Source organism: Salvelinus namaycush, chromosome 29 (assembly GCF_016432855.1).
Source record: "Salvelinus namaycush isolate Seneca chromosome 29, SaNama_1.0, whole genome shotgun sequence".
NCBI classification, from domain to species: domain Eukaryota; kingdom Metazoa; phylum Chordata; class Actinopteri; order Salmoniformes; family Salmonidae; genus Salvelinus; species Salvelinus namaycush.
This window is the reverse complement of record NC_052335.1, coordinates 13,337,177-13,459,651: the sequence shown is the minus strand read 5'-3', so window position 1 is coordinate 13,459,651 and position 122,475 is coordinate 13,337,177. Positions and strand designations below refer to the sequence as shown.

The following is a 122,475-nucleotide window of genomic DNA, read 5'->3' as shown; positions in this document are numbered from 1 at the left end:
CTTGTATTGCTCAAGTAAACAACAAAACTGGTTTTAAAAAACAGATAAAGAAACACCTCACAGCACAAAGCCTCTCCCCTACTTGACCTAGATAGTTTGTGTGTATGTATTGATATGTAGGCTACATGTGCCTTTTAAAAATAAAATGTATGTAGTTCTGTCCTTGAGCTATTCTTGTCTATTGTTGTTCTGTATTATGTCATGTTTCATGTGGATCCCAGGAAGAGTAGCTGCTGCTTTTACAACAGCTAATGGGGATCCTAATAAAATACCAAATACACCACATGCTGACTGGTTTTCTGATCTCCAGTCATGTGAAATACATTGATTAGGGCCTAATTTATTTATTTCAATTGACTGATTTCCTTATAGGAACTGTGACTCAGTAAAATCTTTGAAACCGTTGCATTCTGTGTTTATATTTATGTTCAGTGTAGAAGAGCACCGGCTTTAACAGGTTGAAATTGCAAATGAGGATGCATTTGACAATTGCGCTGGTTTAAGGTAATCTGAAAATAGAGCCCTAATACTTAACTACAACTTCCAATCTCCTTTCTTCCCCCCTTTTATCATTTTCAAGAAATAACTTTTCAAGCATGTTTTGAATGAAGAGAATCAATAAGAGAACCCGATCAGTAACATCTGTGCTGATTACATTGATATATTTATTCATTTGTGCGATAATGCCTAACTTGTATGTTGGACAAAGTTGCTTGAAGTTCTGATCTATCTGTTGAGGTGATTACATTTTACAATAACAATGTTGACAGGAATTTGCTTGGTTTTACAAAGCTGGAAAAATAATATATACAACCATATTAGTAAGATCCTATGAATAAAATACAGTATAGCATCATCAATAAGCAATTACATGCAGTGAGCATTGAACTTCAGTCTGCTTACTTAGTGCAGTCCAATATCAGAGAAGTGGGATTAGTGAAGGGGTGCACACCCAATTTAGTTTCTCCCCCAAGTTGTGCACTTGTTCACTCCCCTAAAGACTTAGTGCCATTGGATTGGTGTATGCACTGGCTTGAGGGAGTTCAACACATTCCTTATGCTGAGTTTGTAACCAAGTGGCAGGTGGGAATTTACCACATACCACTAGGGAAAATCATAGATATATAGAGGACTCATCTTTGTATTTGTGCTATTGTAGCAACTGGGTGGCGCAGTGGTCTAAGGCACTGCATGTCAGTGCTAGAGGCGTCAATACAGACACCCTGGTTCGAATCCAGGCTGTATCACAACTGGCCGTGATTGGGAGTCCCATAGGGTGGTGCACAATTGGCCCAGCGTTGTCCGGGTTTTGCCAATGTAGGCCCTAAATAAGAATTTGTTCTAAACTGACAGCATGGGCAGCGCAAAACGTGACTTTCCTGTGTTTTATATATATTTCTACACTATGAGGTTGGAATAATACTGTGAAATTGTGATTATGCCATTTTAGTGTAAGAGCTGTTTGAAAAGACAGCCTAAAATATTTGCCTGTTTTGGTGGGATGGAGTTTTGGCCTGCCTGGTGACATCAACAGGCGGTAAATTAGTTAATAGACCAATAAGAAAGAGAGTTCCAAACCTCTCTACCAATAACAGCTAGTTTTTCCCTCCTAGCAACATTCATTGCTTGAGAAATTGCTCTCTGCTAAGAAGTTATTTTTGTTTTTAGACAGTAAGGTACTTAATTGCTAACCAGAAATGTAATATTTAGATAAAAACATCTGCATTGGACCTTTAAATGCAACAACACATAATTTATAAAAAGACATCTACTAATATGGTTTTTGAACACTAATTTGTTAACAAGCATGGTAGCTGTACTGTTAGTTTATGGTTTACCTAGCTTGTTGGACATTAGCCAAGCAACGTTTCTTAACGAGTTCAAAACATGCGAATGCATCCAACTGGTATTTACGACTGTAAAAGTGGGAAATTCCCACCTCCCACTTGGTTACGAACGAACGCAGCATAACACTAGGGGTGCATTCAGTTCCCTTCAACGTTTGCTAAGTTGCGTGATGGTTTCTATTGAACGACACGTTGCCCAAAACAGTGCGCACCTTTCTTCAACAACCTTTGAGGTACGTTTACTCCTGTTTGGTGGGTGTGGTTAGGTGTTGCCTGATCAATATTGGTGTGACCATCGGAAAATCATGCAGCAAACCATATGGGATCTGCTCTCTGGGCCACCATAGTCACAACGTGTTCATTGCAACAAACAAGCAACAAACTTCGCACTCACCACTGTGTTAACCCTGGTTTCCTTAAAACAATACTTCTGGGAGATTACACGGAGCTCTGAGCTAGAATAACAGTGATTGCAATGAAAAGAACACCCAAATAAACTAACAGACCGACTGATATGTTGTTAGTGTCAAGCCCGCATGATACCAGACAACGAAAATGGTCATTGTCTGCGTTCACTACTTCCGTCCCAATGAAGTAATATATCCTATCAGGAAGAACGAAATGAAAATAGGAAATAGATCAATAGAAGAATGACATATTAATACTGAAATAAAGATTTGACTGGAAATGTAGCCTGTCAAAACACATTTAAGCCAAATTATGCCTCCATTGAGGCGACTCTAAGAAATAAAGTTATTGAAGACCAACTTAATTAATTACCATATTGTAAATAAAAGTGATATGGACTGTGGCAACACATGATAAACAATTTAAATATCAATATAAAATGAAGCACTTTAATTAAATTAAGATAACGACTTCCAAATACAATACAAGATAATTTTATAAAAAAATAGCCTACAATACAGTTTCAAATGTGTATCCTACAGTTCAGGAAAATGTTCTTCACCTCTCTTGATGGAAAAAAATGCCATATTTTATTTAGACAAGTTAAATCATTAATGGATTACATAAAATGGAAATAAATTTACCCTACACCATGATTTTTCCAATCATAAAATGTGTAGGGTAGGCTACACTGCAATAGAAGATTTGCTGTGGAAAACAAGGAAATTAAATACTTTATTTGAGATGTATGGAATGATTATCAAATTGATTAAAATCACCTTGAATCTGCTAAAAAAACTGGATTAAATTGTTCTGATAATACCCAAGAGGGCAACATAGTCTTAAAAGCAGAACTAAGAGTAAAGCCCAACATCCACTTTAGGGAGAGGTAATTGGTGTCCAATAATGGTTGCAATTGAGATCAGCTGTGTAGGTGATTTTAGTGCCAATTACTGGTTTAACTAAAGATCAGCTGGCGATAATCTGGTGGCCATCGATGGTTGCAATTGGCCCAAAGTTTTTAAGTGCCGTTTCCATTGAATTCAAGGTTGCTCACCGTTCTGTGGTACTGAATGCAAACCAGTCCATTCCTTTTAAATCTGTAAGGAGTGTGCAAGTGAACATTTCAGGGAGAAAATGAAATTGGGACTAAGAGTTTTGTTTGAACATGAACGTGACAAAGCATTTAAGGCACAATCTATAGTTTCAAATGTAGGCTATCAATCCCAATCAGAGACAACCAGTTCAATAATTTACTTTCTGAAATGTGCTGTCATTACGAGTGACGTTGACTCTTTGTGAGTCCTCTGATGTGCTTTTAACGAGGGGGCTGAGGAGTAACTTTTCCCACACTGGGAGCAGGGGTAAGGCTTTTCTAGTTCATGTGTGCCCTGGTGTTGAGTTAACTGTCCCTTTTGGGTGAAACTCTTCCCGCACTGAGAGCATTGGTACGGTTTCTCTCCCGTGTGCATGAGCTGGTGTCTCTTCAGTGCCACCGAAAGAGAGAAATTCTTCCCGCAGAGCAAGCACTGGTACGGTTTCTCTCCGGTGTGTGTGCGCTGGTGTTTCTTTAAAGTCCCCTGGAGGGAGAAACTCCTCCCACAGTCAGAGCAAGTGTAAGGTTTCTCCCCCGTGTGTACGGTCTGATGACGTGTCAAGTGGTGTATATGAGTGAAACTTTTCTCACAGTTGGTGCACTGGAAAGGCTTTTCATTGCTGTGCGTGCTCTGGTGTCTTTTTAGGTTGGTAGATGAAGAGAAACTCTTCCCGCAGTCAGAGCACAGGAAAGGCCTCTCACCGGAGTGTGTGAGCTGGTGTTTCTTCAAATTGATTCTCTGAGAGAAACTCTTCCCGCACTCACCGCAACTGAACGGTTTCTCCTGCGTGTGCGTGCGCTGGTGGCTGTTGAAGTGTCCCAATTGTATGAAGCGTTTCCCGCATTTGGAGCAGTGGTAAGGTCTCTCTCCGCTGTGCGTCCGCATGTGCTGCTTCAGGTTTCCGGACTCTGAGAATGTTTTGCCACACTGGGAACAGCAGTGAGGTTTCTCCACAGGAGCTCGCCAGTCCAGTTCCTGTATCAAACTTTTTCCACTCTTTGAGCCCCATTTAGTCTCGGTGCTGGGGCTAGGCCTCTCTCCTGTGAGGATGAGAATCATTTTGTAAATAAGTAAAAAATGTAGAATCAGCATAAAATAATAAATAAAATAACATATTTGCTAGAAGGCGTTATAACAACAGTTGTCAGCTCCTTACCACTTCTCCCTTTTCCAGTTAGCATTTAGCATTTTTAGCAGCTGAAGCAAGTACAGAATTTCTCTAGCAATAGTTACTTTTTTCAAATCTAATGCAGACACGTTCTAATGCAGACACGTGTTTGGCGTTGACAAATGTTCTGAATTAAATTGAATGGAGCTCTATGGCAATACTGACTCAACAAAATCATGTCAATATAAGAGAACTAAATACAAAAAAAAGTATTGTCTTGGGGAATCAACAGCCAAGTTGTGTTTAGAATTATGCTAAATTGTATTTTGAGTGGAACATCCCCTTAAGAACTTAAATGAAGAACGTCATAATGCCTTTTTAAACAACACTTCCAGTCCTACTGAAGAGTTGAAATGTCGTTTTCAAGCCATCGCTTAGGACTACTTGTGCAATTCTTACCTCCACCCTCCTCAATTTTCACTGTGATAACCTCGTCCTCTTCTTCTTTCACTGTTGAAACCTCTTCCTCTTCTTTTTTAAATGTGAAAGTCAACACCTCTTCCTTCACTGTGAAAGCTTCCTCCTCCTCTTCCTCCTTCACTGTGAATGCCTCCTTGTCCTTCATTGCGAAATCCTCCACCTGCACCTCTTCCTCCTCCTCTTTGACGTAAACATTCAGCCCCAGTGTCCCACTGCAATCATCCATCTTCTCTGAAGCCATACTAAAACCCTGCAGGGCTAATGCCTGTACAGCTGGGCTCAATACCTGGAGGGCTGCCGCAGTGTCTGCTGGATCATGTTCAGTAGGCACGCAATGGAAGACAGTGACGCAAAACGGAGTGAAATGTTGTTCAATAAGCTTGTTTGTGTTTCCTATTTTAAAATGTTTTTCTACAGTACGCGCTAATGAACACAATTCAGGTATTCCTTTTTCCCTTTTAGTCAGTGTCTAATTTAGAACAGGGCCCCGTTCAGCTGCAACATTACCGTATGCTCAGATACAAATGTTTTATGCAGTATACATTTTGTCTGTCATCTAGAAATGGGAATCGTCTAGAGTCTTTTCATTCCATTTCTATCTGTAAAGTTCAGGATGTTGCACATTAACTAATATAGTACATCACTGGTGTACATTGGCCTCAAATCAATAACATTGGCTGATCAGTTAAGTGCAATGGAGAAAGGAAAACCCACAGACACTGCAGCTGCCCTCAAGGACTGGTGTGACACCCGTGCAGGGCAGCCTACTCTGTCCATTGTTTGGTTCCAGTCTGGACGTTTCGGCAATGCATCAGACCACTATATAGGTTGCACCAGCAATTAAAACTCCCCCTGATGCACTGGACGGACAGTGGACACCACCTAGGCAGAAGACATAACAGTTGGCATTGTTTATCAGAGTGTAAGCAAGCAAAGACATTTCAAGATATTGGACACTGTTCTGGCCATCACTATTTACCACAGCCACAAATGGCTAAACCCCACCTATTTCTACAATTGATATTCAATTGATTTGAAACCTAACCCTAACCTTAGGTGCCAAGCTTATGGTCTCTGATTCAGTGGGGTTGGGTTAAATGCGGAAGACACATTTCGGTTGAATGCATTCAGTTGTGCAACTGACTAGGTATCGCCCTTTTCTTTAACCACACTGCTAACCTTATGACTAACCCTACCCTTAAATGAAGACCAAATGGTGAAAAACTGTTCATGAACTTTTACAATATAGTGGCTGTGGTAACTAGTGACAACCCTTTGTTCCCCCTAGTTTAACTTCCAGGTGTGACAAAGCTCACAAGCTAGGCTACATTATCAAGCACTGTTGCAATAATATGAGTGTTTTTTTCCCTTCACCCTTTCTCCTGTGTTTTTCTGCGTTAAAGTTCCCCAGTTTTCACCCCATACAGTAGGTGGTGGCATGTACCTAAAACCTGCGTTTGGGGACCGCCATAATAGAGCCCCACAGTGGAGTTGTCATAATACCCACAAAACCTAGCGGTCAAAACAAGGAAATGGTTCCAATCGTTTTTCCACCATTCATTTTTTCCATAGGGGATTTTAGAAACACTTAAAATAAGGACTGTTTAGTGTAGGCTTACCCTGGCTTGACGTTTTGATAACCATGTAAATCTCTCTCAGACAAGGTACATTTTATCAATATATTCAGCTCTATTTACTCCAAATTTGAAAATGCTACTTAGCATCAAAGTAGACATCATGCAAGACTACAAATCCCTGCAAGCTCCTGTAAGTCATCTGACAACTTTGTTAACAGGTATTGTGTCAATTTAAAACTTGCGTAAGACAGTTCACAGAATTGTCAATTCAAAGAAATGTAGCTAATCTATTCATTACTACATTTAGCTAACATTAGATAGTTAATCCATAGATTCTTACCTTTGCCCTGATTCGGCAGTCTTATCTAGATCATCATGCCATTTGAAGTTGTTTATGATAGCTACATTAGCAGCTAAATATCATTTCCTTTTTGGGTGTTAAATACAGCCGAATATGTTAATGAAAGTCAATTGTGTAAATCTCTCTAGTACAAGGTATCTAAACGTCACGCCAGGGTAAGCCTACACGGAGCACAGCCCTTATTTTAAGTGTTTTTAAAAACCACTATGGGAAAAATGAATGGCGGAAAAACTATTGGAACCATTTCCATGTTTTACCGCTAGGTTTATGGGTATTATGACTCATACTGTGGTACGCTATACTATAGAAGAGAGTGATTCTAAGGACTAGAACACAGAAGAAGTTGAAACAATGTCGGACGGAATGGAGACCTAGTTATCCGTTTTATTTTTAACAGAAAAGTAGTTTGATTTAGTTTTGTTTATTTCTTTTGGTAGTTTGTATGAATATATGAACTCACATTGGTTCAGTTTTTTGGGAATCCTGTTTCCATCCCAGACAGTAGGTGCAGGCATGCACATTAAAGTGTGAACGCTAATATACCATAAAAGAAGGAGCAGCTAGCTAGCTACAACGAGAGGATGAGAAGGATAAAAGGTTTCCGGAGTGGAGGAATATGGTCATATTCAAAATACAAGAACCATTTGCTATTACAGCAGATGAAGGAGCGGAAAGAGCGTGGAGAAGAAGGAAAGGAGCTGAGTGTAGAGGGAAGCGGTGTGGTGAGAAAGATTGGCGTCAAAGTACAAAAATAATAAGATCAAAAAACATGTTTTCGGTAGCTCAGAAAACAAACCTGGTGAGAGTGAGGAGGAATTACCTGCGGTGGGATATGTGGGGAAGACCACCGAGTTCAAGCCTCATCAGGATAATGACTAGGATGATTCTGATTCTGGCTCAGTGGGAGTGAGATTTTTTGAGAGAATGGATCCTTGCCTTCTGGCTGATCCATGTGGTGTCAGGGTGGGTGGAGAAGAGGTTGGGGAATGTTGAGTCGGTGAAAGTAACTCGAAGTGGACTTGTGATTATTATTATTTTAGTTATATTTTTTTCTACCCCTTTTTCCCATCAATTTTGTGGTACCAATTGGTAGTTACAGTCTTGTCTCATCGCTGCAACTCCCGTACGGACTCAGGAGAGGCGAATGTTGAGAGCCATGCGTCCTCCGAAACACAACCCAACCAAGCCACACTGCTTGTTGAAACAATGCATACTTAAACCGGAAGCCAGCCGCACCAATGTGTTGGAGGAGACACAGTACACCTGGCGACCGTGTCAGCGTGCAATGCGCCCGGCCAGCCACAGGCGTCGCTAGTGCGCGATGGGACAAGGGCATCCCTGCTGGCCAAACCCCCAACCGAACCCAGATGACACTGGGCCAATTGTGCACCGCCCCATGGGTCTCCCGGCTGCGACAGAGCCTGGACTCAAACCAGAATCTCTAGTGTCACAGCTAGCACTGCGATGCAGTGCCTTAGACCACTGCGCCATTCGGGAAGCCGACTTGTGATTATTTTTTGTGTGTCTTCCATCCAGGGAGCGGGCGCTCCACACCACATGCCTCGGGACAAGACCTGTGACATGCTTTGCTCTCCGGAACAGGGCGCCGTTGAAAGAAATGATAACTGGAGTGGCGTTAAGTGTTGAGGAGGACCAGCTGACGATTGTACTGATATAAGTAGGACACGTGACATCCCGACAACTTTGAGAGAAAAGTACTATATCGGCGTTGCCTTGAGATGGCTATGCATATTCATGACCAAGCTAGTAGCATAGCATCTTTCCATTGAATATAGGTGGTTGATGTCAACACCCCTCATCGAATATTCAAAAAAGTATTAAAATAACTAAATGTATCCACCAATCCAAATAGGAAGAGGCGGGAGCTTGACAGCCCACCATTCCGCTCTGTGGACAACGAATCCCATTGTTAGAGTGGAGACATACAGTACCAGTCAAAAGTTTGGACACACCTACTCATTCTTTATTTTTACTATTTTCTACATCGTAGAATAGTGAAGACATCAAAACAATGAAATAACACATATGTAATCATGTAGTAACCAAAAAAAGTGTTAAACAAATCCAAATATATTTTATATTTACATTCTTCAAAGTAGCCACCCTTTGCCTTGACGACAGCTTTGCACACTCTTGGCATTCTCTCAACCAGATTCACCAGGAATACTTTTCCAACAGTCTTGAAGGAGTTCCCACATATGCTGAGCACTTGTTGGCTGCTTTTCCTTCACTCTGTGGTCCAACTCATTCTAGACCATCTCAATTGGGTTGAGGTCAGGTGATTGTGGAGGCCAGGTCATCTGATGCAGCACTCCATCACTCTCCTTCTTGGTCAAATAGCCCTTACACAGCCTGGAGGTGTGTTGTGTCATTGTCCTGTTGAAAAACAAATGATAGTCCCACTAAGCACAAACCAGATGGGATGGTGTATCGCTGCAGAATGCCGTGGAAGCCATGCTGGTTACGTGTGCCTTGAATTCTAAATAAAATCACTGACAGTGTCACCAGCAAAGCACCCCCACACCTCCTCCTCCATGCTTCACGGTGGGAACCACACATACACAGATCATCCGTTCACCTACTCTGCATCTCACAAAGACACAGTGGTTGGAACCAAAATCTCAAATTTGGACTCATCAGACCAAAGGACAGATTTCCACTAGTCTAAAGTCCATTGCTCATGTTTCTTGGCCCAAGCAAGTCTCTTCTTATTATTGGTGCCCTTTTAGTGGTTTCTTTGCAGCAATACGACCAGGAAGGCCTGATTCACGCAGTCTCCTCTGAGACGTGTCTGTTACTTGAACTCTGAAGCATTTATTTGGGCTACAATTTCTGAGGCTGGTAACTCTAATGAACTTATCCTCTGCAGGAGAGGTAACTCTGGGTCTTCCTTTCCTGTGGCGGTCCTCATGAGAACCAGTTTCATCATAGCACTTGATGGTTTTTGCGACTGCACTTGAAGAAACTTTCAAAGTTCTTGAAATTTTCCGGATTGACTGACCTTCATGTCTTAAACTAATGATGGACTGTTGTTTCTTTGCTTATTTGGAGCTGTTCTTGTCAAAATATGGACTTGGTCTTTTATCAAATAAGGTTATCTTCTGTATACAACCCCAAACCTTGTCACAACAACTGATTGGCTCAAACGCATTTAGAAGGGAAGAAATTCCACAAATTAACAAGGCACACATGTTAATCGAAATGCATTCCAGGTGAATACCTATTGAAGCTGGTTGAGAGAATGCCAAGAGTGTGCAAAGCTGTCAAGGCAATAAGGTGGCTTTGAGTAACACTTTTTTGGTTACTACATGATTCCGGTGTGTTTTTTCCTAGTGTTGAAGTCTTCACTATTCCTCTACAATGTAGAAAATAGTAAAAATAAAGAAAAACCCTTGAATGAGTAGGTGTGTCCAAACTTTTGACTGGTACTGTAGGTATCATCATTATATCCAAATCTCTGATGAGCTTGAATTTGGCAGGTTGTTTAATGGTGGAAGGGGATGCAATGTTTGATTCTGTTGGCGCTAGTTAAGTTGGTAAGAATAACTGAACGATGGTAATAAGAATGGAGCTATAAAAAAGCTGAAATTGGAATTGAATCGCAGTTTCTGGTTGGAGTACTCTTCATGAATAAGGATTTTTATTTGGGAGACCCGTTTGCAGTTACGAAGACAGTGAAGGAAGAATTGTGAAAGGTGGAGTCGGTCAGATTGACCAGGAGCAGTATGTTGGTGTTTCATGTGTATCGAATAAGCAAAAGGAGAAAGCTCTGTGGCGCTATAAACTTTCAATGTACGAGGTGGAGAGTTATGATTTTCAGAGTAAGGCACCGAAGAAAGGTGTCATATCTGGTGTCTCACTGGATCGAGACTTCATGGTTTAGGGATAACATGCCGGGAATAGTTGGGGCTAGTTGATTAACACGTACTGTGAATGGAAAGGAGGAAAGGCTTTCTGTACTGTATATGAAGTTGTATACGTACAAAAACCAATACAATATAATTTTTAAAAAGTTTGACCATGTGTCAAGTATTTGCAGACGGAATATCAGTTTGAGTCTGAGGATGCACAATGCTGCAATTGTGATGGGAATCATGTTCCAGAGAAGGGTGAAGGAGGTCAAAGTAGTGAGGATCAGGGCTGTCGAGCAGGTCTCCTATGCGGAGGCAGTGAAAATTGTTGAAGGAGAGAGTAGACGTAGACAGAATTGTAAAGTGGGCTAAGGAACAGAAGTTGTGTTTAGGAGAAACGCCATCAGTGCGTTCTTTGCAAGCAATGTAGAGGATGAAGGCGCGGCAAGGGCGAGGTATAGACATGGTTATGAACAGTGAGAAGAGCCGAGTGTAGTGGGAAGATGTGTGTTGAGGAAGAATGGTGTCAGACATGATAAAGAAGAATCTGGACCAGTAGGAGTGGAATTTTGGGAGGAAGTGGATCCCTTGCCTTTTGGCGGAACCATTTGTGGTTTCATGGTGGGTGAGAAAGGATTTGAGAAAAGTTGAATCTGTGAAGGTAACCTGTAGTGGACTTGTGATATTTGTTTGTGTTTCTTCTGACTAGAGGGCGAAAGCACTCCGTGTCACATAACTTGGGTCAAGATCTGTTTCTTGCTTTGCTCTTAGGAACAGGGCACCATTGAAAGAAGTGATTTATGGGGTAGCATTAAGTGTGGAGGTGGTACAATTGAAGTTGAAAATTCTTGTTGTTTGTGATGCCCGCTGTTTGGTACGACGCAGACCCGGTGGGTAGCGTGGTGAAACAGTCATTGTCAGTCCTTTTGAGTTGAGTCTCTACCAGACAAAGAAATGTTAGGATATATCAGTTATACTGTTAGAGCTTTTGTGCCGAATCCACTGAGGTGTTTCAGGTGCAACGTTTATGGCCATCTTGCAGCAGTGTGTAGGAGGGAGATGTGGGAAGTGTGCTGGAGGGCATGGGATAGAGGATTGTGTAGTTTAGGTGGATAAAGTTGCGTCAATTGTAGGGGTGCTCATGTTGCTGGAGATCGGAAGTGTCCGGTGCAAGACAGGAAGATTTAAGTGGACAGAGTCAAAGTAGTGCAGAGGGTGTCGCATGCTGAGGCTGGATCAAGGGTGAGGGCTTCCGAGAGGATCCCTGTGAGTAGTAGATCTGTGCCAGTACAGAGGGATAGGGTAAGGAGTGAGTTATGCTTCAGTAAGGTTGGCTTCTTAGATGTCATAGCAATGGTTATCAACTGTACTGCAGAAACGGAGCGTAAATCACAGAAAATAGATGTGGTGGCAGCTGCAGAGAAGTATTTGGGTATATGAGATTTGACTTCAGAAGTGTTACGGGATGTGTTGAGGGGTGGTGTCCCATCCTCCCAGGCTGTTGGCATGGGCAGGAGCAGATAGGGTCAAAGTAGTGTAATGGGGTAGTGGGTTTTTAATGAGTGTAGGTGGCAACTGCAGAGAAGTACCTGGGTGTATGAGATTTTACTGCAGAAGAGTTAATGGGGTGGCGATTTATATTTTCATGAAATAGTGGTAAACACACTACCTGACCAAAAATAGGTTGACACCTGCTCGTCAAACATCTCATTCCAAAATCATGGGCATTAAAATGGAGTTGGTCCCCCCCTTTGCTACTATAACAGCCTCTACTCTTCTGGGAAGGCGTTCCACTAGATGTTGGAACATTACTGCGGGGACTTGCTTCCAGTCAGCCACAAGACCATTAGTGAGGTCGGGCACTAATGTTGGGCAATTAGGCCTGGCTGAGGTCAGGGCTCTGTGAAGGCCAGTCAAGTTCTTCCACACCGGTCTCGATAAACCATTTCTGTACGGACCTCGCTTTGTGTACGGGGGCATTGTCATGCTGAAACAGGAAAGGGCCTTCCCCAAACTGTTGCCACAAAGTTGGAAGCACAGAATCGTCTAGAATTTCATTGTATGCTGTACCATTAAGATTTCCCTTCACTAGAACTAAAGGGTCTAGCCCAAACCATGAAAAACAGCCCCAGACCATTATTCCTCCTCCACCCAACTTTACAGTTGGCACTATGCATTCAGGCAGGTAGTGTTCTCCTGGCATCTGCCAAACCCAGATTTGTCCGTTGGACTGCCAGATGGTAGAGCGTGATTAATTTACTCCAGAGAAAGCATTTCCACTGCTCCAGAGTCAAATGGCGGCGAGCTTTACACCATTCCAGCTGATGCTTGGCATGGCGAATAGCGATTTTAGGCTGTTCGGCCATGGAAACCCATTTCATGAAGCTCCCGATGAACAGTTATTGTGCTGACGTTGCTTCCAGAGGCAGTTTGGAACTCAGTAGTGAGGACAGAGGACAGATTTTTATGCACTATGCGCTTCAACACTTGGCGGTCCCGTTCAGTGCGCTTGTGTGGCCTACCACTTCGCGGCTGAGCCGTTGTTGCACCTAGACCTTTCCAATCCACAATAACAGCAGTTACAGCTGAACGAGGCAGCTCTAGCAGGGCAGAAATTTGATGAACTGACTTGTTGGAAAGGTGGCATCCTATGACGATGCCACGTTGAATGTCACTGAGCTCTTCAGTAAGGCCATTCTACTGCCAATGTTTGTCCATGGAGATTGCATAGAGGGAGCACCCCCCTATCCACATCGACGAGACAGTAGTGGAGAAGGTGTAAAGTTTTAAGTTCCTCAGTGTACACATCACGGACAAACTGAATTGGTCCACCCACACAGACAGCGTTGTGAAGAAGGAGCAGCAGCGCCTCTTCAACCTCAGGAGGCTGAAGAAATTCGGCTTGTCACCAAAAGCACTCACAAACTTCTACAGATGCACAATCGAGAGCATCCTGTCGGGCTGTATCACCGCCTGGTACGGCAACTGCTCCGCCCACAACCGTAAGGCTCTCCAGAGGGTAGTGAGGTCTGCACAACGCATCACCGGGGGCAAATTACCTGCCCTCCAGGACACCTACACCACCCGATGTCACAGGAAGGCCATAAAGATCATCAAGGACAACAACCACCCGAGCCACTGCCTGTTCACCCCGCTATCATCCAGAAGGCGAGGTCAGTACAGGTGCATCAAAGCAGGGACCGAGAGACTGAAAAACAGCTTCTATCTCAAGGCCATCCGACTGTTAAACAGCCACCACTAACATTTAGTGGCCGCTGCCAACAAACTGACTCAACTCCAGCCACTTTAATAATGGGAATTGATGGAAATTATGTAAAAATGTATCACTAGCCACTTTAAACAATGTCACTTAATATAATGTTTACATACCCTACATTACTCATCTCATATGTATATGTATATACTGTACTCTATATCATCTCCTGCATCTTGCCATCTTTATGTAATACATGTATCACTAGCCACTTTAAACTATGCCACTTTATGTTTATATACCCTACATTACTCATCTCATATGTATATACTGTACTCTATACCATCTACTGCATCTTGCCTATGCCGTTCTGTACCGTCACTCATTCATATATCTTCATGTACATATTCTTTATCACTTTACACTTGTGTGTATAAGGTAGTAGTTGTGGAATTGTTAGGTTAGATTACTTGTTGGTTATTACTGCATTGTCGGAACTAGAAGCACAAGCATTTCGCTACACTCGCATTAACATCTGCTAACCATGTGTATGTGACAAATAACATTTGATTTGATGGCTGTGTGCTCGATTTTATACACCTGTCAGCAACGGGTGTGGCTGAAATATCCGAATCCACTAATTTGACAGGGTGACCACACACTTTTGTATATATAGTGTAGGTGTAAGATTAGTTGGTGGTGCATTTTTTCCCTTCTCCTTTTAGGAACAGGAATAATGAAGAGAATTTAATGTAGGTAGGCCGTAACTGGCCTCACACTTCAGTACAGTAGATGGCGGTGTATGCACCATGAAAATGGATACGATCCACCAACCCAGTCCCGAAGAAGAAAAACAGCAAATACAATACTTGGCCTATGCAGTGGTAGTGGAGGGTAAAAGCACTTTACTCACCTTTATATTTTGCGCTACAGTTTACACACCTTTTGCGGAAAAATGCATTAAAAGTACAGCAAGTGTTACTGTTTCACCGCGACCGACAAAATCAGAGTTTACCACCTATTAGTTATTTACCACTACACTACATCGGGCCTATATTGATTTAAAACGAATAAAACATCGATATCAAGCTAACAAACCTAACGTTAGCCAGTTAGTTAGCTAAATAACTCGTCTAGCAAGGACACAATCAGATGGTTAACTATCCAACTTAACCGCACTTACCATTGAGTTAGCTAGCAACTGTTCATGTTTCTAGCTAGCTAACGTTAGCAAGCTAGCCAAGTAACGTTAGCTAGCTTGCTTGCTTGCTAAATTGTTAACGTTACACAAGTAAAACTACTCACAAATGAAGGAAACATTACTTACTTGAGCAAACAAATTTTGCATTCCAATCTGGTACATGAACAAATGATAACTAAAAAATGCTGAAATATCTACTGAATGGGTGTCGCTAATATAAAGAATTGTGAGGAGGAGCTCCGCGGAACCTTAGTGTCCGGAAGTAATTTAGCCATTCATTGTAGTCATTGCGATTTGTGGAGTTGCTATTTTCTCGAGTTTTCTCGTGTCAATTAAGTCGTGACATTCTTGGATTACGCATTATATGAATAAAGCCCGATTTAATGAACAAATAAGATAGTCAGTTGAAAAAAGGTTAAGGATACATGACTGTGTACATATATGGCTGTGTTGGCAAAATCCCTACATATGCCATCGAGCCAAGCGGGGAGAGGCTGCCCGTTGTCACAGTTACAAGACGAGTCAGATAAATCCAGCCAGTGTTTAGGAGGTACCAGAACAAAAAGTGTGCACGCGCGAGGAAGCTCTAACGCTTCGAACACACCGACTGCGTCATTGCGTTTCGATACACCAGAAGCACATTCATTTCCAATGGAACGCTGCATTTGCCTTGCAGCATTGCGTTGCAGAGGCAGTTGCAGTGCGTTCTGTGTGGTGCATACGTTCGATAAATCGAACGTATGCATCAAATTGTATGAGTGGACTTGACAGAAAGTAGCAAAATATGAATGTAGATTTTTTTTTTGCACACATTCAGTAAAAATTTGGGATTACATAAAAACAGTTTGATTGCATAATTTCTTTAAATGTTTTATTTATTTATTTGCCAAGTTTATTATTTATTCGATGACATCCTCAAATTAATTGTGAGAGCCTATAATATAATTTCCCTCCAAAATGCAGTTTTGGAGCGAAATGCAATAATAAATAGTCAAGATAGGCAGAGTAGGCTCTTTCAACAATGAGACCAACGTTGAGGAAGGTGGTCTTGATCGCGCTGTTGGGCCGGGACCAGCCCCGCCGAAAGCTAGCTAACGCTAACTAGCCACATCTAGCACAAGCTCACTACTAAACTGACCTGGCAATCCTACTATCGTGGACACTTGTCTCCAAGCAGCATTTTTTGTGTTTATGTCCCTGTAGCTGTCAGCAGTTGTGTCAAAAAGACACGGTTTTGAGGATACTGCGAAAATGATTCTCTCCTCCATGTGTCCAACCGCATGCGACCATTTGCAAAAGGTACCTGCATCAGTATAGTTGCCTAGCTGCGCAAAATGTTATGCAGCAGTGATGCAATGACGCAGTCGGTGTGTTCGAAGCGTGAGGTAACATAGCGCACGAGAGAAAAAAATCTACTCAATAACAAAGCATCGCATTTGAGCCTGTGTAGACTTTGTGATTTTAACAGAAAACCGTGAATTTTGGTTAGTATTTTTTGTTTTGGTAGTTTAGTATTAATTTGTTCATCCAAAACATATTTTGTTTTGGGGAATATTTTACTATCCCCGTACAGTAGGTGGCGGCAATACGCTGAGTGTAGTCTGCCAATAAACCCCAAAAAAGTATAAGAAGAGCTCATTGTACGTGCATAGTGCAGTAGGGCATAACAGAAGTTGTACACATGGGGAAACATTTTTAGTAGCCTACGGTCAGGGGAAAATGTGGCCTTTTATACAATGATGCTTCATTTTACATGACTGGAGACTTTGGCAGAATCTTTAATATTGCACAAATGATTGAAATAACAGGCCACTCTGACACTGAGATCAATAAAAACGACCTCGTCTTTAATGTCTGCATGCTGTTCACTTAAAGATTTGCCCTCGTTCCCAACTGTAGGCTATGCAATCCACAGCTAGGCACTTTTTTTAAGCTAATGATCCTCTGTGGCTAAATTATAGGCCTTTTCATGGTGTAGTAGGCTATTCTGAATTATTACATTACTTTCCGAACAGTCAGCAGTAATTATATAACTTTGGCAAATGTATTCAATTTATCAGGGGTGCTGCAGCTCCTCCAGAACCCAAAATAATGCTAATTTAATCATTCTCCTATTTGTTTAAAATGCAGTGGTAAACATTGGATTCATGGTGATTTACATATATTACAGTCTTGTACCCTTAAACATTTTAAAACTGACTATAGTATTTGTTTATTAAATTTGACTTTATTAATATAATGAGCAATCCAGTAATGTCACGAGTTAATTGACACAAGAATACTCTAGAAAATAGCAAATCTACAGATCCAATTAATACAATGAATAGCTAAATTACTTCCACTCCTCAGCACTCTATTTCCAAATGTTCGGTGGTGATAAATAAAAACAATACTTATTAAACTGTTCTTTCGTTCCAAAAGCCTGTGGAATTTTCTTTCCCAAAAGCTAGCTATTGGCTACTAGCTATCCAGTATAAAAGACAGGTTTAAAAACTCAATAGGTGAAGGTACCACCAAAGACAGTACAGTATGAAGATAGGCTAAAACTGCTTCTCCAATCGAAATCCCCAATCACACTTGTAAGCGATGTTGGCTAGCTAAACTCATGCACATGAACACGTCTTCGCGTCTAACGGTCGTCTCGGGCCGAACTACGCATGTGCAGGCCGTCGAATCAAAGGCACTCCTTCAATATAAAGTAGTTTTTGACAAAAATGTAAACTTGTCAGTTTGTCACTTTCAAGAGGTTGGAGTGATAATATGTTCAACAGCTTAAGCCATTGGCTCGAATCTAGTTTGTCTCTTTAGATTTCGAGAAAATTAACATCTAAAGAAAAGTGGTTGATTTCTAAAACCCCAAACCCCGCACTGATTGCTGCAGTCCTAACACGTTGTTTACCCTTCAGCCCTCTTCCTAGGTACATTCATAGCTTTAGGTTGGTTGTTTTTAAGCTCAACTTTAAGATTTCCACCAAGGACGTTGCCTCTCCGATCATCACTCCCCTCGCTTGGGCAAGGGACATTTTTATTTTTTATTTTATTTATCCATTATTTTACCAGGTAAGTTGACTGAGAACACGTTCTCATTTGCAGCAACGACCTGGGGAATAGTTACAGGGGAGAGGAGGGGGATGAATGAGCCAATTGTAAACTGGGGATTATTAGGTGACCGTGATGGTTGAGGGCCAGATTGGGAATTTAGCCAGGACACCGGGGTTAACACCCCTACTCTTACGACAAGTGTTATGGGATCTTTAATGACCTCAGAGAGTCAGGACACCCGTTTAACGTCCCATCCGAAAGACGGCACCCTACACAGAGCAGTGTCCCCAATCACTGCCCTGGGGCATTGGGATCTTTGTTTTTTAGACCAGAGGAAAGAGTGCCTCCTACTGGCCCTCCAACACCACTTCCAGCAGCATCTGGTCTCCCATCCAGGGACTGACCAGGACCAACCCTGCTTAGCTTCAGAAGCAAGCCAGCAGTGGTATGCAGGGTACACTCGGGGTACACTTTAAGGTACACTCGGACGTAAAACGTCATTCTATGGCTAAGGGTTGTCTACTTTGACTTTGGACTGCAACCAATGGGCCAGATATTTCACCGGATGTATAAATGTGAAGCATCCGGTTGGCGTTTCCATTCATAGCAAATATGTTTAAGATAGGAAGCCCAGTGGCCGGAAGTGGGAGAAGATGGAGCGAGATGGACTTTGGCCGACATTCTGCACATTTTCTCATCGATAAAACATTTGATTTCCATACAGTTTTCTGTTTCCAAACTAAAATCTGTACCAAACAGAGTGGACTGCATTTTATAGACTTTACACTTTGCCAAAGTTGAAAAAAAATGCTAGTCCTGCGCACTAGGATTAATTTGCTCCCCATTGGAAACGACAGGGTCTGGTCTATCCTGGCGTTGTTATAAAATGATTTGATACCACTGTGAAGCAGGCAAGAATAACTATGTACTTCCGGGTCATGGATATTTGGAATCCTTCAGAATAAATGTCCCGTTCTGTTTACTTTGTAAATTAATAATTAGTGCGAAAATGATGGAAAATGTGCACAATTATTTATATATTTCCTACTAGTTATCATACAAAGAATAATTAAAAGTATTTCTATAAGATGTTTTTTTTAAGCCTAAATGGTCAACATTATTTGTTGTGCGTGTACTCCTATCATTTATTGCACTGCACAAAATTATCTGTAGCTTGTGTCACAGTAAAAGGGGGGTCCATTCTACTCAAGAGCACTTCTAGTTTCCAAATCCACAGAGTTTACACCAAGAGGAGTGTCGCTGCTCATTTGTCGGCCCATAAAGAGTGGCCAATCAGATTAAATCCAATCATTTTTTCATACTGCAAATACATATTGCACCATACACAATTATGTGTACGTTGTGTCTCTATAAAAGGAGTGTCCATTTTACTACGTCCAATATGAATGGGCTAATTAACAATGGGATTTAAAGTGTTTTCTAAAGTTGATTATTATAAATATGTTATTTCTAATATTGTTATTACTGTTATTATTAAGAGTAGCATTATAAATCATGTTTTATTTGTATTACTGTTGTTACCTTGATAACTATCTAGTAATCATCACTTTTAATGCTGTTAAAAATAATGTCAATAGTATAATATTATTTGTGTTATAAAGGCGATTCACTTTATTCCTGTTTTCATATTGTTAAACTGCTAACATTTCCTCATAAATTTGTACGAATTTCTACTCTTTGTATTATTCTTTGCATGACTTTTACTTTGAAGAAAAATCGCCAAGTTCATGGCCTTATTCTTGCTCGGTCTTGTTTATTCCTGCCTGCGGAACGGAGGTCTTCACAGACGTATTTTATGTTATCTGTGACGTTATCCTGATCAATTTCCAGGCTGGCTTTTTAGTGCAAAAGTAAGTATTCTATCGTCCTTTCTATTTTAAAATATGAGTTGCTATTGTGTCGCATCATCTTCGGTGAAGAAACCCCGTTCGTTACACCCATGCTATTGAAATTGCCTACGCATAATAATATTATTGCCATGTCTCTTGCCATAACTCAAATTGATGTAAATTTTAAAGCTAGATTAGGGTTCCATTTTATTTTATACAACGATATCACGGTGTTTTGATGCACTCTTGCGTAATAGCCGCCTATTTGTCTATTCTTGAATGGTTTAAATGGTTGTGGAATGTGCACATAAATAGCACCCCATCTTCCAAGATCAGGGCCATAATCTGTTAAATCCCCCCCAAAATCAATTCAAAAAGGTACTTTAATAAAGGTCAACGAGCCTGATACAACCTACCAGCCCATCCTATTTATGTCTCAGTAGCTAGGTTTCCATCAATGATTTGTATATACAATAGATGACTGATAGGGGGCGCTGTGTTGAAGCCACCACGCCTCCATCTTGTCACTCTTTGGAAGCTATATAAATGCATTTATTATTGTCTTCATTCGTTTTTGCCACATGTATTATATTACAAACACCTTAATGCATACTTTTAAATTATGTTATGTGTTGCTAAACATACAAAACAATATATAAAGATATTTTCCTTAAAGTCTATATATTTGAGATGACTAATGGTATATGTAATTTTGTTCTTAAAACATTTCATTGAAATAATGTAGAATTCCATTAATTCCTATGGAGGACTTTTCCTACTGGGGAGTGCCAATATGGCTGACTAACTGGTGGCTTTAAAGCCTCTCGATGGTAGTCCTTTGTAGCTCAGTTGGTAGAGCATGGCACTTGTAAAGCCTGGGTAAGGGGTTTTAATTCCCAGCACCACCCATACATAAAATGTATGCACGCATGGCGGCAAGTTGCTTTTGATAAAAGCGTCTGCTAAATGGCATATATTATTATTATTATTATTATTATTATTATATTCATGTCCAATACATAGCATCAGCAATCCAGGGTTTATATAAATAATTGGTTTCCATCTGATTGGAGATACATTTTCATACAAATATTCTAAAATCTGCATAGAGAAAATAGTGTTGACACAACTGTGGGAAGCATTAGAGTCAACATGGGCCAGCATCCCTGTGGAATGCTTTTGACACCTTGTAGAGTTCATGCTCCAACGAATTGAGGCTGTTCTGAGGGAAAAAGAGTGCAACTCAATATTAGAAAGTTGTTCCTAATATTTTGTATGGAGGTTGGATTATTACTGTCAAATTATGAAAATGATAATGCCCTTTAAGTGTAAGAGAAATTTATTTTGGCCTGCCTGGTGACATCAGCTGGTGGTAAATTTAGTTAATAGACAAATAAGAAAGAGTTCCAAATCTCTCTGCCAATAACAGCTAGTTTTCAGTTTTCCCTTCCCCACTCAGACCACTCTCAGACATTCCTAGCAAAATTCATAATTGAGAAAATCCTCTTTGCGAAGAAGCAGTTTTTAACATATTTTTTTACTATTTTAATTTAAAAGAATCTCAGTAAGGTACTTAATTGTTACCCAGAAGTGACTGGATATTCTTTAAAAAAAGTCTGCATTGAACCTTGTCGGGAAGAGTGAGGTGTGCCCGACTACAGAAGTGGGAGCATAGGCACACTCTGGTTGTCTTCCTAACTGTTCTACTTGAGCGAGGTCCAGCCTGCAGTCTTGTGCCAGTCAGTTGATTAGGGAATGCCTTGCAGGTGTGCTGATTTAGTAATCCTGCACAGGTGTGTTGGGTGAGCAGAGCTGTGGCGCAGTCTTCGGCTGGCCTGGTGCTGAAGGTAATGCAGCCTTCCACATTGCTAAACTGAGTGCCACTGTTGACTGTGCTGCAGCCAGTGCCGCTGTCCATAGTGATGCACTGGGAGTCCTTCAGCTACGCCTATGCCCATGTCTTTCACGGTGCCACAGACCTTTGAACAAAAATGAAGGATTTCAGCACCCAAAGAAAATAATGCAGTTACACAGGACAGACTTAGGTACAAGGTACGCATTAAAAAAGTATCAACTGATACCGACTCAATGTAGTCGGAGGTACACTCCGCTGACACTTCGCAAGTCAACTCCATTGAGATTTATGAAGTGGAGTTTACTCAGCTACTCTGGACACCGACAGTTTTTTAGATTAGTGACCCTATTTTGTGGAATCAGTTTTTGTTTACAGAACACTTGTAATGAATTTCGGATGACAGGCACCTGAATGACGCGCAACTAGGATCTCATACTATATACAAGATCATAGTTGTGGTCCCGAAGCTACTGTAGCACTGTCTGCATTGCCCATCAAATGTATTATTTGTAATATGTAGGTACTTTACTTTCCTAATAAAATATTGTAATTTTAATAGCCTGTTACATATCGTACATAATTATATAAATATTAAAAAGATAGTGTACCCCAAAACCAAAATTTGTCAAATATTTCTCAGCTCGATTTTAGACCATTTGTTTTGTATGAAAATGTCAGGCAACATTTGATTTTGGAGTGTACTATACCTTAAACGCTAGACAAATTAAATGTTCATGTGTTAGTGTTGAACTTAACTTTCTGAGGACACTTTGCTTAAAACATATATCTTTTGTTTCCATTGCGAGCTGAGAAAAGCGGAAGAAGAACCATGACGTCCAGACTCCTCCCCCTCCTGGCGTGCATCCCACTCCTCGCCATGCCCCTCCTGGCACAGGAGCCCAGCGCTGTGGAAATCCAGGACCTGAGCACCAGAAATGCTGACTTCGCCGCCCGGCTGTACCGTGCCATTGCTAGCACCACTGATGACAACGTCCTTCTCTCCCCATTCACCGTATCTCTGGGTTTAGCTGCATTGATGAGTGGCGCCGACGGCTCTACACGCGAGCAACTCCTTCAGGGCCTGAGTCTGAATGCTCTCGACCACCTAAGGATCCCAGGTATTTGGCCCTAGAGAATAGAGACGCAGACCAGTAAGTGGGAGGGTGATGGTGGGTTCAAATCCCAGGCTAGAGGAGAAAACGAACCAGTAACCGAAGAGTTCCTGGTATCAGATTATTTTGCCGTTGTGCCCTTGAGCAAGGGACTTCACCTCAAAAAAGTTACATTGCTCTGCGGCTGACCCTGTATTGTTCCCATCATTTTTCTGTTTGTTTGTCAGAATAAAAAATAAAAAAATACAAATGTACATTTTCAATTGTTTTCTATGCCAGAACTGTTCCAGAGTGTCCGGGATAGCATGGCCCAGAGCGGGTTTGTGAACCAGGGTATCGGCATCCTTCCCCGCCAGCAGTTCAAAGTGGACTCGACCTACCGAGACGTTGTGCAGACCAAGTATGGAGGAAATGTCCAGGGGCTGGACTACAGCGACGGGGCTGCCAAGGACACCATCAACCAGTTTTTCTCCACCTACACCAGGGAGCAGGTGAAGGAGGTGGTCAGCGCCATCGACCCCCAGACCCAGATGATGCTAATCACTGCCGTCTTCTTTCAAGGTGAGGAGTAGGCACAGGGGTTCAGTAGAACATGGTGCTTGCAACTCCAGGATAATGGGTTCGATTACCTGGAACACCCATACGCAAAAAAGTTGCTTTGCTAAATGGCAAATGTTATTATTATTATTATATTATACAGTATTTTACACCTTATTTTATGACCTTTTGTAAACATAACCATGCCCCCAGGCTGAAGCGCAAAGGGCAGAAGTGTCTGGGAATGAGATTATTGTAAGCACAGTCTGTTTATAAACATATCTTTCCAGGTGCCATTCACTGCCGTTGTTGCATTGAACAAGGCACCTAACATCTACAAATGCTCTATTAGCACTGCTTTGTGGGTGATGCTGTGCTGCTCCCAGCCTTGTTCGTGTGTAAGTGAGGTTGGGTATTGTGACATCAACATGTATTTCAGTTGTGACAGCAACATGTCTCTTTTCTATTTGATTCCCTTTTCTGTTTCTCTCACCAGGCCAGTTTGCCCTCACGTTCAATACCAGCTTCACCCAGGACGAGCGCTTCTACGTGAACAAGTACAAAATTGCCATGGTCCCCATGATGTTCCGCTCCGACAAGTACCACCTGGCGTACGACCGCTCTCTCAAACTGGGTGTCCTGAAGCTGCCCATGACGGGCGGTGCCGCCATGCTGGTGCTTCTGCCCGACGAGGACGTGGACTACACCTCCATCGACGAGGAGATCACAGGAGAACGCTTCCAAGGCTGGCTCAAACAACTCAAGAGGACGTAGGTTGGATTGGACTACAACAATGGAATGGGTTGCTTATATGTAGTTCATGGGTCGTTCAACCTAAAAATGCATCAGATTGTGCTGAAATCGTTTCTGTAGTTAAAAACAAATAAGATTAGCATTCCTGAAACATTATTTAGTTGAAATATAATTTGATCTGAGAAATTAAGCTAATTAATTGCACCCAATTTTGCCATTTTAATTTCTAGGATTCATATAATTTTCAATAAATATAGTACCTAACTTCCGATTTGGACCAAAATTCTTCCTAACTTTGGTAGAGCTCTATTTTCGTCTGGTGTTAAGTCAGCTGAATTTTCAAAGGCACACTAGTTTGTGATTTCGACCTGATAAAGCCAGTGCTCTTCAATTCTCAAACGCTAGTGCCAGGATTGGTAATTTACCTGTCTTATATGAGCGCGCTGATGTGGGAGGGGTGGCAATATCTGAGGTGTGTCCTTAAAAACGTGCGCCAAAGCACCAATTTCAGTATGCGCTGGTGGAGATGTTTAAGACCAACCGAAAGCTGGTCTTAGCGGCAACGTGGTTAGTTATGCCATGGATTCTGACTACAGAAGCTCAGCCTATCCAGCTGTGATACACAGTGCCCATATGCACATGGAACAAGAAAGATGTGCTCTTTGTGCCCGTAAACCTCGTATTTAGAAACAGAAAAAAATATGTTTTTTGTTGTTATGCCCAATGCATTCACCAAGTAGTCAAGACTATCAATATGTGAGACCGCTTTAAAATTCATCTTTAAAAAGATTTAATAAAATATGTAGATTGTCAGCAGAAGAACAGTGATTGGACATCCTCCTTTTTATCTATGCAGGCTATTTAGCCAGCTCCTGTTATTATTTTGGATGTGCGTAAAAACCCCTCCATGTAGGCTATACAGTGCATTCGGAAAGTATTTAAACTTTTTCCACATTTTGTTACTTTACAGCCTTATTCTAAAATGGATGAAATTGTTTTTTTGTCTTCAATCTACACACAATACCCCATAATGATGAAGCAAAAACAGATTTAAAAAAAACCCTGAAATATCACATTTACATAAGTATTCAGACCCTTTACTCAGTACTTTGTTGAAGCACCTTTGGCAGAGATTACAGCCTCGAGTCTTCTTCGGTATGAAGCTTGGCACACTGGTATTTGGGGAGTTTCTCCAATTCTTCACTGCAGATCCTAAAGCTCTGTCAGGTTGGATGGGGAGCGACACTGCACAGCTATTTTCAGGTCTCTCCAGAGATGTTCAATCGGGTTCAAGTCCGGGCACTGGCTGGGCCAGTCAAGGACATTCAGAGACTTGTCCCGAAGCCACTTCTACGTTGTCTTGGCTGTGTGCTTTGGGTCGTTGTCCTGTTGGAAGGTGAACCTTTGCCCCAGTCGGAGGTCCTGAGGTCCGGGCTCTAGAGCAGGTTTTCATCAAGGATCTCTCTGTACATTGCACTGTTCATCTTTCCCTTGATTCTGACTAGTCTCCCAGTCCCTGCCACTGAAAAACATCCCCACAGCATGATGAGGCCACCGCATAGCTTCACCATAGGCATGGTGCCAGGTTTCCTCCAGAAGTAATGCTTGGCATTCAGGCCATAGAGTTCAATATTGGTTTCATCAGACCAGAGAATCTTGTATCTCATGGTCTTAAAGTCCTTTAGGTGCCTTTTGACAAACTTTCATGTGTCTTTTACTGAGGAGTGGCTTCCGTCTGGCCACTCTACCATAAAGGCCTGATTGGTGGAGTGCAGCAGAGATGGTTGTCCTTCTGGAAAGTTCTATCATTTCCACTGCGGGAACTCTGGACGTCTGTCAGAGTGACCATCAGGTTCTTGGTCACCTCCATGACCAAGGCCCTTCTCCCCACCGATTACACAGTTTGGCCGGGTCGGCCAGCTCAAACTTCTTTTATTTAAGAATGATGGAGGTCACTGTGTTCTTGGGGATTTTCAATGCTGCAGACATTTTTTGGTACACTTCCCCAGATCTGTGCCTCAACACAATCCTGTCTCAGAGCTCTACTGACAATTCCTTCGATCTCGTGGCTTGGTTTTTGCTCTGACATGCACTGTCAACTGTGGGACCTTATATAGACAGGTATGTGCCTTTACAAATCAATGTCCAATCAATTGAATTTACCACAGGTGGACTCCAATCAAGTTGTAGAAACATCTCAAGGATGATCAATGGAAACAGGATGCACCTGAGCTCAATTTCGAGTTCATAGCAAAGGGTCTGAAATTATTATGTAAATAAGGTATTTCTGTTTATTGTTTTTTTTATACATTTGCAAACATTTCGAAAAACCTATTTTCGCTTTGTCATTATGGGATATTGTGTGTAGATTAGAGATTTTTATTTAAAACATTTTAGAATAATGCTGTAACGTAACAAAATGTGGAAAAAACCAAGCCGTAGTAGGCCACCCTTACCCTACTATAACGAAAGTTGGTTCAACACCAAAGCATCTGGTGTCTTTCTTATCCTGGCCATTCATTAGCTAAGTAGCCTATCCATAAAAGGTTTCTAAATGTTCTACTCATGCATACTCAATTTGGCTTGTATCTGTCACCATTTCCAGAGTGCCTCTTGTCCGGTTACCAGAGGAGTGCTCCTTCAAGCATAGGCTATTCAGATTATTTCAGTCCTATAACGCCATATCAACGGTAGGCCTAGGCTATATTTTGCTTATTGAGAACGTGCCTCACACATACAATACAATTTACGGGAGCTCATAGTATTTTTTATTTGAGAAGTGCAATGCATAAAGGCCTATACTCGTTGAAGCCAAATGGGTTGTTACTGTAGTTTATGCTATTTAGTAAACTGTAGTATGAATCAACAATGGACTAGGATGAGAATATTCTGTGCCGCCAGCCGAATTGGGGTTGATGAAAAAGGAAGGCATAAATATCATACCCCAACAAAAATGCTAACCTCCCGTTATTGGTAATGGTGCGAGTTAGCATGTTTTGGGGGCATGAAAATACCCTCAAATAAAAGGTGTCAGTCGCCTCATATAAAACATTTGATCTCAAATCCAAAATGCTGGAGTATATATTATAATAATTTACTCATTTGCTTTTTTAGAACTTCGAACACTCAACCATTGGCCATATGACCCATTCCTAATGATTATGATGTCACTTCCGGTGCTTTGCAGAAGGCTGGAGGTGCAGCTGCCTAGATTTATACTGGAGCAGTCATACTCCCTGCAGAAGGTACTGCCAGGCCTGGGGATCAGCGAGGTCTTCCAGGACAGCGCTGACTTCTCTGGCATCGGTGGGGAAACGGGCCTGAGGCTCTCTGAGGTCAGTGTGTGTGTGTGAGCTGGTGTTTCTCCATTAGTGTGTGTGTGTATCCGTCATTGAGTGTGCATATCTGTGTGTTGTTCATCAGTGTGTATGTGTTTCTCCCTCATGTACGTGTCTGTCACAGTGTGTCTCCATATGTCACTTGACGGCCTCTTGCTCAAGTGTTAGACTGAGATAATGGAGGAGTGATAGATACCCACTGTGGGGTGGGTGGGGGACTATAAATAATTTTAGATGCATCCCACTTCCGGGAGTGTTTTGAATGTCCACCTGTGGTTACTTTATACTGTTTGGGTTAATTGTCTCTGTGAAAGGGAAGACAGGAATAGGCATCTTGCTGAAGGCCTGCATTTTGTGGTGTCCTTAATGTCTAAGCAAGGGCTCTTTGGTAACTTGTGGCCACTGAGAAATACTTTTTACTAACAGAAAATGAAAAGCTTCATAATATTCCCAAAGCAATGTGTCTCATCAGAGCCCCAAGTGAATACAAGTGAGTTGCTACAAAATCATTATAAAGTGATTTAAAATAATAATATATTATGTGATAATATATATCAGTGCTTTCCCAAAGTTAAATTGGCAAACCGATTTCTTTGGTAACATTATTCTCAGAATGTCATGCATTCATTCACAGTAAAGACAAAGCCTTCCAGAGTAAGACAAGTCAAGGTTAGTACATTTAAAAAGGTTAGTATATTTAAAAAGGTTAGTATATTTAAAAAGGTTAGTATATTTAAAAAGGTTAGTATGTTTAAAAAGGTTAGTATGTTTAAAAAGGTTAGTATGTTTAAAAAGGTTAGTATGTTTAAAAAGGTTAGTATGTTTAAAAAGGTTAGTATATTTAAAAAGGTTAGTATGTTTAAAAAGGTTAGTATGTTTAAAAAGGTTAGTATGTTTAAAAAGGTTAGTATGTTTAAAAAGGTTAGTATATTTAAAAAGGTTAGTATGTTTAAAAAGGTTAGTATGTTTAAAAAGGTTAGTATGTTTAAAAAGGTTAGTATGTTTAAAAAGGTTAGTATGTTTAAAAAGGTTAGTACGTTTAAAAAGGTTAGTACGTTTAAAAAGGTTAGTACGTTTAAAAAGGTTAGTACGTTTAAAAAGGTTAGTACGTTTAAAAAGGTTAGTACGTTTAAAAAGGTTAGTATGTTTAAAAAGGTTAGTACGTTTAAAAAGGTTAGTACATTCAAAAAGGTTAGTACGTTTAAAAAGGTTAGTACATTCAAAAAGGTTAGTGCATTCACATCCGGTATGACACGAGGGAGAGCTCGGTTTGTTGTATTGAACGTTTTGAAAGTTCCCCAAAAAATGTGGTTACTAGCTACCTTTTGAATTTGAATCCTGTGATGCGGTTAGCCGTAGTTAAAGTATTTACTCCCCTAGACTTTTTCCACATTTTGTTGCGTTACAAAGTGGGGTTAAAATTGATTGACTTTTTTTGTCAACAATCTACACAAAATACTCTAAAGTCAAAGTGAAAGGAACATTTTTATTGATTTTACAAACTATAGAAACACCTTTGGCAGCAATTATTTATTTTTGGATGAGTCTCTTAAGAGATTTGCACACCTGGATTGTGCAATATTTGCCCATTATTATTTGTACAATCCTTCAAGCTCTATCAAGTTGGTTGTTGATCATCGCTACACAGCCATTTAAGTCTTGCCATAGATTTTCAAATAGATTTCAGTAAAAACTGTAATTAGGCCACTCAGGAACATTCAATGTCATCTTGGTAAGCAACTCTAGTGTAGATTTGGCTGTGTGTTTTAGGGTTATTGTCCTACTGAAAGGTGAATTTGTCTCTGTGTCTGTTGGAAATCTGACTAAACCAGGTTTTCCTCTAGGATTTTGCCTGTGCTTAGCTACATTCAGTTTCTGGTCATCCTGAAAAACTCCCCAGTTCTTGCCGATGGCAAGCATACCCATAACATGATGCAGCCACCACCATGCTTTAAATTATGGAGCGTGGTACACAGTGATGTGTTGTGCTGGATTTGCCCCAAATATAACAGTTTGTATTTAGGACAAAAAGTTAATTCCTTTGCCACATTTTTTACAGTATTACTTATTGCCCTGTTGCCAACAGGATGTTTCTTTTGGGGTATTTAAAAAAATTCTGTACAGGCTTCCTTTTCACTCTTGTCATTAAGGTTAGTGTTTTGTAGTAACTATAATATTGTTGTTCCATCCTCAGTTTTCTCCTATCACAGCCATTAACTATTTAAAAATCACCATTGGCCTCATGGTGAAATCCCCAAGTGGTTGTCTTTTTCTCCTGCAACTCAGTTCGGAAGGAGGTCTGTATCTTTGTAGTGACTGTTGAACATCCACTTATATTGATCATATCTTCACTAATGCTGCAGAGCTATGCTCCAAAGCAATATCAGTTTCCATTCCCGGATGTAGTGACCCTAACATTGTGGCAATAACAAGGAAATACAAAGTGCCAAATGTTGGGCCTAAAGTAATTTATAAGAGATAATACAAAATGTTTCCTCAGGATTTGTTTGTTGAAGACAATGTATGTTGGTCTGATGTGTTTGAGGAAGTGAATCCAAATGCAGCACTGCAAGTATTTGTAAAAGTATTAATGCCAATTGTTTATAAAGATGCACCTGTTAAGTAACTAACTGTGAGAACTGTTGTAGCCCCCTGGATTGATGATGAATTGCAAAATTGTATGGTTCAAGGAAATTATGCAAAAGAGGTGGCAAACACGCCTGGCTGCTCAGCTGATTGGTTGACATACTGTAAATTGAGAAATGTGACTAAACTTAACAAAAAGAAGAATACATTATATTACCAAACACAGATACAGTGGGGCAAAAAAGTATTTAGTCAGCCACCAATTGTGCAAGTTCTCCCACTTAAAAAGATGAGAGGCCTGTAATTTTCATCATAGGTACACTTCAACTATGACAGACAAAATGAGGGAAAAAAATCCAGAAAATCACATTGTAGGATTTTTAATTTATTTATTTGCAAATTATGGTGGAAAATAAGTATTTGGTCAATGACAAAAGTTTATCTCAATACTTTGTTATATACCCTTTGTTGGCAATGACAGAGGTCAAACGTTTTCTGTAAGTCTTCACAAGGTTTTCACACACTGTTGCTGGTATTTTGGCCCATTCCTCCATGCAGATCTCCTCTAGAGCAGTGATGTTTTGGGGCTGTTGCTGGGCAACACGGACTTTCAACTCCCTCCAAAGATTTTCTATGGGGTTGAGATCTGGAGACTGGCTAGGCCACTCCAGGACCTTGAAATGCTTCTTACGAAGCCACTCCTTCGTTGCCCGGGCGGTGTGTTTGGGATCATTGTCATGCTGAAAGACACAGCCACGTTTCATCTTCAATGCCCTTGCTGATGGAAGGAGGTTTTCACTCAAAATCTCACGATACATGGCCCCATTCATTCTTTCCTTTACACAGATCAGTCGTCATGGTCCCTTCGCAGAAAAACAGCCCCAAAGCATGATGTTTCCACCCCCATGCTTCACAGTAGGTATGGTGTTCTTTGGATGCAACTCAGCATTCTTTGTCCTCCAAACACGACGAGTTGAGTTTTTACCAAAAAGTTATATTTTGGTTTCATCTGACCATATGACATTCTCCCAATCTTCTTCTGGATCATCCAAATGCTCTCTAGCAAACTTCAGACGGGCCTGGACATGTACTGGCTTAAGCAGGGGGACACGTCTGGCACTGCAGGATTTGAGTCCCTGGTGGCGTAGTGTGTTACTGATGGCAGGCTTTGTTACTTTGGTCCCAGCTCTCTGCAGGTCATTCACTAGGTTCCCCCGTGTGGTTCTGGGATTTTTGCTCACCGCTCTCGTGATCATTTTGACCCCACGGGGTGAGATCTTGCGTGGAGCCCCAGATCGAGGGAGATTATCAGTGATCTTGTATGTCTTCCATTTCCTAATAATTGCTCCCACAGTTGATTTCTTCAAACCAAGCTGCTTACCTATTGCAGATTCAGTCTTCCCAGCCTGGTGCAGGTCTACAATTTTGTTTCTGGTGTCCTTTGACAGCTCTTTGGTCTTGGCCATAGTGGAGTTTGGAGTGTGACTGTTTGAGGTTGTGGACAGGTGTCTTTTATACTGATAACAAGTTCAAACAGGTGCCATTAATACAGGTAACGAGTGGAGGACAGAGGAGCATATTAAAGAAGAAGTTACAGGTCTGTGAGAGCCAGAAATCTTGCTTGTTTGTAGGTGACCAAATACTTATTTTCCACCATAATTTGCAAATAAATTCATAAAAAATCCTACAATGTGATTTTCTGGAATTTTTTTTCTCATTTTGTCTGTCATATTTGAAGTGTACCTATGATGAAAATTACAGGCCTCTCTCATCTTTTTAAGTGGGAGAACTTGCACAATTGGTGGCTGACTAAATACTTTTTTGCCCCACTGTAAATGACATAAAACACAATGGAGAAAACTTTGATGTACCTTAAATAATATCATGGGTGGAAAACCCAATTCATCTTCATTGTTCATTGAAGTTTATGGTTCATTTATAACAAAACCTTTCGATATTGCCAGTCATTTCAATGACTATTTCACTAGTAAAACTCCGTAGTGAAATGACAACATTGAACCATCACAGTATTTTTGAACAACCTATCTAATAAGGAAAGAGAAGGATTGCTGTTTTGAATTTGGTCAAGTTAGTGTGGGAGAGGTGGAAAAACTATTGTTGTCAATAATGATAAGCCACCAGGTATAGACAACCTTGATGGGAAACTATTGAGAATGGTAGCAGACTTTATTGCCACCGCTATTTTCTATATTTTTAACCAAAGCATAAAGGAGTGTGTGTGTGTTTAACTATACTTGTGGGGACCAGAAGACCCCATAAGTATAGTGAACCAGAAACAAATTGACCAACTGGGGACATTTTGTTAGTCCCCACAAGGTCAAATGCTATTTCTAGTAGGTTAAGGCTCGAATTAGTGTTAGGTTTAGAATTAGATTTAGCTAGGGTTAGTTTTAGGGTTAGGAGATACAGTTAGGTTTAGGATTAGATTTTGGGTTTAAGGTTAGGGTAAGGGAAAATAGGATTTTGAATGGGACTGAATTGTGTGTCCCCACAAGGTTAGTTATACAGGACTGTGTATGTGTCCACAGGTGTGGAAGGAAGCTAAAGTAATTCCACTGCCTAAAAAATAGTAAAGCACCCTTTGCTGGCTCTAACAGCCCCTCAATCAGTTTTCTGCCTGTTCTTAGTAAAATGATGGCAAGGATTGTGTTTTGCCAAATACAATGCTATTTTTACATCAACAAATACCCTTCAATTCATTACAGTTTCATCTCTTATCAAAATTAAAAGAAACCAATAAATACATTTACCCAATAAATGTATGTAAAATGCAGTTTCCCCGACCCTGACTTTGAATACCAGTGCTCGAAGACCTAAACCAACTGGAGTTGTACTTAAAGCATGTGACCATTGAGCAAGTTGAAGAAGCTAAACTCCTAGGTATAACATTGGATGGTCAATTATCATGGTCAAGTCATACTGACAAAGTTGTTGTGAAGACTGTCATAAAAAGATGTGAAGACTGTTATAAAAAGATGTTATGCATTTTTTTACACAAACCAACTGCAATAGTTGTTCAGGTTCTGGTCTTGTCCCATCTTGATTATTGTCCTGTAATATGGTCAAGTGCAGCGAAGAAAGACCTAGCAAAGCTGCAGCTGGCTTAAAACAGAGCAGCACACCTTGCCCTTAACTGCACATACAGAACTAACATCAACAGTATGCATGTCAGTCTTTCCTGGTTGAGGGTTAAACAAGAGATTTAACTGCTTCTCTTCTAGGTATGAGAAATATTACTGTGACAAATTTCAGATTGTCTGCATAATCAAATAAAATTCAGCTCAAACATCCATACAAACCCCACAAGACATGCCACCAGGGGTCTCTTCCCAAGCCCAAAACAAATTCACAGCAACGCAGTTTTATACAGAGCCATAATTGCATAGAAATTCTCCAATTACTCAAGCAAACAGTAAAATTACCTGTAAAAAACTGATTAAAAAACAACTCATGGAACGGCGGGGACTATAAGGGGACACACACATTTGTTTTTGCATTGTTTGTACATTCGGAATGTATTAAGACCCCTTGACTTTCCTTATTTTGTTACGTTACAACCTTATTCTAAAATTGATTTACATTGCTTGTAGATTGATCAGGAATAAAACAATACCCCATAATGACAAAGCAAAAGAAGGGTTTTCAAAATTCAAGTTGTATAAACATCAAGAAGGATCAATGGAAACAGGATGCACCTGAGCTCAATTTTGAGTCTCATAGCAAAGCGTCTGAATACTTATGTAAATAAGGTATTTGTAATACATTTGCCAAAATATCTAAAAACCTGTTTTCGCTTTGTCATTATGGGGTATTGTGTGTAGATTGACCTTTTTTTAGTTTTTTTGTCAATTTTAAAATAAGGCTGTAACGTAACAAAATGTGGAACAAGTCAAGGGGTCTGAATACTTTCCAAATCCACTGTATATTGTTGTATTTTACATTTGTGTGACTTTCCTTGTCTAGGCAGTGTTTTGTTCCTTGTCATGTTGTGTTTTTTGTGGACCCAAAAGCTAATGGGGGATCTAAATAAACAAGGAAGCTGCCTTTTCGAAAGGCCATCATTAGGCTTCCATCAGCTTCGTGCTGCCAGTTGTCTATTAGCACTATTATGCCAACTCCTTGCCACTCTTTGTCAATGTCATGACAATGGCAATTGGCTTGACCAGGATACTGGACACCAATGGAGTAGGCAAGAGCACAAACAGATCTGGGGCCAGTTGGCAGCATTATTCACTTTCCTGACATCTTAACCATACAATCCTTTCTTAGCTTTATTCTGTGGTTTCAGGTTGTGCACAAGGCGGCCATCACCGTGGACGAGACCAGCAGCACCGGGAATGCTCATGCCCCGAACATCTTCGCTAGTCTACCTCCTCGGCTCACCGTCAACCGGCCTTTCCTCTTCCTCATTTACCACCAGGCCACCAGCAGCATTCTCTTCATGGGCAGGGTGATCGACCCCACCAAGAAGTAACTGCAACCGTAACCATTGTGTCATATAGGTGTTTGTGGTTGAGTAATAACACTGTAACTAATGGTCTTGTCTGCCTGTATTGTCCTCTTATAAACACTCAAGTTGCAGGGCACCATAGGAGTCTGTGTAGATAGTATTAATGCATCCTTTTGGTGATTTACTTGGTGAACTATAGGTCATATTCAGATATAGTGACATGAGGTCAGATTGCAATTGGACAAAATGTCTAGTTTTCAGTATTTGCATACCAATATGCTGAGCAGTTATGTAATTGCCTTCATCTTAAGTACTACTCTCCATCTTTTTTTCTCCCTCCCTTTACGAGGCTTAATTTGTCATTTTAAAGGCGCTGAACATGTTTAGCCTGCTGTACTCTAAAATTATAACATTTGCACTATGTAACCTATAGGGACCAATTGTGTTTAAAACAGAACAAAGGACTAACAAACTCTGTGGTGTTTTCCGGGACACGGATTAAGCCTAGTCCTGGACTAAAAACGACTTTAGGAGATTCTCCATTGAACATGCTTTTTAGTCCAGGACTAGGTTTAATCTGTGTCCGAGAGAACCTGCCCCAAAAAGTAATTCACTGACTTATGCTTTATATTAGAAAAAGAAAGTAAGTTGAGCTCATTATCATTTCACATATTCAACACAGGTTTATTGATTGGGTGGTGAGGGTTGGCATGGGTGGATCACTCAGGCGCTTCAGAGGCACCAGGCACAATCTCATTTGTGGGATGGAGAAATTCCGGTACCAATCACAAGTGTTGGATCATTTGGTCTTCAAATAGCCATTTGGGAAAATATAAAACATAAGAGAAGAGACTTTTCAAAGCATGCTATAATACAGAAAATAATTGCCAATAAATAAAGGTACAAATAAAATGCATACTGTTACATATTTTGTTTGTAATTACTTATTTTTTGTTGAATGGAACGAGTTACGAGTATTTGTGGAATAAGGCAGAGATGGGTTTGATGTCTGTTCTGTTTCCCATTGGCGTAATTAAGACTCCGGACGTCTTTCCCCCGCAAGCCAATGTTGAAGTGTTTATTAGGGTTTGTTTGTCATTTGGAACCTGAAGCAGGGGGAGGACAGATGCACACTTTTGACAACTTGAGATAGATGAAGGAGGATGACCATCGGAGCAGGGGTGTAGTGGTCGTGGCCACCCGGTTCTTCACAATGCCTTGACCTCAAGGTCATCGCCGGGGACTAAGGGGTCTGTCATCGCCCCCATATAGCCAGCTTCACTCCCTCCCCGACTGCATACCGAAAGAGTTGGACTTCCTTTGTCTGGAAAACAGAACAGAATACAGGAGGTGCAGGTAAGCATTGGGTAAACAAGTTAATAAGTAGTAAACAAGGAGTGACCTATGCCAAATCGACCTCTAGCTCCCGCCCCTACATACGAGTTGGGCAATTTCTCCTGGCAAAGGCTGGTATGAGTGCAGGTTCTGATTATTTGAATAGGGGGTGTTAAAGCTGAGAGGATGAGGTGTATGCGATATGGTACAAATTCAACCTGGCCAATCTCATTCCAAAATCATGGGCATTAATATGAAGTTGGTCCACCCTTTGCTGCTATTACAGGCTCCACACTTCTGGGAAGGCTTTCCACTAGAAGTTGGAACATTGCTGCGGGGACTTGCTTCCATTCAGCCACAAGCATTAGTAAGGTTGGGCAGTGATGTTGGGCGATTAGGCCTGGTTCACAGTCGGCGCTCCAATTCATTACAACGGTGTTTGATGCGGTTGAGGTCAGGGCTCTGTGCAGGCCACTCAAGTTCTTCCATCCCATATAGTCGTGGCAAAAAGTTTCTAAAATGACACAAATATTAATTTCCACAAAGTTTGCTGCTTCAGTGTCTTTATATTTTTGTCAGCTGTTACTATGGAATACTGAAGTATAATTACAAGCATTTCATAAGTGTCAAAGGCTTTTATTGACAACTACATGAAGTTGATGCAAAGAGTCAATATTTGCAGTGTTGACCCTTCTTTTTCAAGACCTCTGCAATCCGCCCTGTCATGCTGTCAATTAACTTCTGGACCACATCCTGACTGATGGCAGCCCATTCTTGCATAATCAATGCTTGGAGTTTGTCAGAATTTGTGGGTTTTTGTTTGTCCACCCGCCTCTTGAGAATTGCCCACAAGTTCTCAATGGGATTAAGGTCTGGGGAGTTTCCTGGCCATGGACCCAAAATATCAATGTTTTGTTCCCCGAGCCACTTGGAGCACCTTGCCATAAGGCAAAAGTGGTAACTATCATGCTGGAAAATGCATTGTTCGTCACCAAACTGTTCCTGGATGGTTGGCAGAAGTTGCTCTCAGAGGATGTGTTGGTACCATTCTTTATTCATGGCTGTGTTCTTAGGCAAAATTGTGAGTGAGCCCACTCCCTTGGCTGAGAAGCAACCCCACACATGAATGGTCCCAGGATGCTTTACTGTTGGCATGACACAGGACTGATGGTAGCGCTCACCTTGTCTTCTCCGGACAAGCTTTTTTCCGGATGCCCCAAACAATCGGAAAGGGGATTCATCAGAGAAAATGACTTTACCCCAGTCCTCAGCAGTCCAATCCCTGTACCTTTTGCAGAATATCAGTCTGTCCCTGATGTTTTTCCTGGAGAGAAGTGGCTTCTTTGCTGCCCTTCTTGACACCAGGCCATCCTCCAAAAGTCTTTGCCTCACTGTGCTTGCAGATGCATTCACACCTGCCTGCTGCCATTCCTGAGCAAGCTCTGTACTGGTGGTGCCCCGATCCCGCAGCTGAATCAACTTTAGGAGACGGTCCTGGCGCTTGCTGGACTTCTTGGGCGCCCTGAAGCCGCCTTCACAACAACTGAACCGCTCTCCTTGAAGTTCTTGATGATCCGATAAATGGTTGATTTAGGTGCAATCTTACTGGCATCAATATCCTTGCCTGTGAAGCCCTTTTTGTGCAAAGCAATGATGACGGCACGTGTGTCCTTGCATGTAACCATGGTTGACAGAGGAAGAACAATGATTCCAAGCACCACCTTCCTTTTGAAGCTTCCAGTCTGTTATTCGAACTCAATCAGCATGACAGAGTGATCTCCAGCCTTGTCCTTGTCAACACTCACACCTGTGTTAACGAGAGAATCACTGGCATGATGTCAGCTGGTCCTTTTGTGGCAGGGCTGAAATGCAGTGGAACTGTTTTTTGGGGATTCAGTTCATTTGCATGGCAAAGAGGGATTGCAATTAATCTGATCACTCTTCATAACATTCTGGAGTATATGCAAATTGCCATCATACAAACTGAGGCAGCAGACTTTGTGAAAATGTATATTTGTGTCATTCTCAAAACGTTTGACCACGACTGTAGATTGCAAAATAGTTGGGAAGAGATTTTTAATGTACCGATTCCATGGCACATGGTTTATGAACCGATACACAAAATGCTGCGGATTCAAAACTTAGAATTTCTCAATTTAAATTATACAAAATTCTTGCAACCAATTGTTTTGGTATTGTCCATATGTAGCTTGTTTTTGGTCACAGGTTCAGGAATGGCTGAAAAATTGCAACATTTACCTGGAGCTTACTCTGTAAATAGCACTGCTCTGTGATTTGAAAAGTCAGTAAATTTATCAATAATATAACACTTTTAGCAAAAAATGTATCTTTAATTTACAATCTGTAGAAACTATGTGGTCTTCAGAGATAGAAGGAAGGGATTGAGGGTAGCTGAAGAATGGGATTAAAAACAAACAACGGATAACTATTGTATAATACACTGCATTCGGAAAGTATTCAGAACCATTGACTTTTTCCATATTTTGTTACACTATAGTGTTATTCTAAAATTGATTAAATACATTTTTCCCTCAACACACAATAATACCTCATAATGACAAACCAAAAACTGTTTTTTAGAATTTGTTGCTGTTGTCCATTAGTTTACTCCAATTAGGGGAGGGGTGGTTGGGTTAGGGGAAAATAATAAAGGAAAATATATTTACAAAATATATATATATATAATAGGGGGGATTGGAAAGGGTGCAAACAATTACATTGATGGAAGCCACAATCTATCTGCAATATTAAAGCTGATCTACCCCCGATTTTTTTTTTTTTTTTTTTATCTCGTCAAACCATTTCTGTATGAACCTCGCTTTGTGCACGGGGACATTGTCATGCTGAAACAGGAAAGGGCCTTCCTGAAACTGTTGCCACAAAATTGGAAGCACAGAATCGTATAGAATGTCATTAATTGTATGCTGTAGCATTAAGATTTCCCTTCATGGAACTAAGGGGCCAACCCCAAACCATGAAAAACAGACCATTATTCCTCCTCCACCAAACTTTAGATTTGGCACTATGCATTGGGGCAGGTAGCATTCTCCTGGTATCTGCCATATCTGCCAAACCCAGATTCGTCCATCGGACTGCCAGATGGTGAAGCGTGATTCATCACTCCAGAGAATGTGTTTTCACTGCATCAGAGTTAAATGGTGGCGAGCTTTACACCCCTCCAGCTGACGCGTGGCATTGCGCATGGTGATCTTAGGCTTGTGTGCGACTGCTTGCCCATGGAAACCCATTTCATGAAGCTGCTGACGAACAGTTCTTGTGCTGATGTTGCTTCCAGAGGCACTTTGGAATTCGCTAGTGAGTGTTGCAACTGAGGACAGATGACTTTTACGTGCATCAGCCTTGCCGGTTCCGTTCTGTGAGCTTGTGTGGCCTATCACTTCGCGGCTGAGCTGTTGTTGCTCCTAGATATTTCCACTTCACAATAACAGCACTTACAGTTGACCAGGGTAGCTCTAGTAGGGCAGAAATTTGACGAACTGACTTGTTGGAAAGGTGGCATCCTATGACGCTGCCACGTTGAAAGTCACAGAGCTCTTCATTAAGGGGCATTGCGCATGGTGATCTTTTTTTTGTGCTGAGTTTATAATTTTTTTGGACACCCCTTCAAATGAGTGAATTAGAATCGAGCACACAGCCATGCAATCTCCATAGACAAACAGTACTGCCAATGTTTGTCTATGGAGATTGCATGGCTGTGTGCTCGATTCTATACACCTGTCAGCAACGGATGTGGCTGAAATAGCCGAATTCACTCATTTGAAGGGGTGTCCCAAAACATAATAAACTCAGCAAAAAAATAAACGCCCCCTTTTCAGAATCCTGTCTTTCAAAGATAATTCGTAAAAATCCAAATAACGGCACAGATCTTCATTGTAAACAGTTTAAAAACTGTTTCCCATGCTTGTTCATTGAACCATAAACAATTAATGAACATGCACCTGTGGAATGGTCGTTAAGACAGCTTACAAACGGTAGGCAATTTAGGTCACAGTTATAAAAGCTTAGGACACTAAAGAGGCCTTTCTACTGACTCTGAAAAACACTAATCTGCGTGAACGTGCCTTAGGCATGCTGCAAGGAGGCAGATGTGGCCAGGGCAATAAATTGCAATGTCCGTACTGTGAGATGCGTAAGACAGCACTACAGGGAGACAAGATGGACAGCTGATCGTCCTCGCAGTGGCAGACCACGTGTAACAACACCTGCACAGGATTGGTACATCTGAACATCACACCTGCGGGACAGGTACAGGATGCAACAACAACAGTCCGAGTTACACCAGGAACGCACAATCCCTCCATCAGTGCTCAGACTGTCCGCAATAGGCTGAGAGAGGCTGGACTGAGGGCTTGTAGGCCTTTTGTAAGGCAGGTCCTCAACAGACATCACCGGCAACAACGTCGCCTATGGGCACAAACCCACCGTCGCTGGACCAGACGGGACTGGCAAAAAGTGCTCTTCACTGACGAGTCGACGAAGGAATGAGCGTTACACCGAGGCATGTACTCTGGAGCGGGATCGATTTGGAGGTGGAGGGTCCGTCATGGTCTGGGGCGGTGTGTCACAGCATCATCGGACTGAGCTTGTCGTCATTGCAGGCAAACTCAACGCTGTGCGTTACAGGGAAGACATCCTCCTCCCTCATGTGGTACCCTTCCTGCAGGCTCATCCTGACATGACCCTCCAGCATGACAATGCCACCAGCCATACTGCTTGTTCTGTGCGTGATTTCCTGCAGGAATGTCAGTGACAGGAATGTCAGTGTTCTGCCATGGCCAGCGAAGAGCCCGGATCTCAATCCCATTGAGCACGTCTGGGACCTGCTGGATCGGAGGGTGAGGGCTAGGGCCATTCCCCCCAGAAATGTCCGGGAACTCGCAGGTGCCTTGGTGGAAGAGTGGGGTAACATATCACAGCAAGAACTGGCAAATCTGGTGCAGTCCATGAGGAGGAGATGCACTGCAGTACTAATGCAGCTGGTGGTCACACCAGATACTGACTGTTACTTTTGATTTTGACCTCCCCTTTGTTCAGGGACACATTATTCTATTTATGTTAGTCACATGTCTGTGGAACTTGTTCAGTTGTTGATTTTGGTTATGTTCATTCAAATATTTACACATGTTAAGCTTGCTGAAAATAAATGCAGTTGACAGTGAGAGGACGTTTCTTTTTTTGCTGAGTTTATATACACAAGTATCTACACAAGTACTGAGGGTACTGGGCATGGGTCGATTTGGGATTGGAAAGTTCGCTTCACTGCAGTTCCTAAAAGTCCCTTAGACTGATATCAAAGGTCACGTTGAAAGATATGCCGTTGAAGTTTGTTTTGATTGTTTAAATGCAGTTCCAAAAAGTCACTGACAATTTGTGTACTCATCATAAGTTAAATAATGCATGTGTCGGATGGTGTCTATTGCAATTTCCAAAATGCATTTACCATTTTGGTCTGGATTTGGTATTTGTGTGGATTGACTCACAAAGTATATTATAAAGTGTATAACATAAAGAAGCCAACAAACTATAGGTGCGAGTGCAGATATCTGAACATATATTGACAGAATCGTGGGGATTGTGTAATCATCCAAAAAGACAACAGTTCAACAGAGTCATGTTCATTAGGGCACGCATGGGAAATCTTTCAAAAATGTTTTTCAACATAAACAAAAAGTCCATATAAACCATCCCTGTTTCAGTCTGATTTCCCCCCAATTTGGTACCTAATGAACACAACACTGGTAATAACTGACTAACTGCAGTAAGGCAGGACATTCTTTTTGGCCACACTTCACATTACATAGGCTTTAGACCAGAGGAACTACAGTACAAGTGGAATAACCCATATATTTATCCTGCCTTCTAAGAACATGCTGATGTGCAATACTTACCACGTTTGCCCTCACTTGTTTGTCTTTGCGCTCAATTTTTGCCTTGGAAAACAGAATTGGGGGATGCTAAGTGCTGTTACCTGCCTGTACTTCTAATCACATAAGTTAAAGTTATTCCTAATAAACTTATACTACTAAACCTGAAATAATGCCCATGTAATGTAAAGGTTTGTGTTGCCTTGTTTTATGATGCATCTGTATAGTGGACTTGATGGAAGATGATCGTCAATGCTTAGCCCCCCCACCCTTTCATGTATATCTAAATTGATAAATTGGGTGTTAGCATTAGCAATATGAAAACAGATGAATCTTGCCCTGTGACTCCTAGGTTGAAATGATCTCCATATTTCTTACACCTATCCCATCCTTTCAGATCTACACAAGCGCCACGGGGCAGGGGTCACCGACCGTAATCCTGGAGCGCTAAAGGGTCCAGCACAGCACTGGCACACCTGATTCTACTAACCAACTGCTTATCCAAGGTAAATCAGGCATCTCAGTGGTGGAACAAAAGCCTGTCCACCTTGTAGCTCTCTAGGGCAGTGCTCTCCTATGCTGGTCCTGGGGACCCACTGTGTACTTCGTAGGCTTTTTCTCCAGCACCTACACACCTGCTTTAACTTATCTCTAAAGCCAACCACTTGATTAGGCAAATCAGGTTTGTTAGTGTTGGGTGAGAACAAAAGCCTGTAATCCATATGGGTCTCTCCTTGGACCAGGCTTAGTGACCACAGGCCTAGAGGGTTGACTAGACCAGAGGCTGTAGGGGGTGGACTTTGAGTAACCCTATTTCACTCTTACATCACTGTGTAAACAATGACTGTATAAGCGGGGTAAACAGTTGCAAGTTACATTTTTAGCATCATAAAATACTAAAAGTGAACTGGTTTGTCCCAACTCTGTCGCTCTAAAATGCATTAATTGAATGTTTTATCTCTTTCCTCAGAGTTAAGTTGTTCACAGGAATGTCTCATTTGCTAAATAGTAACAACTCGCTACTATTTGGAACCTGGGGTGTATTTCCTTCACTGCAGTTCCAAAAAGTCACTTAAGACTAATATCAAAGAAGTCACGCTGAAAGATATGCCGTTCAAGTTGGTTTTGATTGTGTCAATGCAAAAAATCACTGACATAATTTGTGTACTCAGAGGTAAAATAATGCATCGGTGTAGGATGGTGTCTATTGCAATTTCCAAAATCCATTTAATTTGGTTTGGATTTGGTATTGTTGTGGATTCACTCATAGTGTAAATCATGAAGGAGCCAACAAGCTATAGGTGTGAGTGCAGATATCTAAACTTGATGAACTAACGTCTCCTATTGAACCTGGGGTGTATGCATTAGTTCACACCGTAGAAAAACGTTTTTCAACGAAAACCAGAGTTTCATATTGGACAAGTTCAGGTAGCACCCTCCCCGTTTCGGTCTGTTTGGTTCCTAGTGAACACATCCCTGGCTGGCACACAGTTTTTCAAACAGTGATGCCATAGTAAAATAGGGTTATTGGAATTGGACGGAGGACGATGAGTGCTGAGAGAGGACCTACATGGAGAGTTTTCTGGACTGGGTGTCCTTGCTCCCGTTGGTGGTGCGGTGGTCCAGGGTGCTGCTGCGGTGCTGGTGTTGGTGCGGGTGGTCCACCAGGGTGTTGGTGGTGTTGCTGCGGATCAGGACGGGCATGGAGGAAGCCGAGGGAGTTGGAGACAGCACTGATGACGCTGCTGCCACGCTGAAGTGGTGCGACCGCAGAGCCTCGTCCGCTGCAACACACACAGGAAGTGATGAGGTGACTGATGATGTGACAGACTAAGTGATGAGGTGACCACAGGAAGTGACAGAGTGGAAAATTTGGATTTAAAATAATTGTTATTTTATTTATGCTAATTTAGTTGACAGGGAGAGAGCACATGCTCCAGGGCTCTCCAAATCAGGGGTTTGGAAGGTCACCCGAGTCTGTATGTATGTATGTAGGGATAGTTCACTCCAAAAATTAGATAGGGCTGATCTTTTCTGTAATTTGACTTTGAGATCTGTACATTTCTCCTCATGCTTATAATCTGATGGGCTGGAATGTGGACACCATACCGATTTGAGATTTACAAATGGTTATCAAGGAATTGTGTTCATATTTCTGTATTTATTTATTTAATATTGGCACTAAAATCAGATGAGTTGCACTAAAATAGGATGAGAGTTGCACTAAAATAGGAGTTGCACTTACAAGAATGACCCAGCTTTTTGGGGTGTTGCATTACTTTAACAGAAGGTTCACACATGGTTAGATTTAATTTAATTTGTTGTAATATTCTAGGAAGGTCCTATGAATGGTTTGACATTGGGAATGTTTTCAAAAAGTTCAGAGAACTTTAAGAAACAATGTTCTTCTGAGGGACTGTTTCTGTGGAAATGTCAGTACTTTCAAGATAACGTTTCCAACATGGTTCTTTTTGAAGTTATGTTCTCAAATTGTTCAGAGAACTTTAAGAAACAACATTCTTCTGTGGGAATTTCAGTACTACCACTAAAAGTTTCCATCTTTAATGTAACATTTTTACAACATTCTGGGAACATTCCCAAAAATTGTGTGACTTAAGCGATGTTCTCAGAACGTTCAGAGAATGTATATTTCATGTCAGTTCTTACCAATATTCTAAAATGAAATTCAATTCTACACATTAACATCAAACTTTAAAGGTCCAATGCAGCTGTTTTTATCTCAATGTCACGACTTCTGCCGAAGTCGGTTCCTCTCCTTGTTCGGGCGGTGTTCGGCGGTCGACGTCACCGGTCTTCTAGCCATCGCCGATCCATTTTTCATTTGTTTTGTCTTGTTTTCCCACACACCTGGTTTTCATTCCCTCATTACGTGTTGTGTATTTAACCCTCTGTTCCCCCCATGTCTTTGTGTGGTATTGTTTGTTTGTAAGTGCTGGTGCACATGTTGCCTGGTGCGCGTCGGGTTTTGTACCCAAGTTGTTATTTTCTTGATGACGTTGGTTTTGGAATTAAACTGCTCTGGCAATTACCTAGTTCTGCTCTCCTGCGTCTGACTTCCCTGCCACCAGTTACACACCCCTTACACTCAATATAAAATCATTTTTGGGTAACTCAAGTATGATTATTGGGTACTTTTTCCACCACTGATGAAAAATGTATGTGTTTGTATAATTAATGCCAAAGAAAATTAATTCCTGTGTTTAAAAACATTAACCCAAAATAAGTCTTATTCAGTGAAAGTTTAATTAAAGGAAGTTATAAAAAAAATAAAAAATAAAAACTTTAAATTTCGTTCTTAGTGTTAAGAAAATGTTCAAAAATAACCATAAAACGTTTATAACATGTAGAGAATGTTCTCAGAATGGTTTTCAAATAACCTATAATTTCCGTTCTCAGAGCGTCAATAAAGCCTCCCAGGAGTAACTAGAGTAAAACATTCTCAGAACCTCCCTCGCTTTTGTTCTCAGAATGTACTTTTTTGTTTTACCGGTTTGGAAATGTAGTGCTTCGTTTGAAACCAACAACACAGGTTGGTTCCCACAACTTCCAAGGAACTAGCTGGGAAGCTACACTAAAATAGGATGATTTGCACTAAAATAGGATGAGCGCTGCACTCAAATAGGAATACTTGATTACCATTCATAGGAAGCAAGTTCTTCCCTTTTCCAGGACAGCTTCCTGAATCCTTGACCTTTCTGGAGAGGAAAACCAAGATGGAAGAACATGTCAAGACAATAACAAGTGGCTAAAAAGTATACGTGGTCCCATAAATATAAATGTTACTGGAATGTGTGTGTGCGAGATTTATTTTCTTAAAATAACAATCGAAAAGCATAGTTGTTCCTATAAAGAGTATTTCTTTAAAATATATCCATACATTTATGTTTGATTAAATATATTATATCAAAATATATTTCAGCAAAATTATATAGTGATGTTTTGGGTTAGGGATATGGTTGGACAGGGTACTACTTACAGAGTTTTGTCTGGATTAGCCATCTTGGGTGTAGTAGGGTGGCTGCTAAGCGACCGACTCCGTGCCAGTTTGGCCTTCCTCAACTCTTTACCTGTAGATTCACCATCACCATGATCAAACACTATCTCCACCAAGTTGAACAGGATAGCTTTTTGGGTCATGTTTTTTTGTCTTGATTCACTGTGAGTTGAAAGCGCTTTGTCGTGTGTAACAATCTGCTACTGTTGCTGTAGGAACAGACTTATCAAAACCCCTTACGGTTATGCTAGAATGGCATATACATTTCTATCCATGGTCAAGGTGCTTTGGTAACACTTTACAATAAATTAAATCTTCAAAAATGTGTGTTTACAAATAATAAAATACAAATGTATTAATTGTTCATAAAGAGTTAATGAATGCTTATTAGTATAAGGTGTTGCCAGTGTTTCTCTTTCCCACGTTGACAAATTTCCCAATTGGAAAAATAAAGATATTGATTGATTCCCAGTCTTACCGGAGGAGGTGGACAAAGTGGCCCCGGACGTGGATCCAGACAGGCCCTTGGTCCCTGACAACCCTGTCTTACTGTCCCTCCCTGCCAACACAGCCACCCACACAGTCACAACATGTCACAGGGCACCATGTCTCAATGAAATTGAGATCTGTGTATTATCTATAATACAGTTGAAGTCAGAAGTTTACATACAGCCAAATACATGTAAACAGGTTAAAAATTCCTGACATTTAATCATGTCTTAGGTCAGTTAGGATCACCACTTTATTTTAAGAATGTGAAATGTTAGAATAATAGTAGAGAGAATTATTTATTTAAGTTTTTATTTCTTTCATCACATTCCCAGTGGGTCAGAAGTTTACATACACTCAATTAGTATTTGGTAGCATTGCCTTTAAATTGTTTAACCTGTTATGGCTGCAAGCCCGATATCGGTACACCTATGACAACATCCCCCCACCCCCCCCACACTGATTAGCATCGCTAGCATAGCGTCACAATTAAATAGTAGCATCTAAATATCATTAAATCACAAGTCCAAGACACCAGATGAAAGATACAGATCTTGTGAATAAACCCATCATTTCTGTTTTTTAAAATGTTTTACAGGGAAGACACAATATGTAAATCTATTAGCTAACCACGTTAGCAAAATACACCATTTTTCTTTGTCCACCATTTTTTCTCTCCACCACTAGCTATCACCAATTCGGCCAAATAAAGATATTGATAGCCACTAACCAAGAAAAAACCTCATCAGATGACAGTCTGATAACATATTTATTGTATAGGATAGGTTTTGTTAGAAAAATGTGCATATTTCAGGTAGAAATCATAGTTTACAATTGCACCCACCATCACAACTCGACTAGAATTACTACAGAGAGCAACGTGTTTTACCAATTTACTCATCATAAAACATTTCATAAAAATATACAGCTCACAGCAATGGAAAGACACAGATCTTGTGAATTCAGACAATATTTCAGATGTTCTAAGTGTTTTACAGCGAAAACACAATAAATCGTTATATTAGCATACCACATATGCAAACGTTACCCCAGCATGAATTCAAGCCAAAGAGAGCGATATCGTTATCATCGCCAAAATATATTAATTTTTTCACTAACCTTCTCAGAATTCTTCCGATGACACTCCTGTAACATCATATTACAACATACATATAGAGTTTGTTCGAAAATGTGCATATTTAGCCATAAAAAACCGTGGTTATACAATGAAAATAGTAGCAAAACAAGCCTGGAAATGTCGGTCGCCATCTTTCAGAGTGATCTAGTTTAATCAATAGCTAATCATATACTTGACTAAAAAATACAGGGTTGACAGGAATCGAAAGACAAATTAGTTCTTAATGCAATCGCTGAATTACATTTCTAAAATTATCCTTACTGTGCAATACAGGGTTCGCCAAGCGAAGCTATACCAAACAAAATGGCGGAATATGCGTTTAAAATTTTTCGACAGAACAACGATTTATCATATTAAATATTTCTTACTGTGAGGTGATCTTCCATCAGAATCTTGGGCAATGTATCCTTTCTTGGGTCTAATCTTCTTTTGGTCGAAAGATGTCCTCTGTCCGTCGAAATGCCCACTAACGTTCGACCGGGACCCCGAAACGTGCCCAAAGCTTCAAAGAGCATCACATAGAACTGCCTCAAAATCGCACTAAACGGATATAAATTGCTATAAAACGGTTTAAATTAACTACCTTATGATGTTTTTAACACCTCTAACGAGTAAAAACATGACCGGCGAAATATTACTGGCTAAACCCAAGCTTGGAAAGAGAGCAGGTCCAACGTACATCGTGCGTCAGGCGCAGCAGGAAAAGAACGGTACTTCCGGTATTTCTTGTTTTATACAGGCCATGATTGCGCAATCGACTCCATTCAAAGCGTCACCACGTACTGACATCCAGGGGAAGACGTAAGCAGTGTTTGTATCCTCATAGCATTTACAGGGACCTTAAAACCGACCCCAGATCAGGGGCCAAGATTTCTGAAATCTGACTCCCTGTCAGGAAAAGTGCTGTAGAAGGAGCTGTGTTTCACTCAGAGACAAAATTCCAACGGCTATAGAAACTAGAGAGTGTTTTCTATCCAATAATAACAATAATATGCATATTGTACGAGCAAGAATTGAGTACGAGGCCGTTTGAAATGGGCACCCTTAATCAGAGCTACTCAATACTGCCCCTGCAGCCATAAAAAGTTAACTTGGGTCAAACGTTTTGGGTAGCCTTCCACAAGCTTCCCACAATAAGTTGGGTGAATTTTGGCCCATTCCTCCTGACAGAGCTGGTGTAACTGAGTCAGGATTGTAGGTCTCCTTGCTCGCACACGCTTTTTCAGTTCTGCCCACAAATTTATAGGATTGAGGTCAGGGCTTTGTGATGGCCACTCCAATACATTGACTTTGATGTCCTTAAGCCATTTTGTCACAACTTTGGAAGTATGCTTGGGGTCTTTGGAAGACCCATTTGCGACCAAGCTTTAACTTCCTGACTGATGTCTTCAGATGTTGCTTCAATATATCCACATAATTTTCATCCTCTTGATGCCATCTATTTTGTGAAGTGCACCAATCCCTCCTTCAGCAAAGCACCCCCACAACATGATGCTGCCACCCCCGTGCTTCACGGTTGGGATGGTGTTCTTCAGCTTGCAAGCATCTCCCTTTTTCCTCCAAACATAACGATGGTTATTATGGCCAAACAGTTCTATTTTTGTTTCATCAGACCAGAGGACATTTCTCCAAAAAGGATGATTTTTGTCCCCATGTGTAGTTGCAAACCGTAGTCTGGCTTTTTTATGTCGGTTTTGGAGCAGTGGCTTCTTCCTTGCTGAGCGGCCTTTCAGGTTATGTCGATATAGGACTCGTTTTACTGTGGATATAGATACTTTTGTACCTGTTTCCTCCAGCATCTTCACAAGGTCCTTTGCTGTTGTTCTGGGATTGATTTGCACCTTTCGCACCAAAGTCTCCTTCCTGAGCGGTATGACGGCTGAGTGGTCCCATGTTGTTTATACTTGCGTACTATTGTTTGTACAGATGAACGTGGTACCTTCAGGCGTTTGGAAATTGCTCCCAAGGATGAACCAGACATGTGGAGGTCTACAATTCTTCTTCTGAGGTCTTGGCTGATTTCTTTTGATTTTCCCATGATGTCAAGCAAAGAGGCACTGAGTTTGAAGGTAGGCCTTGAAATACATTCACAGGGACACCTCCAATTGACTCAAATTATGTCAATTAGCCTATCAGAAGCTTCTAAAGCCATGACATCATTTTATGGAATTTTCCGAGCTGTTTAAATGCACAGTCAACTTAGTGTATATAAACTTCTTGAATTGTGATACAGTGAATTATAAGTGAAATAATCTGTCTGTAAACAATTGTTGGAAAAATGACTTATGTCATGCACAAAGTAGATGTCCTAACCGACTTGCCAAAACTATAGTTTGTTAACAAGAAATTTGTGGAGTGTTTGAAAAAAAACTAGTTTTAATGACTCCAACTAAGTGTATGTAAACTTCCGACTTCAACTGTATATTAGCAAAAATCTCAACGCAGATGTGTGTGGGAACGTACGTTTCTTTTCGGTGTGTTTTTCACTGGTGAGCTTGGCTTCGCTCTGCTGTCGCTCTAGCTGTTCCTGTGGTGGACAAGAGAAGCGACTCAAAGGGTTAAAAAAAAGAAACAAAGGCAGTTATTACAATCTGTAAAATGTAAACACAACTGTGACATATTTGTCATCTTAGAGAGCATGTTTTGACACAATAACATTATGGTAGCTAGCAAAATAGTGTTGATGCAGTTGCTAACCAACTGTAAATAGCTTTAGCTAGCTATCAAACTAACTTGGCTAACGGTGGGGCCAACTATTTATTATACTGTATTAATATTATATTTATTTATAGTTAACTAGCTAGATACTGCACCCCTCTTTACTAGCAAACACAATGCTAATATAATTATAGATTACTAATAACCTTAGGTTATAAATTAAAATTGTTTTACATGTTGACGTTTGTGACGTTTCTTCTTTCCAAACATATTGTGCCTTGTACAACCAAGCCCATATATCCCCTTCAAAAGAGCCCTTTCTTGCTGCTATATTTACAACTAAGAATTGTGACAAAATAAATTTCACAACAACCAGGAATAGATACCAAGGATACACACACACGCACACACACTATGGACTTTTGACCTAGTTTTGAAGTCATAATAAAGTTTGTGTATTCTTTCATTGACTAGATACCAAAGAAAATGACAACGGCTATAGTGCCTCAGAAGACAAAGGAATAGGCTATACACTAAAGCAGTGATATTCAAAAGTATTGTATTTTTGGGGGAACCAAAAAATAAGAGTACAGATTACTGTATGGGACAATATGAAATTGTATTGAATACATTTATTTATTGGTTTGCTTCTATTTTGAAAATGTAATAATTGAAGGTTATTTGTTTATTTACTGATTTTAAGGTTGTGTCATAAGATTTGGGGTGGCTTCGTGAGAAATTCTTGCCAAAGAAATGGGGTCCCCAGAAATTCTAGCTGGAAAAATAGGGTCCCCGCTGAAAAAGTTTGAATATCACTGGACTAGAGCGGGTGCTAGAGGAATTGAATAACAGAACATCAATCCATCTCTTTATAAATAAAGAGAGTCAAAAAAGCTTTCTGAAGAAAGAAATGAAAATAGATTTTTTGAAAAGGTTAATTCATGCAAATATATGCACGAGTATGTCATGTTAAAAATACCAATAATGTTTGCTTGTTTTATTTTCCACTAATAATAAACTGACAGTGCTGTACGCATAAAGGGGGCTTATAAAATATTGGTTCTACAAATAACAAGAACAAGGCGATGTTTGATGACATAGTGCTCGGTATTGACAGGATGGTGTAAAATCCCTCACCATCTTTAGAAGAGGGTTAATAGTACATACACTAACAAGCTTAACTTGTGTGTGTGGTGCTACGAGTTACTGCGCCAAAATCTACATTGTATAAAAATAACTCCTGGCACACGATTGGCAAAATCGTGTGTGCAGGAGTTATTTTTATACAAGTCCCTCACCATCTCCAGCAGTAGTGTCTCTTCCTTCTCCTTCTTCTGGTCTAGTAGATCTCTCTCGTGTCTCTTATGGTACTAAAATGGAAAAGTACATATTAGACTGTATTCAAATCAGACCTATGGTAGCACTTCCATGTTGTAACAATAGAAGGCAACCTTTAGGAATAATAGAGCTGTACTCAGACCACTTGACTTTTTTCACATTTTGTAACATTACAGCCTTATTCTAAAATAGAGTAAAAAAATAATAATCCTCAGCAATCTACACACAATACCCCATAATGACAAAGTCAAAACAGGTTTTCTGCAGCATTGAAAGTCCCCAAGAACACAGTGGCCTCCATCATTCAGGCCAAAGAGTTCAATCTTGGTTTCATCAGACCAGAGAATCTTATTTCTCATGGTCTGAAAGAGTCTTTTTGTGCCTTCTGGCAAACACCAAGCGGGCTGTCATGTGCTTTTTACTCCCCACAGCATGATGCTACCACCACCTTGCTGCACTGTAGGGATGGTACCAGGTTTCCTCCACACGTGATGCTTGGCATTCAGGCCAAAGAGTTCAATCTTGGTTTCATCATACCAGAGAATCTTGTTTGTCATGGTCTGAGAGTATTTAGGTGCCTTTTGGCAAACTCCAAGCGGGCTGTCATGTGAATTTTACTGAGGAGTGGCTTCAGTCTGGCCACTCTACAATAAAGGCCTGATTGGTGGAGTGCTGAGGGGTTGTCCTTCTGGAGGATAGATTTATGGTCACATTTGCCAAATGGAGGGCGAGGGACCGCTTTGTATGCGTCTCTGTGTGTGGAGTAAAGGTGGTAGAGTTTTTTTCCTCTGGTTGCACAAGTGACATGCTGGTAGAAATGAGGTAAAACAGGATTTAAGTTTGCCTGCATTAACTAGGAGCGCCGCTGCTGATCACTAGGAGCGGCGCTTCTGGATGAGCATTTTCTTGTTTTCTTATGGCCTTATCCAGCTGGTTGAGTGCGGTCTTAGTCCTAGCATCGGTTTGTGGTGGTAAATAGATGGCTATGAATAATATAGATGAACTCTCTTGGTAGATAGTGTGGTCTACAGCTTATCATAAGCTACTCTACCTCAGGCAAGCAATACCAGACGTAGCTTCTCTTCTCTGTCCTGTCGATGCATTGAAAATCCCGCCAGCTCTATATTATCCGTGTCGTCGTTCAGCCAAAACTCGGTGAAACATAAGATATTACAGTTTTTAATGTCCCGTTGGTAGGATAGTCTTGATTGTATAGCATCCATTTTGTTTTCCAGTAATTGCACGTTGGCCAATAGAACGGATGGTAGTGGAGGATTACTCACTCGCCTACGAATTCTCAGAAGGCAGCCTGACTCCCGCCCCCTTTTTCTCCGTCTTTTCTTCACGCAAATGACAGGGATACTCGTTAAAGAAAAAATCTTTGTGCAGTTCAAGGTGAGTAATCGCTGTTCTGACGTCCAGAAACACATTTCTGTCATATGAGACGGTAGCAGCAACATTTTTGTACAAAATAAGTAAAAAAATGAATTACAAACAATGTGAAAAAACTAACAAAATAGCACAGTTGGTTAGGAGCCCATAAAACGGCAGCCATCCTCTCCGGTGCCAATCATGTCAAATCAATTGAATTTACCAACCGTGGACTCCAATCAAGTTGAAGAAACATCTGAAGGATGATCAATGGAAACAGGATGCACCTGAGGTAAATTTCTCATAGCAAAGGTTTTGAATACTGATGTAAATAAGGTATCTGTTTATTTTTAGTATATTTGTAAACATTTCTAAAAACCTGTTTTCGCTTTGTCATTATCGGGTATTGTGTGTAGATTGATGAGGAAAATGTTTTATTTAATACATTTTAGACTAAGTCTGTAACACAACAAAATGTGGAAAAGGGGAAGGTGTCTGAACACTTTCCGAATGAGCCTGGAGCAAATTAGGGTTAACTGCCTTGCTCAAAGGCATGTTGACAGATTTTTCACCTTGTGGGCTTGGTTATTCGAACCAGCGACCTTTCGGTTACTGCCCAATGCGCTAACCGCTAGGGTCTAACCGCTAGGCTACCTGCTGCCCACCATATCAATACATGTAAAATAAATATAATAAATTAAAATGTAAATACAACTGGTGACACCTCGTCATTTTTGGAGAGAGGTTTTTGAAACGACAGCATTATGGTAGCTTGCAAAAGAGTGTAGAAACGGTTGCTAACTAACTGTAAGCAATTTTAGCTGGCTAGCTAAACATCTTAGCTGTGGGGCGAAACAATTCACTCATGCTTATAGGACATTGCTATCTGCTACATAACCATTCTTCCAAGTGTTCTAAAAAGAGTGAAGAAAGTAAAGGATTACTTACAGGTTCTGTGATGTCCATTTTGTCCAATTCCAGCACTGTCTAAAAAAATAAAAAAATAAAAAATGTTTATATATATATACACACACACACATATACTACAGTTCAAAAGTTTGGGGTCACTTAGAAATGTCATTGTTTATGAAAGAAAAGCAAATTTTTTGTCCATTAAAAAAACATCAAATTAATCAGAAATACAGTGTCGACATTGTCAATGTTGTAAATGACTATTGAAGCTGAAAACGGCAGATTTTTAATGGAATATCTACATAGGCGTACAGAGGCCCAGTATAAGCAACCATCACTCCTGTGTTCCAATAGGCACGTTGTGTTTAGCTAATCCAAGTTTATCATTTTAAAAGGCTAATTGATCATTAGAAAATCCTTTTGCAATTATGTTAGCACAGCTGAAAACTGTTGTCCTGATTAAAGAAGCAATTAAACTGGCCTTCTTTAGACTAGTTGAGTATCTGGAGCATCAGCATTTATAGATTTGATTACAGGCTCAAAATGGCCAGGAACAAATAACTTTCTTCTGAAACTCGTCAGTCTATTCTTGTTCTCAGAAATGATGGCTATTCCATGCGAGAAATTGCCAAGAAACTGAAGAGGAGTGGGAGGCCCCGGTGCATAACTGAGCAAGAGGACAAGTACATTAGAGTACATTAGAGTGTCTAGTTTGAGAAACAGATGCCTCACAAGTCCTCAACTGGCAGCTTCATTAAATAGTACCCGCAAAACACCAGTCTCAACGTCAACAGTGAAGAGGCGACTCCGGGATGCTGGCCTTCTAGGCAGAGTTGCAAAGAAAAAGCCATATCTCAGACTGGCCAATAAAAATAGAAGATTAAGATGGGAAAAAAACACAGACACTGGACAGAGGAACTCTGCCTAGAAGGCCAGCATCCCGGAGTCACCTCTTCACTGTTAACGTTGAGACTGGCGTTTTGACAGTACTATTTAATGAAGCTGCCAGTTGAGGACTTGTGAGGCGTCTATTTCTCAAACCAGACACTCTAATGTACTTAAATGATAAACTTGGATTAGCTAACACAACGTGCCATTGGAACACAGGAGTGATGGTTGCTGATAATGGGCCTCTGTACGCCTATGTAGACATTACATAGAAAATCAGCCGTTTCGAGCTACAATAGTAATTTACAACATTAACAATGTCTACACTGTATTTCTGATAAATGTTATGTTATTTTAATGGACAAAACATTTTATTTTCTTTCAAAAACAAGGACATTTCTAAGTGACCCCGATTGAAATTGTACTCAGTAATGTCATCCACCCCTCCCTCCCTCCCTCACCTTGCGGACGGTGGCCACCACATCCTTGTCCTTCTCCCGACAGAGTAGCTTGCGGACGCAGAACTCCAGCTGTTGCAGGAGGTGTTTGTCTGCAGGCAGCCTGATGGTGGACCTCAGCCGGGGCAGCATGTGGCACAGCTTATACCTGGGTCATGTTTATTCGGCACAAAACAGGAAAAACAATTCTAACAGGGAGGGCACAACCTGAGTGTGTCCAATAAGAATGCAGATTTTCATTTTCTGTTGCAAAACGTTTTGCAAGGGAGTGCTTACTGAACATGACCATGGTCAATATACATGGCATACTCAGAGGATGAATTTCTCTAAAGCTTCATAGTATTAAGATCATCTTTCATCCATTGTCTACAACAGCACGCTACGTTAGATGTCCCACCACGAGAGCAAACGTACAAGCGGATGTGTGGTGAGCTTGTACAAGAAATGGCTGCCAAGAAATGGATGCCATTGATGATGGATGAGGTGTCCCCATATGAAGCAAAGCATCTAGAAAAGCACTCGAAAAATCTAATTAAGGAATTAAAGGAGCAATCTGGGATTGGTTTTGACTTTTAAATTAATTATATATAGCCATTTACTCCTGAAGAATATACAGTAACTTATAACTGACTCATGGGCTTAGTTCAACTGTCGTACCCCAACGGAACCCAAAATATAAGCTTGTTTCACTCCATTATTTGTGAACAATTTAATTCTAAACAAATCCGGTATAGCCTCAAAACATGGGTAAATGGATGACGTCCATGAATCCATAACTCCGTATATGAATTTGAGAGTGTTACATTTCTCCATGCCCATCCCTCAGATGTTCACCAAAAAAAGTGGCGGGACAGACGTGTGTCGTTTGAATCCCTGTTTGTCCCTTTAAGTAACTTATTAATTACTGAATCCAGTACCTGACGTTGGCTACAGGGTCATTGACCAGCTCCAGAGCCTGGATGAGGAAGTGTTTGCAGAAGTAGGCCTTTGAGAAGAGCTCCATGGCAATCTCACACAGGTCCAGGTAGCGAAGCCTGTTCCAGTAACTTCTGCCCTGAGCAAGCTCTGGAAATGAGGGGGAGGGAAGGGAGAGAAGGCAGGATATACATTACATTACAAAAGTCACACAAACTGCCACGTTTGCGCGAAACATTAAGAGTCTTCTCTTTTATTCTAGGTAAAACCGTTGGGGAATTGGGAGCCATTTGCTTAGCAAATCTATCATGGCACAGGTTGTACTGGCATCTGTGACAACACTTTTTCCATATAGATGTCTGCATTGTATTGTTTATTTTTGTCAACCTTGTTGGCAAACAACATAGATAGATGTATAGACAGACAGAGACACTAGACAGACAGACGTATTGACAGACAGACAGACACAGACCTTGCAGCACTTTGCCGATGATCTCTTGCCGCTGTTCCTGCTTGCGGTTGTAGCGTAGGAACATACACAGCGTCCTGGCCGCCTCTCTCTGGACTGGGAGAACATTCTGGCAACAACACGGAGTAGACACACTTAGTGAGCAGAGACAGAGTGTTTGTCCCAAATGGCAGCCAATTCCTTTGATAGTGCAGTGCACTATGAAGGGAATAGGGTGCCACTTGAGATATATCCTCAGCCTGCTGTTAACACAATGTAGGATTTCCATTTGATAGTTTCTATCCCTTGTGGGATAGTTGAATAAAGTTCTATCCTACATCAACTCATCTAATGCCAGAGATGAACACATCGTTTAACAATGTAACATTGTGTTTTTCATTGGGAATTGATGTCAGAATAGAAAGTACCCGGGTCGTACACTGTACAATGCAAGAATGTGTAAGGTCATTGAGCTGAAGATTAGGCATTGGCTCAGGGAGCTAACACAAGTCTTAGGCAAGGTTACTCAGGTCTCAGGCTAGTTCATCAACGTATGTGTGTAGCTACAATATGTATAAAATATGTGACTGGCATGCCAGCCATAACTCTAACCCTAACCCTGAGCTTAAACCAAACCCTAACTATAATCAATTACGTCATTCAAAGTGAGTTTGTCCCATTAGATTCTCCCTATGTATGCTAGTCTCACGTTGGTGGTGACGATGGCGAACATCCTCTGCAGGAAGCGGAAGTAGATCTGGTCGGCGGAAACAACACGGGGCAGGCAGGCATAGCGTTGCAGCAGTCTCTCATGCACCCGCCAGCGGAGCGACAAGGCAGCCTTCTGCTCGGCCGCCGCCAGCGCCGGGACCAGCTCGGGGACAATCAGCTGGTGGACCCACCATTGGGAGGGGAGACAGGTGGGAGAGAGAAATGTAGAAGGGCATGGAGGAAGGGGGAGGCACAAAGAGTATAAGAAAGAGGGGTGAGGTTGAGAGAGGAAGGAGAGAAAAAAGGCAGCGAGGAGGTGGGGTAGACAAAGGGAGAAGGAGGGAGAGAAAGAGATGGAAGTGTGTAGATAAGAGTTAAAAAATATTATGGTGAGAGAGGTACAGACAGAGACAGAGGGTGGAGAAATACAATAATGAGTAGAGAGGGGTCAGGGGGGAGAGGGGGCAAGGGAAGGGAGGGAGAGGGGGCAGGGGGAGAGAGAGGGAGCACACAGATAAGAATAACAAAAAAAAGATTGAGATACAGAAACATCGCCAGAGTGAGAAGATGGCAAAGAGAGGAAAGATAAAATGAACGAAACAACAGAGTGAAACATTAGAGAGAGTGATGAAGAGAGTATGAGTGGGACATAGGTTATAAAAAATTTAAAAAGTAGTGCAAAAACTGATTTTATGAGATAAACAGTAGTGTACGCACAACTAGTAGGTTCAGGGTACAAAAAGTCTGAAATATAGGTACTCACACACACGTTGAATAAGACTGGGAGCATTCAATCGTGTGCATGTATATATCTTTATATATGATAGCTGCACCACACAGAATCAACCACCAGAGGGGGTTAGCTCATTCACAAAGACTACTAGACCTGGGTAAGTATCCACAAAGCCGCTCAGAGTAGGAGTGCTGATCTAGGATCCGTTTAAATCATTATAAGATTATATGGACAGATCCAAGATCAGCATTCCTACTCTGAGATATTTTGTGGATTCAGGCCCAGAGCAGTAGACCATAGACGGGGGTACGTACCTTGCTCTCGGGTCCTGGCCCTTCTCCTCTCGATGTGGCCAACTCCAGAGTCTCCTGAAGATGGCTTAGCAATGCATCTAATACCTGCACAGAATAAAAACATCATCATTACTATCATGATTGTCATCTTCATAAACAACGTCATCGTCATCAGCATCATCATCGTTAACATCATGGTCTTCATAGTTGTCATAATTAAATGCCGATCGTATTACCTTCCAAGAGAAATCTCTTCGGTTAAAGTCACAGCCATGTATATTCCCCCTCAAGCCAATTCCATGACTGAACTACACTGAACTTTGTGCAAACTGGAAACCATATACCCTGAGGCGGCATTTATTGTAGCTGGGGGTTTAAACGAAGCAAACGCTACCGAAGTTCTATCAACACATTGACTGTAGTACTCGCGCTGCAAAAACGCTCGACCACTGTTACTCCCCCTTCCGGGATGCCTACAAGGCCCCCCCCCCTACCCCCCCTTCGGCAAATCAGATCAAGACTACATTTTTCTCCTCCCTTCCTATAGACAGAAACTCAAACAGGAAGTACCCGTGCTAAGGTCTTTTCAACACTTGTCTGACCAATCGGAATCCATGCTTCAAGAATGTTTTCATCACGCGGACTGGGATATGTTCCGGGTAGCCTCTGAGAATAACATTGACGTATACACGGGCACGGTGACTGAGTTCATCAGGAAATGTATAGGGGGTGTTGTTACCACTGTGACTATTAAAACCTACCCAAACCAGAAACCGTGGATAGATGGCAGCATTTGTGCAAAACTGAAAGAGCGAACCACCGTATTTAACCATGGCAAGGTGACTGGGAATATGGTTGAATACAAACAGTGTAGTTATTCCCTCCGTAAGGCAATCAAACAGGCAAAACGTCAAACAGAGACAGTGGAGTCGCAATTCAACGGCTCAGACACAAGACGTATGTGGCAGGGGCTACAGACATTCACGGATTACAAAGGGAAAACCAGCCACGTCACGGACACTAAAGTCTTGCTCCACGGAAAAGCTAAACACCTTCTTCGCCTGCTTTGAGGATAACACAGTGCCACCAATGTGGCCCGCTCCCAAGGACTGTAGGGTCTCGTTCTCCGTGGCCGACTTGACTAAAACATTTAAGCGTGTTAACCCTCGCAAGGCTGCCAGCCCTGACGGCATCCCCAGCCGCGTCCTCAGAGCATGCGCAGACCAGTTGGCTGGAGTGTTTACGGACATATTCAATCTCTCCCTATCCCAGTCTGCTGTCCCCACTTGCATCAAGATGTCCACCATTGTTCATGTACCCAAGAAAGCAAAGGTAACTGAACTAAATGACTATCGCCCCGTAGCACTCACTTCTGTCATCATGAAGCGCTTTGAGAGGCTAGTTAAGGATCATATCACCTCTACCTTACTTGACACCCTAGACCCACTTCAATTTGCATACCGCCCCAATAGATCCACAGACGATGCAATCGCCATCGCACTGCACACTGCCCTATCCCATCTGGACAAGAGGAATACCTATGTAAGAATGCTGTTCATTGACTATAGCTCAGCATTCAACACCATAGTACTCTCCAAGCTCATCATTAAGCTTGGGGCCTTGGGTCTGAACCCTGCCCTGTGCAACTGGGTCCTGGACTTCCTGACGGGCCGCCCCCAGGTGGTGAAGGTAGGAAACAACACCTCCACATTGCTGATCCTCAACACAGGGGCCCCACAAGGGTGCGTGCTCAGCCCTCTCCTGTACTCCCTGCTCACCCATGACTGTGTGGCCAAGCACGCCTCCAACTTAATCATCAAATTTGCAGACATCACAAAAGTAGTTGGCCTGATTACCAACAATAACGAGACAGCCTATAGGGAGGAGGTGAGGGCCCTGGCGGAGTGGTGCCAGGAAAATAACCTCTCACCCAACGTCAACAAAACGAAGGAACTGATCATGAACTTCAGGAAACAGCAGAGGGAGCACACTCCTATCCATCGACAGGACCGCAGTGGAGAAGATGAAAAGCTCCTCGGCATACACATCACTGACAATCTGAAATGGTCCACCCACACATACAGTGCCCGCAACCGCAGGGCTCTCTAGAGGGTGGTGCGGTCTGCCCAACGCATCACAGTGGGCACACTGCCTGCCCTCCAGGACACCTACAGCCCCCAATCTCACAGAAAGCCCAAAAAGATCATCAAGGATGTCAATCACCCGAGCCACGGGCTGTTCACCCCGCTGCCATCCTGAAGGCGTGATCAGTACAGGTGCATCAAAGCCGAGAGACTGAAAAACAGCTTCTATCTCAAGGCCATCAGACTGTTAAACAGACATCACTAGCCGGCTACCACCCGGTTATTCAACCCTGCACCTTAAAGGCTGCTGCCCTATATACAGTTGAAGTCGGAAGTTTACATACACTTAGGTTGGAGTCATTACAACTCGTTTTTCAACCACTCCACAAATTCTTGTTAACAAACGACAGTTTTGGCAAGTCGGATTTTCCGACTTGTTTACAGACAGATCATTTCACTTATAATTCACTGTATCACGATTCCAGTGTGTCAGAAGTTTACATACACTAAGTTGACTGTGCCTTTAAACAGCTTGGAAAATTCCAGAAAATGATGTCATGGCTTTAGAAGCTTCTAATAGGCTAATTGACATCATTAGAGTCAATTGGAGGTGTACCTGTGTATGTATTTCAAGGCCTACCTTCAAACTCAGTGCCTCTTTGCTTAACATCATGGGAAAATCAAAAGAAATCAGCCAAGACCTCAGATTTTTTTTTTACCTCCACAACTCTGGTTAATCCTTGGGCAAAATTTCCAAACGGCTGAAAGTGCCACGTTCATCTGTACAAAAATAGTACGCAAGTATAAACACCACGCAGACATCATACCGCTCAGGAAGGAGACGCGTTCTGTCTCCTAGAGATGAACGACCTTTGGTGCGAAAAGTGCGAATCAATCCCAGAACAACGGCAAAGGACCTTGTGAATATGCTGGAGGAAACAGGTACAAAAGTATCTTTATCCACAGTAAAACGAGTCCTACATCGACGTAACCTGAAAGGCTGCTCAGCAAGGAAGAAGCCACTGCTCCAAAACTGCCATAAAAAAGCCAGACTACGGGTTGCAACTGCACATGGGGACAAAGATCGTACTTTTTGGAAAAATTTAATCTGGTCTGAAGAAACAAAAATAGAACTGTTTGGCCATAATGACCATCGTTATATCTGGAGGAAAAAGGGGTACGCTTGCAAGCTGAAGAACACCATCCCAACCGTGAAGCATAGGGGTGGCAGCATCATGTTGTGGGGGTGCTTTGCTGCAGGAGGGACTGGTGCACTTCACAAAATAGTCAGCATCATGAGGAAGAACAATTATGTGGATATATTGAAGCAACATCTGAAGACATCAGTCAGGGAGTTAAAGTTTGGCACCAAATGGGTCTTCCAAATGGACAATGAACGCAAGCATACTTTCAATGTCGTGCCAAAATGGCTTAAGGACAACAAAGTCAAGGTATTGGAGTGGCCATCACAAAGCCCTGACCTCAATCCTATAGAAAATTTGTGGGCAGAACTGAAAAAGCATGTGTGAGTAAGGAGGCCTAAAAACCTGACTCAGTTACACCAGCTCTGTCAGGAGGAATGGGCCAAAATTCACCCAATTTATTGTGGGAAGCTTGTGGAAGGCTACCCGAAACATTTGACCAAAGTTAAACAATTGAAAGGCAATGCTACCAAATACTAATTGAGTGTATGTGAACTTCTGACCCACTGGGAATGTGATGAAAGAAATAAAAGCTGAAATAAATCATTCTCTCTACTATTATTCTGACATTTCACATTCTTAAAATAAAGTGGTGATCTTAACTGACCTAAGACAGGGAATTTTTACTAGGATTAAATGTCAGGAATTGTGGAAAACTGAGTTTAAATGTATTTGGCTAAGGTGTATGTAAACTTCCGACTTCAACTGTACATAGACATGGGATCACTGGTCAGTTTAATTATGAAACACTAGTCACTTTAATAATGTTTACATACTGCTTTACTAATTTCATATTTATATTCTGTATTCTATTCTACTGTATTTTAGTCAATGCCACTCTGACATTGCTCATCTTAATATTTACATATTTCTTAATTCCATTATTTTACGTTTAGATTTGTGTGTATTGTTGTGAATTGTTAGATACTACTGCACTGTTGGAGCTAGGAACACAAGCATTTTGCTACACCCGCAATAAGATCTGCTAAATATATGTATGTGACCAATAAAATTTGATTTGATATTGGTTTTAAATATGCATAATTAACATCGGAGTCAATGGCGACCATGAGAGGTAGATGTTCAAAATACTGCTTTCTAACCATTTAAGATAGAAACACCAAACTAACTTCAGGATGATATAAACACTTTAAAGATTCATAACTATTAACTTAAAGTGATATTTAGGTTTGCATACATTTGCATAAATTAACTTGGGTTCCAATTACTTTCTAGACACTTTGAGCTACAAACACGGAACCAACTTCAAATCCACTCTAGTGTAGCCTCCAGAGCTTTATTTAACCAGATAGGCCAGTTGAGAACAAGTTCTCATTTACAACTGCGACCTGGCCAAGATAAAGCAAAAGCAGTGCCACATAAACAACAACACAGAGTTACACATGGGATAAACAAACGTACCGTCTGTCACGTTCCTGACCTATTGTTCCTTTTTCTTTTATTTATTTAGTTGGTCAGGGCGTGAGTTGGGGTGGGTTGTCTATGTGTGTTTTTCTATGTTGGGGTTTTTGTGTTCGGCCTGGTATGATTCTCAATCAGAGGCAGCTGTAGATCGTTTGTCCCTGATTGAGAATCATACTAAGGCAGCCGGGGTTTCACGTGTGTTTTGTGGGTGGTTGTATCGCGTGTCTGTGTATGTCGCACCACACGGGACTGTTTGCGGTTTGTCACGTTTGTTGTTTTTGTATGTTAAGTGTTCAGTCTGTATTCATTAAATAACCATGGACACTAACCACTCTGCATATTGGTCTGATCCTTCTCGCCTCTCCTCCTCGTCCGAGGAGGAGGATTACGACGATCGTTACACCGTCAAAAACACAATAGAAAAATCTGGATACAGTGTGTGCAAATGAAGTAAGGAGATAAGGCAATAAATAGGCCATAGTGGCAAAGTAATTACAATTTAGAAATGAACACTGGAGTGATAGACGTGCAGATGAGGATGTGCAAGTAGAACTACTGGTGTGCAAAAGAGCATAAAATCAAAAACAAATATGGAATGAGGTAGGTAGTTGGTTGGATGGATGGGCTATTTACAGATGGGCTGTGTACAGCTGCAGCGATCGGTAAGCTGCTCTGACAGCTGATGCTTAAAGTTAGTGAGGGAGATATAAGTCTCCAACTTCAGTGATTTTTGCAATTCGTTCCAGTCATTGGCAGATAACTGGAAGGAAAGGCGGCCAAAGGAGGTGTTGGCTTTGGAGATGACCAGTAAAATATACCTGCTGGAGCGCGTGCTACGGGTGGGTGTTGCTATGGTGACCAGTGAGCTGAGATAAGGCGGAGCTTTACCTAGCAAAGACTTATAGATGACCTGGAGCCAGTGGGTTTGGCGATGAATATGAAGCAAGGACCAGCCAAAGAGAGCATACAGGTCGCAGTGGTGGGTAGTATATGGGGCTTTGGTGACAAAACGGATGGCACTGTGATAGATTGCATCCAATTTGCTGAGTAGAGTGTTGGAGGATATTTTGTAAATGACATCGCCGAAGTCAAGGATCGGTAGGATAGTCAGTTTTATGAGGGTATGTTTGGCAGCATGAGTGAAGGAGGCTTTGTTGTGAAATAGGAAGCCATTTCTAGATTTAATTTTGGATTGGAGATGCTTAATGTGAGTCTGTAAGGAGAGTTTACAGTCTAACCAGACACCTAGGTATTTATAGTTGTCCACATATTCTAAGTCAGAACCGTCCAGAGTAGCGATGCTAGTCATGCGGGCGGGTGCGGGCAGAGATCGGTTGAAGAGCATGCATTTCGTTTTACTACCATTTAAGAGCAGTTGGAGGCCACGGAAGGAGTGTTGTATGGCATTGAAGCTCGTTTGGAGGTTTGTTAACACAGTTTCCAAAGAAGGGCCAGATGTATACAGAATGGTGTTGTCTGCGTAGAGGTGGATCAAAGAATCACCTGCAGCAAGAGCGACATCATTGATATATTCAGAGAAAAGAGTCGGCCCGAGAATTGAACCCTGTGGCACCCCCATAGAGACTGCTAGTAGTCCGGACAACAGGCCCTCCGATTTGACACATTGAACTCTATCTGAGAAGTAGTTAGTGAACCAGGCGAGGCAGTCATTAGAGAAACCAAGTCTGTTGAGTCTGCCGTTAAGAATACAGTGATTGACAGAGTCGAAAGCCTCGGCCAGGTCGATGAAGACGGCTACACAGTACTGTCTTTATCGATGGAGGTTATGATATCGTTTAGGACCTTGAGCGTGGCTGAGGTGCACCCGTGACCAGCTCGGAATCCGGATTGCATAGCGAGAAGGTACAGTGGGATTCGAAATGGTCGGTGATCTGTTTGTTGACTTGGCTTTCAAAGACTTTAGAAAGGCAGGGCAGGATGGATATAGGTCTGTAACAGTTTGGGTCTAGAGTGTCTCCCCCTTTGAAGAGGGGGATGACCACGTCCGCTTTCCAATCTTTAGTAATCTCAAACGATACGAAAGAGAGGTTGAGCAGACTAGTAATAGGGGTTGCAACAATGGCGGAGGATACTTTTAGGAAGAGAGGGTCCAGATTGTCTAGCCCAGCTGATTTGTAGGGATCCAGATTTTGCAGCTCTATCAGAACATCAGCTGTCTGGATTTGGGTGAAGGAGAAGTGTGTGTGTGGGGGGGGGGGGGGGGGGGGGGGGCTTGGGCAAGTTGCTGCTGGGGGTGCAGAGCTGTTGGCCGGGGTTGGGGTAGCCAGGTGGAAAGCATGGCCAGCCTTAGAGGAATGCTTATTGAAATTCTCGATTATTGTGGATTTATCGGTGGTGACAGTGTTTCCTAGCCTCAGTGCAGTGGGCAGCTGGGAGGAGGTGCTCTTATTCTCCATGGACTTTACAGTGTCTCAAAACTTTTTGGAGTTAGAGCTACAGGATGCAAATTTCTGTTTGAAAAAGCTAGCCTTTGCTTTCCTAACTGCCTGTGTATATTGGTTCCTGACTTCCCTGAAAAGTTGCATAACGCGGGGACTATTCGATGCTAGTGCCGTACGGCGCAGTGGTCTAAGGCACGGCATCGCAGTGCTAGCTGTGCCACTACAGATTCTGGTTCGAGTCCAGGCTCTGTCGCAGCCGGCCGCGACCGGGAGACCTATGGGGCGGCGCACAATTGGCCCAGCGTCGTCCGGGTTAGGGGAGGGTTTGGCCGGCAGGGATGTTCTTGTTCCATCGTCCACTAGCGACTCCTGTGGCGGGCCTGGCGCAATGCACGCTGACACGGTCGCCAGGTGTACTATGTTTCCTCCGACATGGCTTCCGGGTTAAGCAGCATTGTGTCAAGAAGCAGCGCGGCTTGGCTGGGTTGTGTTTTGGGGGATGCATGGCTCTCAACCTTCGCCTCTCCGTACGGGAGTTGCAGCAATGGGACAAGACTGTAAACTACCAATTAGATACCACAGAATTGGGGAGAAAAAGGGGTAAACATTTTTTATACAAAATAATAATAAAATATTTAAAAAAAAAATATATATATAAAAACCACTCTAGTGTAAATTACGTAGCTCCGTTCAGATTATTTGTTTGATCATAAATTAGCATATAATAACCCACCAACAATAACAGTATCTCTTGAACCGTTCAATCTAGACACAAAATCAAATTTCACATGTCCTTGCTATCCTAGCCATCCTTCTATCAATCAATCTGTCCATGTAAGTACTTTTTCCACTATAACCATTCACTACCATTACTACTGAAGTCACTACCAATACCATAACTTATTTCACAATCATAAATACTTTAAGACAAGCTAGCAAGCACTTTTCTAGTTTACTACATATTTCAAACATACTTTTAACAAAGTGAGTCTTCTGCGTGTCTCACCTCAAGTGAGTCGTCCTGCAGTAACACAACCAGCTCCTTGTGAATGAAGTGGACATTGGGGCCCAACAGCTTGACAATCTGAGCGATCAAGAGGGGGAGAAGAGAAATTGTGACGTTATGTGTTGGCATACACAACCAGATTTTGAGGTCAAATCCATTTCTATTTCAAGGAATTAGACTAATCGATTCAGACTACTTCGAATTGGAATTCAGGCTGTCAAACTCCATCGGGTTGTGTCAGTGTGATCTATCACATTTTGAATTGTTCTGAAATGTAGCACACAGAAATTGCTTTTGGATGAGGATCTGGGACACACACAACATTTGTAGCTAATATAACTCAAGAAACATGTTGTCAAATTGGGTATGTTTCTTCAGCCGCAAGGCATTGGTGGGTCTTTTTGTCCTTGCCATGGATTGGCTAAGACACAAAGGCTTTTTTAAAAAACATTTTCACTGCATTGACCATATTATAGTCAAATCATGGTTTACAAGCAGGTGAGCTGGTCCTACTCTTTTTTGCCATTTTCAGGTATTTTGTGTTGGAAAACTGAGAATGTTGAGCGTAACACGTCAACCCTGTTACCCATAGATATATAGGGTAGATAACAAATTATTATAATTTTTTAAGCTTACAGTGGTTATTATAAGTATTCATCCCCTTGGATTTATTCACATTTTATGGTGTTACAAAGTGGTATTAAAATTGATTAAAACGTTTTTTTTATAAGTATTCACCACGCTGAGTCAATACATGTTAGAAACACCTTTTGCAGCGATTACAGCTGTGAGTCTTATTAAGTAAGAGCTTTGCACACATGGATTGTGAAACATTTACCTATTAGTCTTTTGAGAATTCTCCAAGCTTTGTCAAGTTGTTGGGGATCATCGATAGACAGCAATTTTCAAGTCATGCCATAGATTTTCAATCAGATTTAAGTCAAAACTGTAACTTAGCCACTCTGTCTCTGTCTTCTTGGTAAGCAACTCCAGCGTAGATTTGGCCTTGTTTTGTAGGTTATTGTCCTGCTGAAAGGTGAATTCCTCTCCCAGTGTCTGGTATAAAGCAGACTGAAGCTGGTTTTCGTCTTTGATTTTGCCTGTGCTTAGCTCCATCCTGTTTCTTTATATCCAATGTCAAGCATATCCATACCATGATGCAGCCACCACCATGCTTGAGAATAAGGAGGCAGTTAACTCAGTGATATGTTATGTTGGATTTGCCCCAAACATAGAGTACCAGTCAAAGGTTTGGACACACCTAAATTGTAGAAAACTTTTAACAAGGAACACCTGTTAATTGAAATGCATTCCAGGTGACTACATGATGAAGCTGGTTGAGAGAATGCCAAGAGTACGCAAAGCTGTCATCAAGGGAAAGGGTGGAAGAAGAATCTTACATATAAAATGTATTTTGATTTGTTTAACACTTTTTTGGTTACTACATGATTCTATATGCGTTATGTCATAGTTTTGATGTCTTCACTATTATTCTACAATGTAGAAAATAGTAAAAATAAAGAAAAACCCTGGAATGAGTAGGTGTGTCCAAACTTTTGACTGGTACTGTAAGGCTTTAACTTCATGCCAAAATGTGTATTGCTTTGATGTTGTCACACCCTGATCTGTTTCACCTGTCTTGTGATTGTCTCCAACCCCCACCAGGTGTCTCCCATTACCTCATGTGTATTTATACCTGCCTTTTCTGTTTGTCTGTTGCCAGTTTGTCCTGTTGCCAGTCCTACCAGCGTGTTCCCTTGTTTCCTGTGCTCTAGTTTTTTCTTTTTCTAGTCTTCCCAGTTCTGACCTTTCTGCCTGTCCTGATCCTGCCTGCCGTCCTGGACCTGCCTGACTCTGATTTGGATAACAACTCTTTGCCTGTCTTGACCTACCGATTGCCTGCCCCTTGTACTGAAATACACTCAGACTCGACTCGTACTATCCGCCTCCTGTGTCTGCATCTGGGTCTTAGCCTGAGTTGTGATAATACGAACTGGCCGTTAGACTGGGGATGAAAACCAGAGGACAGGCTGGGCGACGACTCAATGAGGATGAATAACGCCTTCCAGAACCGGGATGAGAACTGAGGACAGCGATCGGAAACCATTACGACCGGAAGTCAATGGATCCGGAAGACGTGCTGCACCATGAACTGGACCGTCTCCTTAGCTGAGGGCAACTTAGGAAGGGGGATAAAATGGGCGGCTTTGGAAAACCTATCCACCACCGTAAGGATGGTGGTGTTGCCCTCTGACGGAGGGAGACCCGTGACGAAGTCCAAGGATATATGGGACCAGGTTCCTGTGAGGAACAGGGAGTGGTTGAAGGAGGACAGCCGGAGCTTGCTGCGGAGTCTTGTTCTGCGCACACACAGTGCAGGCGGTAACGAACGCGGAGACGACAGAAACCATGGTGGGCCACCAAAAACGTTGTCGGAGCTAGCAATCAGGACCTGAAGACAACTCTTCGTTGCCTCATCTCCACCAATCCCACCACCTGGAGCCAGCAACTTATGTGAATGGAATATGCCCGCAACACCCTTTCCTGTTCTGCTACTGGTCTCTCGCCTTTAGAGTGCTCCCTGGGATATCAGCCCCTGGTTGTCCCGGAGGAAGACGTCAGCATACCTTCTGCCTAGATGTTCGTCCGTCGCTGTCACCATACCTGAAAGAGAGCCCAGGCCGCCCTTCTCAAGACCACCTCCAGGTATCGATGACAGGCGGACCGCCACCAGACCCTGCTCCCCGCTACGGTCTTGGGCAGAAGGTATGGCTTTCCACTCGGGATCTGCCCCTCTGGGTGGAGTCCCACAAACTTTCCCCCCGTTCTATCGGCCCTTTCCCCATCTCTAAGGTCCTTAGCCCCTCTACTGTTGACCTTCTGTTGCCCTGCACCCTCCGTATACATCCCACCTTCCATGTATCTAGAATTAAACCCCTGTCTCACAGCTTTTTGTCTCCTGTTTCCAAACCCCTGTCTCACAGCCCTTTGACTCCTGTTTGTCTGTTGCCAGTTTGTCTTGTCCCGTCAAGTCCTACCAGTGTGCTCCCGTGTTTCCTGTGCTCTATATTTAGCTTTTTCTAGTCTTCCCGGTTCTGACCTTTCTGCCTGTCCTGACCCTGCCTGGCGTCCTATACCTGCCTGACTCTGATTTGGATAATGACTCTTTGCCTGCCTTGACTTCCGATTGCCTGCCCGTTTTACTGAAATAAATTGTGAGACTCGTACTATTCGCCTCCTGTCTGCATCTGGGTCTGAGCAGTGTTGTGTTTTTTTGTTTGTTGCAGTATTACTTTAGTGCTTCGTTGCATGTTTTGGAATATTTTATCTCGTATATTTGTATTCTTTTCACTGTCATTTAGGTAATTCCGGTGCATTCAGACCATTGAGATTTTACACATTTTGTTACATTACAGCCTTATTTCTGAAATTGATTTAAATCTACACAATACCCAATAATGACAAAGCAAAAACAGGTTTGCTAATTTAATTAAACTGAAATACTACATTTACCTAAGTATTCAGACCCTTTACTCAGTAATTTGTTGCGATTTACAGCTGCGATTCTTCTTGGGTATAACGCTACAAGCTTGGCACACCTGTATATTAGGAGTGTCTCCTATTCTTCTCTGCAGATACTCTCAAGCTCTGTCAAGTTGGATGGGAGCGTCACTTCACAGCTATTTTCAGGTCTCTTCAGAGATGTTCGATCGGGCTCAAGTCCGGGCTCTGGCTGGGCCACTCAAGGACATTCAGAAACCTGTCCCGAAGCCACTCCTGCATTGTCTTGGCTGTGTGCTTAGGGTCGTTGTCCTGTTGGAAAGGGGAACCTTCGTCACAGTCTGAGGTCCTGAGCACTCTGGAGCATGTTTTCATCAAGGCTCCCTCTGTACTTTAAACCGTTCATCTTTCCCTCGATCCTGACTAGTCTCCCAGTCTCTACCTCTAAAAAACATCCCCACAGCATGATGCTGCCACCACTGCTTCACCGTAGAGATAGTGCCAGGTTTCCTCCAGACGTGACGCTTGGCATTCAGTCAAAGTGTTCAATCTGGGTTTCATCAGACCAGAGAATATGGTTTCTTAAGGTCAGAGTCCTTTAGGTGCCTTTTGGCAAACTCCAAGTGCGCCAAAAGCCAGATTGAACACTTTGACTGTAGCCAGATTGGTGGAGTGTTCCAGAGACGGTTGTCTTTCTTGAAGGTTCTCCCATCTCCACAGAAGAACTCTAGAGCTCTGTCGGGTTCTTGGTCACCTCCCTGACCAAGGCCCTTCTCCCCACGATTGCTCAGTTTGGCCCGGCGGCCAGCTGTGTTCTTGGGGACCTTCAATGGTGCAGACATTTTTTGGTACCCTTCCCCAGATCTGTGCCTCGACACAATCCTGTCTTGGAGCTCAACGGACAATTCCTTCAACCTCATGGCTTGGTTTTTGCTCTGACATGCACTGTCAACTGTGGGACCCTGAGCAGTTTCCTTCCTGTCCTGCAGCTCAGTTCAGAAGGTCAACTGTATCTTTGTGTCTTAACTTAACCATGCTTAAAGAGATATTCAATGTCTGATTTGTTATTGTTACCTATCTACTAATCACTGCCTTTCTTAATTAGGGTTTCGATAAGCTACCTGGTCTTTGTAGTTGAAACGGTGCTTGAAATTCAATACTTGACTGAGGGACCTTACTGATGTAAGTATGGGGGGGGCAGAGGAAGGGTTAGTCATTCAGAAATGTCAATCCCTATTATTTCACACAGTGAGTCCATGTAACTTACTGTGTGATTTGTTAAGCCTAAAGAAAAGGGTTGGATACTTAAGTGACATATATATTTTTGTTATTAAATTGTTAATAATTAGATTATTTTTTAAATTGTATTTTACTTTGACATTATGAAGTATTTTGTGTAGATCAATGACAAAAAAAAATCACAATTAAATCTATTTCAATCCCACTTTGTAACGCAACAAATTCTGAAAAAATCCCGGGGGGGGGGGGGGGGGGGTACTTTGTACATTCAATAGCCCCTCTCTGTTGCACACAACACACTTCCATTCCCCCTGTCACAAGGGGAGTTATGGCTGATTTAAGATTAAATGGTCAACCCTGTCACTTAAATAGTTATTTTTTTGACAAAATTAATTAATGACACAAATCACATTGGCAATCTATCAGAGTTATGGACATCCTTTATGTGTTTTATTGACAGAACAGAATAAGCCAGTGTCCAAACAGCAGCCACCTTACCTCGTGGAAGCCCTCGGCCATTGTGCGTCGCACCGTGATCTCGGGGTCATGACACAGACTGGAGAAGGTGGGGTAAAGCTCCGTCAGGAAGTGGTTGGGGTCAGCGAATAACACCATGGCCTGAAGAAGAAGTGACGTCACAGGGAGTGATAACTTGTTTAAAATGAATCCCTATGCACTTGTGGAAATCTGAGATACATATGTTTTGCCATAATCAAAATGGAATCTTCTACCCCAGCATAGGCTAGTATAATCCACATAATGCAAGAATCCTTTAATTTACTAAGATTCAGTAGAAACTTTGTAGAACATACACAATAATGCCATTGTGCTGGAGTTTCTAATTTGAATATAAAGTTCTTATCTACAAGTACTAAGAGCAGTAAGTCTTGTAGTGTGTGAACAACACTCTTTTGAATTAAAACAATTCCATACTAAAATGGTGACCAGACACTAAAATGCAATTAACTTTGACAGTTTCCCTGATGCTTGCCTTCTCTTTTGAGACAGTTGGCGAGGTTTAACTCTGCAGACAGCTGGGTCGAGTTCATCGGCCACCAAACGGAAGGAAACAGGAAGGTACTTACACATTTTTACCGCCTTTTTCTCCCCAGTTTCGTGATTACGATCTTGTCTCATCGCTGCAACTCCCCAACAGACTCGGGAGATGCGAAGGTCGAGTTATGCGTCCTCCAAAACATAACCCGCCAAACCGCGCTTCTTAACATCCACTCGCTAAACCCGGAAGCAAGCTGCACCAATGTGTCGGAGGAAACACCGTTCCACTGACGACCGAACTCAGCCTGCAAGGGCCCGGCCCACCACAATGAGTCGCTAGAGCGCGATGAGCCAAGTAAACCCCTCCCCCCACCCCACCCCGGTCATGACCAGTAATGACACAGCCTGGGATCGAAACCCAGACTGTAGTGCCTTAGACCGCTGCGCCACTCGGGAGGTCTTCGTTTTCATATTCTGTTGCAAAACGTTTTGCTACGGTGTGCCCGAATATCCACGGCCTTGAACTGCCACCACAGTTAGTCCCAAATGATACATTATTGAGGGCTTGAGCGAAGCGGGCACACCTAGGCTGCATACCAATTGGCACCCTATTCCCAACAGTGCACTACTTTTGACCAGAGCTATAGGCCCTGGTCAAAAGTAGTGCACTATGTAGGGAATAGGGTGCTATTTGTGACGCAGAGACACCTAGCTGGACCAGGGGAGGAGAACCTCCCTGCCTGTGGGAACAAAAGAGCTGTGGACAAGGCCTCTCATCAGGCCTATTGTTACAGACGGCTCCTCTACCCTCCTGACCCCATTACATGGGCTGTGTTGTGTGTATGATGATATGCGTGTGTGTGTAACTCTCTAAAGCCCCATGACCATGGGACAACAATTTTAACTTCCCCGTGCTGACAGAGTATGACAGAGACACTGTCATTCAGCAGGTCAGGGGGTGGATCCATGTGCTAAAAATACACCCGTGCCTGACTCATGACAACACGTGCAGGTATAGTGCATTCAGAAAGTATTCAGACCCCTTGACTTTTTACACATTTTGTTACGTTGCAGCCTTATTCTAAAATGGGTTAAATACACATTTAAATCCTCATTAATCTACACAGCCCATAATGACAAAGCGAAAACATGTTTTTAGAAATGATTGCTATGAGACTCAATTGAGCTCAGCTGCATCATGTTTCCATTGAACATCTTTCAGATGTTTCTACAACTTGATTGGAGTCCACCTGTGGTAAATTCAATTGATTGGACATGATTTGGAAAGGCATACACTTTTTCTTTATAAGGTCGCATAGTTGGCAGTGCATGTCAGAGCAAAAACCAAACCATGAGGTCGAAGAAATTGTCTGTAGAGGTCCGAGACAGGATTGTGTCGACACAGCTCTGGGGAAGGGTACCAAAATATTTCTGAACCATTGAAGGTCCCCAAGAACAAAGTGGTCTCCATCATTTTTACAATGGAAGAAGTTTGGAACCACCAAGACTCTTCCTAGAGCTGCCCGCCCAGCCAAACTGAGCAATCGGGAGAAGGGCCTTGGTCAGGGAGGTGACCAAGAACCCGATGGTCACTCTGACAGAGCTACAGAGTTCCCCTGTGGAGGTGGGAGAAACTTCCAGAAAGACAACAATCTCTGCAGCATTCCACCAATCAGGCCTTTATGGTAGAGTGGCCAAACGGAAGGCTCTCCTTAGTAAAAGGCACATGTCTCCCAGTCCCTGCAGCTTGAAGTTTGCCAAAAGGCACCTAAAGACTCTCAGACCATAACCAACAAGATTGCCAAGCATCACGTCTGGAGGAAACCTGGCACCATCTCTACAGTGAAGCATGGTGGTGGCAGCATCATGCTGTGGGGATGTTTTTCAGAGGCAGGGACTGGGAGACTAGTCAGGATCAAGGGAAAAATGACCGGAGCAAAGTACAGAGAGATCCTTGATGAAAACCTGCTCCAGAGTGCTCAGCACCTCAGACTGGGGTGAAGGTTCACCTTCCAACAGGCCAACGATCCTAAGCACACAGCCAAGACAATGCAGGAGTGGCTTTGGGAAAAGTTTCTGAATGTCCTTCAGTGGCTCATCCAAAGTCCAGACTTGAACATGATTGAACATCTCTGTAGAGACCTGAAAAAAAGCTCCGCAGCGACCCTTCCCATCCAACCTTACAGAGTTTGAGAGAATATGCAGAGAAGAATGGGAGAAACTCTCCAAATACAGGTGTGCCAAGCTTGTAGCGTCATACCCAAGAAGACTCAAGGCTGTAATCGCTGCCAAAGGTGCTTCAACAAAGTACTGATGTTTGTTTCCAACATTAGGGCTGTTTTCCTAAAGAAGTTAATTCTGCTTCATGTTTTGTTTCCTTGCCACAACACAAACGAGTATTGCGATACTGGTTTCGATCCTACTATACACTCTCTACAACGTCCACAACACATGCACTCCACGTGCACGTGCGTGCACACACACACACGCTATTGCCAAGACTATTTCAGTTCATACACTATTGTAGGTGATTTAAATAATAACTGACTATAAGGCACACTATTCCCCTCTATAGACTCAAAAAGTTCAAGCTTTATTAAGCTTTTCAAACTTGTAAGGTGTTTGCAACATGTAGCCGTAACACTTAAGACATTTTTATAAAACACTAAGCCACCCATATGGCAACAATCACCAAGAGTTGACCAGGAGCATTTTCAAACAGAGGCAGAAAGACAGATGGTACAGTTACAGACTTGATTCCTTCAAACACGCTGCTAGACTTCAGAGACTGTTCAAGAGTGGGAGGGAGGGTTGGTAGGAAACTTGTGTTTGCATGCGTATATGTGTGCGTGTGTTGGTCAGCAGTCACTCACGGGGAAGTTGTAGGCGCAATTGCGTCGCACCAGGGCGTACTTGCTCTCCAGCTCCAGCGGGTAGACCTGGTTGTCTGAGTGGCCGTTTTCATGCTGCAGGCCCAGTACACACAGCTTCTTATAGAACTCCAGGAACCACAGGTGCTGCTCCTCCGTGAAAGACGCTGCAGGAGAGAAGAATTAGGACCAGATAGGACCAAATCTAGCAGACAGGAATCAGAATCACACAAAGGGACCTGTGTGTGTTTATGCAGCCTGGCCTCCCGGTCACCTCCCGGTCATGGGTCTCCCGGTTGCGGTCGGCTGCGACACAGCCTGGGATCGAACCCGGGCGTCACTACTATTTATATTTTTGACAACTTTTACTTAACTTCATCCCGAAAGAAAATGATGTACTTTTTACTCCATACATTTTCCATGACACCCAACAGTACTTGTTACATTTTGAATGCTTAGCAAGACAGGAAAATGATTCAATTCACACACTTAAGAGAACATTCCTGGTCATTCCTACTGCCTCTTATCTGGCGGACTCACTAAACACAAATTCTTCATTTGTAAATGATGTCTCAGTGTTGGACTGTGCCCCGAGCTATCCGTAAACAAAAAAAGAAAAAGACAATTGTGCTGTCTGGTTTGATTAATATAATGAATTTAAAATTATTTATACTTGTACTTTGACTTTTGATACTTAATGTTTAAAACCAAATACTTTATACTTTTACTCAAGTAGTATTTTACTGGGTGACTCACTTTTACTTGAGTAATTTTCTATTAAGGTATCTTTACTTTACTCAAGTAAAACTGACTAGATGGAAAGGTGGCGTCCTATGACGGTGCCAGGTTGAAAGTCACTGAGCTCTTCAGTAATGCCATTCTACTGCCAATGTTTGTCTATAGAGATTGCATGGCTGTGTGCTCGATTTTATTCACCTGTCAGCAACGGGTGTGGCTGAAATAGCCGAATCCACTAATTTGAAGGGGTGTCCACATACTTTTGTGTATGTGTATTACCTCATTTGCGAATTTTAATACAAAAAGGACTGTATTTAATTTTAAACGTATTGTATTTATGTCTACATTCAAGTGGTTCAACATTCAAAAGGCACTCGCACATCTGAGCTATCTTTTTGCAGGTGCATGGTAACAGTTGAATAACATGAAAAAAAAGAAGCCCGCACACTGCTCTTGATAGTATCACTGCTCTTTAAAAAGCTTTATGTATCAGCCTCAAGGTCTTGGTCAGAGCTTTGTGATAAAACATTTTTTTTTTGCATCCTTATGTAGACATAGCTCCACCCACATCCGTTCCAAATCAAATCAAACTTTATTGGTCACATACACATGGTTAGCAGATGTTAATGCGAGTGTAGCGAAATTCTTGTGCTTCTAGCTTGCAGTAATATCTAACAAGTAATCTAACAATTTCACAACAACTACCTTATACACACAAGTGTAAAGGAATGAATAAGAACATGTACATATACATATATGGATGAGCGATGGCCGTGCGGCATAGGCAAGATGCAGTAGATGGTATAGAGTACAGTATATACAGTTGAAGTCGGAAGTTTACATACACTTAGGTTGGAGTCATTAAAAGTCATTTTTCAACCACTCCACAAATTTCTTGTTAACAAACTACAGTTTTGGCAAGTCGGTTAGGACATCTACTTTGTGCATGACACAAGTAATTTTCCCAACAATTGTTTACAAACATTATTTCATCTACTAAATCACTGTATCACAATTTCAGTGGGTCAGAAGTTTACATACACTAAGTTGACCATGCCTTTAAACAGCTTGGAAAATTCCAGAAAATGATGTCATGGATTTAGAAGCTTCTGATAGGCTAATTGACATAATTTGAGTCAATTGGAGGTGTACCTGTGGATGTATTTCAAGGCCTACCTTCTCTTTGCTTGACATCATGGGAAAATCAAAAGAAATCAGCCAAGACCTCCACAAGTCTGGTTCATCTTTGGGAGCAACTTCCAAACGCCTGAAGGTACCACGTTCATCTGTACGAACAATAGCACGCAAGTAAAAACACCATGAGACCACGCAATCGTCATACCGCTCAGGAAGGAGACGCGTTCTGTCTCCTAGAGATGAACGTACTTTGGTGCAAAAAGTGCAAATCAATCCCAGAACTACAGCAAAGGAAGACCTTGTGAAGATGCTGGAGGAAACAGGTACAAAAGTATCTATATCCACAGTAAAACGAGTTATATATCGACATGACCTGAAAGGCCGCTCAGCAAGGAAGAAGCCACTGCTCCAAAACCGCCATAAAAAAGCCAGACTACGGTTTGCAACTGCACATGGGGACAAAGATCGTACTTTTTGGAGAAATGTCCTCTGGTCTGATGAAACAAAAATAGAACTGTTTGGCCATAATGACCATCGTTATGTTTGGAGGAAAAAGGGGGATGCTTGCAAGCCGAAGAACACCATCCACCATCATGTTGTGGGGGTGCTTTTTGCTGCAGGAGGGCCTTGTGCACTTCACAAAATAGGTGTCATCATAAGGATGAAAATTATGTGGATATATTGAAGCAACATCTCAAGATTTCAGTCAGGAAGTTAAAGCTTGGTCGCAAATGGGTCTTCCAAATGGACAATGACCCCAAGCATACTTCCAAAGTTGTGGCAAAATGGCTTAAGGACAACAAAGTCAAGGTATTGGAGTGGCCATCACAAAGCCCTGACCTCAATCCCATAGAAATTTGGATGGCAGAACTGAAAAAGCGTGTGTGAGCAAGGAGGCCTACAAACCTGGCTCAGTTACACCAGCTACCCAAAACGTTTCACCCAAGTTAAACAATTTAAAAGCAATGCTACCAAATACTAATTGAGTGTATGTAAACTTCTGACCCACTGGCAATGTGATGATTTTTTTAAAAGCTGAAATAAATCATTCTCTCTACAATTATTCTGACATTTCACATTCTTAAAATAAAGTGGTGATCCTAACTGACCTAAGACAAGGAATTTTTACTAGGATTAAATGTCAGGAATTGTGAAAAACTGAGTTTAAATGTATTTGGTTAAGGTGTATGTAAACTTCCGACTTCCAACTGTACATATGAGATGAGTAATGTAGGGTATGTAAACATTAAGTGGCATTGTTTAAAGTGACTAGTGATACACTTGCTACATCCAATTTTTAATTGTTAAAGTGGCTAGAGATTGAGTCAGTATGTTGGCAGCAGCCACTCAATGTTAGTGATGGCTGTTTAACAGTCTGATGGCCTTGAGATGGAAGCTGTTTTTCAGTCTCTCGTTCCCAGCTTTGATGCACCTGTACTGACCGCCTTCTGGATGATAGCGGGGTGAACAGGCAGTGGCTCGGGTGGTTGTTGTCCTTGATGATCTTTTTGGCCTTTCTGTGACATCGGGTGGTGTAGGTGTCCTGGAGGTCTGCTAGTTTGCCCCCGGTGATGCGTTGTGCAGACCTCACTACTCTCTGGAGAGACTTACGGTTATGGGCGGAGCAGTTGCCGTTCCAGGCGTTGATACAGCCTGACAGGATGCTCTCGATTGTGCACCTGTAAAAGGTTGTCAGTGTTTTCGGTGACAAGCCAAATTTCTTCAACTTATTGAGGTTGAAGAGGACCATTTCAGTTTGTCTGTGATGTGTATGCCGAGGAACTTAAAACTTTCCACCTTCTCCACTACTGTCCCGTCGATGTGGATAGAGGGGTGCTCCCTCTGCTGTTTCCTGAAGTCCACGATCATCTCCTTCATTTTGTTGACGTTGAGTGTGAGGTTATTTTCCTGACACCACACTCCGAGGGCCCTCACCTCCTCTCTGTAGGCCGTCTCGTCGTTGTTGGTAATCAAGCCTACCACCGTAGTGTCGTCTGCAAACTTGATGATTGTGTTGTAGGCGTGCATGGCCACGCGGTCAAGGGTGAACAGGGAGTACAGGAGAGGGCTGAGAACGCACCCTTGTGGGGCCCCCGTGTTCAGGATCAGCAGGGTAGAGATGTTGTTTCCTACCCTCATCACCTGGGGGCGGCCCGTCAGAAAGTCCAGGACCCAGTTGCACAGGGCGGGGTCGAGACCCAGGGTCACGAGCATAATGACGAGTTTGGAGAGTACTATGGTGTTAAATGCTGAGCTGTAATCGATGAACAGCATTCTTACATAGGTATTCCTCTTGTCCAGATGGGTTAGGGCAGTGTGCAGTGTGATTGCGATTGCGTCGTCTGTGGACCTATTGGGGCGGTAAGAAATAGGTTGTCAGGTAGGGTGGAGGTGATATGAACCTTGACTAGTCTCTCAAAGCACTTCATGATGACAGAAGTGAGTGCTACGGGGCGATAGTCGTTTAGCTCAGTTACCTTTCCTTTCTTGGGAACAGGAACAATGGTGGCCCTCTTGAAGCATGTGGGAACAGCAGACTGGGATAGGGAGAGATTGAATATGTCCGTAAACACACCAGCCAGCTGGTCTGTGCATGCTCTGAGGACGCGGCTCGGGATGCCGTCAGGGCCGGCAGCCTTGCGAGGGTTAACACGTTTAAATGTTTTACTCACATTGGCCGCGGTGAAGGAGAGACTTCAGGTTTTGGTAGCGGGCCGTGTCAGTGGCACTGTATTGTCCTCAAAGCGAAAAAGTTGTTTAATTTGTCTTGGAGCAAGACGTCGGTGTCCGCGACGAGGCTGGTTTTCTTTTTGTAATCCGTGATTGACTGCAGACCCTGCCACATACGTCTCGTGTCTGAGCCATTGAATTGCGACTCTACTTTGACTCTATACTGACGCTTAGCTTATTTGATCGCCTTGCAGAGGGAAAATCTACACTGTTTGTATTCGGTCATGTTTCAGTGATTAAAAGCAGTGGTTCGCGCTTTCAGTTTTGCGCGAATGCTGCCATCAATCCACGGTTTCTGGTTGAGGAAGGTTTTAATAGTCACTGTGGGTACAACATCACCGATGCACTTGCTAATAAACTCGCTCACCGGATCAGCATATACATCAATGTTGTTGTCTGAGGCTATCGGGAACATATCCCAGTCCACGGGATCGAAGCAATCTTGAAGCGTGGAATCTGATTGGTCGGACCAGCGTTGAACAGATCTGAGCACGGGCGTTTCCTGTTTTAGTTTCTGTCGGCTGGGAGCAACAATAGGCTGGGAGCAACAAAACGGAGTCGTGGTCAGATTTGCCGAAAGGAGGGCGAGGGAGGGCTTTGTATGCGTGCGGAAGTTAGAGTATGATGATCCTGAATGCAATGATCCTGAATGCTGCCAGCCCGGGTCGCGCATTCGATATGCTGCTAAAATTTAGGGAGCCTTGTTTTCATATTAGCTTTGTTAAAATCCCCAGCTACAATACATGCAGCCTCAGGATATATGGTTTCCAGTTTACATAGAGTCCAATGAAGTTCTTTCAGGGCCGTCGAGGTGTCTGCTTGTGGGGGGGGGGATATACATGGCTGTGATTATAATCGAAGATTATTCTCTTGGTAGATAATGTGGTCGGCATTGGATTGTAAGGAATTCTAGTTCAGGTGAACAAAAAGACTTGAGTTTCTGTATGTTGTTATGATCACACCACGACTCGTTAATCATAAGGCATACACCCCCGCCCTTCTTCTTACCAAAGAGATGTTTGTTTCTGTTGGCGCGATGCATGAAGAAACCGGGTGGCTGTACCGACTCTGATAACATACCCCGAGTGAATGTTACAATCTCTGATGTCTCTCTGGAAGGCAACCTTTGCTCGAATTTCGTCTACCTTGTTGTCAAGAGACTGGACATTGGCGAGTAGTATACTCGGGAACGGTGAGCGATGTGCCTGCCTACGGATCCTGACCAGAAGACCGCTCCGCCTGCCGCTTCTGCGGCGCTGTTGTTTTGGGTCGCCTACTGGGATCTGATCCATTGTCCTGGGTGGTGGTTCAAACAGAGGATCCGCTTTGGGAAAGTCGTATTCCTGGTCGTAATGTTGGTAAGTTGACGTTGCTCTTATATCCAATAGTTCTTCCCGACTGTATGTAATAAGACTTAAGATTTCCTGGTGTAACAATGTAAGAAATAATACATAAAAAAACAAAATACTGCATAGTTTCCTAAGAACGCGAAGCGAGGCGACCATCTCTGTCTGCGCCATCATACGTAGTGTCCATGCATCGAATGGGGTTGGAGTTGAGGGAAAAGAAAAGTGTTACCAAATATAACAATGTGCATTTCATAAATATTAGAATAAAGTGTGTACATAAAACGTAATGAACCCGTCTGTAAAACCACAATGAGGACATCGACCCATTCAAGTGGTAAAAGTTAATTGTGATATGAATAAGGGGAAGAAATACCCTATTAGGGTGTGGTGCCTAGCCTTAAGAGGTCTGAAACCCACCTGAGAGTCCGTGACAGAGCTTGCCATACTGAAATGACAGCGAAGCCAGCACCGCCTCGTCAGCTTTAAAGCACTTTTCACAGAACGTCTTCACCAGCGGAAAGATAACACGCGTCCTGTCGTCTAAAAAGTGAGGGGGAGAGAAGAGAGAAAGACAGTTTGACATGACGGGGCTGCCTCCCAATGCAACGGGCATCTGGCAGAGAGAGGACAATCGGAATTGTCAGCCCTCATACACACAGTGGCCGCATTCCATTCCAAAACATAGCAATTATTTTCAACTCAATATGACGTTATCACTCATCATGCGGCCATGGAGTGTATAAGAGCTATCTTGGTACCATTTCTCTGACCTGTCAACTTGCCTGGACAGATCTGAAAGGACATCTGAAAGATGAACACAATAGGTCCGGGACTCCACGTAGCGAATTGAATGGTTAGATGGAGCCGAATCTGATTGATTATACACTAATCAGTCCATTTTGGATCTGCAATGGTGAGTCGTCTACTATAAAGGGGAAGGTAGCCAGTTTTCAGAATGGAATACGGCCCATGTCCTTGATGGCCCGACACGCGTGCAAAAGCCTCGTGAAGAGATAGAAGACCGACAGCTTAGTTGGAGCCAGTTTGCCAACTACTGTAACGAGTATAGTATTTGCATATCAAAGAAACTCTGCGGGTGCAGGGGTGTCTTGGAAGAGTGTCGCTAAGCCAGACAAGTAAGTGTTTCGCACAGACAATGTAGAGACAAGGTTGTGAAGTGCATTGGTTTTAATGAGCCAGGTTTATGTCTGTAGTAGACTGGTTCTTGGGAATCCCAATGATTGCATATTTTTTTTGCAGAGCACAAGCACACCATATACAGCTAATCAAGGGTTTGAGTATTAGTTGAGTAGTGAAATCAGTTGTGCTTGTGCAGAGCTAGAATAAAAAATATGCAACCCTAAGATAGATCTCAGGTAAAAAAACGGATCAATAGGAACATCAAAACCATTGAATAGGAACATTATAACCGTATTTTCTGTAAGTGCTTTTATAAAGCTTTTCCAGTCAAAATACTGCTTTGGCTTAAAGACTTTTCCGGAACAATATGAACGTGTGGGCGTCTGTCCTCTCTTGGAACATCAATGAGTAGAAAATTGCCAGCGAACAAGAGCCGCCAGATCGGGAGTAGTGTGGGCTGCTTGCGAGGCACGCTGTAGTAAGAAGACAGAAGTGTAAGTTGAATGTGAGAACAACATGGCCACAGAGACGGCTATGTAGGCTGTACGAGGGTGTAGCATGGCCTGCCACGCAGACAGAAGTATGTGGGCTGAATGACGTTACCGTGCCAGCAGTGGAAAAGCCATGTGGGCCGGCTGTGTGAGGGGGCAGGGTAATCACATAGAGTTTGTATGAGGTGGTAAGATTGTAGAAGGTTTTTTGTATGAGAGGTGAGACTGTTTGAGGTGATAAGATTGTATGAGTTTTATATGAGGTGATGAGGGTGCATGACATAGGTGATGTGGTGTCATTGTATGAGGTTTCTCACCACTGTCGAACATCTCCAGCAGGTTAATGATGGTGTCGAAGGCAGCCAGGCGCACTGTGCTCCCCTCGTCCCGAGCCAACTCTACGAGCTCAGGCAGCACTGCCGCCTTGGTGTGGTCCAGTCTGAGACACCAGAGGAGAAAGAGGAGACACAATTATATAACAAACACACATTCCCATTAAAGGGATCGTTTGAGTTTCCCCAAAATCAAAGTTCAATCATTTTATTCCTCAGAATGCATGGAAAATGGACTTGTGTGGCAAGAAAAAAATTGTGGCATGAGTAAGATGGCAACAGAGTTCTGTTCACCAACCTCCCTTTGTTTGTCCAAACTTTAGACAAACTTCCGCATCTACAAGCTACAAACTTGAACGTGGCTTCTAAAATAACACTATCAAAAATAGACAACCGACTGCTCAGAAACAACCAGGAAGACACAGCCGATGATTGTCAAGCAAATAACTGTCGGTCTCACAGTAATTGACCGCTAATTAACATAAGCACATTTTGCATCTCCTGGCTTCCACACATATCCTAAGTCTAATAAAAGTCTAATAAATCCATGTAATATAGCCTACACCTTCCCAATAAATCCATAATTTATTTTAGACAGTTCTAAAGAAGCATGATATGAAGAAAATGTAGTCTATTTCAGAAGAAAAGAATAGCATACTCCGAGTTGTCTTTATGTTAGGCCCTGATCTGGCTATGCCAAATGGCTGTGGGCTACACTAGTTCATTTAGCAGACAAGATTTGCTTATAATTTCATGCCATTATTTTATAGTATGAAGAATACAATTGAACAAAGCTGAATAAAATATAAATATTTTCTCCAAATGATTTGAGGGAGTGCGCACATGCGGCTATTCTGTGTTAAGCGGTTAACAAAGAAATAGGTAATCCTATATGCTTAATTTATAGTTATTAACGTAACTTTTAGTTGTTCTACAAACATTGGGCTACATGTTTAGATGTTTAATACATTGTAAGGCTGCATGATGAGACTCTAATGAAGATTTGAAAAAAGTTTATTGAAAGGCATGAGCTCCGCTACATTTTTTTGCGCAGGCTGTACACACTCTGTACACACTCACACAGCTCTCCATCACGTGATCGGGTCTTTCTCACAGAATACAAGTTAAGACAGACACATCCAAGGTGAATATTGAAGATATTGGGAGAACTGTCCACATTTACTTTTCGTCAGCCAACAAGATGAGTAGGCCTAACAAAGAGCAAAAGCACTAGCCGATGTCAATCTACTATCCCCCATAGTACAAAAGTCGACCTATTTTATTCTGTGAGGGAAATAAATATTCCAAACAGTTGTGGGATGCGATAGATCCCAAATTAATACAACCACTACCATCATAAAAAATGTTTTATGCAATAGTCAATGAACAGGCAGAGTTCCTCTGTCTAGTGTCTGTGTTCTTTTGCGCATTTTAATCTTTTATTTTATTGGCCAGTCTGAGATATTGCTTTTTCTTTGCAACTCTGCCTAGAAAGCCAGCATCCCGGAGTCGCCTCTTCACTGTTGACGTTGAGACTGGTGTTTTGCGGGTAATATTTAATGAAGCTGCTAATTGAGGACTTGTGAGGCATCTGTTTCTCAAACAAGACAATCTAATGTACTTGACCTCTTGCTCAGTTGTGCACCGGGGCCTTCGACTCCTCTTTCTATTCTGGTTAGAGACAGTTTGCGCTGTTCTGTGAAGGGAGTAGTACACACTGTTGTACAAGATCTTCAGTTTCTTGGCAATTTCTCGCATTAATTTCTCAGAACAAAAATAGATTGACAAGTTTCAGAAGAAAGTTCTTTGTTTCTGGCCATTTTGAGCCTGTAGTCGAAATCACAAATGCTGATGCTCCAGATACTCAACTAGTCTAAAGAAGGCCAGTTTTATTGCTTCTTTAATCAGAACAAATGTTTTCAGTTGTGCTAACATAATTGCAAAAGGGTTTTCTAATGATCAATTAGCCTTTCAAAATTATAAACTTGGATTAGCTAACACAACGTGCCATTGGAACACAGGCGTGAAGGTTGCTGATAATGGGCCTCTGTATGCCTATGTAGATATTCCATTAAAAAAACTGCAGTTTCCAGCTACAATAGTCATTTACAACATTAACAATGTCTACACTGTATTTCTGATCAATTTGATGTTATTTTAATGGACAGAAAATTTGCTTTTCTTTCAAAAACAAGGACATTTCTAAGTGACCCCAAACTTTTGAGCGGTAGTGTATATAGGGCAGCAGCCTCTAATGTGCTAGTGATGGCTATTTTAACAGTCTGATGGCCTTGAGATAGAAGCTGTTTTTCAGCCTCTCGGTCCCAGCTTTGATGCACCTGTACTGACCACGCCTTCTGGATGATAACGGGGTGAACAGACAGTGGCTTGGGTGGTTGTTGTCTTTGATAATCTTTTTGGTCTTCCTGTGACATTGGGTGCTGTAAGTGTCCTGGAGGGCAGGTAGTTTGCCCCTGATGATGCGCTGGGCACACCGCACCACCCTCTGGAGAGCCCTGCAGTTGCGGGCGGTGCAGTTGCCGTACCAGGCGGTGATACAACCTGACAGTATGCTTCAATTGTGCATCTGTAAAAGTTTGAGTGTTTTAGGTGACAAGCCAATTTTCTTCAGCCTCCTGAGGTTGAAGAGGCACTGTCGAGCCTTCTTCACCACACTGTCTGTGTGGGCGGACCATTTCAGTTTGTCAGTGATGTGTACGCTGGGGAACTTGAAGCTTTTCCACCTTCTCCACTGCAGTCCCGTCGATGTGGATAGGGGTGCGCTCCCTCTGTTGTTTCCTGAAGTTCACAATCAGCTCCTTTGTTTTGTTGAAGTTGGGTGAGAGGTTACTTTCCTGGCACCACACTCCCAGGTCCCTCACCTCCTCCCTGTAGTCTGTCTCGTCATTGTTGGTAATCAGGCCTACTACTGTTGTGTCATCTGCAAACTTGATGAATTGGAGGCGTGCGTGGCCACGCAGTCATGGGTGAACAGGGTGTACAGGAGCGGGCTGAGCACGCATTGTGGGGCCCCAGTGTTGAGGATCAGCGAAGTGAAGGTGTTGTTTCCTACCTTAACCACTTGCGGGCGCGCCTGTCAGGGAGTCCAGGACCCAGTTGCACAGGGCGGGGTTCAGACCCAGGGCCTCAAGCTTAATGATGAGCTTGGAGGGTACTATGGTGGTGAATGCTGAGCTATAGTCAATGAACAGCATTCTTACATAGTTATTCCTCTTGTCCAGATGGGATAGGGCAGTGTTCAGTGCGATGTGGATCATAGTCTGTGGATCACATATTAGACTATTCTTGATTTAATCTTGTCTTTACATATACTAAATAATATATATATATATATATGTGACATTTGTTTTGATTTAGAATGGACCATTATCATGCACCTGTATCGAAACAGTGGCAGTGGGAAAAAATACATGTCATCTATGCACTTAAATAGAGAATGGAGGACGCTTTTCCCCGTGGTTTATTTTCATGCCAGTCAGGTAGGCTATACTCCTGTTGTAAATATAAACAATGTGTTTAATATTAGGAAAGTTGAGCAATAAATATAGTAGGCCTAGCCTATAGAAAGCTGATGAGAGCCTTGTCTTTTTATTAGCGGCCATCACTCTGTTTTCTCCCGCAATTGCATAGCCTATAGAAATGTTGCGCAACATGAGCTCATGGGCTCTCATGAAGCGCTCAATTAGATTTTCAAATACATTTGCAATGTCAGAGTGATTAGAGGGACAATAGAGGGCTGAGTACGAGGAAAGTTAGCAAGTTTGGTAGGCTACTAATGACCAGCAGCAACATGAGAGCTTGGAGAAGCCTAATTACCGTAACTAAACGATCATGTGGAATTTGACTGCCTTCATGACATGTAACCGCTGGTGAGGCGGTAATATGGTCACCGCAACAGCCCTAGTCATGGCTGATCCACATGAGATCTCTCAACCAACAGAGGGGTATCCTACAAAGCAAGCTATATCTACTCAGGGTTTTCTAAAGCTAACAAGTTTCAGCTTCACATTCCAGCTCAGGCTTAATAGTACTACGACGGTTGATATCGCACGTCCTTCTGCGCTTGTAACTGCATAATGGCTAGTCGAACGCCACACTCTTCATTGAGACAATGGTGAAAAATGAATCCATGGGCGAGACAGTGCCACATTTCATTTCAGCTGAAATCAAAAGGATTTTTTTTTTATTAGGATATTGTGTGAAACAGGCTTTTAAAAGTGCCAACTTTATTTTATTACTTATCATTAATGCCATCTTTGGCGTGCTAATCAATGCACAACCACAAGCACCTTTAATCCCACTCATATCGATAAAATAATTTATTAAGTCATACAAAAGTGTTACTGTGCATTTTGGCAAGTCGGTTAGGACATCTACTTTGTGTATGACACAAGTCATTTTTCCAACAATTGTTTACAGACAGATCATTTCACTTATAATTCACTGTATCCCAATTCTGGTGGGTCAGAAGTTTACATACACTAAGTTGACTGTGCCTTTAAACAGCTTGGAAAATTCCAGAAAATGATGTCATGGATTTAGAAGCTTCTGATAGGCTAATTGACATCATTTGAGTCAATTGGAGGTGTACCTGTGGATGTATTTCAAGGCCTACCTTCAAACTCAGTGCCTCTTTGCTTGACATCATGGGAAAATCAAATGAAATCTGCCAAGACCCCAGAAAAAAAATGGTAGACCCCCACAAGTCTGGTTCATCCTTGGGAGCAATTTCCAAATGCCTGAAGGTACCACGTTCATCTGTACAAACAATAGTACGCAAGTATAAACACCATGGGACCACGCAGCCATCATACCGCTCAGGAAGGAGACGCATTCTGTCTCTTAGAGATGAAGGTGCTCCTAGAGACAGAAAAGTGCAAACCAAACTACAGCAAAGAACCTTGTGAAGATGCTGGAGGAAACAGGTACAAAAGTATCTATATCCACAGTAAAACGAGTTATATCGAAACCTAAAAGACCAATCAGCAAGGAAGACCAATCACTGCTCCAAAACCGCCATAAAAAAGCCAGACTACGGATTGCAACTGCACATGGGGACAAAGATTGTACTTTTTGGAAAAATGTCCTCTGGACTGATGAAACAAAAATAGAACTGTTTGGGCATAATGTCCATTGTTATGCTTGGAGGAAAAAGGGGGATGCTTGCAAGCCGAAGAACACCATCCCAACCGTGAAGCACGGGGGTGGCAGCATCATGTTGTGGGGGTGCTTTGCTGCAGGAGGGACTGGTGCACTTCACAAAATAGATGGCGTCATGAGGATGGACAATTGTGTGGATATATTGAAGCAACATCTCAAGACATCAGTCAGGAAGTTAAAGCTTGGTCGCAAATGGGTCTTCCATATGGACAATGACCCCAAGCACACTTCCAAAGTTGTGGCAAAATGGCTTAAGGACAACAAATTCAAGGTATTGGAGTGGCCATCACAAAGCCCTGACCTCAATCCCATAGAAAATTTGTGGGCAGAACTGAAAAAGCGTGTGCGAGCAAGGAGGCCTACAAACCTGACTCAGTTACACCAGCTCTGTCAGGAGGAATGGGCCCAAATTTACCCAACTTATTGTGGGAAGCTTGTGGAAGGCTACCCGAAACGTTTGACCCAAGTTAAACAATTGAAAGGCAATGCTACCAAATACTAATTGAGTGTATGTGAACTTCTGACCCACTGGGAATGTGATGAAAGAAATAAAAGCTGAAATAAATCATTCTCTCTACTATTATTCTGACATTTCACATTCTTAAAATAAAGTGGTGATCCTAACTGACCTAAGACAGGGAATTTTTACTAGGATTAAATGTCAGGAATTGTGAAAAACTGAGTTTAAATGTATTTGGCTAAGGTGTATGTAAACGTCCGACTTCAACTGTATATTTCATATATTTTAACATTATAATTTTCTTAAATATATATATTTTTTCAAATCAATTGTCTCCTCAAATGAAGGGGATGATGACTCAATCTTTGCAAGGGAGGGAATATTATTTCATTGGTCCTCAACATATTGGCTCAGTCATTTCAGTGGAGTTACTTGTGAGTTAGCCTCCCCCGGAGCAGGTTAGTTCTGAATAATTAATTGCCATAGAAATTTACATGGCTAAAAGGTGAGCCACTTTCGTATGAGCGGTTATCCCGAGTTGAACTCAGAGTTGACCAAAGTTACCTCGCCAACTCCTCACACCTGCTTTGTAGTATACCCCTCTGAGCAATCCAACAGGCCTGGGGCAGGTTCCACCATTTTGTCATAAAAAAGTCCAATGCTCCTTGTAGCACCACCTGATGGCCACTGGAAGAAAATGCACTCCCTAATCTCAAAATGTATCTGGACGAACAATGAAACAAGAATTAAACTCTCCATTTTACAGAGACAAAAGCCTCCCAAACTTCCAATGGTACTTTTGGTCATTTTCTCTGCATTCTCGCTACTTGGCTAAATCCAGAAACTTGCTTGTCATTGCATCCAATAGAATAAAAATGTGTTCACCAACACAGATTACAAAACCTTATCTATTCCAACGTAGCTCTGAAACAATCTAAATTAAGATTCGGCTCTATTATTTCTCACTTCATTTCTGTTTGGCGTCTAACTGAAAAAATATGTGGAATCACACTGAACTGGTACCTCCAATCACCAATTTTCCATAATCTTGGTCTCCAAATTGGGAGGGTGCCCCATCTTATTTCCCATGTGGCATGACAGTCTCTGTGCATTCCAAGATATTCAACAAAAGTACAACCTGCCTGGCACCTCATTACTTTTCTACTTACAATTACGTTTTGCTATGCACGCTCATGGGGTATCTTGGAAAACAAAGCCTCACCTTCATCCCTTTCATAAGGTGCTTGGAAAAAGAGGTCACGTCTCTGAAATTAATTCCCGTCTAGTAAAGTCCTCATCCAAGCCACTTTCAATTGACAAATTGTGGAAAAAAGATCTACAAACATCCAACAATGTTCTTAATTGGCAAACAATATGGCACAATATATCTCTATCTTCCAGAAATCCAAATCACCAAATTATTCACTTTAATTTTGTTCACAGAATGTACTTTACTCCCCGGAAATTCTATTACATTAAAGCCAAACCATCACCCAATTGTACTCTATGCTCTAATGACACCCAAGGTACCTTAATCCATATGATGTGGGAAAGCCCGGGGATAAAATCATTCTGGAAGATGATCTTCCCTGTGCTCTCAATTTAACGCAACCTCTTTCTTTAATTATTATTTATCTTTCTTTAGTTTTCTCCCCTTTTTTTCATATTCATATACTTAACTGTCAATGGATAATAAATGTATATAAAAAATAAGGTTGACAAAAATACAATTCCAAATAAAAGCATGCTGATGCCATTCACATTGAGATACCGAGTCAGAGCTGCCTCTGTATGCCAATTTCGTTTATTTTAGCGTGCAAAGCTGATGTCATATTTTGCTGCATCTCTTTTGTAAAAACAATACTATCACTATGAATGCTACGAACATGAGTCACTGCCTATTTGCTGTGTTTATATATGCCTGTTATCCAACAAGTGTCAAAAAAAGGAAATGGACTTGACTTTAGTTTAAGACCACTGCTGATGTATGGAAACATGATACTATTTTATTGTGAACTAGGCTATCCCTAAGTGTAGGAGCTAAGAAGAATAGAATCTTCCTCCCCCAACATTGGCAATATAAAACAGCACATTTCATTAACTGCATCCAAAAGATCAATGAAGGATAACAAGAGAGTCAAGTTACAGAACGTATCATGTCAAGGTTACAGGGTTGTGTTGGTGACTGACACATAATACACCTTCTCCTTAATAAGTCACTCACCCTCTGACAAAATACATATTCTGATAACTCACTGTTGCACAGTTGGTTGCCTGCAATACTCCAATACCAATATTCAACAGTGGGTTTGACAGTAACTAAACCTAGCACATACTGTATTAATGTAGCACTGTTAAAGGGATAGTTCACACAAAAAAAATATTTTTGTATTTTGTTAAAGTTTGATGGACTAATGAACAAAACACGAAAAGATCCATTCAAAGCATCAGGTAATTTGTTTCTGTGCACCAATTAGTGTTGGTGTTTCAATTCATTGCACCTGTCAGTAGCTCAAAGATGTTCTATTCAACTAATGGATCAATATATGTATATGTTATATGTATATGTATATGTTATATATGTTATCGAAGGAGAACATCTCTATGAGGATGGGGATAAGAAATAGGACATAATAAAATAACAGGAAAGGGGAGACGATAAGACAAATGATACTGAGATGCACTCTAGAGGCCGGTTTCCCAGACATCGGATTAAGCATAGTCCTGGATTTAAAAGTATGCTCAATGAAGATTCTCCATTGAAAGTGCTTTTTGTCCAGTACTAGGCTTAATCTGTGTCTGAGAAACCGGCCCAAAGAGTATACTGCACACTTAGGATGCCCAGTAGTGTGCCGTCCTGTGAGTTTATCTATTTGGTCAATATGTATCCATTAGTTGTAGTGCCACTAAGCATGAATACCAAAGTAAGCACTACCTTCCCCCTGCCACTTTCCTGATTGCAAAATAAAGCATTTGCTACACGGGTAACTGGGCAGCATTTTATAAATCGTTTTTCTTGACTGGGCCGGTTGTTCCCAGGGGGCTGCTGCAGTCTATCATGGTTGATAGTGTGTGATTGTCAAATGACACCCTATTCCCTATAAAGTGTCCATAGTGGGGGCCCATAGTGCTCTGCTCAAAAGTAGTGCGCTATATAGGGAATAGGGTGCCATTTGTGACACAGTGTTTCTGCTGCGTTCCATGGAGAGAGGCAAACTGAATCTGCGGGAGCTCTGGGCAACTGGGCCATGTTTATTAGGCACCAAACAGAAGAAAACGGAATGAAACATGGAGGGACGATCTGGTTTGGTCCAATAAGAAACGTTCATATTTGTTTTCTGTTGAGTGCCCTAATTAACACGACCCTGACTGATCCTCTACCACAGAGAGAAATGGATTGCAGACCCTCTGCAGTGTGCCTTCTATCATTGACATTCTGCTCAGCTTAGGGTGGGCAGTGGGCAATGGGGAGGGGTGGGGCTGCGATAAGCCTGCGTTTACAGTCATCTGTTGGAGGCTCATGATAGGAAAAAAGACCCCCCCCCACCCAACACATAAGCTTCAACGTAAAGCAAAGCTTCTAAGAATTGTTTTCATATTCAAACAAAAGTTCAGGAGTATTTAGTCTTGCATACTGGCCTATTTCCTCAGGTCAGCAAGGTGTGTTTAGCCTTTTCAAAGACACCGTTCAATTTAACCGTTATGCCTTTCGGTTTGAATAATGTGACTGTTTCTACCAGTGGAGTCTGTGGGTGGAAAAATCAGAGGAGGGGCTCAATGTAATGGCTGGAATGGAATAAATGGAAAGGTATCAAACACATAAAACACATGGAAACCATTCCATTTATTTCATTCCAGCCATTACAATGAGCTCTCCTCTGATTTTAATGTGACACCACATTATTTGAAAGGATTATTCTCCTCTTTTTTTCTTCTCTGTTCTTTTCTTTTACCCGATTCCTCTGGCAATGTTCTCCAGCTGGCGACACATGCAGGAGCGCACCTCGTACTCCACGTCCTGGCACAGGGACCTCACCAGGGGCAGGAGGTCCTTCTTCACTCTGCCAAAAGGGGTTCACACAATTTTGGGGCATATCAAGAGAAATCAAATTATGATTGATTATTGGAAAGGTGTCCCAAAGGGCACAATAAAGATTTTTCTACGAGATATTAAAAAAGACTAATTGAATTGAAACTAATTCAGATGAGCTGTGAAATGATTGTAACTAATTTAGCCTAGAATCTATGGGTCCTACATCTATCGTCCAGGCCAGGGGTGGGCTCGCCAGCCAATTAAATGCGGCCTGTGGGGGATATTTTTATTGTTGTTAGGAGAAATTATTATTTTGGGTTGAAAAAACACTCCAGGCCACACTTGAAAGTCTAAAACTAGATAGAAAGTATGTAGACATATATTTTCAAAGAATTGCCCTTTTCTGGCCAGCAAATTGATTTTGACGAACAAATGTGTGGCTCCTCGTTGAATTTTTAAATCCCGATGTGGCCCTAGAGCCAAAAAGTTTGCCCACCCCTGGTCTAGACTTTCTATCATTAACTAGTTAATCCCACTGTAGCATCTATGGCCCCTACATCTATTTCACTAATTTAATGAAGACATTTTCTTACAGAAAAATAAGCATTTAATCAAGACATTCCCTTGTAGAAAAACAAGCATCAGACCTTCTGTTTGGTGATTGAGCAAGATACAAACTCCAGGGATACAAACTCACATGGGAGACTCAAACTTGCAGGCCACCTTCCCCAGGATACGACAGCTGGCTAAACGGGCCTGCAGGGACTGAGACAGCTGAGCTTTGGACACAAGCGGGCTGAGGATCTGCATGATCAACCAATGGGTACAGGCTATTAGGGTGTTAGGGAAGGAACAGCCTGTTTAAGGACGCCATGGGTTGCATCCCAAATGACATCCTATTCCATTTATAGTGCACTTTTTTTTTACCAGGGCTCCACCGGGACCATGCTAAATTATGTTGCCAAGTTTAGTTTCCTAACTAACCACAGTTCTTTACAAGTAATTGCGGCTGACTTGAGTTGTCGGGCACAGTATTGTCATACTGAGAAATGATAGCCAACTTAGTTTCTTCCAATGGCACTGTTCCATTAGAAGCCATCTTAATTCCCCATATAAGATATACTAATGGTTATACAGTCATGGGCATTAAAAAGCGAACCTGTACTGCAGAGTAGTATAAAACAATTGCCTCAACCTGGATGTATCTGCATTGTCAGGGGCTTATTTCAGAAATGTATTTCATAACATGCGTTATTGTTAAATGATTGCTAATGAACATGGTGCTTGGCATCTCCCTGTGAGAGAGTTTGTCATATTTACAAATGGACCTTGGCACAGCAAAGCATTTTGAAAAAGTACTGTTTTAATGCCCAGAAATATGCCCAGAAATTCCTTAGAAGCATGGCATAATTCTCAGGTAAGATGGAACGGTTTCCCAGTAAGCCTAGTTTTGAACTAAAAAGCAAGCTGAATGGAGAATTACAGTAACACATACAAGAAACACATTTAAATTAATAAAATGAGATGCAACAAAATACAAAACAATCTAAATGTCAGGGAGTTGAGGCAAAAATGGAGGTAGTCAGTTGACCAACTGAATGCAAATCGGCCCTATATGTGTCATATACTGCATCGCAGTGCTAGCTGTGCCACCAGAGACTCTGGGTTCGAGCCCAGGGTCTGTCGCAGCCGGCCGCGACCGGGAGGTCCATGGGGCGACGCACAATTGGCCTAGCGTCGTCCGGGTTAGGGGAGAGTTTGGCCGGTAGGGATATCCTTGTCTCATCACGCAGTAGCAACTCCTGTGGCGGGCCGGGTGCAGTGCGCGCTGACCAGGTCGCTAGGCGTATGGTGTTTCCTCCGACACATTGGTGCGGCTGGCTTTCGGGTTGGATGCGCGCTGTGTTAAGAAGCAGTGCGGCTTGGTTGGGTTGTGTTTCGGAGGACACATGGCTCTCGACCTTCGTCTCTCCCGAGCCCGTACGGGAGTTGTAGCGATGAGACAAGACAGTAACTACTAACAATTGGATACCACGAAATTGGGGAGAAAAAGTAATACATTTAAAAGAATATATATATATTTTTTAAACGTTAATTATTGGCATCCCTGTTTTCAATACCTCAACTTGGGAGGATAACGGCACTTTATCTAAAATCTTTTATGAGACTGGAGAACACATTGGGAGGGATCTTGGATCATTCCTCCATACAGAATCTTTCCAGATCATTGATATCCTTTGTCTGCCTTATTGACTGCTCTCTTCAATTCAAACCATAAGGTTTTCAATGGGGTTCAAGTCCAGAGACTGAGATGGCCATTTCAAAATTGTGATTTTGTGGTCAATTAACCATTTCTTTATGGATTTTGATGTGTGCTTGGGGTTATTAATATATTTTATATAAGATACTTTTAGCAATCAAAAGTAAGTGTGACAATTAACCACCATTACAAACCTGAGTCTAATCTGAATATAATGTTTGGGGTTGCGCAATAATCTATCCTACACAAATGCGCATAGCCAGATTTTGGCTACGCTACTTTGAAGCAAGGTAAGACATACCTCATAATATGAAGTAAAACATACAGGTTTCAAACAATTAAGTATATGTTTTTAAAATGCATACGGTCTCCAGTTCAGATTGCAAGGTAGCCTGCCTACTGTGTTGCCTATGCACACAAATGGTGAATGGAGCACACGGTTCAAAATAAAAACGCTATCTCTTTTTAAACGTTGCCATCAAAACACTGTTTTTAACACGCGATTGCATTTAGAACTTTTGCGCAATGACTGGGCTTATAAGAACACGTTTCACTCCAGTAGCAACCAGCTGTTTGAGAAGATGCAGCTCTCGCTGTCCGACAGGTGATATTACGCTCAAACTAGGCACTGTGCACGACTGATAAATAGATACATGACGAACTAACGAAAATACACACGTGCCAATTTAATTCCATAAATTATGCTAATTAACGTATAGACCGGTAAGCATGACTGGTCAAATTTATTTGGTTCATTTTATAATTACCTGTATTATTATTTTTTTTTTAAATTATTTCACCTTTATTTAACCAGGTAGGCCAGTTGAGAACAAGTTCTCATTTACAACTGCGACCTGGCCAAGATAAAGCAAAGCAGTGCGACAAAAACAACAACACAGAGTTACACATAAACAAACGTACAGTCAATAACACAACTGAAAAATCTATGTACAGTGTGTGCAAACGTAGAGATAGTAGGGAGGTAAGGCAATAAATAGGCCATAGAGGCGAAATAATTACAATTTAGGATTAACACTGGAGTGATAGATGATGTGCAAGTAGAGATAGATACTGGGGTGCAAAAGAGCAAGAGGATAAATAACAATAGGGGGATGAGGTAGTTGGGTGTGCTATTTACAGATTGGCTGTGTACAGGTACAGTGATCGGTAAACTGATCTGACAGCTGATGCTTAAAGTTAGAGAGGGAGATATAAGACTCCAGCTTCAGTGATTTTTGCAATTCGTTCCAGTCATTGGCAGCAGATCACTGGAAGGAAAGGTGGCCAAAGGAAGTGTTGGCTTTGGGGATGACCAGTGAAATATACCTACTGGAGCGCACTATGGTGACCAGTGAGCTGAGATAAGGCGGGGCTTTACCTAGCAAAGACTTATAGATGACCTGGAGCCAGTGGGTTTGGCGACGAATATGTAGTGAGGGCCAGACAACGAGAGCATACAGGTCGCAGTGGTGGGTAGTATATGGGGCTTTGGTGACAAAATGGATGCCACTGTGATAGACTACATCCGGTTTGCTGAGTAGAGTATTGGAGGATATTTTGTAAATGACATCGCCGAAGTCAAGGATTAGTAGGATAGTCAGTTTTACGAGGGTATGTTTGGCAGCATGAGTGAAGGAGGCTTTGTTGCGAAATAGGAAGCTGATTCTAGATTTAATTTTGAATTGGAGATGCTTAATGTGAATCTGGAAAGAGAGTTTGCAGTCTAACCATACACCTAGGTATTTGTAGTTGCCCACATATTCTAAGTCAGAAGCGTTCAGAGTAGTGATGCTAGTCGGGCAGGCGGGTGCGGGCAACAATCGGTTGAAGATCATGCATTTAGTTTTACTAGCATTTAAAAGCAGTTGGAGGCCACGGAAGGAGACAGGAGCTTGTATGTGTTACGTTAATGTGTTAGCTAGTGTACATTTCAGGTTGTTGTTACCTCCTGTCTGATGGTTTCCTTTGGTAAAGCATCGATTGCAGACAGCAAAGTTTCCAGCCATGCGTTGCTCACCACTGTCGAAGAGAAACAGAGAAAAACTGACATTTTAAAAACTGCTACCAATATTTAATAAGGATGCCAGGGCCTTTGAAGTTTCGAAATGGAACATCCCTGTGCCAGAGAGTATGATGCCCTGCCAACCTACAGCCCACCAGTGACGGTAAGTCACAACGGTTAAGCTCTGTCACGAATTCAAACTGCTGCATTCACTCCCTCGCTCACACTGTGGGCGAAATGCCAGGCAGACACCAGCTACATTGAACAAATCTGTGAGAAGAAGCTTTCATCGACTGTAATCCTGGAACAGTAGGATGCTGAATTGAAAACCTGAGTGAGCAACAGGCTTGTTCCTCTCGTGCCAACAATGGCTAAAGATTGATTCCTGCCGAGTAAGGTGCCACATGAATTGTACACAAGCTTAAAGCATGCTATTTGAGACTTTTGAGGGTATGTTACTTAACGTTCAATCTAAAGTTAAATCTTGAGCTAGGAGAGGAAAACTGCAAAGCTGAAAGCGGGGCTGTGTAGGTCTGGCTGCATCCAACTCGCCCGGTTGTTACTAAACAACCCACAAGTCTCTGCAATGTCATTTTGGACAGGCTTAATTTGCCACTGGAAGACATTACACAAATAAAATATACCCAGCTTTATGTCCTGCCAAAACATGACATTGTTTACATTCAGGGTCCAACATTAACTTTTTTCTTACTGGCCTAATTGAGCAAGTTGGTCAAAAAACTACTGTCCCGAACAGAATTTCAACGGGCCTGGAGATGGTGTAGTTTTAAATGAATTGGTGTTATGCAGGACCCATAGATTGGAATGCTTCTTTCTATATTCAGCAATTAATAGGCTACATTTGGTTATTATGATACCGATTAGATGTTAAGTCCCCTATTTAGGGGGCTTTGAGTGGTTCTGGACCGGTTTTGGTGTACAAAGCGCTCTGTGAACATCGTAGGGTCATGTGTCTTATAGTGCAAGAAAGCCCTGTCTCTCTGCTCCCACTCTCCCAGCGGGGCTAACTTGAAGTGTCAGGTATCAGACCCCACATTTGCATAGGGACGTGTCACATTTCCGGGCCTATCCAGATAAAGGAACGATTTCCTGTGTCTGTGAAACTTACAGCTTCGCTTGCAATAGTGCATAATAAACGGGAGAATCTAGCGGATGCAACAATAATAGTTTAATCTCGCTATGATATTCTCAGCAGGAATTAAAGCCCTCAACGTAAGTAAATAAAGTAATAGAATTGAACAAGACCACTTTCTCTTGGTCACAGACGGACAAAACCACTTTGTGCTTAAAGCTGAAGTTACGAGTCTGCACACATTTAAATGGTGTCTCTGTGCTTCTCAGTGGACATTGAGGAGAAAATTCTCTGTCTGCAGTTATATTAAATAGTGCCAATATTGTACTAAGTATGACCATATTTATTTTACACATAGTATAAGATATCACATTTCTTATAAGTCATTTATAATTTCATCGTTACTACATTTAGAAAGGATTTCAGTAATTTCAAGACTTTTGTTCAATAGGAAAAAAATATATGATTCTTCACATTTTCCTAATATTTATATACATATATTTTTACAAGAAATGTGAGTTCCAGACCTTTCTAAAACTATGCAAATGTAGTAGTTATTGTTTATGGCCACCTCATGAAAAATGTTTACACAAAAAAGTGACACAGCTAGAACTGTGATGCAGTGCCTTAGACTGCTGCGCCACTCGGGAGGCCTGTGCATCGTGTTATTTTATCCAATTATGCATACAGTTGAAGTCGGAAGTTTACATACACCTCAGCCAAATAGATTTAAACTTAGTTTTTCACATTTCCTGACATTTAATCCTAGTAAAAATTCCCTGTCTTAGGTCAGTTAGGATCACCACTTTATTTTAAGTATGTGAAATGTCAGAATAATAGTAGATAGAATGATTTATTTCAGCTTTTTTTTCTTTCTTCACATTCCCAGTGGGTCAGAAGTTTACATACACTCAATTATATTCGTAGCATTGCCTTTCAATTGTTTAACTTGGGTCAAACATTTCGGGTAGCCTTCCACAAGCTTCCCACAATAAGTTGGGTAAATTTGGGCCCATTCCTCCTGACAGAGCTGGTGTAACTGAGTCAGGTTTGTAGGCCTCCTTGCTCACACACACTTTTTCAGTTCTGCCCTCAAATTTTCTATAAGATTTAGGTCAGGGCTTTGTAATGGCCACTCCAATACCTTGACTTTGTTGTCCTTAAGCCATTATGGGGTCATTGTCCATATGGAAGACCCATTTGCGACCAAGCTTTGAACATCCTGACTGAGGTCTTGAGATGTTGCTTCAATATATCCACATAATTTTCCATCCTCATGGAAAATGCCATCTATTTTGGCATTTTAGATGCCATAGATGCCATCTATTTTGTGAAGTGCACCAGTCCCTCCTGCAGCAAAGCACCCCCACAACATGATGCTGCCACTCCCGTGCTTCACGGTTGAGATGGTGTTCTTCGGCTTGCAAGCATCCCCCTTTTTCCTCCAAACATAACGATGATCATTAAGGCCAAACAGTTCTATTTTTGTTTCATCAGACCAGAGGACATTTCTCAAAAAAGTACAATCTTTGTCCCGTGTGCAGTTGCAATCCGTAGTCTGGCTTTTTTATGGCAGTTTTGGAGCAGTGGCTTCTTCCTTGCTGAGCGGCCTTTCAGGTTATGTCGATATATGACTCGTTTAACTGTGGATATAGATACTTTTGAACCTGTTTCCTCCAGCATCTTCACAAAGTCCTTTGCTTTTGTTCTGGGATTGGTTTGCACTTTTTGCACCAAAGTATATTCATCTCTAGGAGAGAGAACGCGTCTCCCTCCTGAGCGGTATGACGGCTGCGTACTATTGTTTGTACAGATGAATGTGGTACCTTCAGGCATTTGGAAATTGCACCCAAAAATGAACCAGACTTGTGGAAGTCTACAATTCTTTTTCTGAGGTCTTGGCTGATTTCTTTTGATTTTCCCATGACGTCAAGCAAAGAGTCACTGAGTTTGAAGGTAGGCCTTGAAATACATCCACAGGTACACCTCCAATTGACTCAAATGATGTCAATTAGCCTATCAGAAGCTTCTAAAGCCATGACATAATTTTATGGAATTTTCCAAGCTCTTTAAAGGCTCAGTCAACTTAGTGTATGTAAACTTCTGACCCACTGGAATTGTGATACAGTGAATTATAAGTGAAATAATCTGTCTGTAAACAATTGTGGGAAAAATTACTTGTGTCATGTAGACTCCAACCTAATGGTATGTAAAACGTACAACTTCAACTGTAGGTATTGCCTACTAATTGGATGATTATTTCATTGGAAACACTTATCTTCCTCTACTACAAAACATAGAAACGCGCCATTTTCACTTATGTTGATGTTGGGGTGGTGCTGGAGATGACGAATATGAAGTTGAACATTTTTGAAATTTCCCTTTTAGCTATAGCCAAAACCTATACTGTACATTTTTTAAATAACAGACACTCCTTAACTATCTTGTGTCTAGCTGTGTAAAAAAAACGAGCCTATATTCCCTTTTCTCTCCATCCGATAGGTTATGAAATTGGCCTATATGCTATCCTTTTCTCATCTTATGCATGGCTTTCTCCCAATCAAACAATGAATTCAATCTCAAAAAGTTGTTTGAATAGCCTAAAAACGTAAGGTAGCCAGGGGACTAATAATGAGAACAGACAATATCAATAGCCTATAGTAAACACAGTCCAGTTCAAAGTGAATGGCACAGATCCATATATGGCAATGGCTATTTGCATATAGGCCTACTGCAGCTCTGATTGGTTATGACGCACCAGTCAGGTCTGAGCGTGCCTGTCAATTCAATAGAGTCCCACTTCAATGCCCTCTGCCTACAAGAAAATCTCTTGCACAGTTAGTTTTGCATACCAAGTCTTGCATAGTTAATTTTTTATATTGCGTTGATTAGATCACAATTCCCACAGTAGAACAAAACGTTGATAGTGTTAACTAAAGGGGAAAACTCCAGAAAGTTGAGGGAAGTTCAATCTCGTGCTTCTCTGCGCGGGCTGATAATTCTTCTGTGTGGCAGTCAGATGGGAGCTGCGCGCCCGCGCACGTGTGCAGCTTAGAGGGACCATTGGTTGTATCATTCGACCTCACACTATAGCGGATTTTTTGTTGTTGCGGTTTGTCTTTTTTGGGGGGAGTTTGCCAATAGGGGCGATATCATTGTATATCACAATGTTTTATGGGTATATAATCACGATAGGACAAAGGTTGACATCGCCAAACTTTACCGCCTTGGTTTTTGTCAAATCAGTCTAGTTTGGCATGAGTTATTTGCTTACTAATGCCATGCTAATGACACGGTGAAGACAACTTTAACTTCCTGCCATGGTCTTGTCGAATCAGTTGTGGTAGCCTGTAATAAGTTATTATCATCACGACTGCTTATGACATCTCTTATGTTATGCTTAGAAGAACCATGCTGACCTGTGTCCCGGTGGTCCAGGTTAAGTAGAACGATCTGTAGGATGGAGTGGGTGTGCGTCTGGATGAGGACAATGTCATCCTGGAGCAAGGTCAGGAAGGAGCCTGCCGCCGCTAGCTGCATGTCTGCCCCGGCTACGTGCAGTACTTCCTGTGTCAGAGGGCGAGAGGGGGTTAAAAGTGGGGAAGGGTTAGGAGTGAAGAGGTTTATTGACCATTTGTTACTATGGACATGTAGTCACAAGACACACCAAAAAGGAATAATTATAATTTAATGGACATTTGTCATTAGTTAATGTTTCTATTCAGTCATAAAATGTCAGTTTTACCACAGTACAGTGGTTAATATGAATATTAGGCTTTAGAGTAGAACAGATTAATTGGCCCACCCGAACTTTTGGCACTACCCGTCGGAAGGTCTCTGCTGGATTCTGACGCACCAGGTTTGGCAGGTTGATGATTACACTGGCTCTCTGGACATCCTGACCTGAGCTGGGGAAGGAGAACCAAAGAACAGAGCACAGCTATAGCAAGCATGTTACATTTCCTGTAAGAATTGGGGGTGAATGCAACCATACAATACACAAACAGTGTTCATCAATTAATACTTTGCTAACATACATACACATAAACACACACACACACTGACACATATATACACCCACCATATACAATGCTGCTACTTTGTACTCTTATTATTATCTATCCTGATGCCTAGACACTTAACCCCTGCCTACATGTAGGTATGCCAGCAGCATACAACCCTGCAGCCAGCAGCATACCACCCTGCTGCACACTACTGGCTTAGCTCTGAAGCTAAGCAGGGTTGGTCCCTGGATGGGAGACCAGATGCTGCTGGAAGTGGTGTTGGAGAACCAGTAGAAGGCACTCTCCTCTGGTCAAAGAAAAAAATATCCCAGGGCAGTAGGATGGGATGTCCTGACTCTCTATGGTCACTAAAGATCCCATGGTACTGATCTTAAGAGTAGGGGTGTTAACCCTGCAGTCCTGGTTAAATTCCTTATCTGGCCCTCATGGCCACCTAATCATCCCCAGCATCCAATTGGCTCATCAATCTCCCTTGTAACTATTCCCCAGGTTGTTGCTGTAAATGAGAATTTGTTCGCAGTCAAATTACCAGATAAAAAAGAATTAAAGAAACAAGTTCATATCTACCACATAACCCTGGACATTGATATGGTATTGGTAATCCTTGTATATAGCTTCATTCTTGTGTTTTTATTTCTCATGTATTTTTTTCTTATCTAACGCTGCATCGTTGGGAAAGAGCTTGTAAGTAAGCATTTCATTCTAAGGTGTTGTATTGGGCACGTGATGAATACAATTTGATTTGATTTTCAGTCAATTCATTTCATGTCCAGTCAATACAGGAAGTGAACTGAAATTCAAAGAGTAATCAATAAAAAAGCTTAAATTAGAGTTGCAACATTCCGTCCACTTTCCCCAAATTCCGGTCATTTTTTGGGAAACCTGGGAACTTTCGGGATTTGCAACCCTAGCTTTGATGCTGTCCACCTAGAAAACAATTTTATTGATAAGTTATTAGTTTATGTTAGTATTATTTTAATATACAGTGGGGAGAACAAGTATTTGATACACTGCCGATTTTGCAGGTTTTCCTACTTACAAAGCATGTAGAGGTCTGTCATTTTTATCATAGGTACACTTCAACTGTGAGAGATGGAATCTAAAACAAAAATCCAGAAAATCACATTGTATGATTTTTAAGTAATTCATTTGCATTTTATTGCATGACAGAAGTATTTGATCACCTACCAACCAGTAAGAATTCCGGCTCTCACAGACCTGTTAGTTTTTCTTTAAGAAGCCCTCCTGTTCTCCACTCATTACCTGTATTAACTGCACCTGTTTGAACTCGTTACCTGTATAAAAGACACCTGTCCGCACACTCAATCAAACAGACTCCAACCTCTCCACAATGGCCAAGACCAGAGAGCTGTGTAAGGACATCAGGGATAAAATTGTAGACCTGCACAAGGCTGGGATGGGCTACAGGACAATAGGTAAGCAGCTTAGTGAGAAGGCAACAACTTTTGGCGCAATTATTAGAAAATGGAAGAAGTTCGGTCAATCACCCTCGGTCTGGGGCTCCATGCAAGATCTCACCTCGTGGGGCATCAATGATCATGAGGAAGGTGAGGGATCAGCCCAGAACTACACGGCAGGACCTGGTCAATGACCTGAAGGGAGCTGGGACCAGTCTCAAAGAAAACCATTAGTAACACACTACGCCGTCATGGATTAAAATCCTGCAGCCCACGCAAGGTCCCCCTGCTCAAGCCAGCGCATGTCCAGGCCCGTCTGAAGTTTGCCAATGACCATCTGGATGATCCAGAGGAGGAATGGGAGAAGGTTATGTGGTCTGATGAGACAAAAATAGAGCTTTTTGGTCTAAACTCCACTAGCCGTGTTTGGAGGAAGAAGGATGAGTACAACCCCAAGAACATCATCCCAACCGTGAAGCATGGAGGTGGAAACATCATTTTTCGGGGATGCTTTTCTGCAAAGGGGACAGGATGACTGCACCGTATTGAGGGGAGGATGGATGGGGCCATGTATCGCGAGATCTTGGCCAACAACCTCCTTCCCTCAGTAAGAGCATTGAAGATGGGTCGTGGCTGGGTCTTCCAGCATGACAACGACCCGAAACACACAGCCAGGGCAACTAAGGAGTGGCTCCGTAAGAAGCATCTCAAGGTCCTGGAGTGGCCTAGCCAGTCTCCAGACCTGAACCCAATAGAAAACCTTTGGAGGGAGCTGAAAGTCCGTATTGCCCAGCGACAGCCCCGAAACCTGAAGGATCTGGAGAAGGTCGGTATGGAGGAGTGGGACAAAATACCTGCTGCAGTGTGTGCAAACCTGGTCAAGAACTACAGGAAACGTATGATCTCTGTAATTGCAAACAAAGGTTTCTGTACCAAATATTAAGTTCTGCTTTTCTGATGTATCAAATACTTATGTCATGCAATAAAATGCAAATTAATTACTTAAAAATCATACAATGTGATTTTCTGGATTTTTCATCTCTCACAGTTGAAGTGTACCTATGATAAAAATGACAGACCTCTACATGCTTTGTAAGTAGGAAAACCTGCAAAATCGGCAGTGTATCAAATACTTGTTCTCCCCACTGTATATTATTAGCTGAGTTTATTTTTCTCAATCAGAGCTAAACTTGGGACTCTTTTGTTAGGTGTGGAAGATAGCACCACCAAAGCGACACACTGCTGACCATTTATATCATACGTAGTTTTATTTTTCAGTGGGACAATTACTCAAATGTTAATGCCAAAGACACACTAAGGTGTTGAGTGTTCCTGTGTGGTCCAGTCCCTGTCCTGACTTAAATTTGCTTGAAGATTAGGCACAAGCTTTGAATATTGCTGTCCATCAATGATTCCCAAACACATTTACTGAGCTTGAGCAATTTTGACAAAAACAATGCCTTCAGAAAGTATTCATACCCCTTGATTTATTCCACACTGTTGTTACAGCCTGAATTCAAAATGTATTTAAAAATATATATATACATCCATCTACATACAATACCTCATAATAACAAAGTGAAAACTTGATTTTAGAAATTTGTGCAAATTTATTGAAAATGACATACTATCACCTTCGGCAGCGATTACAGCTGTGAGTCTCTAAGAGCTTTGCACACCTGAACTGTACAATATTTGCACATCATAATTTTTTAAAATTCTTTAAGCTCTGTCAAGTTGGTTGTTGATCATTGCTAGAAAGCAATTTTCAAGTCTTGCCATAGATTTGCAAGCTGATTTAAGTCAAAACTGTAATTAGGCCACTCAGGAATATTCAATGTGGTCTTGGTAAGCAACTCCAGTGTAGATTTGGCCTTGTGTTTTAGGTTATTGTCCTGCTGAAAGGTGAATCTGTCTCCCAGTGTCTGTTGGAAAGCCGACTGAACCAGGTTTTCCTCTAGTATTTGCCTGTGCTTAGCTCTATTTAGTTTATTTTTATCCTAAAACACTCTGTAGTCTTTGCCAATGACAAACATACCCATAACAAGATGCACTTGTGATGCATTTAGAAAAAAATTCTATAATTTTATTTCACTTTGAAGATGTGGGGTAGGTTGTGTAGATCTGTAGAAAGAAAATCAAATTTAAACTTGTTTTAGATTTAGTTTTAAGGCAGCAAAAATGTGAAGAACAGTGCAAGGGGTGTGTAGACTCACTAGGCACCGTATATTTGCTGTAAATGTTCAAATGTTCTTCAAAGTCCATAGGTGAAAAGTGGTAGAGTTGCTTTGATGTGATAGCATTGTTGTTTAGATGTTTTCTTCCCACTAATTAGGCTATTTTCTGATTAATCATATCGTCTATCCACTAGAAATATAGATCTTGGATCAGGCTAATGAGACCATGAGGCTACAAGAGATTGGATTCATCTCACACACCACCAGTGAGCTGATCGATTTCAAGCTCATTGATCCTGTTAGCTTGGGGAGAACCGGGACGAAAGTAACACGGGGCAAAAGTAACGAGCCAATTTTCTCAGATAACACAGAAGCTGAAATGTTGTAGTGAAGCCAGCATGTTCCTAATGCGGAGGACAACCTTCCTGCAAAAAAGCAGCACAGTCTGACAATGTTTCGCCGAGTTATCAACAAAAAGTGTTTTTGAGTGACATAAATAGAAAAACGGATAAAGAAGTGTTTTTCAGTTGTGTTGAGTTGTTCATGGTTACAAACATGTCATTTTCTAAACCCATCTTGTGACTAAATGACAGCATAGGTTTCAAGTATCATGCTAGCTAGTCTTGGGTATTAGCCAGGGAGAAGTTACAGGAGAGAGGCGTCATTCAAGATGGCGCAGATGCAGAAGGTTGCCGTTTTACACGCTCCAAATCAACTTTGCTATTTAGTCATATTTTTTTTATACAGAAAGTTTATGCTATTATCTCCTATGACCACCAAACACTTTTTGACATCAGATCGACAGTTACTAACGTCATGATGTGGCAGGTGGCAGCGTGGTAGGCACAGCGTGTCCCATGAATTATCCACAAAAATAGAGGATTAACTGATAACTACGAAACCAACATTCTGGATAATATAGAGAATCTGGAACTATTTATTGATCAGCATTTTGATATGCTCGGAAAAGAAACGGATACATCGAAGCGAACATGAGAAGACCTTTCCTTGAGTTCTGTGAGCGAAACAGGAGGAAAGCCGAATCCAAAATTCCTAATTTAACATTGGAGGGGGTCGTTTTTATGACTATGTCTCCAGAAGACAGAGCATTGCTTACAAGCATGAGCGAGCAGTTAAAAAAACTGGATATATTGCCTGGGCTACTGGGGGAGGTTGAGGCCTTAAAAACAGGATTGGATTACAGTAATAAAATGACGGAAGAAATACGAGCGGAAAATAAGATATTGAAAACTACCATGAACTCCCTTAAAGACACTACAGAGAGGCTACGGTATTATAATAAAACAATGAAATCCTAATTACTTGATCTAAAGTGCAGAAGTATAAAAATAATATTGTTTCAAAAGGCTCTGAGCAGAGAAGCAGAATGTTTGTCTAGTGGTGGATAAATTATATGTAAACAACCAAATGTTCAAGGACTCGAAGATTACAACGTGGCTGTGAGTGATAGCTACCTCCTGTTGAGGATACATATCTGCACCGCATTACACTGTACAAATATGGATTCATTCGTTTTTTACAAAAACATTTTATTTGTATTTTTTTGCATGAACAATAAAAAAGTTTTTTTTTAATTATAATTTTTTTTATATTCATGCCGTATGGAACCGTGGACTTAAGACAAGGTTTGACTTATTTTAGTTTAATTGAAACTTGGGTATCATTATGGTAAGTGGGAAAATAAGTAAAGCAAGTTATAATTGTAATGGCTTTGCAGATCAAAAAAAGACGATACATTTTTACATGGCTAGAAAGAATATGATATCTATTGTTTACAGGAAACTCATTCATCAAATATAGATGAGGTTGGGTGGAAAAAGGACTGGGAGGGAAAAATATATTTTTGCCATGGGCAAAGAAACTCAAAAGAGGTGATTATACTAATTAATACAAATTTTGATCCGATTGTGCAAACTGTGCAAACAGATCCGCAAGGAAGGTGGACTATTTTAAATATGCTATTGGACCAAAAACAGATTTGCCTAATTAATCTATATGGGCCAAATAATGATGATCCACACTTGTTCGAAATTATCTATATGATCTATTGAGCTCACAAGCAATGGAAGAATCTATTATTATGGTGGGAGATTATAATACGATTTTAAGTACCTCAATGGACCGTAAAGGAAATCACTCTACAAACTATCACCCTCAAGCACTTAAGGAGATCACAAAGATCATGGATACATTAAAACTAGTGGATATATGGAGGTTGAAAAACCCTGACCTAGTGAGATATACATGGAGGAGGCTTAATCAAGCTAGCCGTCTTGATTACTTCCTAGTCTCGTTCTTGCTGGCATCAAAAGTAAAACAAGTATTAATAGGAGAACGAATGCGATCGGACCACCATCTAATTGGCCTCCATATAACTCTTACAGAATTTCCACGTGGACGGGGATATTGGAAATTTAATCAAAGCCTATTGGATGACAATTTGTTCTTAACTATGACAAAATAATTCATAAATTACTTTTTTTGTACAACATAGGTACAGCAGATCCCCTTGTTGTATGGAACACTTTGAAATGTACTTTTAGAGGCCATTCAATACAATACTCATCGTTAAAACAAAAGCAGTTTAGGACAAAAGAGATTAGAATAATAAAGGAAATAGAGGAAGCTACAGCGCAGGCAGATGGTAACGGAAACTGTACTATAGGCACAAAATAGGTTAGAGGAAAAACAAATTGGAGGTACTTATTCAAAAATGATCAAGTGTAATGTATTACAAAAATAAAGCGAATTGGATGGAAAATTGTGAAAAATGCACAACATTTTCTTGAATCTTCAACATAGAAATTCTACCAAAAAGAATTTACAGAAACTCGTTACAAATGATGGAGTTACCCAGGAAGCAAAATTTTTTAAGAATATGTTTTCTTTTCAGTCTCCTCCATTTCCACTGAATGATGTTAACTGTAAGGATTTCCTTCCTAGTAATAATGTGAAATGAACAAATTTACAGAAAGACCTGTGTGAAGGCCAACTTACAGAAAGGGAATTTTGAGGCAATAAAATCTTTTCAGTCTGTAAAAACACCAGGGCTTGACGGCATACCAGCAGAAGTATATCAGACCTTTTTTGATGTACTCAAAGATCCATTATTAGCATGTTTTAATTACTCTTATACAAATGGTAGACTTTCAGGTACTCAACAAGAAGGTCTGATTTCATTACAACTAAAACAGGACACAGGTGGTAAGTATAAAGTATAAAAAAAACTGGAGGCCTCTAACACTTCAATGTTGCGATGTGAAAATCTTGGCGAAATGCATAGCACTTAGAATAAAAAAGGTTTTACCAGATATTGTTCATCCTGATCAAACAGGTTTTTTAAATAGAGATAATATACGACAATTGACACAATTGAATATTATGAAACATCGAAGATACCAGGCCTGGTCTTCATAGCAGATTTTGAAAAGGCGTTTGATGAAGTACGACAAGAATTTATATATAAATGCCTGGATTACTTTAAATTTGATGAATCTCTTATACACTGGGTTAAAGTTATGTACAGCAACCCCAGATGTAAAATAGTAAATAATGGTTACTTCTCAGAAAGTATTGCGCTTTTAAGAGGAGTACAACAAGGCTGTCCGTTGTCTCCATATCTATTTATTATGGCCATTGAAATGCTAGCTATTAAAATTAGATCCAACAAGATAATCTAGGGGTTAGAAATCCAGGGGATAAAAACAAAAGTTTCAATGTACAGTTGAAGTTGGAAGTTTACATACACCTTATCCAAATACATTTAAACTCAGTTTTTCACAATTACTGACATTTAATCCTAGTAAACATTCCCTGTTTTAGGTCAGTTAGGATCACCACTTTATTTTAAGAATGTGAAATGTCAGAATAGTAGTAGAGAAAAGGATTTATTTCAGCTTTTATTTCTTTCATCACATTCCCAGTGGGTCAGAAGTTTACATACACTCAATTAGTATTTGGTAGCATTGCCTTTACATTGTTTAACTTGGGTCAAACGTTTCGGGTAGCCTTCCACAAGCTTCCCACAATAGGTTGGGTGAATTTGGGCCCATTCCTCCTGACAGAGCTGGTGTAACAGTGTAACTGGGTCAGATTTGTAGGCCTCCTTGTTCGCACACGCTTTTTCAATTCTGCCCACACATTTTCTATAGGATTGAGGTGATGGCCACTCCAATACCTTGACTTTGTTGTCCTTAAGCCATTTTGCCACAACTTTGGAAGTATGCTTGGGGTCATTGTCCATTTGGAAGACCCATTTGCCACCAAGCTTTAACTTCCTGACTGATGTCTTGAGATGTTGCTCCAATATATCCACATAATTTTTCATCCTCATGACGCCATCTATTTTGTGAAGTGCACCAGTCCCTCCTGCAGCAAAGCACCCCCACAACCTGATGCTGCCACCCCCATGCTTCACGGTTGGGATGTTGTTCTTCGTCTTGTAAGCCTCCCCCTTTCTCCTCCAAACATAACGATGGTCATTATGGCCAAACAGTTCTATTTTTGTCTCATCAGACCAGAGGACATTTCTACAAAAAGTACGATCTTTTTCCCCATGTCTTGGCTGATTTCATTTGATTTTCCCATGATGTCAAGCAAAGAGGGACTGAAACCGAAAAAAACGACTGTTCTTGCTGACAAGCAAACTAAATAACCAACAATGGGTACCATAAGTATTCAATGAATTTAACAGATATTTTTGTCATTGATCTACACAAAATAGTCTGTAATGACAAAGTGGAAGAAAAATTATATATTTTTTTAATTTATGAAAAATAAAACACAAATATACCTCGATTAGATTAGTATTCACCTCCGAGTCAATATATGTTAGAAACACCTTGTCACGTTCGTCGTAATCCTCCTCGTCTGAGGAGGAGTAAGGATCGGACCAAAGCGCAGCGTGGTTTGAATACATCTTCTCTATTTATTATAACGAAGACGAAGAACACTAAACAAACTTACAAAAACAACAAAACGAACGAACGTGAAGCTATATATGAAAAGTGCAGACACAGGCAACTTACACATAGACATAGACAATAACCCACAACCCACAATACAAAACAGACTACCTAAATATGGTTCCCAATCAGAGACAACACAAAACACCTGCCTCTGATTGAGAACCATATCAGGCCAAACTAGAAAACCCCACATAGAAACAGACAACATAAAACTGCCCACCCCAACTCACGCCCTGACCATACTAACTAAAGACAAAACAAAGGAAAATAAAGGTCAGAACGTGACACACCTTTGGCAACGATTACAGCTTAAAGTATTATTAGGCAAGTCTCTGCACACCTGGATTGTGCGATATTTGCCCATTATTCTTTTCAAAATTATTCAAGCTCTGTCAAGGTGTTGGGGATCATGACTAGACTGTCTTGCCATAGATTTTCAAGAAGATTTGTGTCATAACTGTAACTTGGCCACTCAGGAACATTAACTGTCATTTTTTTTACCAACTAGTGTAGATTTGGCCTTGTGTTACAGGTTATGCTGAAAGGTAAATTCCTCTCCCAGTGTTATGTATAAAGCAGAATGAAGCAGGTTTTCCTCTAGTTTAGGATGAACTCCAAAAGTATTGGTATTGTGACCATTTTCTATTACTTTTTTTGTCTCTGTACTCTAGCACTTTGGATTTGAAATGATACAATGACTATGATGTTAAAGTGCAGACTGTCACCTTTAATTTGAAGGTATTTTCATCCATATCGGGTGAACCGTTTAGAAATTACAGCACTTTCTGTACATAGTCCCCCCATTTTAGGTGACCAAAAGTATTGGAATACATTCACTTATATCTGTATTAAAGTAATCAAAAGTTTAGTATTTTGTCCCATATTCCGAGCATGCAATCATTACACCAAGCTTGTGACTCAACAAACTTGTTGGATGCATTTGCTGTTCGTTTTGGTTGTGTTACAGATGATTTTGTTCCCAATAGAAATTAATGGTAAATAATGTATTGTGTCATTTTGGAGTCACTTTTATTGTAAATAAGAATATAATATGTCTCTAAACACATCTACATTAATGTGGATGCTACCATGATTATGGATAGTCCTGAATGAATCATGAATAATGATGAGTGAGAAAATTACAGACGCACAAATATCATACCCCCAAAATATGCTAACCTCTCACCATTACATCTCAAAATAGGGTTACTTAATGTTAGATCCCTCACTTCAAAGGCAGTCATAGTCAATGAACTAATCACTGATCATAATCTTGATGTGATTGGCCTGACTGAAACATGGCTTAAGCCTGATGAATTTACTGTGTTAAATGAGGCCTCACCTCCTGGTTACACTAGTGACCATATCCCCCGTGCATCCCGCAAAGGCGGAGGTGTTGCTAACATTTACGATAGCAAATTTCAATTTACAAAAAAAAAATGACGTTTTCGTCTTTTGAGCTTCTAGTCATGAAATCTATGCAGCCTACTCAATCACTTTTTATAGCTACTGTTTACAGGCCTCCTGGGCCATATACAGCGTTCCTCTCTGAGTTCCCTGAATTCCTATCAGACCTTGTAGTCATAGCAGATCATATTCTAATTTTTGGTGATTTTAATATTCATATGGAGAAGTCCACAGACCCACTCCAAAAGTCTTTCGGAGCCATCATCGACTCAGTGGGTTTTGTCCAACATGTCTCTGGACCTACTCACTGCCACAGTCATACTCTGGACCTAGTTTTGTCCCATGGAATAAATGTTGTAGATCTTAATGTTTTTCCACATAATCCTGGACTATCGGACCACCATTTTATTACGTTTGCAATCGCAACAAATAATCTGCTCAGACCCCAACCAAGGAGCATCAAAAGTCGTGCTATAAATTCTCAGACAACACAAAAATTCCTTGATGCCCTTCCAGACTCCTTCTGCCTACCCAAGGACGTCAGAGGACAAAAATCAGTTAACCACTTAACTGAGGAACTCAATTTAACCTTGCGCAATACCCTAGATGCAGTTGCACCCCTAAAAACGAAAAACATTTGTCATAAGAAACTAGCTCCCTGGTATACAGAAAATACCCGAGCTTTGAAGCAAGCTTCCAGAAAATTGGAACGGAAATGGCGCCACACCAAACTGGAAGTCTTCCGACTAGCTTGGAAAGACAGTACCGTGCAGTACCGAAGAGCCCTCACTGCTGCTCGATCATCCTACTTTTCCAACTTAATCAAGGAAAATAAGAACAATCCAAAATTTATTTTTGATACTGTTGCAAAGCTAACTAAAAAGCAGCATTCCCCAAGAGAGGATGGCTTTCACTTCAGCAGTAATAAATTCATGAACTTCTTTGAGGAAAAGATCATGACCATTAGAAAGCAAATTACGGACTCATCTTTGAATCTGCGTATTCCTCCAGGGCTTAGCTGTCCTGGATCTGCACAGCTCTGCCAGGGCCTGGGATCAAGAGAGACACTTAAGTGTTTTAGTACTATATCTCTTGACACAATGATGAAAATAATCATGGCCTCTAAACCTTCAAGCTGCATACTGGATCCTATTCCTACTAAACTACTGAAAGAGCTGCTTCCTGTGCTTGGCCCTCCTATGTTGAACATAATAAACAGCTCTCTATCCACCGGATGTGTACCAAACTCACTAAAAGTGGCAGTAATAAAGCCTCTCTTGAAAAAGCCAAACCTTGACCCGGAAAATATAAAAAACTATCGGCCTATATCGAATCTTCCATTCCTCTCAAAATCTTTTGAAAAAGCTGTTGCGCAGCAACTCACTGCCTTCCTGAAGACAAACAATGTATACGAAATGCTTCAGTCTGGTTTTAGACCCCATCATAGCACTGAGACTGCACTTGTGAAGGTGGTAAATGACCTTTTAATGGCGTCAGACCGAGGCTCTGCATCTGTCCTCGTGCTACTAGACCTTAGTGCTGCCTTTGACACCATCGATCACCACATTCTTTTGGAGAGACTGGAAACCCAAATTGGTCTACACGGACAAGTTCTGGCCTGGTTTAGATCTTACCTGTCGGAAAGATATCAGTTTGTCTCTGTGAATGGTTTGTCCTCTGACAAATCAACTGTACATTTCGGTGTTCCTCAAGGTTCCGTTTTAGGACCACTATTGTTTTCACTATATATTTTACCTCTTGGGGATGTTATTCGAAAACATAATGTTAACTTTCACTGCTATGCGGATGACACACAGCTGTACATTTCAATGAAACATGGTGAAGCCCCAAAATTGCCCTCGCTAGAAGCCTGTGTTTCAGACATAAGGAAGTGGATGGCTGAAAACGTTCTACTTTTAAACTCGGACAAAACAGAGATGCTTGTTCTAGGTCCCAAGAAACAAAGAGATCTTCTGTTAAATCTGACAATTAATCTTGATGGTTGTAAAGTCGTCTCAAATAAAACTGTGAAGGACCTCGGCGTTACTCTTGACCCTGATCTCTCTTTTGACGAACATATCAAGACTGTTTCAAGGACAGCTTTTTTCCATCTACGTAACATTGCAAAAATCAGAAATGTTCTGTCCAAAAATGATGCAGAAAAATGTATCCATGCATTTGTTACTTCTAGGTTAGACTACTGCAATGCTCTACTTTCCGGCTACCCGGATAAAGCACTAAATAAACTTCAGTTAGTGCTAAATACGGCTGCTAGAATCCTGACTAGAACCAAGAAATTTGATCATATTACTCCAGTGCTAGCTTCCCTACACTGGCTTCCTGTTAAGGCAAGGGCTGATTTCAAGGTTTTACTGTTAACCTATAAAGCGTTACATGGGCTTGCTCCTACCTATCTTTCCGAGTTGGTCCTGCCGTACATACCTATACGTACGCTACGGTCACAAGACGCAGGCCTCCTAATTGTCCCTAGAATTTCTAAGCAAACAGCGGGAGGCAGGGCTTTCTCCTATAGATCTCCATTTTTATGGAACAGTCTGCCTACCCATGTGAGAGACGCAGACTCGGTCTCAACCTTTAAGTCTTTACTGAAGACTTATCTCTTCAGTAGGTCATATGATTGAGTGTAGTCTGGCCCAGGAGTGTGAAGGTGAACGGAAAGGCTCTGGAGCAACGAACCGCCCTTGCTGTCTCTGCCTGGCCGGTTCCCCTCTCTCCACTGGGATTCTCTGCCTCTAACCCTATTACAGGGGCTGAGTCACTGGCTTACTGGTGCTCTTTCATGCCGTCCCTAGGAGGGGTGCGTCACTTGAGTGGGTTGAGTTACTGACGTGATCTTCCTGTCTGGGTTGGTGCCCCCCCTTGGTTTGTGCTGTGGTGGAGATCTTTGTGGGCTATACTCGGCCTTGTCTCAGGATTGTAAGTTGGTGGTTGAAGATATCCCTCTAGTGGTGCGGGGGCTGTGCTTTGGCAAAGTGGGTGGGGTTATATCCTTCCTGTTTTGCCCTGTCCGGGGGTATCTTCGGATGGGGCCACAGTGTCTCCTGACCGCTCCTGTCTCAGCCTCCAGTATTTATGCTGCAGTAGTTTATGTGTCGGGGGGCTAGGGTCAGTTGGTTATACCTGGAGTACTTCTCCTGTCTTATCCAGTGTCCTGTGTGAATTTAAGTATGCTCTCTCTAATTCTCTCGTTCTCTCTTTCTTTCTCTCTCTCTGAGAACCTGAGCCCTAGGACCATACGTCAGGACTACCGGGCATGATGACTCCTTGCTGTCCCCAGTCCGCCTGGCCTTGCTGCTATTCCAGTTTCAACTGTTCTGCCTGCGGTTACGGAACCTCTACCTGTCCCAGACCTGCTGTTTTCAACTCTTAATGATCAGCTATGAAAAGCCAACTGACATTTATTCCTGATTATTATTTGACCATGCTTGTCATTTATGAACATTTTGAAAATCTTGGCTCTCTCTAATTTTCTCCTTCTCTCTTTCTTTCTCTCGGAGGACCTGAGCCCTAGGACCATACGTCAGGACTACCGGGCATGATGACTCCTTGCTGTCCCCAGTCCGCCTGGCCTTGCTGCTATTCCAGTTTCAACTGTTCTGCCTGCGGTTATGGAACCGCCACCTGTCCCAGACCTGTTGTTTTTCAACTCTTAATGATCGGCTATGAAAAGCCAACTGAAAATTATTCATGATTATTATTTGACCATGCTTGTCACTTATGAACATTTTTGAACATCTTGGCATAGTTCTGTTATAATCTCCACCCGGCACAGCCAGAAGAGGACTGGCCACCCCTCATAGCCTGGTTCCTCTCTAGGTTTCTTCCTAGGTTTTGGCCTTTCTAGGGAGTTTTTCCTAGCCACCGTGCTTCTACACCTGCATTGCTAGCTGTTTGGGGTTTTAGGCTGGGTTTCTGTACAGCACTTCGAGATATTAGCTGATGTACGAAGGGCTATATAAAATAAACTTGATTGATTGATTGATTGATTACAATAACAGAGGTTAGCATTTTTGTGCTCGGTTATTAATCTACGACACTCAGGCTGCACTAGTCAGGCACACCAATATTTTAAAAGATAGTGTGAATTAAAAAAAAATCTTGGAGAAGATGAGTCTCTAACTGGCTATTTGACCGACGCTTAGGGAAAACACTGCATGCACGTATACACGCGTACACACACGCACACCCCAATTCATGTTTGTTTATGCCAGCAGGTTCCTAAAGAGACGATTGAGCCAATAAGTCTGCAAGGCTACATGGTTAGTTGACCATGGCCCTAACTGTCTCTCTACCTTGCAAGGAATGCAACTTGCAAGTCATTGAAGCCTTACAGGGGATATTGGTTACTTTCCCCAACACTACTTTTGCCCTAACCCCATCTGCCCGTTTCACCCCTGGGGAGCGGAAATATCTTTTCACCAGATAACCCCAGGAGATTTCCTCTCGCTGTGTGTCAGCCTCTCTCCTTTGCTGTGTCGCTCTAAATAATATACTCTAGACAAGTATTCATTACCTTCAAGAATAGACTTTCGTCCAGTGGCCTTGTTGGCAGAGGGGTAGTTAATAATGAGGTGGGAACAGGGAACAGCCTTGCCTGCTGTCCCGGCTCCGAGCTACACTAGCAATATGAAATAGTGGATGCGTCCAGGATTGGCACGCTTATGCGCCCTGGTAAAAAGTAGTGCACTATATAGGGAATAGGGTGCCATTTGGGACAGAGAGAAATGTGGTAACGGCTGTTGAGGTTGTTGACTGTATTGTCCAGAGCCTGGAGATTTAGTGCTGTTTATGTAGTGTTTCAAAAGGTGGAGGCAAGAGAGCACTTTGCAGTACCATATGCGATCTGGGGTGGGGTATCGGCTTGAGAATGAATTAATCAATTAAAGGGCAAGAGCTGAGCGCATGGGGTAACAGGAGCTGACGCCCGTAGGCCAGCGCTTTGATCTCTTCGGTGTGCTCTGGGGCCCTATAACGATACACCTGGAAGCCCTTCAGAAAGTAAAAAGACACACGCGCATTTGTAATTAGGCTTGACTGCTGAATGAGCGATGCAAGGCGGACTTGGGTTACATTTGACAAATGGAGGTAGGCTTCGGGCCCTACCCTGGGTGAACTTTCCATTCTTGCAGAAGGGGGAAAGACTGTAAAATGGAAGACCCGTTTTGGGTTGTGTTAACCATGTAAGCCATGTAAGAGAGAGAGATTTATTTTCCCTTTCGTACTTCAACTATTTGCACATTGTTACAACACTATACATAACCATAATACAACATTTTAAATATTATTTTTTAACTTTTGTGAGTGTAATGTTTACTGTTCATTTCTGATAGTTTATTTCACTTTTGTTTAGTATCATTTCCACTTGCTTTGGCAATATAAACATGTTTCCCATGCCAATAAATCCCTTGAATTGAAAGTGAGAGAGAGCAAGAGAGAGAATTCACAGAGCTTCTTAGTCATTGTCTCCCCACAGGTTACTATGACGCAGTCCACAGGCCATGAAAAAAGATAAACTGGAAAAACAAAGGGAAAGTATTGCCAACATCCATCTACATGAAGAGTCAACATAAGCACTGCAATAAACATGCTAACAAGCCAAACACTTTGTTTGAATAACTTGATCTACTGTATCAACTAATGATCCACAGATACAGTCAATGTGATTTATGCATGTCAATTCAAATGTAGTCTAATGTCAACGAGGGGTTAGTAGGTAAACGTATTTATTTATTTTTATTTAACCTTTATTTAACTAGGCAAGTCAGTTAAGAACAAATTCTTATTTACAATAACGGCCTACACCGGCCAAACTCGGATGACGCTGGGCCAATTGTGCGCCGCCCTATGGGACTCCCAATCACAGTCTGATAATCAAACCAGGGTGTCAACTTGCGCCTAGTTGTTGTAGTATTTTAATAGAGTAAATCAATGCATGAGCCTTGGTAAATTAGTAGTTTGATAGCTTTGAAGAGAACAATCTACCCTATATAAAGTATTGCACAAACCAGTCATTTAATGACATGATGGACCCATACAAACATAGAGGAATATACGCAAACACAGACATGCACAACAAAACAAAACATATTACCTGTGATTGACCTATTCAATAAAGCAACAAAGTGCTACAGATCAAGGGCAGGCTCCTAATTTGACACAGTGGAATTGAAACAAAAACCAGGTCAACAACTTGCCAATTACGTATGAACAGGAGTGGGTCCAGATATCCAAAAGAAACCCAACCCCAGAGAAGGAAGATGAAACAACTTCAGATAAGAGCCAAACTTTGGATAAACCAGATCAGTGTCGCTTTAGGTGGATGTGAAAGATGGCTATGGAAGACTGCCTAAATAGGCTAGTGTCTCAAGTAATTTGGCTACAGCATCGAGCCTATGGTTAACGGCACGTAGCCTATTGGCAACAACATAAGCACCCATTTGACATTATCATACACACCTAATTCTTAAAAACATCAACAATACTGACATGTCTCCATATGACAAAACCTTGTAATCAAACTGACAACTGACTTCCAGCGGACTTGTCACTTTTTCCAGAGTGAGTAGAGCGTAAGCGCCACTTGAATTCTTGAAAATGAAACCTGAGCAAAATTTTACACTGAGCAGCGCGAGCCTCTCGCAGAGCCATGCCGCTTACGCCCAAGGTTAATTGAAATGAATGGGAGCGTCTCACACTCTGTACAAGTTACACTTGCAGTGTAGCAGTCCTGTTACAGTCAACACACCAAAGTTTAGGCTACTTGAGTCCACTTTGTGGGAGTCGATAAACGGTTGATTTCTCGCAGGATCTGTTAGAACTATGGCACTTTTATGTACTTTACTGATCTATCGTTAACCCCCACTTCACAAGGCTTCATATTAAGGAACTGAGACTGAGGAATGGATAGTTGGAGTTCAATGGAGTTTGAACAGTTAAATAGTTTCAGAGGAGTGGTGTACACAACCCCTGTTGTTTCCTGGCCATTAGTTAGCTGTGCATATTGAGCATAAGTGCTAAAAGCTGATTGGAATGCACATGACACAGAGGGGAGGTTGAACGGCTAGGCCCTTTTATGGCATTCTGTGTTTTTGTTTGTATGTGTGTGTGTGTGTGTGTGTGTGTGTGTGTCTGTGTTGTGAGATTGACACCTCAGGTCTGGATGAGGTTAGCGGGAGATGGCGCTCTCCTCGTGTCAGTCTATTGCTGCCTCACAGGCTCGCGCTAACTCTTGGGAGCTGTCACTTTTCAAAGCGCTGTCTGAATGTGATGAAGAGGAAACTGTGCACTAAAAGGCAACAATGCGCTCACTGTGCCATCCTTGACTTCAACCACACACGTTTGTTGACGCAGTTCTAGTGACCAGGCAAATCCATTCTTCTCTAAACTCTTGGGCAGGGATAAAAAGCATGACTATTCTTTTCATGCCTAGGCATCGCCTAATCCTCCAGCAGGGAAAAAAGAGAGAGAGAGAGAGAAAGAGTGTGTGTGAGTGAGAGAGCATGAGGTAGATAAGAGGCACAAGGCTCATCTGCAGAGGTGAGGGTCAAAAAGTTATTACCCCAGTGGAGTAAATTGCATTCCATCTATTGTTAATGTTACGTTCCCCAGTTTATATGTTTTGGGTATGTATGTGTTTGTATGTGTGTATTTCAGGAAATGGCTTCCTGGATTCTAAGCAGCTGATTGGTCGGCTCCATCGATGATTGGAGCTCTGAACCCTCCCTCTCGTCAGGGGAAACAGCTGTTTTCAATTACCAATTCCTTCTCCAGCTGGATAAAAGCCAGTGTTCCTTTGTCAAAAAGAGGGAGAGCGTCTTTGTATCGGCTGGTAAATTTGTTGTAAAGTATTTTGTAGCCGGTCCTGCAGAGGTATGTGTTTGCTATAGTACCTGGTGTTTTTGGTTTATTCAAATTGTTCACTGAGTTTGGTGACTTATTCTGTTTCATTTGTTCCCAGGGGGGAAGGGGAAGGCACCTTGGGAGTGTTTAGGCAAGAGGTCTGCGGGCATACATATACCCATAGTATATACTCTGTCTATGCACACTAGGTAAGACCTGGGTGGACCACCCCCTGTATTTTGGTTAGTGTGCCAGGTGGTGTTAAGAGGTAGGTAGGAGAGGGGATTAACTTTTACTTTCTTTGGTTCTGTCCAGCCCCTTCCCCACATTTACTGTGTTAAGGAAATAGAATCCCTGTTAATGGTAATATTCTCTGCTTCTTTCATCCTTACCTGCACCTACAATCACATACCTCTTTCACTCCACGGGGAGTTGAGTATAGCAGGGATTGCGTTCCCTCCAAGAGTTGTATGTAACAGTTAACAAACCAAGGTAAACTAGCAATGAAGCAGAAGTACAAGGGCCATATGCAATCAATCATTGTAAAGTGACATGCTATTGTAGACAGATTATCTACTAGTTTTGTGTTTACTAGTGTAGCTGGGACTCTAAGGTTACCCATAAGGTTGTTTTTTGCATATAGTGAGGATATACCATACAGGGCTTGACAATAACTTTTTAGCCACTTGAACAAGAATGATGCACTTCCATTATGGTTCGCCTGGAGGATGGTTGGCCATCCTTTTTAGCCTATAAAATATTTCAACATTACAATTACAACCAAATATATCAAATAATTTCCTCATTCAAGGAAACCAAGACATGCTTATCTATAAACTTGTAAGGCTAAAATATGCAGGTTTCAGGGAAGTTCTGTTGACAGCATGGGAGTTTGTCAATTAGGCTACTCTAAGAATATGTTTTTACATTGTCATTACGACAGACTTATTTCTCAACTCCCAATAGAGTGCTTGAGGCGGTTTTACAACAGAAGTATGTGCAATTGGTTTATTAACACTATAAAAGTTTTTGCTGTAAATGTACAACATTATACTGGCAGCAGAGTTGCCAGGTAAATACTGTAATGTTGCTTTACAGCAGGGATGTTGTATGTTTTACAATAAGAAATTATACAATTACAGTAATTGGCTGGCAACTCTGCTGCCAGTTTAATGCTGTTTGCTAAGAGCTGGCAGCAAGCTGATAGATCTGCTGCTAGATACAGTAAAGGCTGCTTTACCACTCTTGGGTAGTGGAATTATTTTGGCTTCCCTCCAGACTTCAGGACAAAGACATTCCTCTAGGCTCAGATTAAAGATATGACAGGAGTGGCTATAGTCAGCTAACATCCTCAGTAGCTTTCCATCCAAGTTGTCAATGCCAGGAGGTTTGTCATAATTGAACAATAATTTTTCCACCTCTCCCACACTGACTTGCAATGCTTTTCTTTCATTCTTTTTTTTTTTATGCATGAATACGATGGCTCACTGTTCATTGTTGGTATTTCCTGCATAAGTTTGCCAACTATGTCAATGAAGCAATCATTAAAATAATTGGCAACATCAAGTGGTTTTGTGATGAATAAGCCATCCGATTTGATGAAAGATGGGAGTTGAATTTGTCTTTCTGCCCATAATCTAATTTAAAGTACTAGTGTTTTTTTTCATCAATTCTTTATCATTGATCCTGGCTTCATAATATAGTTTATTTTTTCTGTTGAGGTGTCACATTTCTCAAATTTGCAGCCAGTCAGATGTGTAGCCAAAACTTATTAGCCATTCCTTTTGCCCCATCTCTTTCAACCATACAGTTTTTCAATTCCTCATCAATCCATGGAGACTTAACAGGTGCATGTTTATCAATAATTGGAAGAAGCAATTTCATAAGTTCATCAAGGGCAGCGTCTGGATGCTCTTTATTAATCATATCTGACCAACACATCCTCCACATAAGAGGCACAGCAAAATCTTTTGTATGATCTCTTATACACTATTTTAGGCCCAGCATTTGGAACTTAGGCGTTCCTGGATATAGACACTATATTTTGATCACTGCATCCAATGAGTACGGATACAGTATTAGTAAAAATGTGATTGATACATGTGGATGATCTTGTTCCTGTAGTGTTTGATTAATAACCTGAACCAGATTACAGGCACTGGTTACAGTGAGAAGTTTCCTCTTGAGTGGACAGCTTGATGAAAACCAGTCAATATTCAGGTCCCCAAGAAAGTAGACCACTATTTACATCACATATACTATCAAGCATTTCACACATATTATTTAGATACTGACTGTTAGCACTTGGTGGCCTATAGCAACACCCCAAAAGAAAAGGCTTTAGATGTGCCAAGTGAACCTGCAACCACAACACTTCAATAACACTTGACATAAGATCTTCTCTAAGCATTACAGGGATATGGCTCTGAATATATATACTGCAATACCTCCCCATAAGCATTTATGTCTATTCTATAGATGTTATACCCTTGTATTGCTACTGCTGTATCATCAAATTAAGTGAGTCTCAAAATTGCTAATATACAAATGTTCTGATGTTAGCAAGTTGTTGATTTCATTAACCTTATTTCTAAGGCTACATATATTAATAT

At 41.7% G+C, this 122,475-nt stretch overlaps 3 protein-coding genes across 3 annotated transcripts; 1 reads left to right on the top strand and 2 right to left on the bottom strand.

Moving 5' to 3' along the window:
• Nucleotides 1–2,682: 2,682 nt before the first annotated feature.
• On the bottom strand, nt 2,683–15,413 carry LOC120024446 (zinc finger protein 239-like). The gene is made up of 3 exons (XM_038968685.1): nt 15,292–15,413; nt 4,920–5,822; nt 2,683–4,392 (listed from the first exon to the last, which is right to left on the bottom strand). Exons 2-3 carry the CDS (start codon nt 5,179–5,181, stop codon nt 3,509–3,511), a joined length of 1,146 nt encoding a protein of 381 aa, XP_038824613.1. The 5' UTR covers nt 5,182–5,822; nt 15,292–15,413; the 3' UTR covers nt 2,683–3,508.
• Nucleotides 15,414–19,944: 4,531 nt separating this feature from the next.
• On the top strand, nt 19,945–35,637 carry serpina10a (serpin peptidase inhibitor, clade A (alpha-1 antiproteinase, antitrypsin), member 10a). The gene is made up of 6 exons (XM_038968115.1): nt 19,945–20,078; nt 22,719–23,030; nt 23,304–23,585; nt 24,058–24,331; nt 27,502–27,649; nt 34,548–35,637. Exons 2-6 carry the CDS (start codon nt 22,742–22,744, stop codon nt 34,731–34,733), a joined length of 1,179 nt encoding a protein of 392 aa, XP_038824043.1. The 5' UTR covers nt 19,945–20,078; nt 22,719–22,741; the 3' UTR covers nt 34,734–35,637.
• Nucleotides 35,367–101,543, bottom strand: ppp4r4 (protein phosphatase 4, regulatory subunit 4). The gene is made up of 22 exons (XM_038968113.1): nt 101,408–101,543; nt 96,839–96,912; nt 93,331–93,437; nt 92,554–92,661; nt 82,945–83,066; nt 81,414–81,536; nt 75,046–75,209; nt 71,675–71,794; nt 66,437–66,514; nt 58,339–58,422; nt 57,290–57,469; nt 56,605–56,710; nt 56,135–56,282; nt 55,221–55,365; nt 53,908–53,946; nt 51,549–51,620; nt 50,056–50,119; nt 46,444–46,524; nt 45,948–46,038; nt 45,608–45,666; nt 43,521–43,734; nt 35,367–36,033 (listed from the first exon to the last, which is right to left on the bottom strand). The coding sequence occupies exons 1-22, from the start codon at nt 101,526–101,528 to the stop codon at nt 35,988–35,990; spliced, it is 2,346 nt and encodes a 781-aa protein (XP_038824041.1). The 5' UTR covers nt 101,529–101,543; the 3' UTR covers nt 35,367–35,987.
• Nucleotides 101,544–122,475: the final 20,932 nt, after the last annotated feature.

What these genes read in the sequence shown, in the direction of transcription:
- ppp4r4 (XM_038968113.1), bottom strand. Translation starts at nt 101,528, where the DNA reads ATGCAGCTAGCGGCGGCAGGCTCCTTCCTGACCTTGCTCCAGGATGAC. An exon ending in AGGAAACCATCAGACAGGAG is followed by an intron (nt 93,438 to 96,838) that starts GTAACAACAACC and finishes TTGATCATGCAG; the next exon opens with ATCCTCAGCCCGCTTGTGTC. An exon ending in GACCCTGTAGCCAACGTCAG is followed by an intron (nt 55,366 to 56,134) that starts GTACTGGATTCA and finishes AACATGACCCAG; the next exon opens with GTATAAGCTGTGCCACATGC.
- serpina10a (XM_038968115.1), top strand. Translation starts at nt 22,742, where the DNA reads ATGACGTCCAGACTCCTCCCCCTCCTGGCGTGCATCCCACTCCTCGCC. An exon ending in CACTGCCGTCTTCTTTCAAG is followed by an intron (nt 23,586 to 24,057) that starts GTGAGGAGTAGG and finishes TTCTCTCACCAG; the next exon opens with GCCAGTTTGCCCTCACGTTC. An exon ending in CTCAAACAACTCAAGAGGAC is followed by an intron (nt 24,332 to 27,501) that starts GTAGGTTGGATT and finishes GGTGCTTTGCAG; the next exon opens with AAGGCTGGAGGTGCAGCTGC.
- LOC120024446 (XM_038968685.1), bottom strand. Translation starts at nt 5,181, where the DNA reads ATGGCTTCAGAGAAGATGGATGATTGCAGTGGGACACTGGGGCTGAAT. An exon ending in GAAAATTGAGGAGGGTGGAG is followed by an intron (nt 4,393 to 4,919) that starts GTAAGAATTGCA and finishes TCATCCTCACAG; the next exon opens with GAGAGAGGCCTAGCCCCAGC.